At 43.2% G+C, this 144,179-nt stretch overlaps 2 protein-coding genes across 2 annotated transcripts in view; one reads left to right on the plus strand and one right to left on the minus strand.

Annotated features, from left to right (window-relative positions):
• The first annotated feature begins 38,783 nt into the window (after nt 1-38,783).
• LOC139345877 (xylosyltransferase 1-like) lies at nt 38,784-114,789 on the plus strand. Its single transcript, XM_070984750.1, has 11 exons — nt 38,784-39,131; nt 77,559-78,147; nt 82,976-83,148; nt 83,328-83,530; nt 88,659-88,739; nt 90,153-90,369; nt 90,758-90,934; nt 95,647-95,912; nt 100,909-101,107; nt 107,320-107,653; nt 111,511-114,789. Exons 1-11 carry the CDS (start codon nt 38,853-38,855, stop codon nt 111,831-111,833), a joined length of 2,841 nt encoding a protein of 946 aa, XP_070840851.1. The 5' UTR covers nt 38,784-38,852; the 3' UTR covers nt 111,834-114,789.
• Nucleotides 114,790-141,147: 26,358 nt separating this feature from the next.
• Nucleotides 141,148-144,179, minus strand: part of rps15a (ribosomal protein S15a) — a 4,036-nt gene continuing 1,004 nt past the window's right edge. The window contains exons 2-5 of the mRNA XM_070983060.1: nt 144,101-144,179; nt 143,685-143,764; nt 143,198-143,283; nt 141,148-141,280 (exon numbers count right to left, since the gene is read on the minus strand). The exon at nt 144,101-144,179 is cut by the window's right edge and continues 59 nt beyond it. Of these exons, the coding sequence (XP_070839161.1) occupies nt 141,187-141,280; nt 143,198-143,283; nt 143,685-143,764; nt 144,101-144,179 (339 nt within the window). The 3' untranslated portion in view covers nt 141,148-141,186. The remainder of the gene's footprint in view (nt 141,281-143,197; nt 143,284-143,684; nt 143,765-144,100) is intronic.

Raw genomic sequence — 144,179 nt, forward strand, 5'->3', positions numbered from 1 at the left:
GAACTGTGCTGCTTTCACTGGCCGTGTGTGTCTGTGTGTGCACGCGTGAGAGAGAGAGTTAATGGTCTCTGTGTATTTCCACATATGTACTATATGTGCTCAGACACTGATGTGCATTAGTGGCCAAGCAATAGGGATCCAAACTGCTTTTGCAGAGGTGAGAGTATTGAAAGTTGGGTTACCACAGCAACCCTGATGGCAACTATAAATCACATTAATGGTGCCTCTCATTGTGCTTCCATCTTGATCAAATTCAGGTGCTGAAAAAATGACAGAGCCCTGCCCAGAGTGCAGCCTAAGCTGTCAGGAAAAAAAGGAATAATGGCAGCATGTCGCAGTGACAAGTTGGTAGTTCCATGTGGTTTTCTGTCAATACTGTAATATCTCTGTGTTTAGATGCTCCCCATCACAGCATATGTGGTAAGAGATGAACCGTAAATTCACTGCTCTCATTGTTGCTGCTAACTGCTCAATGTTAAGGCTGAGGGGGAGATCTGCGTAAAAACACAGAGCCGAATGAAATCAAACTTAATTTAAAATAGTATTAATGTTTTTTACCTTAAAAATAAAAATTAAGACACTCTTCGGATAAATATAAAATGTCCTGTGAAAATGTACAAATGGATCTCTTGCTCTTATATTAGCATTAATGTTAAACAAACCAGAAATACGAAAATATGTAAAGGTTAAGCCCACATTAATTGATGATTTTTGGCCAGATGAGGTCATTGTCCTCTTGCAGGATCATAGCTCCGCCCAGCGTCATGCGAGTCGTTAGGGTCACATGAGTCATGGTGTTGATGGCTCAATAGGTGTTGATGGGTGAGAATGGGTGGTTCATTGACCCACCTGCGCATCATGTGACTCAATAGGGTCACGTGAGTCCTGGTGTGACTGGCTGTTAAGCCGTCTGGGGAGAGATCTCAGGACTGCATTGTAAGTGGTATCACCTCCTCTGTTCAATTCAGTTTCACTCCTCTTTCAAACTGTTGGTGCTCCCTGGCCAAAATATGTACATTATGGTCCTCAAATGAATGTCCTTTGTCTGTGAGATGTAGGTGGACTGCTGAGTCTTGACCTGAGGTGTTGGCTCTTCTGTGTTGTGCCATGTACATGTGAAGCGGTTGCTTTGTTTCCCCAATGTACAAGCCTGTGCATTCCTCGCTGCATCGCTCTGCCTGTGTCTGGGTGTTTTGTCTTTCTGCCTCACAGTGTTTCTGGGCTTGAAGTGAACAGGGATGCTGTGTTTCTTGAAAATCCTCCTGAGTTTTTCAGATACTCTTGCAATGTGAGGGATGACAATGTTGTTCTGTTTATGGTCCTTTCCTTCTCTTTCTGTTCTGTGTCTTCTTGTAGTTTTGATGAATTCTCAGTTTGGGTATCCACACACTCTGAATGCCTCCCTGATGTTTCTGCTCCTTATCGGTGCCTTCAGTCCTTGTGGTCACATTCTGAGCTCGATGTTGAAGGGTTCTGATTACCCCTGCCTTGCGCTCCACAGGGTGGTGAGAATCAAAGAGCAAATATTGATCTGTGTGCGTGGGTTTTCTGTACACTTCAATGTCGAGGCTCCTGGCATCTTTGATGTGCACTGCGCAATCCAAAAAGGCCAGGCTGTCTCCTTTGACATCCTCCTGAGTGAACTTGATGCTGTTGTCCACTGCATTGATTGGCGTGAAAGCTTCCACTTCCTGTGTTCAAATTTTGACCCAGGTGTCATCCACATACTCAAACCATTGGCTGGGAGGATTCTTCTGAAGGAGATCAGGGCTCTGCTCTCTGCTTCTTTCATATAAAGATTGACCACTCTAGGAGAAAGTGGTGACCCCATGCCATAGCCATGCCTCTGTCTGTAGAAACCCTGGTTGTACTAGAAATAGGTGGTTGTCAGGCAGAGGTCTGGCAGGGCACATATGTTATCTGGGATGAGTTTGGTTCTGTTGGAGGGAGCACTGTCTTGTAGCAGTCATTTCCTTACAGTCTTCACTGCTTCCAGCGGTATGCATGTGAAGAGTGAGGTGACTCACAAGATACCATACTTTCATTCGAGTCTAGTTTTAATTTTGCCACCTTGTTGGCAAAATCCTTGGAAATGTGTGTATATCCCCTGAATGGTGAGTCTCCTTTTAGCTTTGTTTTGGTCTCCACCAAGTTCCTTAGGGAAATATCTGGATTTAGCTCCCAAATGCTCCACAATGTTCACCAGCTAGTTGCAAACTTCACCTATCTGCTGTTTGGGGCACGGCAGGTAGCATACTGTGGGCATAAGATAGCTCTCTGAAGGCAGCTGCCTGTTGTGGCTGGAAAGAAGGTTGATGAGAGCAGTGAGGTCTGCACTGCAAGTTACTCTGAAGCAAAATGAGCTGGAAGATGCTAAAACATTGTGTAGAGCTGAGGGGAACTACAGAACTGTGTAATATGTTTCTGAAGACTATGGGCAAAACCTTTCACATTACACACAGTCATTTCTGTAATTTTCAATCTAAAAATAAATATTGATTAGTGTAGATTTAAAAAAATAGAATTAAACATATAAAATGTGCATCTATTGTGCCTACACTTATTTTACTATGTAATGAAATAAGTCTAAGCACAAATGCATACCCCACACTGTCATTTGCTTAGTGCTCTGCTCCCTGTACAGGCTCATGGCAGGGACCATGGCCTTTGAGTTTAGAGGGACTGAGCGAAAATGAAATTGTCAATTTGAAATCAGACAAAAAGCCCAAGAAGCATTGTTCACCTTCACCTCATCCCTCACAACCCCGCACGGCTGTCTTCACAGCAGCAAAGCTTCTAAGACACACATCTGCCCACTGCTGCAGTTCACTGTAAAATATCAGCTGCTGAATCTGTAAATTGTTATTTTAGCTGGAAATCCTTTAAAGGCGGCATATCGTTAATCTTTAATATGATCAGTAAATATGGTGTATATACTGTATTTTATCTATATCATATTCTTGCTGCAGTAATAACTAAATTCGCCCTCAGGGATCAATGGGGTTCATTTCAGTCTTCTTCTTTTCTTCCTTTAATAACAAGGGAGCAGTAAAAATGTCTTCTGCAACCAATGATGCAGGCCCAACATCTGAGTCAATCAGCGACAAATACAGAACCTTATGTCCTGATGTTATGGTGTAATTTCAGTCAAACTGTAAGATGCATCATGTTCAAAGTACTCCAGCTGATCAAAATTGAATCTGCTGTGTCTGAAACTCTTTGCATTATTTTGAAAACATCAAAATGCAGTCATGAGTGACAATATTTTTCAGAAAAATCTCATCAGCTTTGTCTGATAAGCAGACAGCAAATAGAAGGGAACTCACAGCCGTCTCCTACTGTACAGGTGCAGCACACATTTTTATATGTTTGTAGTATGCTGAGTATTAATCCTTGTCTAACAGGTCAGTGATGCTGCTTGTGTGTCTGTCTCTCTTCTTATTTCCTATTTTATCTTTGAAAATCTTTTCCCTGTGATTCTTTTTTTTTTTTTTTTTTGTGAAGAACTGCCACTTTGCAGATGACTCTGTTTGAGTAAACACAGTTAAGAGAGAAAAAGCCTCTACAAATAATCTCCCAGATTGGGATAAGGATCAGTAACTGTAAAATGTCCTTGACGTGATGCAATCTCCCTGCTGAATGCTCACATTCGTGCATGCACGCAGTCATGTACCTGACCTCCCTCTGACATGAAGGAGGCAGCAGCACTGAGGCGTGGCCGGGGTTAAAGGGCATGAATCAAGATCACCATAAACAGAATTAAAAAGAATAAATACTTAGCTATCATAGAGGCCAAGTGATTTATTCCACACATTCACAGCGCTGGCTGAACAGCGGGCCCAGAGAAATCAATATGTAATTATAGACATCCTACCCTGGACCGTTCCTCTTCCAGCATCCACCTCCCCACACCACCACGCTCAAAACAAATGTCAGAACAGCACCGGGCCCAGAACAAGAAGAACAAGTAATAAAAGACTTCTCCCTGGTGAGTACAGCCTTGTGTTTTTGTGTGTTTACTGTCTGTACATGCACAGTTTTGTGTGTCGGAGCAATTTTGCATTTGCATTTCTTTTGGGTTTGATTAAACTGAGATAAAGCATGAAATAAAAACTCGTAGTGGGCCTACGTTATGAGATACGGCATAAAAATCTAGAATTTTTGATGTGCCAAGTCAAAATTTAAAGGAATGGTTTGACAGAAAGGCTGGAAATGGGGAAACAGCTAGCCTGGCCCTGTCCAAAGGCAAAAAAAACACCATATCCACCTGTGTTTTGTACCGTTACGTCATTTATTGTTGGCTCAATAATACAGCCAACAATAAATGTCATAATACATAAGTTAATCGTAATGCATAAGTTAATATTATGCATCATGATAGCTGGTGATCGGCAAGCTGGCTACCATTTTGCTCACAATAACATTAGCAAGCAAGAAAACTGAGTTTAGCTAGTTAGCTGTAACTTAGCTACGCTAAGAATGCATCATTAGTGGCTTCATAACATTAGCTGATCAAGCAGGGAAGCTAACTGTAATGTCTGCTAGACATTTAATACTGCTCTGAAAACGTTGTTAATACACAAGGAACACACACAGTTCTTACTGTTTTCTCGCATCACGTACCTTAAAGTCTCGAAGTCCCTCTTGAGGAGTGAAACTGGCACTTTGGCCAATAAGCTTTGTTGTCTATTGTTTCTCATGGTCCGATTTAACGAGAACACTTTTTCTTGGCTTTAGTACAAGTAGTTGTTTCACCCGGTTGCTGTGGTTGTAATGGCATGTTTGTCTCTCTAAGGTCTTAGACAGGGAGGGTAAAGCTGTCCAAATTTTCTGACCTATAATAATACGCAGTGGTCAAATTATGTGAATGCAAAGAGACATGTATTCAATCAGTGCTATCAAACTAATATTTAAAAAAAATATTTGATACTCTAATTACAAAAAAGAAGAAGAACATAGTAATTTGCAGTAAGCATTAGCATTGCGTATTTCTGACTCATTGTTGAATGATGTGTGTCATAAGCACCTAATCCAGAAAACCGATGCTTGAAGGGGTCTTGGGATGACAGATTCCATTTCTCATGTGCATCCCCACGTAAAAACATTTACATCATGCTCCATGTTTCGGTCTATGGTGTCCCCCCAGTGGCTAATGTGGTCATAGGGATGGCCCTGTAGGCCCTGACACATTGATGAACAGCTGTACATGTCTGAACTGTGGTGATTGCTCTGTGCTCACTTCCAGCTAAATCAATGAAGTAACCAGTCCGCGCTTGCCCACGCTCAAGCTACTGCCAAGCCCTTATCTGGCCCCGGCAGTTTAACACTGACCCCCACACAGGTAGCAGGAGACAGAATAATCCATCTCTCCTAGCCCAGACAGACTCATCTCATCTTATCCCAGCTATCTCCCCCCCTCTATCTCTCCCAGCCTCACCCATTCAGTTACTCAAACACATTTTCTTTTTTTCTTCTTCAGTTTTTCCATTCATATCTTGCATAGTTTCATTTTCTCTATATCTATGTACTCATCCGTTTCCCTGCCACTGCTTTTCTCTCTGTATCCTGATTCATCGCTAAACCCCCCTCCCATCTTCCACTCCTCATCCAAAGCTCTCTTTCCATTCTAGCTTCTCTCACCATGGGTGCCTCCTGGTCTGGCCATGGGAGATGGAGCTCTGGTCAAATTGACACACACATCATTGCATGTCAATATCTGCTCTCAATGAGGGCTGAAATGATTGGGAACTGGAGCTGTTTTGATTCGCCTCCCCCTCCTTCCGCCTCAGGCTCCAGCATTTGATTACAAAGAGCTTCTGTCGAGCCACACAAGAATGTCTGAAAATATCTCGGTATCCATAATAGCCATATGGAAGTGAAGTCATTTGATGCAACACACCTCTCAGGATTATTACAGAGGGACAAGTGTTCGTATCAGATTGAGACTGCAGCATAGCAGCAGACAGTGAATGTTGAAAACAGCTATTGCTCATGACGTTATGGCGACAATTAGCTGATGCTGAATGAAAAAGACAACAACAAGATCTTAACTAAACTTGAATCTGTGAGAAGAAACTGGATGCCTTCTGCATCCAGTTTGAGATTAACCTTTACAACAAAGCTCTCTGAGATACTGTGCGGAAATGACTGGGGTGGGAAGGGGTGCTGAATCTCCTAATTTTCTGGTAGTTTCCCTTTGACTTTAAAAAACATGCAATCCCCCCTCCCACACCCTGAGATTTCAAAACATTGTATTCTTGGCCAACATAACAGATGGAATACAGCCAATCTCTAATTCTGAATCTCTAATTACATCCACAGAATTGCTGTGGATGTCCATGAACAATGAACCTTTTTGCCACATAAGTGAAAGAGCAATTTACTCAAAGATGCTGCAATTTTTGTTGGCCTTCTCCAGATTCCAAATTATACAAATTAATATGAATTACATCATATTGTGTTGTTGTTTGAATGAGACCAGAGTTCTGAATATGATAAACCAATCAAATGATGCCTGAATTGCAGGGACTCGGGAGCAAAATTTCATAAAATAACACTAATGCTATTTTGATGGCCGCCAGGACTCCAACATATCTGAGTACAGCAGGAGTCCTGTTAATCAGTAAAGTATCTCCCAAACCACTGTGTGAGCAGGATCAGCACCTTGGACAGTGTTCATGGAGCATGTTAGATAGGGCCAACCTGTAAAGCAGAAGGCTGCTTGGCTAAACTGTAAGCTGGACCACTGAAAGTCTTCAACCTTATCACATCACAGCTTTATCTGACATCAGTGAACTTTTCATGTCACTGTAGTTTTGCGATCCAGAAGCCTGCGGGTAGATAGACAGATTGCAGATAGGGGGACTTGTTGCATTTTTAAAAATCTATGTGAAATCATCTCTTTGAAGTCTGTTCAACACATTTTATTTCCCTGTGCATTTGAAACAGTAGAAATTCTAGACTTATATTGATGTCACAGTGTGAAATTGACAGGTGTGTGATGTGTGCAGGTCAGAAAAGGCCAGACGCTCTCATTTCTTGAATAATGACACTTATAGTCTGGTCTGCTTTCTGTGAGTGCCGCTGATCAAGGAGAAGGTGCTTGAAGAAGCAGACACATTATTTCTTGAATGCAAAATTTAGAAAAAATAGATTTCAAATGGATTTGCATTGCAGCACTTACAGTGATTCATGTCAATGAAACTCTTGCATTTTGGAACGAGTGTACAAGCTAGTAAAAAAGACGTGCTCTTTACAGGAGACATTCAGTCTGTAGTAAGATTAAACATACACATAAGTAAGAAATACACATTTATTGTAGTAATCAGGGTTAAGGGTAATGCTAAAAAAAAACAATATTTTATAGATATGTTACTCTCACATAGAAGTACAGTTACATAACAATTTGATAATACAAGTTTGGCAATGGTAACCTGTTAAATCCAACAACTACAGCTACAGCTTTTAGTAATGCCAGTCTGTTCTGCTGGAGTCGAGAAGCATAACAGCCACCTCACTAATGGATGGATGATAAAAAGTGAAGGGATTCAAAAGTTATTACCACTGTACCACAAATGTGAACCACATGATGGAACTAGAGCAACAAACAGGGCATCACCAAAGTCATTGGGCATCTTCCTCTGGGGGCCATGAACAACTGTACTAAATTTCATGGCAAGCTATTCAATAGTTCACCATCATAAACACATGCCAAAAAAACAGCGTCAGGGATAGAAATATTATAATAAAAATATTACATTTTTGACTGATGATCAGTTAACCAGACCACATGTAGAAAATGAATTCTTTGGTCATCAACAAGTCAAGAAAATATAATTTGGCATTGTTGGAACTAGCGTTGGGGGAAACATACTAACTAAGCTGGTGAGTGTTTTGGCAACAAAATTCTCGCCTGACTTAGACTCAGAGACAAAGGCTAATTACCTGAAAGACAAGTTCTGCCCTGATGTATCTTGTCAAAGATGTTCAAAGGCGGTTTAGTTCCTTCAAAAGGACCCCAGAGCGTAATGCAGTGAGATGTATGAACCACTGTTTGGGCCAGGAGAGACTTTAGTCAAGCATTTCTATGACGGTGGATGGAAAAACATCTGTTGCTGCAGGGAATGTGTGTGTGTCTGACGCTGGAGCATCTGCTGCAATGTAAATCTGATCATGATTCTTGACTGTTAGAGTCTTGCCATAACTTGAATGATTATGCACATAGGACAGAGCACTGGGGACAAAAGCACACATGATATCTTGTATATACAAGAGTCCTTATCAGTTAAACAAGACTTAGATAAACTTCATTCTTTTAACAGTGATGTCCATGGGGTAGGGGAGTCCACCACAGATTTAAGGATGGGAATCGTGTGTGGCAGAGGACCTGGAGGGGGGCTATTCTTTGGCAAAGAAATATGATCCACTAATCTGTGTAATTAGGCTAGATGTGGACTGGTTTATAGCAATTAAAGTTCTATATTACAAAGTTAAATAGATATATTTCCTAGTACGGCAGCTTTATAGGTTCTTTTATTAGAGAATGTTATACATGTGTATTTGTTGTGAGTGATATAAACACTGATATTTCAGATAATAACTCCCTAGTCGGTCAAGATAATGAGCTGGTCCTTCCCAGTGAAGTGTTGTTGTTGGCAGAGAGCCACAAATATACCAGTGAATCATGGCATACCACATGTTGGCTGGGTCACCGTATACATACAGCCGATGCTCATGATTTTACTGTGAAAGCTGAACTCTTGTTTGATTTGGCCACAACACATCACATACAAAAGATGACTTTTGATATTAGAATTCAGATTTATTAGAGCCAAAGTAATATTTATATTATATATGATAGATGTTATTCTGTGGCAACATTAGCTGGAAGAACCAAAACACAGTAGTGATCTATGTGAAATGTGTAATAAAATTATGAATTGTATAAAAATGACAGTAAATCATGCTGCCAAGTAAGGATTAAACAACAAAACTTCAGGCCTGGATGGAACTGCACTCCATTTAGAGGCCAAAGAAGCTTGTAAGAACTGGGTTTTATCAGGAAACGCAAGGCATGGCCCAGAGTGCGGACATAAGAACGCTAGATTTAAATATGCTGTCTGCTTTATTAAAAGAAATGAGCAGGCCATGAGGGCAAACTCCATGGTCAAAACACTTCAGCAGAATCATGTTTATGAATTTGGGAAATAAATTAAGATGAGCGATAACAGCAAGATGCCTTTGCCATCCAGTACTGATGGGGTTTCTGGGTCAGAAAATATTGCTGAACTGTGGAGAAAACATTATAAGGATATTTGTAACTGTGTTAAGAGTGACGAATTTCATGTTAGTGATGTTCCTCATAATGATGCTGTTAGTTATTATGGTTATGATGAAGCGCTATGCCACTGAGAAACTGGCAGTGAACAAAGCATGTGGCCCTGACCAAATAATAGTCGAACAGCTGAAGTATGCTAGCACACAGGATCTCAGTACGACTTGCTATGAGTGTCTCTGGATTATTAATGCATGGCATACTACCTTACTCTATGTTATCTGCCTTGCTAGTGCCAGTAGTGAAATACAAAGCTGGTAAAATATCCAGCATAGAAAATAAGAGACCAAATGCCCTGGCTAGCATCCTTTCCAAGGTATTAGAACATTATCTTGGATAGGCTTCAAGAACACATAATAACCACTGATAATTGCTTTTAAAAATAAACACAGCACAGATTTATGTATATGCACTGAAGGAAATTGTTAGAAAGTATAGACGACATAACACTACAGTGTTTATGTGTTACCTGGATGTGTCCAAAGATTTTGACTGAATTATTCATGGTAAATTGTTTGCTAACCTACAAGAGCGAGGAGTCGCCCCATACTTGATAAGGATTTAGCATTTTTGGTATTTACATCAAACCATGCAAACCAGGTGGGGTAAGAGCATAACTGCCCCATTCCTGTGGACCAGTGGGGTCAGACAAGGCAGAATACTGCCACCTGCTCTCTGCGGTCTGTATATGGATGATCCTACTAAAAAGTTAAAGGAATGTGTATGTATGTGGATGTGTGGAGGGGGACAGCTTTATTAACCACCTGACATGCTGATAACTTAGTCATCCTGTCTCCTTATAGCGCTGGCTTACAGCTACCGCTCAGAGTCTGTTATGGTGTGCAGTACGGCATCATATTTAACTCAAATTTAAAAGTGCTGCCATGAATGCTAAAATCAAAGAGGATCAGAGGCTAAATTTTCCTTCATTCTTAATGGCTGACCAAGCACTGAATGTGGTGAACAAAGTAAAATATTTGGGTCACATCATCAGCAATGATCTATGTGATGATGATGATGATGATGATGATGATGATGATGATGATGATGATGATGATGATGATGATGATGTGCAGTGCCAGTGCTGCAAAATGTATGCACAAGCAAATCTGCTAGCACGCCAATTTCATTTGTGCACAGATGACGTTAAAGCAGCTCTTTTTAGAGCCTGCTGTGTTCCACCCTATGCAGCCCACCTGTGGTGCAGAAAAGGCTTCAGGTCGCATTTAATGATGCATTCAGAGTTTTGCTCAAGCTCCCAAGATGGACAAGTGCAAGTAATGTGTTTGTGACCAGTGATGTTTCCACCTTTCATGCCGTGCTGGGTAATTTCATGTGTAAATTTATATGTCAATTAACTGATTAAAAAAATATGTAACTGTAATGGCCTTAACTGAGCCTACACATAGTAACACAAGGTCCTCTTGTTGAAACACTGGAACAGATGCCTGTATGTGCTTTAATCACTGTGGACAGCAATAATTCTATCGCTGTGTTGTATTTATTATCATTTTTTATACTGGTCTGGACCTGTGAGTCTGAAATAAAGATTAAATTGCAATTTCAAACAAAAAGCAGCAATGCTTCACCTCCACACACCAGCTCACTAACATGTTGCGGTTGAAACTAGTGTTTTATTCAATGAGATTTCATTATACTCTATGAAAATGAGTGTAAAACATGATATGCATAAAAATAATATGAAAGGAGTAAATATTTGTGTAAAACACATTATTCATGCTTCGCTGAGTATTGCATGTGGAATTTGGATTTGCACTGGTACTCTCATCCATCTCCCTCTGTCTCAACCCCTTAACTCTTTATTGAGGAATCCAAAACACACATCTATTACTGAAGTGTGGATGGAAGCAAAGATTTGCCAAAGATCTGAAAAATGCAGAGAAAAGCAATTTGATAGCTATTTCACATATCACATATGGGGCCAGAGAAAAAATGTTTAACTGAAACTAACAACAAGTAAGGTGACAGAGACGGTGTGAAAAGAGAGCTGGGGAGAGAAAAAAGAGTGAGATAAAGGCGTATCCAGAGTTCTTCAGCTCGCTGTCATACAGGATGTCTGACGATAGGGCTATGATACGCTGAATTGAACAAGAATTAAAGGGAGAGAGAAGTGGGACATTGATGTGAACGAGAGCGAACAAAGACACGGAGAGGCTGGGAGGAAGGGTGAAGGCACGGGCTTACTTGGGGGAAATTGCCCCCACCTCCTAGTGCCCCCATGATTGAAAAACCACCACAAAGGTGCCCTCTTGGATGCCCCTATGGTAGATAAAACATGATAAAACGCTCTCAAGGGTGCCCTTTGAGTGGAGAAAATGTGACAAAGTGCCCTCTATTGCACCTTTCCAGTGGATAAATGTGGTGTAGTGCACTAAAGGGTTCCCTTAAAATGGGGAAAACGCTATGCAGTGCCAAATTGGTGTCATATATATCTATATATCTATATCTACATATCTATATATATGTAGATAGATAGAGAGAGAGAGAGAGAGAGAGAGAGAGAGAGAGAGAGAGAGAGAGAGAGAGAGAGAGAGAGAGATGTAGAAGTTATACTTTACATCTTAACATCTCTTACCCAATAAAACAATTTTCATCTTAACCAGGGTTTGGAACGGTTTCACCATGCGCTGGTGCTCCACTGCATGCAGCTGGTGTCCTTTTTATGCTTTATTTTTGCTTCAACCCCTCAGACAGCCTGAGTCCACCATTGAGCTAAAGAGTGAAGGCTGTACCGCCAGTAGGCATTGGCATTTAAGATTCATTATGGGCAACCGCGCCTGCTTCAACAGGGAGAAACTCAGCTGTCACCCTGATATATGATAGCAGTGTTTCCACCTAAATTCTGACGGCCCACGGTAATTTGGTATTTAGTAAGTGATGTTTATCTGCCCTCCATCTCCTTCTCCCTCCCACTCCTTGTAATAGCTGCACATTGACATTCTGTTGGCTTTAAGGGGCTACTGTAAATAAGCAAGATAAAGTCTCTGTGGATGTATTTGTATTTGAGTGAGACATCTTACTATAGCCTCTCCGTTACTGGACGTGAAGTAACATCAGATCCGACCAGCAGCTCTGTGAGGCGCTGGCTTCCAGGGATTCAAGAGAATATCTACAACAGTCTGGACAATATTTCACTGATCTCCATGTTTGTTCAGACAGGTGGCGTGATTTGAACAACCTATGAAGCAGGAGATACTCCAGTGAGTCAGTGAATGTCTCACAGAGAGTATTAAGTGTTTATTTCAGATATCTGTGAGCTTTGAGGCTGAAGTCAGGTTAAGGCAGTTAAACCAACTAACTTTTTCTACAAGCCTCCCTTTGGACTGGAGAAGGATTCATGTCCACCTCACCCTGATGTAAACCAGTTTAATGTTAGCACTGCCAGCAGCATGGCTCTAAGGGCTCAACAACTATTTGATGGATTTCCATATAAGTTTGTAAACATTCATGCTGCTCAGAGGACGAGTCCTACTGACTTCAATGATTTCCTGGAACTTCATTTAGCGTCACCAGCACGTTGATATTTTTGTTTTAAGTAAGCAAAAGTCATAACATTTCCATCATTATCATCATGAGCTCTGTGGTAATTACACTGAACATTATGCTCAACATTAACATGTTAGCATTGTCATTGTGAATGTGTTAGCATCCCGACATTGCATTAACAGTATTGGTTAAAACAGTAAGAAACAAGCCAACCTTCATTTTATCTTACTGAAATCACTCATGGTCATGATCTGCATGTTTCCTCTCACCTTTACATTTGTTACTTATTTAGAAACAAACAATGCAAGCTAAATTTTATTTAGCAAGTTTTTAGACAGAAGGCGCCGCTACTATTACAACCTAAGAGTGATATGCTTGGACTTGTTTGCTTTTCTGTTTGATGAGAGTCACCTATTTCTATTCTATTACCTATTTCTACATAAAAAATGTCATTCTTACACTTAACATGTTTTGTAGTGTGAATAAGTGCTTGACAGTTTACATCTCCCAGGGTGAAAGCAGTCTGGCAACCACTGGGTTAAAGACATACTGCAGTGACATCAACACTGGATTAATGCTATGGAGGAAATGCTCTTTAGTATGCAGGACTGAAAAGAAATGTGGAGCATTTATGATAATACAGAGAATAAAGATTTCACTGAGTACATGTTTTTCTGTCAGACTTCCTGACAATCATGCATCCTGAGTTATTTACTTTTGTAACCTTTTCTCATAATGTGAATGCCTGCCATGCTCGCAGGGGCCTTTTTATAGCTTAGCTGGCACCACAACCTCAGCCTGTACTTGACATGCCAGTATTTGCTTTGTGATAATGTGAGCCTGAATAAATGTTACAGTTGCACACATGTGCATATGTGGTTGAATGTGCTGCTGAGTTTTAAACACATACCGCACATTCACTTGGCAAGCATGGGCAGAACACAGATAGTCTCTGTTTGTGTCTGCAAAGTCATATCAGCTATTTCAGCCTTGTCTCCTGAGCATACATCAGATTCATCCGGTGATGTCCACTTGAGGCTTTTTCCCAAAAGATCTTTGTACCAGTGAAGCAAAAAGGCCTCAAATCAGACCAGCTGCATCCTTTGCTTTGGGCTATGTGGCACAGATATGAAGGCAGTTCCAGTCTTCCTCCGTGCAGTCTGTTTTCATTCACCCCCAAGCAGAGCCGCGTACAGCCCAGCATGGCAAATCTCTGCTGGTTGCCTCGCATTTTCTCATCATCATTCCTCACCTGGGGAGCTGGATTCAGCCGTGGATGCATATGTGACAGGAGGCTAGGAGAGAGAGAGGATAAGAGAGAAAGAGAGAAGGGGGGAGAGAGAGATGAAACTTTCATGAGGCACAGGGTTGGTGTGGGCAACCACAATGAAAATGCAAAGATTGAACTTTTCTCCAAGACTGAGGGTGGGGTGATGAGAGTAAAGACAGCCAGGAGGCACGTGAGTGAGGGGGGAGGAGAGGCAGGTGAGGAGCTGGGGGAGTCAGAAAGTGAAGATAGCCGCTGGATGTGAGGAAGGAGGAAAAAGAATAGGTTTATAGCTGGAATTCTAATCCCACTGTTCCTCTTCCATTCCCACCCTCTTGTATTGTTTACCCCCTTTAATCTCTTCCTGTCTTTATTCCCTGTTGGCTTCATTTTTTTCATTTATTTCATCCTCTATCTCATTTGAACCTCCTACTCTATTATTTTCCATCTCGCCAAAGCTGCATCATCCTCCCGGATGTGGTGGGCGCAGGAACGAGAACTCTGACCACAGGCTGGAGGAAGCGTCAGGAGACCAGTGCTGGGAGGTGGCAGATGTCTGGGTGGTACCTCAGAGGATGTCTAAGTCCCCAGAATGTCTTCCAGTTCTCTATTGTGTCTGTACACACACACACACACACACACACACACACACACACACACACACAAGTGTACCGGCTCCACTGTTCTTCTCCGTATCATCTTGTCTCCCTCTTCCAGGAAATGTGCGGTGCTGCGTTATGATCGATGGGTTGCGTTCAGAGACGGAGCAGCCCCCACTGTTTGTTTGTCTCTGTTACGCATGACTGCAGAATGACAGCTGGGACCAGTGCACGGCTGAGAGTCTGTCTGGCATGAAAAGTTGAGCTCCTTTGGTTTAACTCATCCACAGAAGGAAAGAGCGGAGAGTCACACATGCTCTGATATGAATGCCCTTTGGTAAACCACATTCACACTGGGCACTTGAGGGATTTTGAATATTACATGCTGATGCTCGAATTTATGTCATCCAAGCTCGATAATGCAGCAAAAGAAATCAGAGCGATGTTAGCTTTGCAAGTGTGCGTGTATCTGGGATGTTTGCCATCAGACGGAGTCTGTTTGAGGAAGGAATAGAAAGGGGGGGCAGGAGATGTGTGTTTAGCGTGTGTAAGGATATGAACGCTTTAAATTATTGCTCATCTCATCTCCTGTGTATACACACAGTACATAATAAGCCATGCTATGTGTGTGTACAGGTGCTGCGAAGTCAGCAAAACATAAGGGGATGCGTTTTCGATCTGGAAGTCTAACTCAGGAAATAAAGGGGATCTGGTCTGATTTCATGTGGTAATAACATCCTCTTTTACAGCCCCCAAATGAAAGCATTTCCTGAGCCTGACTGATGAGGCTTCGGTGATTCACTAATTTCCATTATCTTGGCATGGCGCATTGGTAATTAACAAAAACTACACTGATAAAACTCCACACTGCAAACACCATGCTACAACGAATCTAACGTTGCCTGTGTAATCCAGTTCCAGAGGCAGTTTTGTCTGTCCAATTTGTGAGGCAGAATGATCAAAAAAGACTTTTTAATACCTGCCTCACTGGTGACAAAAGTTTACTTCGGTAGTAATCAGCATTTTGTTGTCAAAGCTGACAAACAAGAGGAGAGCAGCGAAGGATGATAAGCTCTAGATTTTTAAGTTGGTATTTGAGGAGGTGTTCAGCATGAAGCACACATTTTTATGCCTGTGTGTGTGTGTGTGTGTGTGTGTGTGTGTGTGTGTGTGTGTGTGTGTGTGTGTGTGTGTGTGTGTGTGTGTGTGTGTGTGTGTCAAAACATTGCAAGATGCTCCTTTGCAAATTATGACACCAATTAAACCAATTCTATCACAGGTTTTGTTTTACTTGTTTATTTTTATTCCCAGTTCTCCAAACTAAAATTCAGTGGGAAAAATCTCATAATCGAACAAAATAAAGGGACCCACTGCAATCCAGTTTAAAGTTACGTCATCTGATTGTGACCACCAGGGGGCAGAAGAACTTCAAAACAAACCTGACATATATTTCCTCTCTAAGGTTGTAATGTTATTAGCAATTTTGAACTGATTTTTAAAAAAACACTGAGGCCTGATTTTACCTGAATTTTAGCCCCTTGCACAAAATTTTATGCGTTTCCTGCTCACCGTATGTTTCAATAAAAGAGATCCTTTCACAGCAACGACAACTTAAGTTGCTGCCGGGGACTGAAATTGAAGAGAAGACTGTGGACCAATTCAAATGTGCTGCCAATTATTCACAAGAGACCCAATCCTATTTTCTTATTGATTTTGTTTTATCAAATTAAACCTTTTCTCATCACATTCACTGCCCTGTTTGTTTTGGCAGAGCAGACATGGATTCACACAATTTTTCATTATTCTTTATCTCTTTTGGCATCATGGTTGTACACACTGCATCTGCATGCAGCATTTTGTTATTCCTCTCAGCTGAAGCAGTGCTGTTTGTGTAAAAAAAAAAACTGAAGCTGAAATCAATTTTTCAGGCTTTCCATGTTGGACATTTGGCAGGAAAACTACTTGAGTGTTCCCTGATCTGTGCTAACTCCTCTTGGGACTGCTGCTTTGATGGTATATTGACAGTTGTCCCATTCAAAGCTCATGTTGTCTTAGCTAGCATTGTCAGCTCCTCATTGTCACTTGCCTCGGGTACGTCCTCATTTTCAGAGTTACCGTCATCATAATGCTCTAATAGCAAAGGAAATGCTGCTGTGCACTACACCTGTTACCCAGGTGCTGACCATTATTTTGAAATTGCAATAGTCTGAAAATTGTCCAGTGTCCCTCTGATTGCTTTTGTTCATTGCTTGGTTTGGGGTAGATGGTTGGTTAGATGTTTACAGTTAGAAAACAAATCAGAAAATAAGTCAGAGTCAATCAGAGTAGGGGCGGGTCCTCGTGGAAAACAGGTGGGAAAAAAATAACACAGGAAATCAAAATAATGGACTGTCAAAACGATGGCATGGCACTGCTGCACCTTCATGATACTGTGACAGAAAGCAAACATCCAGCAGCAGCTATAGCTGAAAAATAAAGTGAGTTTTAACTTTTTTGAATTTGCTGCTCATCAGCTGTTTGTTTGTTTGAGTGTTATCTGCTCGTTACCAAAATTGTCATCATTACAGAAAACAACAACAGCAATCTCTGAGCTAGCAATCTACACGCTGAAAATGGCAAGTTAGCTCTCGTGGTCGCTAACAGTACAAATGTAAATACGCTTGCAGCTGATATGTTTTCATTGGCAGGGCTGGTCTCCCCACATGCAAAATGTTCCACCAAAACAAGTTTCCCCCTGCACCACTGCACTATGCACTACTTCAGTCAGCTGCATTATTTGCAGGATTTGGGCTGAAGAAAAGGATTTTGCATAGAGACTTTTGCACCTGGAAATTATTTAAAAAATGCCAGTTAGAAAAGACAATGAAAAATGCATCAGGCCAACACAGAACAACTGAACATACAGCTGCCTCGTGTTGTCTCACAACCATCCGCACCCGTGGAGACATCAAAGGATTTCTCATCACAGTGAGGAAAGTTTTGAAGCTGGTTAAAATTATACAGCTGAACACAGTTGTATCATCATATCATCATCCTCATGAAACATAGACGGAGGAATGCTGGCTGGGAAGCAGGCCTCACACTGCTTTCGTAGAAAGATGTATGAATGGTTCAGCACTCCAGCTCAACGGCCTGTAAATATTCTCATAATGGAGGATTGAGATGTATACTTGCTGTACATCTGCATGACAGATATTATTGGTCTTTATTGTATTTACATATTTACCTTTCTAGATATGTACATGCACACTGATATACTGTAGCTTATACTTCTATATGGAACACATATTTAATGCATTTGTGTAAGCATGTGTGAATGTATACATTATGTTTACTATTACATGAGCACAGATAGACACCTCTACACAAACAATATGCTGTATAAATGGAACTATAAAGATGTACACTGATGGTCATTGTCACTGTGCCACCTGGTACTCAAGCCTGATGATAAAACACATTCAAAATACCAGCACATTAATATGAACACAAACATACAGCAAAATTACACCCACCGAACAGACATGCATGAGCCCCATGCACACATATGAACATACAGAACGCACTCATGCAAAAACAGAAACACACACACACACACACACACACACACACACACACACACACACACACACACACACACACACACACACACAGTGTAAATAGAAATACCTGCCTTTTTATCTGACACACATACCTGTATATGCAAATAAATCTGTCCTCCCTTGAGACTCTCAGACATAAATACTTACACAGGTAGCGGAGTTGCCTGGGGTTTTCTCTGCACCTTTTGTCTTAACCTTGATGTTCTCTCCAATTCCCACACATCTGCTTAACACATGTAGCCCTGAGCGTTCACTTCCGCCTGACAAGAGAAAAAGGAGAGATGAGAGGAGAGGGAGAGAAGGATTGGGGGGGATCAGGTGTCTCCAGAGACTGTGATTGGCATTCAGAAGCACAGCTTCCAGTCCTCGTGCCCTGCATCCCTTAGAGGTCCACCAGGCCTTCACAGGGCGTTGAAACATGGACGTCAATGATCCTCACAGATAACCTTGGTTTCTCTAAGACATGCATTGAGTGGTTATCAGTGAGTAGAATTATGAATTCTACTGACTCTTTGGTTTATTGACGATTGGCTTTGTGATCGGTTTTGTTTTGCATCAAGTTCACTTGAGTCAAATTCAGTTTTGGGTACAGATAAGGTTTAGTTAGTGTTCGTTTGTGTAGCTTTTAACCCATGCAGTTAGTCATGCTTCAACCAGCTTATGATCCTCAGTGCATGTAAGGTCTTCTTTGTTTATTTTATGTATTGTTCTGGTGTAAACACTCACTCACTTTTTCAACTTTCCTTGCAGAGTCCCCCTGATGCGTAGCTTCTCTCTGCTGCAGAAAGCCAGCTGACATGTCTGGAAGAAGAAATCCACAAAAATGCAGAATGTGGATGGATTTCATTGTGGTCAGCTGCTGGTGAGGAAATGTGTTGCTGATTGCTGCTGTACTTTATGCCCTGGATGATGTTTGGAAATGAATGGGTAACATTTTGCCACAAACTACAAAGTAAATGGCATGTTTGTTTGTTGTACTGAAAAGTTAGTTTTTTTAATTTTTACACCACAAATGATTAGATCCAGTCTGTGTAATCATGACATTTGAGTCAAAAAATGAATATCTAGTGATCATTAAAAAGACTCATAAGCATATTGTGTCTGTCTGTTTCGGCTGTTTCCCAAGTTGTGGCTGTATTTCCTGCTCAATCTCTCCCAACGTCAAATTTGCATTCAGGTGATACTCCAGTCCTTATCATTAACTTCTGTGGAGAGCAGATGCATCCAAATACCATGCAAAATGTCAGTATATGTACTATAAAGAGTGAGAAAGCACAGACATGGTGGTGGACGGAGGTTGGGGTTGATGGATGGTTAAATAAAACAGGACTTTCAACCAGGTGGCTGGTGTTCATGTCCCATGTCAAACCAAAAGTCAGTGTGGACTTGGTTTAACATATTATGTCAGAAAGTTAACAGACTTGAATGTAAATCATCTTGTTTGAACCCAAACTATGATCATTTCCTGAGTCTCACAAAGTAGTTTTGTTGCCTAAACCTAATCGAACTGCAGCCATTTCACAGCATTAACCATGTGTTTATTTGTATTAAAAATCAGTACATATCAATAAAACTGATAGCAAAATCTCTCAGTTTGGTTTACATTATACAAATTGAGCAAGGAGATATGCTTCTGGCCACCATCTTTGTTTGGGTGAGGGAAAAGTAACTGAATATTTCTTTATCCAGAAGGTCAGAGGAGTCTTCGAGATTCCTGAAATACCTCCAGAACAACGCTGAGTGTTGTTGAACCTTCAACCTTCCAAAACATGATGCCTTTAATTTCTGGCAAATCGTATGCTTTGCTCTGTGGTGGATGATAAGCTTTGACTTCAGTGTCCGTGTCACAAACTCAAACCTTAGTGTCTTCAATACGATCTGCTAAATGGTGCTTGGAGAGATATTCATTTCATCCCTGGAAGACATCACAGACCTTAAGAAGCAAACAAGAAGGGCAAATATTTCTTTCATTTCTGTCCACAGACAGAGAGAAGAATCACAAGGAAATATCTTTGGTTACAGGAAGAACAAGCCCTGAGTGTTTCTGCCACTGTAGATGTGTATGTGTGCTTGTATGTGTGTGTATGGAGGAGGTGTTATTGCCAAGGGCAGAAAATCAAAGGGAAGAGAAAACAATACAGGCTATTCTCTCCATTGTCTCCCTTGGTGGTTCTCTGGCTCCTCTGCAGAGATGCGCCTCCTTCTCTTAATATTTCCTTCCTCATTCGGTTCGTTTTTTTTTTTTTTTTTCCCCTTTTTGGTCCATTTTTCCTCTGTGTTGTACGCACCATGTTTCCACACTTTTCTCCTGTGTCACTGTCTCTGTATCCCTCTTTCTCTCGCGCTCAGTCCCTCTGGAGAAGCCGACTGAAGCTGTCTCCACTTTCTCAGGGCTTTGCAGCACGTAAGAGAAGGCTGCTCGTGCCTGTAACATAAAACGGTGCCTAAAGTGAAAGAAATTAATAGTGACATGCCCCCGACGCACACACAGACTTGTAAACACACACACACACACGTCTTCTACAAGTCATTTTAGAGCATGCACATTCGAGTCATGCCCCCCTTGTAACAACACACCCTGGGATAGATGTTCTCAAACCACTCCACCTCAACTCCCAGCTCAGATAAACAGTGCTTGTCATGTTGTTAAATATCCTCTATTCCTCTCTGTTTCCCGTCTGACTTTGACTGAGTCCTCACTCCATCATTCTCCCACTCCACCAGCGTGATGTGACTTTTAACAGAAGAAGGGGAGGTGGAGGGCAGGGGAGTGGAAGGGGCCCCTCATGGACAGACTGCTTCCTGTCCAACCATTTGTGGCTTCCATTAGCCCGGCCCATGCAGCCTCACTGGTTTCACACTACATTTCCCTTCATTCACTTTAACACTCCATTGAGTCTCAAAAGAAAGGGGTGGGGTGTAATTGCATTTTGAGTGATGTTTGTGTCATTACCTTGCTTCAAAGTCAGCAACAACAACAACAATTTAGCAACGCACGCTCAGCCTGATTTAAAAGTCGCAGCTGGCAATTCGGAGCAGAGACGGTCTCGACTGAAAAAAAAAGACTGTGGGTGACAGGAGTCACTTTCAGCAGCATTAACACTCATCCCACATCCGCTCCACTAATTCAAATTAAATCGAAAATTGAATTCTCACTTTTTGTGCAAAGAAATAGAAAATATAATGATATTAAGCAGGTGTTTCCGTTTTTCATGAGACTGTAAAACCAATATTTATTGAAACAGCATCTAAGATTCAAACCCATTGGTGGGTGTTTCCCATAGCAGTGGTTGAGATCCAGCCTGCTGTTAACCTCTATAGTACGCTGATGACTGGAGCACTTCTGAGGCCTGCATAGCCTACATCATCAATAGAAATGTTTTTTTCCCCTTATTCAACAATCACACATAGCTTTGATTATGTAGGCTATTTGTAGTAGCAGCAATTGCACAAAACTGTAATTCCAGCTTGACTTTAAAGTGCTGACTGAAGTTTAAATGACAATGTCATAGTGGGTGTTTCACAGCATATGAGAAAAGATGAACTAATATCTAACTCAGGGCTTAATCGCACAAAACCCACAGACGTTTCACTGTTTGAAGATGGCATGTCAGTTGCCCAGTCAGCAACATTTTGAATTCATGTTTCTCAATTTCTGATCTTCAGATTAGTCGCCAGTGTTGTGCACTGTTGTTAAGTGCATCGAGACTCTTCTGAAGCCGCGAGAAGTTTTTCTCAGTTGTTTCTTTCGCTCCTTTATAGACGACATGATAAGTTGGTCACACTTAAATATTGCATGTGACAGCACAATGCTTTTAATCTGTACCACTTGAATGCTACTTGAATGCCGTGATTGCTATCATTTGGCTGGTTGTTGCAATGGTGATCTGAGCTTATTCCACTGCTGCTCCCATTCCTGATGCCTCAGATGTTACGATGTGATTTCCCTTTTGCATGATGTGATGCACAACATTTTAATGGCTGTGTCGAAGCTAGACTTCATTTATAAGCCAAGCAGAACAGTTGCATAAACACAGCTGTTGTTTGTTTATGTTGACAAAGGGTTGCGAGTGCAATTTGTTCCTCAGTTGCAGATTCAAAAGATAATAAAATGATGCGCTCGATTTCGACTCCAAAAAGCTGCGGAGCGCTGACCAGAAATAGACTGCTGTCTGTCAGATTAATGAGGGAGTCATTTGCCAAGGCGAGAGATGCTCAGCTGGACTGACTCATCAGATAACCATGTTCCAACCCAAAACAGAGCTTTGGTTCAACCTGTCAAAAAGTCAAGATTCATCTTATGCCTTTTGTGTATTCTGTTGCCAAGTTCCAGGGACTGGCCTCCTGCAGCGACATGGCGACCTGCCTCTCATTAGAGTCTGTGTGCACGTACCGCATTGGCGTGTATGCACTTCAGTGTGCAACATGCATACGTGAGCACATGTGTGTATGCTTTCACTGTTTGAGCATGGTTTTGCTGTGCTGTGCTATGCTAATCTGCTCAGACAACAGGACCAGCCGTGTCCAGAGGCTATGGGCTAAGGACAGAAGGACCTTGACAGCACTGAATCTGTGAGAGTGTAAGGATGCCTCCACCCGCACTGACTGGTCGGCCTCTCTCACTGCGTGACTGTCAAGACAATTATGATTGCGCCTGTAGCATAGCAGCGTCGAATTAGACTTTTTTTTTTTTAAAGGCAACTACCTGAAATGCAGACAAACATCTAATGTGCAAATTTCAGAAAGGCATTGGGTATTTTAACATCGACAGGAGGTGAGTCAAATTTCTACACTGAAATAAAGAGACAGATAAATGAAAGACAGGCAAGCTCGATTGAGTGACAGGACAGAGAATAAGATAGCAGCATGACAGTAGTACAGACAGAGTGGAGGGGGAGATAAAAGGAAGAGAGAGAGAGAGAGAGAGAGAGAGAGAGAGAGAGAGAGAGAGAGAGAGAGAGAGAGAGAGAGAGAGAGAAATGGGCAGGCAGCCAGTGGTGGCTCTGGAAGGAAGCTGGGATTGCTGGCGGTTGAACAGCACGTCAAGCAGCTGGTCAGTCCGCGCCATTTGCTATATTGGCCTTAAAGCAAAGCTGAGATGAAAGCCTCCCACAACCCTAACCCTTACACACACACACACACACACACACACACACACGCACACACACACACACACACACACACACTTCCATATGCCGTCCTCTGAGCACATGCACCTGCACTCCTGTGGCTAAAAGGCAACTACAATTATCGCATAATAGATCCCATTGCTGGAGCCAAGCCACCTGGATATCAGATGAAGTGAACATCTTCTTCTCCAGGTATATGTAACCTGGAGACGGAAAAGAGGGAGAGAGGGAGATAAGGCCGGGGAAAAAACACACATACATTTGTGGGGTCAGTCCAATATTAGTAGTCCACATGGAGCAGAAATCACATGCATCAGTATAATAGCTCCCATTCATCACAGTGCTCACTGAGGAAGACCAAGCTTATGCATACAGCGGTTCCTGCCAAAGACGTATTGCCTGTTGTCAGAGTGAGGGGCACTTCATAGATTAGATTCATCACTGACCTCATCAAGTGCACAAAGAAAACAAATTGGCTGAAAATGTACAATGTTTGTCATTAGATGACATGGCCTATTTTCCACCCCCTCTTGTCACTCCCTAATTTGAAGCATTGACATTGCGGGCCGCCACGCAGCGAGAAGGAATAACAGCACTGCTCCACTGAGAACGCGTGCTGACTTGTATCTAGACAAACAAATCGATGAGTGGTCCACTCTGTTCCATTATCGGGCGGAAAAGTTAACCACCAGCACCAACAGCAGGGGCATAATAGCAGCAGAGGGGCATCGAGTGGAGGAGGAGGAGGACCAAAACAATATGAATTCCAAATTCATTTGAGAGCAAACACTTACACTGGCATCTTATTGATTGAGGACAGGTTGAGTGGAAACTGTTAGTATTTTAATGCTGAATTCAGCAGGCCTTTCTCTGCAGTGCCACTGCCGCGTCTGCCAAAAATATCAGGTACAGCATTAAAACTCGACCTTAGTTCCATCTGAAGTTTGCACCAAACTTCAGCTGTAACTTTTAAAATTGATGTGGTATTTCTCTGTTGTGCTCAAAAGCATCGCCTCCAAGGTTGCACTTACTGTAAATATCAAGAGGTAAGATTTGTCTTTCAGGCCATCTGCTGTATATTTTATTTTTCGCATCTGATTTCATATAATCACCCGTGAATGCAACATTCATCCTGGAACGATTCCATAACAACAGATTTTGATGCACCATTTCACGACAAGAAAGGTACAAGAAGTGCTTACTGTTGCATAAAGGAAAAACCTGTCTCCAATATTCAAATTAGAAAACTTCACAATTTGAATAAAGAAGTGTGCTATGATCTAAGTGTGGTAATTTGTGATGTCGCTGCCTCTGTAGCAGAGGTCATTGCTAATCAGCTAAAGCAGCAGGGGCATATAATCTCTCTCACCTACGCAGCTGAAAATTGGGCCGCTCTGAGGGCTTCTGTAGCTGGCACATATATTTCCCAGGCTCTCTCTCCCTCATTACCTGTCTCCTTTCCCTCTCTCTCTCTTTGCCTTTTTTTCTAAACAGTCTCTTGCTTCTCTCAAATCATTGCTGGTGTTACTATTTTTACCAATCTAACAAGGTTGCTTGGTCACAGAGGGCTGCAGGGAGCGGCAAAGGAAAGAAATGTTCACTGAGATCGAAGATGCAGACACGCTACTTCTGTTACGCTTGCCCTCAGAGTAAAGGGCCCTGGGGCTGAAAGTGGAGCCCCCCGAGATGGAGAGAGATAGGAGGAAAAGAAGACAGAGCGGGTGCAAGAGCTGCTGCTGCTGCAGTCCAGACGATGGTTAGACAAACTCTTAACCTTGAAGACAGATGAAAAGAATCAGCCTGCAGCTGAGTGAATATGAAGAAAATCAGGGCTTAAATCAGGGTTGTGCGGTGTCATTTGGGGAAGAAAAGTTGAACCTTTGAAAAGTCAAAAAGGAAGAAAGACTTTGATGTGCTGAATAACTGGAACTACTGAGTAACCATTTGAACTGTCTACCTTCTCACCGTGTTAACTTTAACTGGAGGCATGAATTGAACTAATGATTGTCTTGGATTTGTGTCATTCTTCTATGAATTTGTATCATCTTTTACCTTCAAATAGAGCCAGGCCAGCAGTTTCCCCATTTCCAGTCTTTATGCTAAGCTCTAGCTTCATGATGTATTGATCATCTTATCTCACTCTATGAGAAAATGGTAATATAAAAAAGGGGGTTAGCAGGTAATTTGCTTTGGGGATTCACATCTGAAATTCATGTATGGGTGCACTTGCCTCCAAATTCCCATTCAGTCCTGTTCAACCTTTACTCCTACGCTGGGATAATACTTAATTTACATTAGATGTGGTTATATGATTAAAAACAACTCTATGTAGGAATATGCATGATGTGAAAACATTACATATATAAACTGAAACAACAAAGCTGTTTGATTAGATTTGGGCCCTGGAAGATTTGACCAAAAAAAGAGTTAATAATGCAGGAGATTAATAGTATGAGAGTAGTATGAGAGATGGTACTGTAGTGGTGTGAATTTGCAAGTTGGCTGTTTAAGCAAAATCAATTGACATACAGTGAACTTGTGGCCTTAGGGGACCCATGGCAATTGGTCATCCAGCCTGTCAGCAAAGTTTAAATTCAGCTCTGAGGCAATTTTTGAGGTCATAGTTTATGTTTTTGTTGTACTAAATTATTTTCACTGTATCATACAGCTACTATTTGACCAACTGAGAAAAAGCACATATTCACTTGCCTACTAATTGAACAATAAATAAATGATAAATACAAGGCTACCGCCAGCAGAATGTAGCTGAGCATAAAGGTAGCTGTTCAAAGGCTACAAAATCCACCAACCAGCACCTCTAACACTCAATAATAAACAGATTAGAACTTGTGGTGCAGTGTTAAAATGAAACTGTGGTTTTGTGGAGGATTATGTGGGGGACTATTTCTTGGCTGAGCGCAGTGACTTCCTGTCGTCTCCACTGGTTGCCTTTCTGCATCAAATCAAAAACAGATTTTCCAAAATGTCAAACTACACCTTTAATAAATAAAGTATGTACATGAAACGTTGATGCACTGGCAATGTACTATATGTTTATTGCCTCTTTAGTGATATACTGTCTATGTACAAGATAACTTTCACAGGCAGGAGACTGTGATATAAATGTGATTTATGATGATTTCCTTTTCAATAGAAATGCCGTGTGGAGCTGAAGGCGCCAGGTCGTGTGAAATACAATATCTTCCTATTTACACAGAGGTCACACACAGTCCATTTCATATAATCCACTGGATTCCATGTCATATGAATAACTCATGCTCAGAGGATCAGACGTCAATGCACAAGAAGTCATTTTCTGTCTGTCAGACACGGAGATCCATTCAAACCCATTTAACTGGGCTTTACATGATATCCAGTCAGCAAAAAAAAAAAAAAAAAAAAACACAGGAGGGGCTGGATCTGGGAAGGATAAATTATTCAGTGCTTTAATGAAGGTGCACAGGGGTAAATTTGGTCTGTAAAACGGTGCGTCCCCTGGAGAGGAAATTCACCAAGTGACTCGGGACAAACAGAGTAGCTGTAAGGTCACAGAATATCAATATTAATAGATGTAAAGCTACAGAGAGCTGCACTATTCCCCAAAGGTTAATGCTACTGACAGGTTACATGACACGACATCCATACAGTCTGGCTTGCAGAGGGGAAGGTTGGATTTAGAGGTGCCCTCTTCCTGTGCTGTTATTCAATCATTGAGACAACCAGGGACCACGGCCAATTACATCCCAAATAGACAATATGAGTGCTGAGAGACAAAAGCCGCTAGATGTTCAAATGCAATTTAGATCATACACTGTATATCCAGGATTTCCTCAGGCTTTCTGAAACATTTGCATGCAAAATGTTCATACGCTGCAGCCATGTCAGTCCACCACTTCGGTCCAGGGTGAAATATCTCTATGGCTATTGAAGGGATCGCTGCGAAATGCTAATTTGCTAATTTATTTGTCCAATACTTTGTGTTATGACCAAAAAACTAAAAACAAATGACATTGACTTCAGCTTCAGCTTCAGCCTACTAATCAGTATCAATAAGCAAAGGTGAGCGTGCTTACATGCTGAACTAAGCTGGTGAACGTGATGGACGTTATACTAGCATTTAGCCCAAAGTACCATTGTGCCTTAGTAGCATGCAGCCTCACAGAGCAGCTAGTGTGACCGTAAACTCATAACACGACTCTTACTGTGACCCTCAGTGACACTCAGTTTCCTCCTCACCTCTCTCAAACAGACCAGGATGACAGCGGCATAACAGGAAACTCCATGTGATGCTGTCTCGTCCAAGTTGCTGCTGTCATCACTAAAAAACACAATGAGCAGCTTTGTTATGTACTTGCTGTTTCACAAAGGAAAGAAAAAAGTATTTTTTGACTTATTATTCATCCATCCATTGTCTATACCCGACTATCCCTTTCAGGGTTGCGGCGGGGCTGGAGCCTATCCCAGCTGTCACTGGACGAAAGGCGGGGTACACCCTGAACCAGTCGCCAGTCGATCGCAGGGCAACATATACACAGACAACCATTCACACTCACACTCACACCTAAGGACAATTTAGAGTCACCAATTAACCTAATGCGCATGTTTTTGGTCTGTGGGAGGAAGCCGGAGTGCCCGGAGAGAACCCACACATGCTCGGGAAGAACATGCAAACTTCACACAGAAAGGCCCGACCCGGGAATCAAACCACCAACCTTCTTGCTGTGAGGCACGCACACTACCTGCTGTGCACCGTGCCGCCTTTTTTCACTTATTATACTAGACAGAGATTGTTCATAGCATGGAGAAAGAACAAATCAATTACCAGAAAAAAAGATAAGTGCTGATTGCTTCAGTCACAATCACAGTCATAATTATCACAGTCGATAATCCAGGTGTGTTCATATCCATACGTTTGTTCCACATTTGAACATAAAATATTGAAAAAATGACTCACTCTCTGACTATTAAGGACAAACCCTAGCTTTGATTTCACCAGCATTTTTTACTAAACCCATCTATACCATATAATGGGAAAAGATCTATTGTTTATAATGAAACTGTTCATTTCCCATCCAGTGAGCACATCCAAAGCATATTACCAGTGTAATTTTACTTGCTTCCTGTCCCCCATAACACCCGACAAGACTAAACCCACTGATGTATTTGCAGTCGAGCCTCATTAATTTTTTTTAAATGAGCACAGATTACATATGATTATGTTCCTCCACCAGAAATTAAATTATGTGAATAGGACACGTACAAGAGACGCCCTTTTCTGTTGAAGGCCATGGTGCTAATTCTTTCTTATTTCCTTTCTCAGACGCTGCTACGGTTTGTTCCACACTCGAACATCACAGGCAGGATGCCGCCTTGATTAATCTGTCATCTTAAATAACACATGCAGTTCTTTACTGTCTAATACATTATTTTTTTCTATTATAAGAATTTCAGAGGATGTCATTTCAAGCAGGTTTTCTTCCTGATTTGGTCACATTTTTGGTGACATATTTGTGTTCTCACTCTCATGATTTTGCCTCTTCACTGCTACTGGAAGCACTTAAACTGTGGAAAAAGCGGAAAGGTAAAAAAGTAATGAAATATGAATAAGGTGAACATTTCCTGCATACTCCAAGGTGGACAAAAATATAAACAAATGAAATAGAAATCAAGTCTGTCAGCTGCTTACACTGCTCCCACTGTGTATTTTTTCTTAGGTGATACTGATAACATGCAGCCTGTAAGTCCCTCTGATGCACATCTTCACTATACATTGTCTGAGGGAACTATAGCATTAGGTCAATGGATGCAGCCATCACTAATGCTAATGCAGCTCCTCATGGACTGAGGTCGTTATTTCTCTAATTGTCAATACATTAGTTAAGGTGTATGTATGGCTGTTGGTGGTTGCCAAACTGTATGTTTATGGGTTATGGTTGTTCGGACGATTAAGTTAATCTATGTGCGAATGCCAGTTGTCACTTGTTGCCGTAGCAACAGTAACTATTTGTGTGTTCTGCAGCCTGATGGAGAGCAGTCAGACACTGGTGTCAGTGAGGCCAGGGATGGCAGAGGCAGGAGGGGAACCAGCACCAGAGGAAGGAAGGGAGGAAGACGCACACACTCACACAGTCATGTGGAGTGATGAATCCTGCAGCACGTAGCTACACGTTAGCTATAGATTTAGGTTACTTTGTGTGTTTTTGTTTCAAGACTCATGTAGCTTTAGTTATGGTTGTCCTGGGATAGAGACAGAGCAGACAGAGGAAGAGGAGAGAGAGGCAGGGTACACAGAACCAGGAGAGGAGGAAGAAGAAGTGGAGGAGCCAGACGCAGACAGAGAGGTGGAGAGGAGGGGAGAATGGTGGTTCTGTGCTAAGGAATACAGTCATATCAGCACACTATGCAAAAAAAATGCAAAACATTTTATTTGTATCTGTCAGTTCTGTTTGTGCCTTGAAAGCAGTGTAATTATTTGTACTGAAAGACTTGTTTCATGTGCCATCTGCTTTCTCGGGAGCTTCTTCAATCACTGACCCTTGAGGAATACAGGGAGGATGGAAGAGAGCTTTATTCCAGGGATCCAGGGCTACTGTTTGATGCCCTGATGATGCACCAACACCAGAATGGTGCCCCACCTGCTGGGCTGCCTGGGGTACCATGGTACCACATACAGGTGATACTCAATTAAGGATGTGCATGCTTTAAAATCACCCATATGTTCAGAAATACAACAGCCCTGAGAGGTGTACGAGCCCTCGAAATAAAAGTACAGAACTGATTTATTATCTTTGGTGGCAGATTTTCTTTAATACAGGAATCTGTGAGGAGGTAAGATGTGTATAGAAAATAGACCGGCAGATTGATAGCAACAACAGGAAAATACTCAAATTACGCTGAGCTGTTATCCAACTATGAACAGCATGCCAATTATAAATCTTGTTATCCAAGTAAGTCAACAAGAAATGTCATGCTTCTTTAAAACGAAAAAATGTCTCAATGACACACGATATCTGCTGCTTTTGTTGCTTAGCAACAAAAACATGTTATGGATCAGTAACACTGATGTGGTGACCTGCTAACTTGACAGCGGTCTTTGAAGGAGACACTGGGATCCAGACTGATTGCTGTGGTATTATAAAGGCGCATAAAACCCCTTAATACTGCAAATATGGAAATCAGCCCTATTCCAAAGAACACATCAAATCGCCACTCTGATGTGCAAATGTCTTTCTACAGCTTTTAATGGTCTTCCACTTTCAAAACAAAGGCGTAAATGCACTGTCTTGTCGAAATTTTCTCTGAGCTGATTTTCCCTTTGCCCTTTAGAAGCTGGGGCTTCGCATTGCATTGGATGGTCTGTTTTCCCTGGTGGTGTTTTCAGCTTTGTACCTGATAAGAGGTGCTGTGTTCCTCCAGGATAAGCTGTCTGATGTGAGAAAAGCTTAGTATCCTGGAATACATCCAATTCCTCAGGAAACACACTCACATTCATGCACATGTGCACACGTGCCAGCACAAACTGACATAGCTTCTCACCATGTGAGATAAGGTGACTGACTTCACATCACCGGGCTCCGCGACCATATGAGCCAATCACAAAAGCAAGCTGTCACCACTGTGCTAATGGCAGTGTCACATCAAGGATGTGTCACATGGGGGGATATTTTGATTCAACACCCCGACCTTTTAATAGCTTTGCAGTGACCTTTGTGACCCCTGACTACAGGTGCCCAGGGCCACAGAACAATGATACATGCTAAGCTTAGTTTCACTTGGCGTCTGAAAGTCCACTCAATGACAGTTGGCTATCTTTCCAGCTTTTGACAGCTTCCTCAGTGTGGCACACATGAAGTTTATACTGATGACAATCACCACAGGTTTACCAACAAAATTCATTGTAATTTTTAGAAAAATCGGGTCTTTGATTTCACGTAGAAGTAAATGTAGTAAAGAAGGCGACAACCATATTTGTCACCTGAAATGATTGTAGCCAGCAGGCCTTACCAGCTGTAGCTTGTGTGCTAATGCTAAGGCTAAAAAGCAACTCAGTGACTGTCTCCTGCTGACTTTTTAAGATTACCAAGTAATTCGATGCAGGTAAAAAGTCAGTATTTTCGCCCACAGCGCTGCATTCAGCATTGTTCCTGTGTGGCAGGGTTTAAAAACATCACTGGACAAACGACAAGAGGTTAGAATCGTGCCTTAATGTTTGCATTTCCAGACATTATGCTTCACTTTTGCAAGAGAGGAGGGTTTGTCGATGAAACATCGGTAACTAATGAGTGTAGGAAACATAACATTATCTGAGTATGTGTAAACTTCCAAAAACTAAACACAGAGCAGGACAGAGCCACTAATGTTACTTGACTCTGATATAGAGGCATATTGGTTTCTGATGGTGGATGTTTCAGACCTGAACAGGTATTTTATCTGGTAACCCAAATAAAATTATGGTGTTAGCTTGAACATAACGGTTTGAGCAGATCAACTACATTAGTTTAATGCATGATTACACTTTTGAGGTTGTGGTTTTCGTTTAGAAAGGATAAAGAAACGGACACCGCCCTCCAAACTTATTGGTACTCTTGCACACAGAAATCCAAAGCTTGACGACATCCTGCTTGCTGTGCCGATAGCTACGGTGGCTAAACCATAATTGGCCAGCTGTTGTCCAGGGCAGGTGTTTTCCTGAACAATCAATTAAATCAACTTTAAAGCAGAACCACAGGTCCTCCACTCTTCAGGACTGGACATGTTCAGTCTTTGACACAGGCAGAACAGATCAGCTGTCCCCTCTTATGTTGCATTGAACTTTCTAGCAGCTCTTTGCACTTAGTATAAAAAAGTCAACCGATCTGTCTCCCTTCCTGTGCGTACAGTGGCATCAGCTGTGTACGAATCACGGCTGCTGCTTTAGTGTCTTGTCGTATCACAGTGGGAGAAAAAAGGCTCCCTCTGGTCCCCCGGGGACATCGCTGTCAAGGACACCTGTCTGCTGCTGTGTTTCGCTGTGTTCTAGTGCACTCCAGTCAGCACGCTGCCTGATTACATAAAACACTGAATGCATGAGAGTGTCCTACAGCGGGACGCCTAAGGCTTCAGCAGTCATGTTGTGCAGCGCCTACCCGAGTTCTTCTCCCTCCTGCCCCAGACTCACTCCACCAGCTGGCTGATCATCTGTCTCTCGCTCTACCTTGGTGTCTCTCTCTTTTTTGTACCTCTGACGACTCGGGCAGGGTGTTTGTGAGGACGGCTTTGCATGCTGGCTTGAATCTCCCACCAAATGAGTTCTGGTCAGTCTATGTGTGTGTGTCTGTATCTCTGAGTGACAAAGAGGTCGGCTCTAATTAAAATCAGCATTTGTTGCTGCAGGGAATGGTAACCATTGTTGTGGCGACAGTCAGCCCACCCGGTCCCCCAAGCAACAGAGCTACAGCTAATGAGAGGGGAAGACATGGCTTTGACACGGCTCCTTTTCTTCGTCTTTAATCATCTTTACATAGAGCTCCTAAATGGTTTTGTTTTTCTGCTCTTTGTCTTCCTCTGACTCTGCCCTCATCTATCTCTTCGGCTCTTTGCTAATTTAGTAGACCTATAGGCGTACTCGCCGTGCTTTGATTATGTTTTCTCTTCTCTCTCTCGTTTTCTGACTTCACCCCTACTTTCTAATTACATCTAGTTTTGTCTTTTAACCTGTCTTCATCTCGCTCCGCTTTCATTTTGCTCTCATTAATGGCAGCACATGCATCTCTCGTTCCTGTCTCCTCATTCCGTAATAAAAAACTTTACATTTTCCTTCCATTGCAGGCTGTCTCTCCATCCTCCTGTCCCTCACTCTCTTTGATGAAGTGAGAATTCACATTTATAAGATGCTAAAATAGCTTTGGAGTGTCTGTGAGCATATAAAGACATTCATCTGTCTGTAGTCTGCAGGCTTATCTCTGTAGGGATGGCTCTGTTTGCCTGCAGAAATACCACAAGTTAATAATTTGTGCTCCAATTCAAATACTTTGTGAAAGTTGAATGATGATGACAGATGAAATCAACATGTGCTCATCCCTAAAGAACAGAATAGGTCATCTGCCAGTGACTAAAAAAATGACGCATTTGACTGTCAGAGAGTAGCAGCGACAGGCGCATGTCTAGAACTGGGGTTACATCCATAAGACGACCTATACAGCTGTTTTTGGGGAGGACGGTTTGGATTAAGCACTTGAACGTGGATGACAGAATACTTACTGTAAGCAACTCTTCTTTCTTTGTGTCTGCTTACTTAGCTGTATGATTTCCTGCAAAATGGGCGACATGAACAAATTGCTCCCTCTCGTTTTGCTGAAGTTTGGATAGACGTGCTTGATCGCTTCTTGTTCCAACTCTTTGATAAGGGAGAAGTGAACAGGGATAAGCTCAACAAACAGTTAAGCTGAAAATGAATAGCTATTGTAAAAACCCAGATGTAATTCTGAAAATGGCAGGAATGTCTAATTGCCATGTCGACTGGAGAACCACAAGGTCAGCGGCTCACACTCTGAAATATCTGCCTTTGTCTCCTACAGAGCTGTTGTTTTGGGCTTTGCATTATATGCTTTGTCTTCGTGTCAGTCCAGGCATTCCTGAAGATGAAAACCACAATGTGGTGCTCAAAATGATAACTCCTTTTCTGTGTTTCAGCAACCACCACAGCATATAATTCACTTCCCAATTCAAGGCTTGATATATGCAAAACTTTGTCTGGTGTCAAAATTCACATCCAGCAATTTTCTTTTCTTTTCTGCCCCCAGTTATCTTATTCTGCCCGCCATATGTGCTGTGTGCCAGAGAGCTATATCCACTGTCTGTGTCAGGCCTGCAATCTTATTTATTTACCTCAATGGCTTGTTGCCCAGAAACAAAGAAAAAAAGAGACCAAAATGCCTTTGACCATGAATAACTTTCATGAGAGTGTCAGTGTGCTTCTTCGGCATTATTAAATCAAGTGTTGAGTGTATTCACTTTCTTTGGTGTTAAATAATATTGTACCCTGTGTCCCAAAGCTTCCTGAGCCTTGGTTTGCAATTAGCAGTTTGCCAAGGCCTACCTTGAAACATACAACGGAGAAACAAACAGAGAACATACACGTTCAAAGTTTTTCTGCTGCAGTCCTGTTAAACCACTTTAAATTTGGCTTTTTTGTTGGCTAATAATCATTTATCCCATCTGCAGACTTTAGTGGCCTAAAGCTCAACTGCTTACTCAACACCACAGAGTAAACACGATAAGTGGTTGGAGTAGGCAGTCTCTTCTTCATTTACCAATAGTCTGATGTAACTGTCCCCTGTGTGTCAGATCTTAGTAAATGAAAAACACTCCCATCACAGTACAGCAGCTTTCATTAAAAGCGTCTGTTCTTTTTTGAATATGAAGCCAATGAAATGCTAACCTTGACGTCAGACAGGTGTCTGTTTGAGTGATTAGGTGAATCAGTCTTACAGTTGCTTTAACATTAGGAGCTCGACGGGTCTTGTTTATCACAGTGTCACAGCTGCCACTCAGGGCTTCCTCGTGGGGTGATTCTGGGGTGTTTCTGAGTGCCTTTTTCTGGCAGCTTTAAAGCTGCACTAATATTCTTATGTAAACAATGGATCAAATGACTGCATGCAATGCGAAAGGTGGCACTCTTATTGACAAGCCAACAGAGAGTCATCCCTGACAGTTCCCCTCTGATGTGCGGAGCATTTTTCAGCTTCTTGGTTTTGTTTTTTGACCCACTGTGCACTCTGCTCAGCACCAAGAGGCAGACATAGTTAGGGACCAGCAGGTGAACATAGTGGAGCATTTAGCAGCTAAGGAAATTTTCAAATTAATGCTGATGTTGCTCTGTATCTGCTAGTGTAAGCCACAACAATGCAGCCGAGAGACAGAACAACGCCTTTGGAGACATACAACAGGTAATTACATACTGTAGTGTAGTAACTGACAAATACAGCCTGTTCCAACTAGTTAGTGGTGGGAGTATATTACATAGTTTTCATCATCATTAGTAAATGTTGGAATTAACTTAAAGCCCCTGAAAGCTTGGTTTCAAGTATTTCTCTGGAACCTTAAACAGTCATGATGAAGCAAGCAACAATTTGGAAAAGTTTGAGGGAAGAAAAAAATCATTCATTATTATGTCAAAAACTGATGAAACTCGTCTGCTTCATCAGCTTTCTCTTCTTCTCTTTTATTTCCAGGGCCTGTGTGCACACAGTCAGAGTCAGCCAAAGTCAAATTATGACATCATTTTAATCTCATTGAAATTAAGAATAAATGCCATGGCTAAATGTGTCTAAGTGCAAAGACTTCCTCTCAGCATATCAATAATTTAAAAGAGCACTGAAAGTATCACACCCCCTGTTAGGAGTCACCCGCAGACTTTCTGATGTCAGAAAGATGTTTTGGAAATGTTTGATGACATGTAGCTGATAAAAGCTAGATGTTCTGTCCCACACACACCTACACTTGTGGTCTTGAGCTCTTAAGTGCGTCTTTATGCACCACCATGTAAGTTGGCGAGCCAAGTACACTTGGCAGCTGATATAGTCAGAGCTGAGTGTATCCCACAATTCATCATGCTCTTCTGTGCCACATCTGTCCAGTTGTTGGTGCTTAAGTTGCATGAATAGTAGCTAATTTGCCATCTGGCAGTATTCAACGAACGTAAAGAAAATCATTGAGTTCATGGCAGGGTGAATTGTGTGAATATAATCAGATACTCTCATGTTAATGTAATTCTCAGTTTACAGCTTGACCACATAGAAATGTATGAATTAAAAAAAAAATCACATTGGCAGGAGTATGAAAAACAAGACTTTTGGTGATCTCATAAAGTAAGAGTGACAAAAAGGAGAAAAAAGATATATGACAGTGGATACAGTGAGTGACTGGTGTGCACTAAACCATGAATGGTGTGATGCAGCCCTGACACTTGACCTTTGGAGGCCTGCGATCAGCCGGTTCAGTGCTTGAGGGAGAGCATGTTTTGGTCGGCATCACTCTGGTCCTTATTTTACAACACTCAGGACTCATCGCCGTCAGTACTTGAGTCACAGATTTAGATTTAGCTGTAAGTTTATTTTAGCACTTTATGCAGAGTGCCTAAGCCCTACTTTTGCAATAAATTTCTTGACTCACAAGTCAAAGTGGAAGATTATTCTTATGAGTATTTCTTATTCATTTTCGAACCGGCTGAGGTCTTAAGCTTGGCAGCGTCCACGTCATCCTGCTACTGTACAACCCAAGAAGCAAAACCGAACTGACCTTCTTGGTGTAGGTGAAACACTGTGCTGCGCATCTGCTGGAAAAGCTTTCCACCTCTGTTCCTACTGCCGTTTGCATGTCAGTCGAGCTCAGGAATCGTTTTTTAACAAGCATCTCTGAATCGCTCTTTAGAATTGAGCTGAAAGTTTGATTGGACTAAAAATATTCCCACCTCAGAGCAGGACTTGAGAGCTATTTATGAAGCTTCCTACACAAACTCTCAACAAGTACTAGACAGTCTCCCGTGTGAATGAAAGCATCACTTTAAGATGTCTTGCAGTTTTTCTTAGTAATTACCATGTGCAGTCAAGACGAACAGACTGATCTACACGCACGGAGAATTTGCAGCAGGAATGTTAAGTATCAAATGTGAACGTGCTCGGGCTTCTCTCGTGGATTCATTTACAAGGTGTCCTCCTCTCTGCTCCAGAAATGATTCCACGTGAGCTGTTCAGTGACACATCCAGGGAGAGCACCGGTTTGAGGAGCATCTTTTTAATCACGTTAAGTGGCAGAGAAATGATTGAACACACGGTCCGTTTGGAGCACTGAGGTGCAACAAACCCAATCAGATTTGTGGAGGAACCAGATGATCACTTCTGTAGAGGTGTTTTCTTCTTGCTAGTTAAATTGCAAGATTTCTGCAGGCCATTACAGTATCAGGAAAAGAAATGAAGATCTTAAATCTTTGAAGAAGCTTATTTTAAATCAAAAGTTCTACATTATGTTTTTCAGCTACCTAGACTCTCTGATCATATCAGCCCACAGGTATATCAGCTTAGGCTCAACCACGTTCAAACTCAACTTGAAAAAATGGATTTAAATCTCTCATTCCTTTTGGAGATTTCAAACATCATTCTCATAACTATTTTCTTTAATATGTAACTAAAGGCAACTGTTTATTTGAACTGCCTGTGAATTTGATTTTGTCTATTCTTTTGTCCTGTTTGTGTATTTCTCTCTCTCTTGAGTCATGTGAGGATTAAAATGCTGTGGATTCACAATCAAATACCTCCATTAAATTTGGGTTTAACTACATTGAACTGGCTTCAGGAACTGAAGTGTCATCTTATATGAAGAAGAAGAACATACTTTTTATTATCACAGCATTACATATGCACCACACACATTACATGCACATGCTATGCTTTTTTGTGAAATTAATTCTCTGCGTTCGACCCATCCTCGGTCTGTCGATCCTCCGCGGCAGACCAGGGGCGGTGGGCTGCCAGTTGCCTGCCGACAGCGGCGCCCAGGGACCCATCCTTTCTCTTGTCACCATTGGTCTGGTGGTGATCTTCCTGCATGTTTTTAATGGGGGTTATTTAAGGGGGAACACGGGGAGAACATGCAAACTCCACACAGAAAGGCCCCTTTTTTCCTCGAGCAGCAGGCACCGAAGGCATGGTGGAGGATACGCCACCAGTGCCCACAGCGGGGACCTTCTAGCTGTGAGGCGACGTGTTACCACTTGTTCCACCGTGCTACCCAAATATGGCAGCTCAGAGTATTGGATACCAGCCCTTTCAATCAGTTACCCGCATGATTCCAGCTGGGGGAGAGAGAGAGAGAGAGAGAGAGAGAGAGAGAGAGAGAGAGAGAGAGAGAGAGCGCGTTACAGATGCCCTACAAGTGTTTCATTGGGAGGCTTGAATTAGTTCAAAGGTGCCCAAGGAAGCATTATATGGGGTGTAGGAATTCCTGGCTACGCCCCTGTTGGTGATAGCGTCTGTCAAGAATCCCTGCAGGCCCAGTCATACTGCTGTCCTCTGCCTTAGCATAATCTATGGAAGATTGGAAATTTCAGCATTTGCAGGTTTCTGATTATAACATAATCACCTCTTGCAAAGATGAAAATTTAGGCTTAGTCTAGAGAAGAGGCAGTGGGTCTTGCAGTAGCCTGGAGCACCGTGTCTGTCGCTGAACAGCCTCTCGCCGAGTTTCACCACACGGTGGCCCTGTGCCTCTCCGCCTCGCCTCCGCCACCGTAAAGCTCAACCTCCCTCCGTCCCTCCTCCCCGACCACCACCACCACCTCCTCCTCCTCCTCGTCCTCCCTCTACTTCCATTCCTTCCTCCCGTCGCGCTGCGCAGAGCCACAGACGGTCCTCCAGCTCCGTGCAGCCCGCTGCGAAGATGGTCGGCGGCTTGTGTGCTCGCAGGTTGGCCCGCCGGTCGCGGTCCGCCCTGATCGCAGCCCTCACGGTGCTGCTGGTGCAGACGCTGATTGTGTGGAACTTCAGCAGCCTCGACTCCGGCGAAGACAGGGAAAACGGAGGCTCCAACGTGCGGGGGAAGAGGGACCAGGTCGCAGGCAACAAAGCCGCTGGCAGCGACTATTTCCAGCACGGGGTCGGGCAGCAGCAGCATCTTCCTCCGCCGGGGAAGGGGACGTCTCGCCTCATACAGCAGCCGGTAAGACAGAGGCGTTGCACATGTATTCATATCATACCCGCTAAAAAGAGAGACTGTCTCGCCGGGGATGAAGCCCGGAGGGGTTGGCAGACAGGTCAAAACATTTCCAGTGTGCGCTCTTTTACGTGAGACAAGCACACGGCCTGTCCTCAAAATGAATGAATGTTTGATTGTTGTCACTCGAGCAGAGGCTGCCTCGTAGGGAAATGATGGGATGTCTGAAGCAAGACAGATGTAAAGCGAGCTCTCGTGTTTTAAACGAGACGAGCATCCTCAGCTGAGCACGGGCTGAGGACACATTGCGCCGTTTGAATGAACGCACTCCAGCCTCCGCTTTAAAATGCCAAAGCTGAGGGGGACATCTGAACTCAGGATGGTGTGGTTCTCCAGGGCGGACCGATGGCCATGGCAGGGCGAATCCTTTCATAAGATAATAGCTGAGGAGGTGTCCGAATAGCAGAGCCACTGGCTGGGGTTGTAGCCTCGAACTGTCACGGTCTGTTTGGCATTTGAAGTCAAACACAGGAGCTGCATGGCTCAGCAGCACTGTCTGAGCAAGGCCAAATTGAAACATAACCCAATTTGCAGAGTTGTTTTTGATGAGTGTACAAAGATTAGAGTCATCTGCTGTTTGTGAAAACACAAAGAGTTTTATTGGTAGTGGCAACATGAGAGGCAAAGGTTGAAGATAGATGTGATTGTGGAGCAGATCAAATGAACATGTTGCACAGCAAAGGAGGAAATGAAGTTAAAGATAGTCTGTGGAAGCGTGGCCATGCAGAAACAGAGGAGCTGATGCCCCGCTCTGCTCCTCGAAAATATAAGAATCAGCTCCCCCAAAAATCCAAATGTTTACTCGCAGACTCCACTGACTGCTCCCTGTGCCCTGCAGGCTGCACACTGAGCAGGTTTTGTATTGGTACAGAGCTTTTTCCTGTGCAGCATGTGATTAATTTTCACAACCTGATGTCTGGAATTAAATTCTCGAAAATTGGGCTTCTTGCTCGCATGGTCTCTCAAGCAGTTAGGCTGCCCTGAAGAAATTGGACACGGTTGTTCGTGGCAAGCGCGCAGCCTTTTCCCCTTCACAAAGCTGCCAGCCATTCAAGTGTAGCCTGCTCCTCAGCCACCATGCAACCAGGAGATAACCGGCTTTGATGTAGCTTGATACACTGTGGCCTCCGCGCTCAGCCAGTCACTCGGAGCCGTGCGCTGTATCATCTGTCTCCTCTGCAGATTTTACAGTGACTCACTCACTTCATCTGGTAGGACTGTTTGTCCCACCTGCCGGCATCTCCACAGCACAAAGTCATGCCGAGGATGGGTTATGTTTGAGTCTATTTTTGGACACTTGGAGAATCCTCTAACAAAGTGTGTCTGCGGTGCTCATTAGTGAGTTTACATTAGAGGCTGTTATTATTGTTTGCTGTATGGAATTACTGCAGCACCCCAATAAGGACCGTACAGAAATGAGTAATGCAATGACATAACAGGAACTGTGGCTCAGTTGTGTCAGAACCTATTCACACTGCGTCATCATCCGTTTGTCCAAATGTGTTTCACTATTAAAGCACACAGTGGATCTGCACCCGCGACCTTTTAAAGAAGGCCTTTCATCCCCATCGCCTCGAGGCACTTCACACAGCCTGTATGCCAGTCAGTCCACCAGCCAGTCAGCTCGCCTGCTGCCTGCCTGTCACATCGCCGACTCCCTCTCTGCAGTTCTGTGGCCCCCGGACTCTTAACATTCAACTGGTCACCCTCGGCCACATGCATTCCCTCAACTGGTTAATCACCGCCTTTTCATTCTTTCTCCCTTTGTGGGTGGTGTGTGTGTGTGTGTGTGCCCGTGTCATTGTGTGTGCGTGTGTGGCTTGGTGAGGCAGAGTTGTCCAGCCTAAGGGTGACGCATAAGTGCCAACTGATGCTATATGAAGCGCCACGCCTGAGAGACGGCAGAGCAGCATTTTGATCCAGAATAGAATGAGCCAGAAGCTACAGTATGACAAAAGCAGAATTTCTATGTGCTAACTTGTGCTGGATGAAACATCAGGCAGAGCTGTGTCATCCCAGCAGGCAGGAGCTGCAGTTGTAATTAGTGGTTGTCTCCTGTTGTGTCTCTTGAGGGAAATGCTGCTAGAGAGCATACATGTTTTGTTCTCTGGTTCGGTCAAATTCTGTCGCTCACGTCTCCACAACATATCTGGATGTATACTCGCACGAACGCTACAACATTAGCTGCGAGTGTTCTCACACAGACGGCAGCTACCTGTTGCAGATTCCTCATTATAAATTTCTACACTTATTAATTACTCTGTCTTGTTTTGCCTGACATTGGTTTATTATAGGAGATAGCATCATACAATTATTATTAATAGGTGCTTATTAAGGCGGTGCTGGTGATGGATGTGAAAAACTGTTAAAGTGCCAGAATTAAACCAGTCTACCTCCAGCAGGAGGCTGAATAAAGCTTTGAAAAGCGCCTGGCTCCAGCCTTCACATCTGGCCGTCAGCGCTTTCTTTCCGTCTGCCGCGGTAGCCATATACTGTCATGATCCTCATGTGCACAGCGGGTGTCCAGCTCACACATGTTGTGAAAAGTTTCCCTATTAGTCATGGTATTACACGTAACTGTACCCCTGATGTACACTCTTTCCATTGTCCATTGAGTTTTCCTATGGCTCCCTTTAGCAAAGATGGCATTACAAACCAACAGAAAATGCACATTTATTGCAGTTTTGTCGACACAGTTCCACTGCATGGTGGTAGTACATCTTAACCACAAAATTATTAGACATTATATTTTATGATAAAGATGCTCAAAACTCTTTTTTTTTCCACAGTGGCTCATTTGGCTTTAGTGCAGGCCTAATTTTCTACAAAGAAACGAGTGCCAGCAGATATGTTACTTGAGTATTTTGTGACTGACAGAAGATGTTGGACACTGTATTAGAAAAAGAGGAAGGAAGTCTGCAATTTCTGTCTCACCAGCTCTGTGGGGGTTCCCATATGTCAGTGTAAGAAGCCTGATATTAATGGTCTTATGTAACTTTAAATAACACTTCCTATTCTCTTATAGTGATGGCTACTTATGCTGCAATCCAAGTCTTTGAAGCTGTTTTTCAGGACTTAATGAGACTAAATGAGCTCTGCGCTGTTTGGTGAAGGCAGTCAGAGTTAACATGAAAGAGACTGAAAATGAAATAAGTGAGTGACCACTTCAGACATGTTGGGCCTATCGTTTAAATTATACTCATGTGCAGCACAAGTAACAATGTACTGTACATATGTTTTGCATCTAGGAGCTTTGCCGAAATCTGTTGTTGCTACCAGTCTGTTCTCCAACCACAACCACAATGTGATTCATCCCACTGTGTCCATGATCACAGTGCTGACTCACACACGCGCGCGCGCGCACACACATACACACACACACACACACACACACACACACAATTATGTACGTGTGCATGTAAAATGCAGGGAAGCAGCTCCACACAAACACACCCACATTCTCATGCATATTTATAGTAATGCACAAATTGAAGGAGTCACAAAGAGTCCTTTTATTCCAATTTGTGTTTTTGAATTGGCACACTGCGTGATGACATACATTATGATGAGGGGGTATACAGTCATAGCTCTAATGCTGATTTCAAAAAGTTGGGACAGTGGTTTTACAAAGAGTCCCTGGGCCCATGTATTAATATCCTTAACCCAATCATGTGTTCACAAAGTGGTGAAACTCGCTCCATCCTCGCTTGTGAATGGCTGAGTCTTTCCAGGATGCCCCTTTCATACCCAATCATGATACTGTCACCTGTTACCAATGAACCTGTTTACCTGTGGAATGTTCCAAACAGGTGTGTTTGGAACATTCCACAGGTAAACAGAACAACAAACTTCCCCAGTCTTTAGTTTCTCCTGTCCCAACTTGTTTGGATCAAACATTAGATCAAACATTCAACATATTGCCGTTGTGCTGTTTTCAGTTGAGTATATGTGAAAAAGGATTAGCAAGTTGTCCCATTCTGTTTTATCTATGTTTTGCACAGTGTCCCAACTTTTTTGCAGTCAGGCCTGTAATGACTGCACCAACGTCATAGCTTTGAGTTGAAATTCAAACTACAGTAAGAACATGGCAACAAATCAAGTGTTTGGTTTTTAATGATCTGGTTGAATTCTACATTTACAGTAAGTGTGAGAAAACGCTTAAACTTTGCAGTTTATAAGCACAACAGGCTGTGGCCAAGCTGAACTTTTGACAGCGACAGCTCTAACATATACTGTGTATTACAGAGTAATTCAGAAGTGCACTATTGTGTGCCAGCCTTCTCATTTTTCCTTCCCTGAACATCTTTTCATTCACTTTGTAACAAAACTGCCTTTCTCACCTTTCCCTTGTGTTTCAGAGTCAGTTCTTTCTCACATTGCGTTCCTGGCAGCGTAGCTTGTTCCAGTGCCATTTCATGTGCCAGTCACTGTCAGCACTGGGTTTTGTATCATAGCAAACCACTTTAGCAGTTGTAATTGGCAGTTAAATTGGCACTCCCCAAAAGTAAATCGTCTTGAAGCGTGAGCTATTCTGCTTTAAACAGACCTTTGAACATACATAATTACAGTCCAGAGACACCCAGAAGATGCACTGTGTGATTTAAAATTTCAACCGTCCCAATCATTACACCAATAAAGTGTTACTCTGTAAAACCTGTAATGAGGGAAAAGTAAAGCACTGCCTGCCCATCAGTCCATCCATCTGTCGTCACAGAGAGCTTCTTTTTCAAGTGCCGTTAGTCTCAGAGAGAGGTGGGAACATGTTGAGATCTGAGGGAAGAAGTACGCACCTCAGACTTAAAAGAGAGACACTGAATACCCAAGACACTTTGAAGTCGATGTGTAATTTGTATACATGACACCATCCCTCAAAACCTGCCATGGGAAAACATTTTATGATTCTCATAATGCAGAGTACCGTTAAAACCCTCCCCTGTCATTTCCCTGAGCTGATCCTGCTCGTATGTTAACTGTCAACGTCAGTATGGAATCCCAACACTTCAGGCTATGTATGCTTTGTACACTGAAAGTTTGGGGTATCCATAGCAGCTCCAACATCACAGCAGACACTTGCCTGTGAAACACTCCTTCTAGCACAGGTGCTGAATGTACTGCGGGCCTCTTCAGAGTGGTATCCATGTAATCTGTTTACAGCAGAGGCAGCAGCCTCTCTCTCTGTACCCCTCTGTCCTCTTTGCTGACTCTGTGTAAACGAGGAATAGGCTTTTAACTATTCCACAAGTGTCAGGATGTTAGAAATACTAAGCGTACGCACGGGAGCAGAAAACACGCTCGCATGACTCACACAGTCCTGCCAATTATGTTGAGTCTTGCTTTGGAGATGAGAGTCGAGCAAGTTCCATAATCATGTTATATTTAATAAGGCAAATGGATTACTGCATCATCAAGTCAATAGCGAACAGTGTGTTGAGGGTTTAACATCTGCACCATGTGTGCACTAATTCTACTTTAAGATAGCTTGAAAGTAATGCAGTCATGAATTTTTCCCGTCTGATTAAAGAATAAGAAGAACTCTGACCAAGCAGTCAGTGTTAACTTCAACTTGCCACGGATGCAATTTAAGAAATGTATTGAGCTGCAATATACGGGGCTGCAATGAGATCGGAAACCATGCGCAAGTAAAATCTTTAAATTACATCGCAAAGTTACACACTACTGACATTATCCTGTACCACATTAAGAACAAGTAGCCATGTCCAAGGATGGCTCACAGCCAAAGATCACATCGCTGCCAGCCGGGTGGAGAAAATGTGTCCAGCGCCAGTCCGAGCCCACCACCCAGTTGGTGTGCTGAATGATTGAGACCTGCTGCCACTCAGTGAGGTAGAGGACGAGGGACTCAGAGAGCTGGTTCAACACCTCGAGCCTGAGTGCGTCATGCCATCGAGAGCTGCTGTGACTAAACGCATTGAAAAGCACTTTGAGAAGAAAGATGTGCTACAAGTCAAGCTAGCCGGGCCAGACAAGCTAGCTCTGAGCACCGACTGCTGGCCTGCTGTCATGAATGAAAGCTGCATCACAACTACCTGTCACTTCATCAGAGCCGTCTGGGAGGTGCAGTCCAGCGTGCTCCTCAGCTCAAAATGAACCAAAGCTGACGTCCCTATGGGGACACTTCTCTGTCTCAGTGTCACATTTTGCCAAATATTCTTTGGCTGCAGCTTGTCAAATCTGAGGATTCGCTGCTTTTCTCTGCTTGAAATAATTGTACATTGAATATTGTGGATTTTACGCCGTTGGTTGAACAAAACAAGCAATTCAAAGACATAATTTTGGGGTAGTCTGACAAGCATTTTACACTATTTTCTGACGTGTTATTGACTAAAAATGAATCAGTAATTGCACAAGCACTGTGTCGTCATTCGTGATGGTCCTGTCATGTTTGAGTCAGCGTGGAACTTTTCCGTAACAGAGACCTACAGATGGGTGACAGATGAAAAGAAGATTCAGCATTTGTAAAGGGAAGTGCTCTTTGTCATAGATTCTCCAAGCTTCTGGTACTCTATTGATTTTTAAGCATACTAAGTAGAAGACATTCCCTCATTTAACGTTTTGATGGTGGGGAGCGTCGTCTAACATCTGTTCAGTTAGGTTTAGATCTGGTGACGGTGAACCTGTCTGTATGTTTGCAAGCCCCAAACCAATTACTTTAACAGATATGTGAACATGGAAATGTCCCAGATGCCATGTCTGAATGGGGGCAAGTTGGTAGAGAAGGGTCTCTTTTGACAGCATGTTGACAGAGTAATGCACATGTCTTGAAGGGGCTTAAGAGACACCATTTACAGTCCTTTCTCCTCCGCTCGTCTGTGTGCATGCCTGCGTGTCTGTGTGTGCTCTGTGCTCAGCTTGATGCCTTTGTATGCCTCATCTGTAAAACTGCAAAATCAAAGATCGTAGCTACTGTTCATCTCTCTCCTGTCAAGTCTATTCAAACAAACCTCACCATTACCACCAATTAGAGTTGCATCACTCTGTCAACCCTCCCTGCATACACGCACACACAAACACAAACACACACACACACACACACAAACACCACAGCTCCAGCCCAGCCGTCTCTCCTGCCTCTGTAAGACAGCCTGCCTCTCTCCCCCCAATCTTCCCCTCATCCTCCCATCATCCTCAGCCGCCGTTACAGATGGTTTCATTCCCCAACACATTAATAACGCATCATCCAGATGAATGAAGCTATATAATACCTAGCGTTGCCAATAATCCCACAGGTAAGAGGCTTAGCAGACAGCCCTGAGAGAGAGACAGAGAAAGAGATAGGGAGACAAGACGTGGGGTGGGGGGGTATCTGAAGTCAGGTATCCATGTTGATATTTAGCGCACAGCTAAAAGGCTACATGTACACACACACACACACACACACACACACACACACACACACACACACACACACACACACACAATTTGGTCTAGACCATCACCATATGGAGGGGTTATTAGGCCAATCGTTCAGCTCCCTTGCTGTTTAGTGGTTGCAGGATTATCCACTTAAATAGATCTGCTGTATTTTATACAGATCAGTGCCAACTGCCGTAAGACACTTGAATAGAATCATTTTGAATTTATTGTCATCGCATTGAACTTAATAAATAAAAACAAACTTTTTTAAAATGAAATAAATGTACACACACTTAGCTGTTGTAAATTTGTTGCAGTGGTTTGAATCGTAATCACATTATTGTAGATTTAAACACTAGTCTGTCTCTTGTTCTCTTAGTGCTGATTCAAGGACTCGGCCTGAAGGTGGGAGAATATACTGGTTCTAGTTTTCATTAGATGCTGGGGCCAGTTTAAGATAAGATGTGATATTGATCCGTTAGGTACAATTTTCAGGATAAAAAAGCAGAAAGAAACAGCTTGTGAAAACTAAGGCTCAGAGTGCTGTATGACCATATTTTTATTTTTAGGCCCATGCACACAGCATGTGTCTCAGACCCTTATCAGAACTGAAAAAAACTAAGCAAACTAAATTTAAATTCCCCGTAAACTTGGCTGAGGCTTCAGATTTATAGCAGAAAGCCTGCGGTACTGACTGGAGGTGTGAAGGATTTTGAAAGACACGACTGCTCACCAACCAGGGAGGGTCTTCCCAAAGACCGTCTTGGCTTCTCTCGGGACTAAACACAGACTAGGACCAGGATATCTGTCCCTCAACTTTGTGGAACTGCAATACCAAAATGCTCAAGGATCAATTTAAAATTTGCTTTCAAGCCATCAGGTCTAATTTCTAAATAATTTCTAAATTAAATTTCTAAATTTCTAATTTCTAATTTCTAAATATGCCTGACAAACTCAGATTTGGCAGTACTGTATTCAACAAATACATTTTTTGAATTTACTGGCTCCTTGTGAGGATGAACGTGGAAATGACTTTAGCTCAAATACAGCATGTGCTAACACTAACCTTTACTTAGAGCCAGCGGAGGGACAGCCATTTGTAAAAAGCGTGGTGTTTTATTGATTGTGTTTCGATACACAAATTCTGGAGCGACTTCTATTTGAGGGAGGACTGTATGTCTTTTCTATAAGGGAACACAAGTGATTTTTCTCTTGATGGGGTATGCTGCCAAGCTGGGAGGTGCAACATGATGAGAAGCTGCACTAGCATGATCCCATCAGGTCAGATTGCGTCATATATCCTTTTTTGTTGCTGATTTTTCACCCCTTTCACATTGTGTACTGTGTCTATAACATCTGCAGTATATTGAAGCCCCTGCAACATTCACAATAAATGGACTTCTGTAGGCAGTCATTTTCCAGTAGGGAGTGTGTTTGTTTCAAAACCATAATGGTCACATCACACTGAAAAACACTTGACGCCCTCATTGTTGGGGAAGTATAGGGTAGATTGCCCACTTCTCTGAAAACTGCAGTGCCCTGAGACAGACGTGCAACATGCTGATCCACATGTGACACCGAAATGCACATGAACATGTAATCACACCCACGCAGGGTAATGACACTGAGCATGAGCCACTGCCTTGCTATCTCCTCCTCGACACACCATACACTAATCCCCATGAATTGTGTTATTCTAATAAGACGAGGGGGGTTGTGACAGAAAGAGAAAAGAGTACGTGGCAGTATGGTGAGGACACAGGGTGATGACATGTCGGCTGGGTAGAGATAGGGGCGATCCGGCCTGTCAGGCAGAGCCTTTGTCCTTCCAGTCCCTCAGAGCAAGAGGAGAGAAACTGACAGCGGCGCTTTTCTTCTCTTCTTCCTCTTCCTCCTCCTCCTCTTTTCTTTTCTCGCTAATGGAGCTGAATGCCAACAGTCCAGAAGACTTGTCTCTATCTGTGATTAGAGAGAAAGTGAGAGGAAAAAGAAGGAAGCAGAGATAGAGACAGGCAGAGATCGAGACAGGCAGAGATCGAGACAGGCAGATTCTATGCAATACAGTAGAAAGGTGTAGGAAGAAATGGGGGGGGGGGTCGGTGGAGAAAAGATAAACGTCTCATCCCTTCTACAAATCCGACGTCGACTCAAATCCCAGCGTAATCCTCAGGGGAACCCGGTTTGGTTTGAAGCCTTGCTAGTGTAGCTTGGGCCCGGCTGGCAAAGACTGCGTGGTTGGAGGCCATTTCTGGAAAGTAACCTGAGTCCAAATAGCCTCCATGCATGCAGGGGTCAGGTCTGTAATTTCCCCCTCTGTTGGTGAAGTTTAGGATTTAGAGTAAAACAGAGAAAGTTGATGCCAAGACACTGATCAAGCTGGTTTTATCAAGCATCTCTAAATAGGAGTTCTCATTTAGGGTTACACTGAATAGGATGTCTGAAGGAATCTTCCCAATAATCCCAGTTCTCCACTGCCACTTGAAACAGGTTGCGATTCCACTGGTTTAATCATCCACCTGGGTGGATACTTGCTTCTGACAGATATTTCTTTGTATTGTCCACACCTGGATGACATTTCAGAGTGGCCGACGGTTTTAGGTGAGGAGAGCTTCTGTTGTTTCAAAATGCTATTCAACAGACTGATGATATAATCATCATCATGACTGCAGAGAAATGCGTGTTAAATTATGCAAGAGGAATTTACAGTTTTCCATTTTCTGCAATGGTGCCACTGGGGCTGTGTATTGAACCTCTCTTTTTTAGCACCAACCGAAATGTGTCAGTAGCACAGCAACTGCTGTAACTTGGCATCAAGTGTCTGGTCAGTTTTTGAATCCTACTGACTTCTTATTTGATCTTCCTCTATGTTTACTTGTGTTTGCACATCATTTAACATTTAAGAACTTATTATTATTTTGTTATATGAAAAAAGAAAGAAAATCATATCAATATTTCTCCAATATTAAAAAAGCATTATTTATTGCACTAACGCTCAAACAGAAATTCCAAATAAAATGTTGCAGCCATTAAAAAAAAAAAAAAAATGCTGTTGATGCTGATTTAAATGTTTCACTCAATGTGGAGTAAGCAGATTAGGAATATGTATCATATCAAGAAACATTGGAAGGCTCACTGAAGACAGCCAGAACGTACCAGTCAAGATGCACACACCTGCAAAACATCCACACAAATGCATAGACGTGCATACACACACTCTTCAGTGTCCCCTCGGTGCTGAAGGCGCACACCTACAGAATGCATAAAATCATAGAATACTCTTCCCTGCATCACAAAAAACACTCACCCACACAATCTCCCTCTCACAAACACGTGCACAAACACACACACACACGTTTGCACATACACAATGGCCTCCATCTCCCTGCTCCTTCCACCTTGGCTCGTGCACAACACGCACACACTTTGAGAGTAAATAGAATTATAAAACACCCTGTGCACCACATGAATAGCTGCTCTTCAGTATTCATGTTAACCACCAGGACCAGCCGGAGAGCTCATGCTCATTACTGAACAGGTGTTTTCTCCATCAGCAGAGCATTTAGACCCAGTCTGTCCTTCCTGCCTGCCTCCACTCCGCCGAAGCGTGGAGCTCGTGAGGTCTGAACGCAGAAGCCGTCACGTTTGCATCCTTCTCCTTGACTACTTCCTCCCCCTCTTCATCCCCGCGTGCTCCCACCCCTCCTCTCCCCGGCCGTCCCCTCCTGCCTCCTCCACTTCTTCTCCCATCTTGAGTGGGGATGTCTTACTGCGCCACCGAGTCGCTTGCTGGTCCTCAAGACGCCGCAGGCCTCCCAAATCAGCTTCAATGAGGAGCCCTGCAGAGGCTGTCGCTGCCGGGGAGAAATTGCGCTGTAATTGAGCTGCTTGATAATAATACGTTCTTCTCTCTGATTTCCTACCAGCGGTGAATCATCAACACCATCATCATTGTGCCATCACATCAGCAACGCTCCGCAGACGCTTCCACGCCGCCGCCGCCGGAGTTGACCTGCTCTTTCACTTGATTCGCCGTCTCTCTCTCTCTCTCGTCAATTGCTCTCGTTCCACTTATTTTATTCCCATTTCCTCTCTGTTTCACTTTTCTCCTCGCTCCTCTCATCTCTCTCCAACCATCCTTCCCGTTTCTGTTCCATTTCATTGGGCGGCATGCCTCAAAGGTATATAGAAATTACAATGTACGGAAAAAAATGTGTGTGTGTGTGTGTGTGTGTGTGTGTAGGGGGAGGCGGGGGCAGAGGGAGAGGAGATAATTAGGATGGGTGATTGTGTGAGCACAATGTCAAATGCCTCTTTGCTACGTACTTACGGCATTCATGCTTCTGTGGCACAAGGCGGGGAAGCTTGATCGTTCTTGTGCAACAGTTTGAGCTTCCTCTTTTGGAAAATGATCTGAATTTCAAACACTTTGAACATTTCACCCATAAGTGCCGTCTTTTTCCAATTCTGTCCTTGCCGTTGCAAAATATTCCCCCGTTCATGCGTTCCCACATAAAACTTTCACAGGGCATAAAGCCCCCTGTGTCTCAAACCATGGCAGTTATAGGCGGTTTGTTAAAGGTGAGAGAATGTGTGTGTGTGTGTGTGTGTGTGTGTGCGTGTGTGTGTGTGTGTGTGTGTGTGTGTGTGTGTGTGTGTGCGTGTGCGTGTGCGTGTGCGTGTGCGTGTGCGTGTGCATGTGCGCGTCTGTCTGTCTGTCTGTCTGTCTGTCTGTCTGTCTGTGCATGTTCATGCTTAATGTGACAGAGGATGAGAAAGACTGAAATTGTAGCTGAGCAATATTGGAAAGTTGGTTAAATAATGAGGAAAGTAAATAAAAAAGACTTTGCGGCGTAAAGGGGAAAGAAACTGAGACAGAGGGTTAATCTGCTCCAAGACACACAGACTGAGATGTAAAGAGAAAAAGAGGTTAAAGGAAAGGGAGAGCTTGCCAAGACGGATTTTACACTCTGTGTGTGTGTGTGTGTGTGTGTGTGTGTGTGTGTGTGTGTGTGTGTGTGTGTGTGTGTGTGTGTGTGTGTGTGTGTGTGTGTGTGTGTGCCACTGGTATGAGGGGAGTTTACACATGGCTTTCAGTGCTTTAACCATCCTCATGAGAATTGCCTTTCCATAGAAGAGAACCATTAGGAAAATCATTGAGTGCTTATTGGTGTCAGCACTCTATTTGTGTTTGTGTGTGTTTCTCTGTGTGTATGTGTGTGTGAGCTCAAACAAAGAACAATGTTGCTCTTTTTTCTCGCTCTCTCTCTCTCTCCTCCGAATGGCCAGTCCAGCATTTTGACTTCTTTTTCTGTCCTCAAGTTTTCTCTTTAACTGCAGTGAGTGAAATCCGTTTTACTCCCGTAAATAGGCCTACAACAATCTTTTTATGTAACTCTCAGTTTATCCACAGCATAGATGAATACGTCTTTTCTTTCTTACGTGGAGGGCCAAGTAGGTCTCGCTGCACTCCTCCAGTAACTTTCATACATACTTCGTGGCTTTGTGAGGTTATCTGTGGACAAGGCTTGGCTGCTTCTACGGTGCTGAAATGTAAGCACACCCTGCCACCTCCCGTACCTGCACAAGCAAAATCATAGAAATTAGCTGGTGTACTGAACTGTATATATACTGTACACTGTATGCATGTGTGTGGCTGATTTAGTGTATTTATTATTAATAACCTCCTGCACATATCCATGTGTTCCACAGGCGTATAGAGTATGCAGATATAATTGTCTTGCTGAGAAAGAGATTTGGTCAAGGCAATTATAATTCAGCCAGGGCACATCTGCTTGCCTAGTACTCAGTCTATTTGCCTAAAAGACACAAATGACTGTAATTTAACAGCAATAGAGAAGGACTGTAATGAGTTGGTGACTATTTGCCTGATGTGAGCGTGTTGCTCTAAGGTGGGAAGAATAATCAAAGGAATGGGACTATATTTTCACTGGCATTATGTCTGGTGGCAGCAATGGAGATAAATGAGCGTGAGCTTTATTAGCTTCTCAATACTGTTCTGCTACCTTTTTTACAAAATTCTTATTTGTCTTTATTTGCTAATAGACTCAGAATATAGCTTACGCATTACTTCTGCTGAAATTATTCCATTTAATACTTGATAGGAACGCTGGTGGTTATAATGATGTCTGCTGTCTGGTAACAGTAGCAAGAAAATGTGAAGTTCCACATATAGATACAGGTGCACTTGGTATGTTCACATGCACACCAGTGTCCTGGTTGAAAGAATGCTTCAGTATTTGCAAACTACACGACAGATTATACTAACAGATATGCTCGTCATTGAGTTTAGGTGCTAGAAGGTGGATTTTGTTACCTTTGCACTGAGCCAAGCTAGCCATTTCCCCCTGTTTCCATTCTTTATGCTAAGCTAAGCTAACTGACTGCTGGCTCCAGCTGCATTGCATCCAGACATTTTTCACATTTCTTAAAATGTCAAACTATTTGTACAAAGCATTATCTTGGTTTTGATCCTTATTTACATTGAGCCTGATCATGCTATTCATGTCCTTGAATATATGGTTATGTCATCATCCGGGTGTGTGGTTGTCAGTGTACGAGCATCTTCCATTTAGACACCACATGATTTACCTGAGTTGTTGAGGACTCTGCAGCTTTTGCCACTCCACCAGATTTGGCCTCTCTATCTAATCACTTGCAATTTGAGACAAGTGATCAAATTTATCCTCTACATTACCGCTGTCAGACTTCCACTTCAGTGTTCATCATTATCACATGGTTTATTATCGTAGTTTATGTTGTTCTCACTAACTGCCATATGTTTTGAGTTGAGGACGCACCTGCACTCGAAACAGACGACCATCAGAAACCCGAGGAAGTCGATCCCATCCCTCAGTGTCTTTAGTAGCTTTCCAGGATCAAAAACTTTCTTTGCACTTTTCTCCTGTATAGTTTCTTCTTCTTCACCACGTGTGTTACTACACACCACTGACACCAAATTGCTTTACATTTATTTGACTTGAAAACACTGAGTGAGAGCATAAGCCCAGTGAGAACCACAGGACTGTATATGCTGAAGTATATGCTGAATTATAAATGCAGTGTGTGTGTTGAGTGTCAGAGAGATGCCTGAGATCAAAGTGTTTGTTTGCAGCAGGACTCATCCAACATGTGCACTGTATACTATATATATCATGTACAACAATCTGACATGACTTATGTTTAATGGATGAAAGATTGTGAGTTTATGATGGCCCGTGGCTGTACACACTCTTTATATTTGTGTGTGTGTATAGAGGTGGGATTGGGGCTGAGGAGATGTGTGTGCTCGCTGCATTGAACATCAAAGGTCAGGGAAGGTGATAGCTCTCTCTCGTTGTGTGCGTGTGTTTGTGTGCGTTGCGCGCCACATGGCGTCCCAGCCTGCAGCGGGGCCAATGATTCAGAGGACACACGCTGCATGGCGTGCACTGTCTTTGACCCTTCTCTACAGCAGCTGTTAATATAACGCTACAGCTGTGTATTTGTTTATGTTGTGCAGGGCTGATGGGGGGAGAAGGCTTTTGTAAATGGGACTAAATATGTGCGTTTGTCATCCACTTGTCACTATTAGTATGCATTCATTGTGAATGATATGTACATCCTTGCGTGTTTTTTTATATCAGTGTACAGCTGTGTGTATTTAGGGTCTGCTGGGTCACCCCAGGCCCTTTGTGCTCTTGCCAGCGCCCTGCTTAGGCTCCCAGGGGCCCCAGAGGATTTTTTGCTGGGATATGCTGACAAATTGATGCTGCCGGACTGGCTAACTGCTCCTTCTGTGGCTGGCATCGTCCGCAGTGCACTCTGAATACCAAGTGATGGCCGTGAGCGCTTTTCTCTCTTTGTTTCCCACCAGCACGCACACACAAACAATATGACATCATCGCGCAAAACCCAGAATTTCAAATGGGCCCAGCTTGAGGAAAAAGCCCCGAATCCAGCCTGAAATCTGGATCAAAAACCTAATCCTCAACTCTGGGGGATCCGATCTGAGTCACTGCGGGGCCTGGCTATTGGCCATCGCTCCATTCCTCATTGCCCTCCCTTTCTCCCCTTCTCTCCATGTCTCCCCTTTTCTCTCTTGCTCTCAAATTTTGGACAGCTGTTTCACACTGTGAAAAGGAGGGAAAGTAGCTTTAATTTTGCCAATCATGCCTCAGTCTGTGCATCTGCTATGTCGGAGTGATTAGCACAGCAGAAGCTGTCTTTACTATGGTGACAAGCCCATATGGTTTCCGTATGTACTAGTAAGCATTAGGCTTGATCTGTCACTTTGTATTAGAATTTGTTTTACATGGTAACATAACCATTAAATCTGAGCCACAAGGACAGCGCGTGCAGTCGATTGTTCTATGAAAAGACAACAGAAAATGTACAAGGTACAGAGTTAATCCAAATGGAGTGTGTGTGTGTGTGTGTGTGTGCGTGTGTGATAGATTTTTTTGCTATGTTGCAGTGCAACACTGTTAAGTCTAATGTCACACACTCCCCTGCACACGTACGCACACGTCCAAACACTCACTCACACACACACACACACACACACACACACACACACACACACACACACACACACACACAAAGCAGTCTTTACATTCACAGTGTGACCGAACCCAGTGAACCTCAGCTTTCCCTACACTCTTCAGTAAAGATACTCCTTCTCACTTCATCACACACACACACACACACACACACACACACACACACACACACACACACACACACACACGCACACAGACAGGGGGCTCTGTATGGCTCTTTAACGGTTTCCTCTCAGACAGAGGGAGTTTCGCTCCAGCCTGATTTCGGTTTGCCACACAGTGCACCACTGTAGCCGGCTAGCCGAGCCTTCAGCTTCCGGGCCTTTAGCTGTACCAATAATCAGCTAACCTCCAGCACTTGCCAAGGCTAACCACATAATTACTGCACTCATCTGGCCGAATCTCTTCTCAATGCAGAGCAGAAGCTTGATCCTGCAGTTGCAGAGAGCCGCTTTAGCCAAACCCTCGAGCACTCGAGACTACAAGGCTACAGCTCAACCCTCATAACCCACACTGCAGTGTGGTGAAGATACAGCCGACTTCCTCAGCTTATCTTTCTCAGAAGGTCATGGATTAGCAATCCTTGGGCCTTGTAGGTCTGACTCATTCTTATGGATCAGCATCGAGCTCAGTCAACAAACCGGTATCGCAGCTTGAACAGCTCGGAGTTGTGGTAGGAAAGTCTGATTGATGCTGGTCAGGCTGTGCTGGAACGGGATCTTACTGGCGTTCCTCTGGAGGACTGGAGAGTCGCTCTGCTACAACAGTGAAGAAGAGGGGTCCAGACAGACTGAGGAAGCAAATGAATGAGTTTCGGGGGGCTGCGTGGGAATGGCAGATAAGCCTTTTCCTGTGTTCCGGAGTGTGTGTGGCGCTTCATACCTAATCTTCATATAGAGTACGTACCATCCAGTGGACATGGATGAGTTGAATTTCCCCTTGCTACATCCTGTCCCCATAACAGGAAAAGAAGAAGTAGACAAAACTCAGCCAGGAAATACTTTAATTGAATGTCTGTCTGTGCAGTCATTCATGAAACGGGGGGACTTTCTCAGACATATGTTTTTTCCTGCAGTGCGTCAGAGAGTAACAGCAGAATTGTCAAGAATGTGAGATCTAAAAGAAAAAGATTCATTTGTCAACTGAATAAATCTTTTGGTATTTTCCTCTTATATCATCTCTATCCCTCTGCTTCATCTCAGCACCTCGCCATCAGTTTACTCCAGTAAGACAAACCCCAAACATCTCACATTGTTTAACAAACTTGTATTCGCCATCAGTCTGAAAGGGTCTGCATACAGTGTGCTGTCTCCCCACCTGTTAAAAGTAACCTGATAAAAGGTTTCTATATTAACTGTAGGATTAATATGATTAATTCATTTCAGTGATACTTTTCATTAAATTTCATTTTCACTGCTTCATTAACTTTTCATAGGTAGAGAAAGTTACACCACTAACTTTTATTTTCATTATTGATTAAAGAGTTCATTCATCATTTGGTTTATAAATTACTTGTCTAGCCAGCAGCCCAAAGATATTATATAAGATATTATCACATTTGTGATAGTAGAACCAGCAAATTATTGGCATTTCTTCTTGAAAAGTGACTTAAATGATTGATGGATTTTCACATTTTTGCAGATAAACTTTCTGTCCACCGATCAGCTGATGAATAGTTTGAGCTCTATGCTTCCCCTGACATTATTATCTTGAATGATTTGTGAGTCTGGTCTGGTGTAATTCTGTGATTGAGCAAAGCAAACTTACAGTATGTGAAAAACTGTGAAAGTGATGTCAGTGTGTATTGATAACACTCCTCCCGCCTTAAAGAACTGCCACATTCAACGTGATCTTTGAGTCTCTATCCTTCCGTCAGTCCTTCTGTTAAAGTTACACTTGGACTCACAACAAAGAAAACAACTGATAAATAAGCAACAGCAGGCTGTTACTCACAACCAGCTACAGTCAACATTCAACCACAACCCAGCGGCGCCCGACAGCCATCTTGGTGCGTCAGGGCTCAGACACCTACCGGCTGGTCGTAAAAGAGAATTGCATCCAGAGAGGTTTTACCTCAGTTGTGCGTTGGAGCCCCTCAGCAAAGTACTTAAGTCATAGTATATGTCTGCTGTGCCGATGGAAAACGTGTAAAAGATTTTGCCTTGTCAGACGCTTTGTAGAAAAGTAATTTCCTCTTGTTTCTGTTGAGGCTGGAGATAAGCCAGGGCTCCTGGTACACTGAGGAACAACTTACAGATTATACACACTTTCTGTTATAGTGGAGAACAAACACACACATACACAAGTGTGTATGCTATACAGGCTCAAGAATGCACAAAATATGAACTTACCGCCCGCATACTGTACACACTGACCTACATAAACCTACGTGTCCACATACAGACACTTTGTCTTCAGACACAGCATACACACACCGAACAGCTGATGACAGCAGCACTTCAGTTTTTACTATCACACCATGCCATTTTCTTCCACTGACACTGACAAGAGATTTCTCTATTAAAACTTGCACATTTATTTAATTCCACCATTCAATTATGTATTTACCTCTGCAGTATTTACTTTTGGCAAAAGCCGCCGAACATCATTAGCAAGATAACCCGCTGAGCAAAACTGACAAGTGCGAAAAAGAAAGGAAGCGAGAGAATGAGAGACGAAGGAGGCAAATGACAAACATGATGAAATAAAAAAGTTTTTTGGAATAACGCTGCGTGGGAGGAGATTTGGAGTGACCTAATTAAAATGTTGGAATCCTGAGAGGAATAAATTAAGAAAATGTCAGTTAGGCTGAGCCGGAGGAGGGGAGATTAAGAGGCGCAAGCTCCAATACTGTCTTATTTCTGCTCTTCTTCTCCTTTATCACTGCTGCATGGAACATTGGTCTTTCACAACAACATAGGGAGTTGGAGTTACCCTAGAATTTACCATTGGAGTACATGTAGAGTTCGCAGTGTCGTGTGAAAAGAAAAGGAATGGTGTTGCAAGTTGAGAAAGTTTTGAGCTGTAGGTGTCATGCAAAAAGAAAGTCCAGTGGGTGTGTAACTAGTCTGACACGGCTGAATTCCCGAGGAAACTTTGAAATGAAAATGGACATCTTAGAATAAAAAAGGAAGAGAGAGCAAGAGAGAGAGAGAGGAAGCCGCAGAGCTTCAACAGAATAGTCCCACCTTGCAGTTTAAGCTTCTTAAGGTTTCCACAGCAGTCCTGTGCAGTAGCACTATGAAAGCCACCGGTGTGTTAGCATAGTTTAGCTAGCATCCTCGCTGTCTTCCACCAGCCGTCCCACACACAATCCCCCCGTGGGGAAGCTCCATATGGGGCCAACATGTTTCTGCTGTGCTGGGCAGGACGGGACCATACGGGCGCTGTCGGACTGTGTGTCGCATGTATTAGAGCAGATGATGGCAATGGCAATGTTTCGATTGTCAGCACAGAGGAGGAGAGAGGTGGAATGAAGAATGGGGGGGGGGGGGGTGAGCAGGAGGAGGGAGGGAGGAGAGGGAAGAAAGGACAGCTGGTACCAAGATTGGTGTTAGTTAAGGATGACTAAGTGACATCTTGACAAGAGACAGATAAGAGGACTCCATGGAACAAAGATGAAAAAGGAAAGTACCAGTGAGCCTCTGATGCCAGCGTGCTTTAGTAAAGTACAAGATCTTTGATTCCACTTCCCTTTGAAGTGATCCATGGAAATAACACCATGTGGCATGCATGAATTTCAGCATTGGATGAAAAAAGACCCAGCCTGGTGCGGCATCCCTAATGCCGAGCCTTCGCTTTGGCTTGCACAGCCACAGAGCTTTTCCTCGTGCTTTGACAACATAACACCAGGATGCACCCCCACGCTGCAATAACCGCTCACCTTACTTTCAATTGCCGTCAATTCTGAAAGTTGGATTTCATCAAAGTTTTGATAATGAAAAACTTCTGCTCTGAAGAGCGTGTTATGTCTGATCTATTGGCCAATAATCGCTTGCAAATGAACAGCGGTTTCAGTTTACATTTTCAGGCGAGCTGAAATGAAAGCCAATTGCCTCCCTAACGCTTGCGTGCCACACTCTGGCACCCAGACCCACACCGTGTAATCCAGGCGTGGAGTGTTTGTTCAGAGGGCATCCACTTCAGAGCTGTACTCCACAACAACAGCAGGTCATTTGTTTCAATCGAACAAGAGACACTTGAAACATCTGTTTTTCTCTCAGTTCCTCCCAAAAAAGCTTGCATCGGCCTGGGGAGGCTTTCCATAATTTCTGTCATCGCTCCTTATCCCGACCTCCAATCTCCTGTGGACTCTCAGGTGTGTGCGCCCTGCTCTCCTGTGCAGCACTGTGCAGCAGTGGGTCTGTGTTGGTGGTTAGTAGTGCAACAATGGCTGTGGGGCCACACTCCACTTAAGCTGTCACGCCTGTAATGAACAGCAGATTTCAGTGTGAAGCAGCTCATCTGTCGGTGTGTGTGTGTGTTTCTGAAAGGGAGAAAGAGAGAGGGAAGTCTGGAGTTTAAGTGTAGTATAACATGGCAAACATTGTAGCTTGCAGGAGAGGGTCTGACTGACTGCTGAGGTTTCATTTGGTCTGTTGTTATTCGCTATTTAAACTTGCCCTTCTGATTTTTTAGCCATGGTAGCAGCATGCTGTAGGTGCTGTGACTCATCCACCTCTTATGTCTCAAAAACTATTGGATAGATTGCCACCAGATTTTGTGCACTCGAGGTTGCTAGATGATGAATCCTGATGACGATGATCCCCTGACATTTCCTCTAGCACCACCATAAGATTGACATTTGTGGTTTCAAGGGAAATATCTCTGTAACTATAGATGTATTGTCTGGAAATATTGTCAACATTTTGTTTAGCTCAGCACTTTGGTTTATGACCAAGGACATTCCCATGAGCCTCAGCTGACCGTTGCTTTAAGTGCTAATTAGCAAATGTTAGCACTCTAACAGAATAAACTAAAACGGTGAACGTGGTAAACATCATACCATCGTCATTGCGAGCAGATTAGCATGCTGATATAGCATTTGATGGAAAAGTTGACATATTGAAAAAGTGGGATGTGATAAAGGTAGACAGGAACAGATTTTGGGAATACATCTTGACGCTGCAGTGGCTGCTTCGGCGGCTGCTGAAGACAGAGCATTCATGTTGTGCTGCCACCTGGAAAAGCCAAAGAATAAAAAGTACAGTGTGTGGTGTTGATTCAAAAGAGCACGTACAGTAACTGCAACTTCCAGTCCAACTTCACCCCCCCGTCACATAGCAGCTGAGAAACCCATCAGATTCATAAGAAAAAACACAAACGCCCCTTAGATGTAAAGCAGTGATGACAACTTATGAGACTTTAATTATGCAATCTTGTGATGTCCTCGTGAATATACATTAAATTCAGCTGTAGCTGAAGGAAACGTGCTCACTCACACTTTGTTCTGCAGAAATGTCACTGTAATGAAAACGTAAGTAGTGAGGCTCAACAGGATGCTGTCGTCTGGCAGGGCTCAGAAAGCTTTTTTGTTTCTCTCTCCAGTTCCCCTTCCTTTTCTCACTGCTATTTTTTCAATTGCACAGTTCCCTCCATCTTTTTCTCTTCTGCTGTGTATCTCTGTCTCATTTGTCTGTTTTCCCTCTTTCTGTTTCCCTCTTCTTTTTCGCTTCCACTTGCATTCACGCAGTAGCTCTGTTGCCTCAGCACTTCTCCCACTGTGTGTGTCTTCTGTGCCCAGTGTGTGTGTGTGTGTGTGTGTGTGTGTGTGTGTGTGTGTGTGTGTGTGTGTGTGTGTGTGTGTGTGTGTGTGCGTGTGTGTGTTTCGTTTCCTTGTGACATTTCCGTGCCAGGTGTGACAAATGGCAGGCAGAGAGGAAACATTTATTCCCTGTGGTGAGCTTAATTAGCCTATCAGCTAAGCCTTGGCACCAGCTTGTTTTGAAAACCACACACACACACACACACACACACACACACACACACACACACACACACACACACACACACACTTGCATGCACACACATTCATCCACAAGTAAGAATGCACCAACAAGTGCACATTCAGGCATACACAAACACACACACACATCAGACAGACAGATCACTTCAGTACATGAACCGCATAGATAATTGGACGGTACAATTAAATGATGTCTAAATCACAGCTCCATTCCTTATTTTTCTTCTCTGGCTTCACATCCAGAGGGACTCAGCCGTAGCCAACCTCATCTTTTCTCTATTAAAAGGTTAAATCATTTACAAATTACAGCTCTCTTCCAGCAGTTAGCATATGGTGGGTGTGTAGAGGCCATACAAGGCCAGCAGGCAAGACTGGAGGAGAGACAGTGAAGACACTGCATGTGTGTCTCCTGTGATTTTGTGAATCGCATTCAGTGCACTTTTACATGACATATTCACGTGTGTGTGTGTGTGTGTGCCGAAACATCTGTCCACTTATGTGTTGGTCCATTGTTGTGCCAAACCCAACATCTGTGGGATGGAGGTTGGGGGGTGGTGAAGGAGTCCTGGGGTTCAGTAACCCTGCAGCCAAGCAAAGGAGCTGTAACACAGTGCTGCCAATTACACACACACACACACACACACACACACACACATGCAGACCGACACACACATGCATAAATGTGCTTTCAGCTGAATGAGTGGTGTCTGAGGGCCTTTCTTTGTCTCTTCTCTCCTCAATCTGTGGACAAATTACAGACATTATTGGCTGCAAAAGAGCCTCCCTGTCTACCTCAGTGTTTTTCTCTTTCACACTGAGCAGGGGCGCTGGCATGTCCCTGTGCACCCCCGCTGCGGAGAAGGAAATGAAAGCCAACAATGTTGCTGGTGTGTCTCTCTGCTAAGCACTGGGTTTCTGGGCTTTGATGCCAGCCAGGTGGTGGAGGGGATATTAAGGTGCCCTTTAAGGTAGAAAAGGGGGAGGTGAACATTGTAATTTGACCGGCTTGTGTTGCAACTTGTTTGGGTGTGGCCTGGTCCGCCAACCCTGCTGGCAACAAATGGCTTTTGATGTCGGGGTTAAAAGGTTTGGTGGGATTTAGGAGAGACTCCATGCTGTTCTGAGGTGGAATTAGCGTTGGAAAGTCAACAGTGAGAAGAGAGGCATGGTGCCTGTTGTTTTCGGGCACCTCAGCACTGCAGCTGATTAGCCATAATTGCTGGTGAATTGGATGCTATTTTTGCTTTTAAATGATTTTTTACAGGCAAATTAATGTGTTGTGTTCACAGTGTTAGGGTGACGTAGTGAAGGACTTGGAGTGAATATAACAGCAGATTGTTTTGGTGAAAATGCAGTCAGAAGGGGGAATATAAGCATTTGTTGTCCTGTGCTTCTCTATCGAGACAACAGCACATTTTCATTGTCAACGTTCTATCCAAATCATCTGCAAATAACTTGAGCCACGAAAGTCAATTTCACTAACCAAAGCGGTGTTGTCATAAAAATAAAGAAAAAAACAACTGTAGGTAGCTAGTGGCAAAATTAATACCAGGGTCAAGTAGGGAAAGCTGCGGCTGTCATTCCAAACAGGATTAGAATTAATCAATAGCTCCCTTGATAAACGCAGTTACTGCAGTTATTGCAATAGAGGGGCTCATTCTGTCAGAGAGAGAGAGACTGAAGACTTGTTTTGTTGCCAAAAGGACCATATAACATTTTCACCCTGTAAACGTTTCACTGGACTGTTGATTTTTCTTTGAATTTGAGGTTCTGTGAAAACAGCTTAAAGTCTGAATTCTCCTCTCTGCCTCAGGATCTGCTGTGCTGGACAGTGGGCCCTCAATCATTTAGATGTTTTAATGATCTGGGTGTCAGACCAAAAGATCGTATCAGCTGTCTCTCCACTCGTTATTGCTAGCTTATGTGCTTAACTCCTCACCTTCACTTTCTCCTCCTCCCCCTGTTTTCCTCTGATCTTTATCTCTCTGTCATTCCATCAGACAGATAGCTCTCTAGACTTTTGTGACTTTAGAAAGTTATCAACTACATTCCTCTGAAACCATACATTACTATAGGAGGTTATCTTTTTTTTTTAGTTTTGTGGCGGCCAATCGTATCTGGCAGCATATGTATAAGCATCGCAGCTGTTTGGAAAAAAAAGCCATTAGTTGCTCGCATTTGTTGTTTAAATGCAAATCTGACCACATGACGTGACTTTCAAATGAATTGATTATAATCATTTGGAAAATGATATTCAAGACAAACGTTTAACTGCTCAGCATGCAAAATGCATTAAGCAAATGTAAATGCAACAACTGGACCATTCACGCTGTTGAAAAAGTAATTTTTCGTGTATTTCTGCTTCAGTAAACATTTGTGCTGCGCCCTGACAGATTTTCACCCCCAATTCTCACGGCGGATATCCAACCAACTGTCTCCACAGGCTACTTCTGATTCCTGCAACTCAGCCTGAACCGTTTTTGTCTGACAGCCAAGAAGTGATTATAAAACTGTGACAAGATTCAAAATATCCCCTCTGGAAATAATTGGAGTCCTACAGGGGTCCTCAGTTACACAGTAACGCATCATGCATTTATGCATACATGACACCTCTGTGTGGGACTTGTCCTGGCCCTGGTGTCTGTATGACTCCTGGGTTAGCCTGAGAATGCTGCCACGGTGTCACCCTTATTCAAATGATGGCTACAACACTATATGTAACACTATACAGTCCCATTCAGCTGAGTGTCTGGTTTACTGAAATGTGGTAATTGCATTGCAGTTAACATTACTCCATCAAGACGGGAATCCTCGACCTGACCTCTTGGCTTTGGCACTTGGTCAGTTTGAACTCTCTCAAGCTCATTCTTCACTTGCGTTACTTTTGGTATGTTCGATGGTGTGCAACACCATGTAAACCTTGTGCGGCATCATCACCGTTTGTACGATTATCACGCCTCGCCTGTCTCTCTGACGGCAGGCATTTTCAGGGGCCGTTCGGACCCACGATAAATGCTTTTGCTTTTAGATGTAGACGGCTGACTTTTTGTACAAACTAGTTCATTTCAAGCAGTTTGAAGACCCACAAACTTTGTGGTGGCCTCCCATAGAAATGTACAAATTGGAGTTTAATTACTTGTGTCCTTAATAGTGTTTCCAGAAACTGGACACAAAATAGCCATGACTGACATCTGAAGCAAGCTAAATACATCCCTAAGCTTCCTCAGCACTGCGGCAATGGCCCATATGTATAGCGACTCACACTCGAACCCGTTCTACCCTGCAGCTGTCTGTGCAGTCGGACTCATTGGAGAAGCTTAAGTCTTCACACACATAAATCCTCGGGTGATTAGCATTGTGCCTCATCCCTGTCTTTTCATCTTGCTTAGCACCCCACAAGCAATCTATCAGTGCACAGAAATTAATTTCCCCTGCAGGTGTAAACAGAGCAGATCGTAAGGAGCGGATCGAGGGTCGTAACCTCGGTGCACGGTACATGTGCTCTTTGTATTGTTAGAGTGACACAGGCCACTGACAGTTTATGTCATTTGCAAAACTGTGTTCCCTGAAAAATGCCTCTCTGTTATTGTCTGGGCGTGATGCATTCAGGTGGACTTTTCCACAGCTGAATTCGTCTTGACGCTGCATACAGATGAGAGAGAGAGCTGATGTGTGACAGGGCACGAGCCTCATTGGAACCAGTGTTTAGATGTATGTTGCATCAGAGTAATCAGGCCTACCAGGACACCAGAACATCATTAATAACAGTAATTAACAGGTGCCTTGAATTCCCAAGGCAGCAGAGATGGAACAGGAAATACATCAAAACAAATGAAAGCAATGCCCTGGTCTGTTTTTACCTCAGAGAAGAAGAAGAAGAATTTTTTCCTCCTGTTTGTTTGTCATTAAGCAAAATATCTCAGAAACCTTGAGCTTGACAGTTCACGCTTGTTCCATTGAAACACAAGTTGACAAACCAATCAGAACTCAAGGTCCACTTACTTGCTTGTGCCCCTACCTGTGAACACATTTCTACTGATGCACAGTATATATCATCATACCGTTAATTCAGCTCGTTTAGGGCTTCTCATCTGTGTTGGCAGTCCTAATCAGCAGAACAAAAGACTGTATGTTTATCATTTAAAGCTCTGTAACAAGCCAGTAAATCAGCCATGTCCAAACTATTCCACAAAGGGCTGAGTGGCTGAAGGTTTTCTTTCCAACCAAGCAGCAGCACACCAGACTTGACTCATTTCATCAGCTGATCTCAGTCTTCAGACAGCTGATTGGTCAGACTGCATCCTCTTGATTGGTTGGAGGAAAAACCTGCAGCCACACGGCCCTTTGGAATAGTTTGGACATGCCTGCAGTAAATGGACCTCGAGTTAGGCACTACACAGATTTCACTGAAATTTGGTTGTGACTAGTTTTGGTACGGAGCTGTATCCAGGTGCTGATCCAGAAATTTCAAAAGGGATTCATTTTGCAATAAGTCATTTCTTTCAGCTAAACATTTAGCTAACATTGGCATGCCAACGTACTCGCAAAGACGATGCTAAAATACTGATATTAAGCAGGCATCATCTGCCTGCTAATTGGCATTTGAGTGCGAATTGGGTGTGTGTCTCTGCAACACACATTTATGGTTTGTTTTCTCTGGTAGCAGTCTGATGGTAAGCAAGTGTAAATTTCACCATGTTCCTCATATGCGTTTAGTGTGTTAGCATACTAATATTTGCTCATTAGCACTAAACACAAAGTTTGGCTGAGGCTGATGGGAATGGCTGAAAGGAATTAGTTTCACAGGTATTTTGACATGATGGTGGTGCTGGATGAAAAAGCCACAGGAATCGCCAATTATTTCTGAGGGGAACATCAGTGTCAGTACAAAATTTTATTGCAATCCACCAAATCATTGTCGAGACGCTTACTCAAAAATTTAAATGTCAAACTCATGGAGCGGCTAGACAGAAAGTCGGAGGATTACCAATTTCAGCAGGGTTCATCCCTCAAACAGTACATGAATGTATGTACAGGATTACTCAGCAACACATCCAAATGGCTGTTGAGATATTTGATTCTGGCGTGGAATCAACAAAAGCCTGAATTTGCCGCCCTTAAAGTAGGGCTACTGTCACACTGAAATTTGTTTAAATGCTGTCTATGGCGAAAGTGAACAACAAATGTAGAGCAGCGCGCGGCAGTGGCAGACATACTGTATTGACCCTCTATGAGTGCTCTCTTTGTGTAGTCATCTTTCACCTTAATAACAGATGAAAGTACTTAGACGTAGGAAAAAGAGTTATGTAAAATAGTTAGTGTTTTCAGTTGACTTGGTCATTGGGGAATAATTTCTGCACTTCTCCATATTATTTATGTTACACAATAATGTGCTTCAGGGGGCTTGTCCTGCCAGCAGAATTTGTGGTTGCATTGTGGAAGTGAAACCAAAGCTCTCACCACTGTGATATATTTGCACATCGTTAGCATGTTGTACTCAAACACCGGCAAATAAGTGAAACACGCACAACCACCTCTTTTCTCACTCTTCCCCATACGAGAATGTACAGCGAATGGATGGATCTTGTATAAATCCGGTGCCTGTCATTTTGTGCTCTGCTATGACATGAAGGAGCTGATGCACTCTGACCTCTACATGGGGGTCACAGTGGGGTCATGCTGTGTCACCGCTATGTCACACAGATGCCTGGAATCTCAGCTATGTTCCCTGACACACTCCCTACAGACCTGACATCATACGTTCACATGTCGTTCCCACCAGCCCGCTCATGCAGAAGAAAGAAAAGGGGTGGGGGGCCTTTCCCATCAGGGGTCTCATACCCCATCTCCCACTCTCTCTCTCTTGTTCTCCTCTGAACTACTTTTCTATTTTTTCTCCAAGGCTTTATCTCACTCTGTCCCCTCCACTTGTAATCTCTCATAGCCCCCTTTTTTCTCTGTTATTCTTAACCCCTGGTCTATTTAGAGCTCATGTTGCGGTTCATATGTGACGCATACACACACATGCCCATGTACACACACACACACACCTCCTTTGCGCCCCTATGGATCAGCTGTAGGATCCAACTATGCTGTCTGACCACGAGGCCTCAATGCACAGAAGGGACCCTCTGTTGTGGTGCTATTGAGTAGGGGCCCATGATGTCACAGGGAAATCACCTTCATCTCACACACACACTCACACACACACACACATTGCACAGTGCACACCCCCCCCCCTTGCTTTTCTTCTCATCGCCGTGGTGAATGGAATTGCATGGCTGTGCAGTTCAATCACTGTCAAGTGCAAAGAAAAGGGGTCTCTTGTGCAAAATTTCATGATTCACAATTGATTAAATAGGGGTGTCATTTCATGGCTGAACAGGGAGGTGTGTGGAGAGAAGCGGTGGGGGGGGGGGGGGGTAAGGCTTTTTCATGCCCTTGTGAGATATGGCTCAGAAATCGCCTGATGGGCTCCATTCAAAGCTGGAGATGTAAAGTTCTGGGGTTTATTCACAGAGGAAAAAAAGAGGCCGGTATAAGAGAGAGGAGGGGGGGTAAAGGGACACAGTAGGAGGGTTGCCAGTATCTTCTCATGGCTTGTTGAAGGGCTTTCATGCCCTTGAGAGATATAAGACCTAATATACTGTAAGTAAGCCATATGATTTAGATTCCTGTTGTCATGTGGAAACTCCCAGGGTTCACCCAGCAGGGAGGCAGGGGACAGGAAGTGGTTTTGAGAATAAAAGGGAAGAGAATGAAGGAGTGGGTGGGCATATATCATTTCACTACACTCTACGAAAGGACGTTGACTGCAGCAGTAATGAGGTTAGGGAGAAATATTTCAGTGTATTGTGGGAGCTGTATTGAGTTGCAAACCTCAGACTGTAACCAGTGAGGGTTGTTAATTGAAATGCTTTTATTCTATAGTCAGAACTTTGTCTGACCCCGGTCAGGGTTGCAGAAGATTCAGGTGACCTGCGTTCACCTGTTTAGACCACATCCTGGCACAAGATTAACCCACTTTATCCCACCACTGCTCTAATGTTCATAAAGGCAAGCTGATGCACAATTACATGTAGGAAACTTAAAACAGTCGCCAACTCACCTAAATCTATGCCAGTGGTTGTCATAGTGAGGGGCAGGCCACTGCAGGGGAAACATATGGAGTGAAAATAAGTTGATTGGATTGTTGTATGTAGGGAAAATAAAGTTTGCTGATGTTTTCGTGCTGAGCTGTATTTCACTGGAACTCGACTCCTGTTTTTTGATGCTTCCTGCATCATTTTTAATGATGTCTAAACATTTCAGGGTTGGGGGTGAACTTTTTCAGCTTCTGAACGGCAGCATGCCACAAAAAGTTTGCCACTAGGGCCAAAACTTGTGTTCTGTTGGTGCAGGTAAGGAAAGCTTGTTTTTCATTGGCTTAAAGCAAATTATTATAGACACACAGGTTTCCTCCATAGTGAGTTGTAGATTAAGAAAATCGTGATGATTTTGCATCATCGCTGAAGCTGTACAACAGTCACTTTTCCATCGATAATGTGTGACCATTGCCCTCGCCTTTATTGTCCATAACTAGCTACTCCAGGACAAAACACAACAATGCTCTGCTTTTTAAAACAAATAGACACATTTCTGTTGTTTCATGTCGTTTGTATGTTGCCTTGTCATGCAAACAGGTTATGATGTTGGAACAGAAATGAAAATTCTGGATGGAATTCATGTCACATATTGGTACATGATGGATTAGTGCGTAGCATTAGGATCCTTGTGAGTGAGCACTCTGTATTAGCATGTCAGACACATGTATTGAACAGAGGAAATCTTGGTGGGCATAGATGTGCAAAGTGCACCTTTAGAGCTGATTTTCACACTTCAGTCTCTACTGTACATAAACAGTGAGGCACACACAGATTCAATACCCTCCCTGGCTTCTTGCTTCTGCTGCCGCACAACAGAGTAATCATATATTACTCCACACACTCACACACACACACACACACACACACACACACACACACACACACACACACAGGCCCCAGGATAAATGGGACTTGCACTAAACCAGTCTCACAAGTGAATTGTGTGTGTGTGTGTGTGTGTGTGTGTGTGTGTGTGTGTGTGTGTGTGTGTGTGTGTGTGTGTGTGTGTGTGTGTGTATGCAGTATGGTGTGTCTATTAGAAACAGAGGAGCAAGTGAGTCTGGAGATGCAGGTGTGTGTGAGGGCGTGCGTGTGTGCGTGCGCTCAGTAATCCATCTATGTAAGCTGCTGGGATGCCGAGTAAAGATTTTTAAGGGGAGAAGGCGAACCAAACCTTGTGAGACTTAGGCAGCCTGGCTTCACTTTTGCCACATGCTTTGAGGATTTGAGCTCAAACATTGTTCCCAGTGTGAGTTTCCTTGTTGTTGGTTCACACTCAGAATGAAAATTTGAGGTTGTTTGAGGTCGCGTCTCAACTCAGTTTCTTCTTAATCCAATTATGGGGGAAAGTTCCAGAAGAGAAAAATTTTCATATCAACACATTTACGCTATTTTCTTAGTTTTGCACTGTAGCATTCACTTCAGTTCATTTCCACAACAGTGAGCAGATTCTAGATTAGATTATGCCCATTAAGTGACTCATTTACATTTCAATCATTTATCTGATGCTTTAATGACTTATCATAAGTGCAATGATGAATTTCTAGATTTCTGATACCCAAAACAGCTCTGGTCAAGAGTGTGAGTATAGCATACTAATGTGGGATCATGCGACATGAAGTATTAGTGGCCAGGAAGAACAAAAGATTTTTTGCAATGCAGAAGGAGGGTAATTAAACATAGTGGTTTTCGTGGCACTGAATCAACAGTGGAGGCCACAAACAGCTACAAACTGTTTCTCAAAGTGCCTGAGAGGAGAGGAATTTCCCATGAATCTCTTTTTATTATCCTGAACCAACCCTTTATTGCATTTATTGACACTTTTGCATCCCCAAGCAGTTGTTTCACATCATCGATGCCTTAGATTCTGGACTCCTCCCAGCAGGAAGCTATTTCTAGAGTACAGCCTCAGTGAACACCTTTAAAGGAACAGTTCGACAATTTGGCCAAGAGTTTGATGACAAGATCGATACCACTTTCATGTCTGTCCATTGAACATGAAGCTACAACCAGTTAGCTTAGCTTAGCATAAAGACTGGAAATGGGAAAACAGCTAGCCTGGCTCTGTTCAAAGGGTTCAAAATATAGCACCTCTAAAGTTCACTAAACAGCACATTGACACGTTATATCTCATTTGTGTAATCCATAATAAATTCAAAAAGTGAATTGTAAAAGCTACAGAGGTGCTGATAGGCTCTTTTGTTTACCTGTGTGCACAGCCAGGCTAGCTGCATCCAGTCTTTCTGCTAAGCTAAGCTAATCGCCTACCAGCTGTAGCTTCATATAGAGCATACATACATGAAAGTGAAAGCAATCATTTCACCTCACTTTCAGGAATAAAGTGAGTAATCATATTCCCCAAAATGTCAAATAATGCTTATAGCTCTTTACAACGTGCTGTGACGTGCTATCATCTTACTTTGAATGAAATACACATACATATAGCTCACAGGCTAGTGTTGCTAAAAGCACATTCAGACTTTGACTTCAATGAAATATGTTCAACCCCTACTCAACAAAATAGCAAAATGCAGTGGCAGCAATAAATGGCAAGCTTAATTTCATTAATTAACACAATTCACTGCTGCCCATGAGCTGCAATAGTTCTTTTCGACAGCAGGCATTTTGATCTGTCATAGCAGATGAAGCACAAGTGATACTAATAACACTAACAATAGCTCTGTGCTGTGCAAGTGTCCCAGTAAGTCATCACAATGTGACAGTGAGTCATCATGCACAATACCAGCACTCTGAAACTGAAGCATCTAAATGGGATTCAGCCATTGGTCATTTTATCATTTACACCAAAACAAGTGCAACAAAGCTAAAAGAAGAGTGAGGGAGGTGTCATTCAAGTACAGTCTGTGCATGCCCACACGGTTATGACAAGAGGCCTAATCAGCTAAAATCACTGAAATCACCTGTGTAGGTTTGCAGTGAGTGTGCAGGGCTTTAAATATTATATCTGTAGCATCCTAGGATGATTTGTACTGCGCAGATGTGGGTTGCACATATCAACAGGCCATCAGACAACATCAATGCTTTGAGTGGGCTGAGGATTATGCACACACAGGGGGAGCTCTGGGGAAAAAACGGCTGCAGGAAATCACAAAGGTATTGCCATGGCATGCAAACATATTGTGAGGGAAGCAGAAGTATTTTTGAATTCCACTGTGGCCTTGTGGGAACTCCTTGGAGATGCCCCTACAGTTAAGACATTTCTTCATATGGATGTTTGTGTGGAGCTTTTCTTGTGGAGCTTTGCTGCATTTAAGAAAAGTTCTTTTTTAAGGAAGAGGAAATCTCTCTTTCTGCTGTCTGTGGTTGTGGGTGCAGAGGTCTGGGCTTTTTGTGTCTTTGCCCAGCTGAAATCCATGCATGCAAATATAGTCCGTGAAGCCATATAATTGCAATGCGAGAATGTCCATCAGAAAGAAGTGGAAATTCAACAGCAGTTTGCGAATTCACCTCTGCCCTGTGGTCTTTATGAACACCCACGAGGATCATTGTCTCTGGAAGACTTTGATCTTTTTTCAGTACTTACAACAAGTAGCCGATTAGAATCATTTGTCTGTTTAAGCAGATTCCCAGAGGAGAGGCAGTTTTTAATATTTTTGCTTCCTTTTCAGATAATGCATCCTTTCTGCAAATTCCATTTGCCAAACCTAAAGCTGTTAAGTAGTTTTCAGAGGTTCTCACTGTCTCGCTCTCCTCTAGGTATTTGTAACACGTTTGCGCACACACACACACACACACACACACACACACACACACATACACAACCACACAAAGACACACTCCCTTTTCACCACGTTCGCTCCAGGGCTTGTTACAGGGCACACAACAAGAGGCTTCTGTGCATACCAAACCCAGACTGTTCATTCAGAGCCGCCGCTAATCGTGCATTTGCGCGCACACACACGTACACACTTACATTACATGTGACCAGCATTCCTCAAGTTTTAGCCGTCAGGGGAGAAGAGGATTGAAGGGATTGACAGAAGGGAGAAAGAGAAAGGTAGCAGCAACACAGGAAATATCCATAACTAGAAGGTAGAACACAATGAAAATACAGTCAACTCAAGCTCAGCATCTCTTATGAAAACCACGTGACTGAGGCATCAAAAAAGTCTCTCCATGACTCATCTTTTTATTTCTTTACCCTGTTTCAAACGTGATTGTTCTTACTGTGAGGTAACAGACACTTTAAACCTCTTTTCTGTAGGCTATTTGTTCCTGAACTGAATTTGAGGCTCAGTCTACTTTGCCTTACTTTGTAAGAGCATTTGATACCTCAACTGTGAATCTAAGAAAGAAGAAAGGAGCAGCTGCTCTTGCCCCCAAACTCTACAACTGATAAGCTATGATAAGCAAGACTTCTAAGAAGTCACTAAGCATTTAGGTCGTCCTACCCTGGCTCATTTCTCCTCGAGGTGTCCTGAGGTGCTGGAGCAGCTGTGAACTAAGTCTGTCAGTGTATCAGTCCTCCGTGTCATGCCAGACGCCACATCTTGCTCAGAGTATTACAGGGATTCAGTCCAGGTAATTAATCTGAGCTCGTTAGCCACATGGCAGGCAAGTCGTAGCAGAAGCTGGCCCACAGGTCGAGGTGACTCAGCACCCACCTACTCACACATAAGCAGCACTGCATTTCTTATTCAGCTTGGCTATATGTTTATGTTAGGTCAAGTCAAACTTATTTATAAAGCACATTTAAAAACAACTTATGTTGACCAAAGTGCTTCACAGACCCGAGCTGGGAGTTAAAGTACAAGAAACACTAACATAAACATCCATACGCACAACTGATAGGCACAAACACGCAGGCATAAAATGTACATGGTGCTTTGGTTGCCTGCATGGCTGTCCATATACCAGCTTGTGTTGACAGAGCACACACTGCTGGCACACGCACTAGCTTATCTCCGCTCAGGCCCATAGGAATGATGTCTTTTAAAGGAAGCGGGCTGGGAGGGTGGGGTGAAACTGATATGTGCGGCTACTTTGCGCTCCCTCACATCTACCATGGGACTGCAACAGTAAATGATGGCATTAGGGAGGAGGGGAGGGGGCGGAGCAGATGAACTGCTTTCCTTCCTAGAGCGTGGGATGAAACGTGGGCCAGGGGAGGAGGTGCAGGAGGAGAGTGGTGAAGCTGGACAGGTGCTGAGAGAGAGATATGTGCTTTTTTTCCCTCTGTACAGCACAGGAGAATGGCGGGGAGGGGGGTGGAGAGAAAGAGAGAGGAAGGACAGGTGAAATATTTCCCCCTGTGGCAGAGGAAATGGGGGAAAGTGGAAAGGGCCAGCTCTGTATTGAGAAATGGACTGAACCATTCCCGGAGGGGATGCTGAAACTCCCAGCCCTGCATGCCTCCCTCTAAATGTACCTACCAGTGATGGATGATATTAACGTTTACCCCCTCTGCTTTTTCCTCACTCCTCAGCAGAGCTCAGGGAGGGCTGTTTGTGTGTGTGTGTGTGTGTGTGTGTGTGTGTGTGTGTGTGTGTGTGTGTGTGTGTGTGTGTGTGTGTGTGTGTGTGTGTGTGTGTGTGTGTGTGTGTGTGTGTGTGTGTGTGTCTGTCAGTGTGCACAGCCAGCACACCGCATGCCAGGCAATCCTGGCTTGGCCTCCTCAACACTCCCAGGGAGTAGAAAACATATCCCCTGTAACAATCAATGGCGACCCCCAGCTCCCAGCCCCATCTGCAGCCCAGCGCTGCTCCTATCTCCAGTGGCCACCGCTATTAATTCTGTGCCCCACCGCTTCCTGCTTAGAGCCCGGTCCCTGAGATTAAAGAGCAACACAGCAACTGAAGTCCTTTGCTCACAGGAGGAGAGGGAGAGGGAGGTAGAAAGGAGCACAGTGTGAAGATTGTTTATCCAGAGGAATCTCCTCAGTACCAGCTTACAAATATTCCTCATTTCCACTTCAGGGCCACATGGGGCTAACTTCATCTGACTCTCATCCGTGTCAGTTAATTAGCAACAAATCAGCATCTTTGTGATGCTTTTTTTCAGCTGGAATGCGTTTAAAGAAGTAGTTTTAAATACAGCTATCTCATGCTGAAATTAAAAGTTGATGAGGCAGCCAGTTGATCTAAACGAATCTAGAACAATTTCAGTATATGAGCAATTGTTGATGAGTCATTTATCAATCAGAAATGGCAAATGTTTGCTGGTTCCAGCTTCTCCAATGTGAGGATTTTGTCTGTCTTACATGATTATGAATGAAATATCTTTGGGACTGGCTGCACAGCACCTGAGTGTGCCTGATGGGGCTTTTTTCCCCACATTGTTCTCACTAATTACTGCAAGCAAACATATGATGTGATCAATCAGTCAGTGTCACCTGCTGAGAAGAATACATGGCCTTTGGTGTGTTATGTAGCATCACTGTCTGCTTGTTTGCCCTGAAGCTTGCAGGAATAGCTTAACATTTTGGCAAATACACTTGTTTATTAATGTCTGTATGGTGAATAAACTTTAGAGCTGCTGCCAGAAGCTGGTTAGCTCGGCTTAGCATAGCTTGACTGGGAGCAGTAACTTATTGAAGTCCCTCAGCTGGTTACCATCCAAGAAGTTGTCTGGCACCAAACAGCTAATTGTCATTTTTATACTTTGTTTTTTGTAACGTTCAAACAAACAAGATATCGTGCATTAATTGGAAATTAAAAATTAAAGGTCCCGGAGCTCCAACTTTATTTTTACCGTACAGGCATGGCAGTTGTATTGATCCCATCTAACTCACATGAAAGTGGATAAGTGTATTGCCTATAATATGAACTATTCCTTTAATAAGCCCAAGACAATATTTATAAGAATGCTCTGCTTTCTACTGACTTAAGTGGAGATTGGCCTTGTTTCAGGAGAGGTGGGACACCTCCACTCTAAAATGCTGCAGGAATGCTGCTTTGTTAAATTGTATGGACGTTTTTGGATTTTTGGATCAAGAAATAGTCAACAGATTTGATAACAGATTTGTTGATAATGAAAATGATAATTAGTTGCAGTCTGGCATCAGTCCTTTCTTTGCTATAGCCTCTACAGTACAGTGAGGTAAACCTTATATTTGGCCTTGCTGTGAAATGAGGCTCTTTGTGTAAAGAGGCACTCACCATACTTTAGTTATGATTTTGTATATTTTGAATTCAGTGATAAGATAATGTGGAGGATGCTCCATCAGTGAAACCGATTTGTCCCATACAGATGGGTTGAGGGACATTCTGGCGATGTTGTTTTTAACGTTTGCTCACTTGGGACGTTTGGTTTTTTTTTTCAATTTAACTGTGTCCCTCATCTTCTCATGTCTCTCACAGTTGGACTCAAAGTAAGAGTATCCCTCCGGGGCAAACACATGCTGCCTCTGCTTCAGTTGCTCTCTCCGTCCTTTAAACACACACAAATGAACACTTGTGTGAATCCACCAGAAGCATGCACTGTACACACATAATTGTGAATGCACACAGACTCATCTTACCTCTGCAAACATCCAGTGACATGCACTGCATGGATTAGCTCCCTAAAGCATTCCCTTTGAAACTCGGCAAGTAGGGATTTCTTTTTAGGTGATCACTGGCCTAAGCAGCTGTTACATGCAGGATTAGCAGGTTCTGCCATTCAGACAACATGGTCTGTTTAAACTGGCAGGGTGAAGAAAGTAGAGAGAGACACGAAGGGGAGGGAAAGAGAGAGGTTATGACAGGAGCAGAGATGAAGCTGGGAATAAAGGGGAGGGAGGGGAGAGAGAAAAGGAGGTGCCAAAGACGCAAAATGGGTGAAACACATGACGAGAGAAGGGGAGTGAGATGCGGAGCAGATGAGAGGTGAAAGGAGCAGTGCAGATGGGTCGAATCGGGATGTGCGAAGAGAAGTGTGAAGGGAATGAAAAGGCAAAGAGTGGAGAGAAGTCAGAGAAGCGTGGAGAGAAATGAGTGTAGAGGAAGAGGAGAGGAAACAAGGAGAGGAGAGGCCGAAGCTTAAATGTATCCAGTGTTGTGAGAATTAGACCTCTGCCAAGGAAGCAGCTTAAAAGGAGCTGACAATGAGAATATTGTTCCTCCTCTGTTTTTCATCCAGTTTGTTGTTTCTTGTCTCGCTTCTATAGGATCAACACCCCCCCACCCCCACCCCCCCATCTCTCCGAGTGTGAATGTGTGTCATCCAGCCACCTTTGTAATTGTGCTGGTACAAGGTGTTTGCAGAGAGGGAAGGTTGATGGGCTGATAAGATGCCTGGCTTTAGGGGTGGAAAGGCATTTCCACGCTGAGTGGCTGCCTCACAATAACATCTCACTTGCCTCCCGTGTTTTTTTTGCCCCTCCTGCTTGCATTCTATTTTACATACCTCATACTGCACTTAGCCTTAGCCCCACCCCCATTATTGTAAATTGAGAAACACATCTGGGATCCCTGTTGTTATGAGCTCTGTCTTTCCTCTGCTGCTGTTTGTTGTTCCATCCCCTCTCACTTTTTACCCTCCGCCTCCTCTCTTGTGTGTCTAGCAAGGTGTGCAATAGTGGGGTGGCAGCCGGGCTGCTTTCTTAGTTTTCCGTTTGATGCATCGCGGCACATTTCACTGGAACAAGCCATCGCATCCTGGGAGCAGAACCCATGCCGTGTCAGAGCTCCTTCACCCTGCACTTCCCACTTTCACTCATTACCCTTTTCCCTCTTTCTTCTCTCCCCTGTGCCCCTCCTTCGCTTTCAGTCTATTCTGCTGGAAAGATAGAGAAATTGTACATTCAGACATTCACACACGCACTCACACACACACCAACACTATCTCACATATGCAGACACACTGCGCTGACAAATGCAGCCTTTCCAGTCACATGCCACACCACTACGATTTCTTCCATTCTCATGTGTGTTGACTGAATGAGGAATTGTACACATGCCTGCACACACACACACACACACACAAACACCCACACAATCTCACAGTCATATTCTGGCCCTTTATCCCTTCTTGGCAATCTGTTTATGGAGTGCTGGGTCCATTTGAAGGAGAATTTAATTGAAGCCGGGGCTAATCTGATGATGGCACGGAGCGGCAGAGTCTTCAGCCCTGCATCACCTCCAGTTAGGTTGCACCTTGTAGTCCTCACACTCAATACCTTGCTACTTCATTTCATGCCTCACGGTTCAATGCAGCGCTGCCCACTCATACATGCCACATTGATTGTTAATCCGACATTTGATATGCACCGTGCTCACTCAATTCTGATCTTGTTTTTCTTGTTTGTGTCCTCCCTCCTCCTCCTTGCTCCCCACCATTTACCCAACACTTCCCTTGTCTTTCTCCTCCTGTTCCCTCTCTCTTCATCCAGGATGGATATTACTCCCACCGGCCGAAGGAGAAAAGTCGAGTGGACAGCAACAACGAGAACTCTGTGCCCAGAGACTTTGAGAACATAGACAATAGTAACTTTGGCGCACGCTCACAGCCACACCGGCCGCCTGTAGGGGCCACTAGCAGCAAGCAGCAGCGTGAGCGTCTGCAGGAGAAAGCCCATGCCCAGCAGCAGGCCTGGCGGGACAACTCCCCAAGTTTGGGCCGCAGCTCAAACGAAGTGCTGCCTGTAGGCCACCAGTCGCTGGCGGTTGGCAATAATGCCTCCTACCCGGGTGGTCTGGGTGTCGCGGGAGCGTCTCGGCAACACTATCGTGCCTCACAGGGCCAGCAGGCCCAGTCGCAGCACAGACATCAGCATCCCCACAGGAGGCAGGCAACTGCAGCGCCGCTGGATGTGACCTACGACCAGCCACCCAAGTGCGAGATCAGTGGGAAGGAAGCCATTTCAGCTCTATCCAGAGCCAAGAGCAAGGAGTGCCGGCAACAGATCGCTGAGGTGTACTGCAGACACAAGGAAGGGCAGTTAATGCCCGAGAAGGTCACTCGCTACTGCCCCCTCGAGGGTGAGTAATAAGCCATTGTAATGAATGTGACAGATTGTTTGATTTTGGTAATGATGAAGTTCAGTCACTATACCTGTACCTGTCAATAGTCAATACCTGTCAAGCTTCCCAGCTTGAGGACATCTGATCTGACCTCTAAATGGTTGTGTTATGTGAAATGCCTAATAAGAGTATTTCTCTATGACTTTTCATTTTCATGACTAAATAAGCCACAATTGAAGTTACACTTGAGAAAAAAAAACATCTTGCAGTCAGTACACCATTGTATCCTGAGTTCCTATTTATTCAAAGTGTGACACTCATATTGCTATTTTCTATAGACTGATTCAGCTCAATTGGCAAAGAAGGACACTAACACTGGGTTAGAGTTGGTGTTCAGGAAGAAGACCTATGAGGAGAAATTAATCTTCCAAATGCAGCATTTATGTGAAAGCAGTTAAAATAGATGAGGCAAAGGAGCCACTCTGCAGAACTCCTTACTGCAGTGCTCTTTAAACAGTTGTTCATCTCAAATTGCTTCAAAAATAGATTAAAAATCAGGAGATCAATACACTAACAGAGATTTTTGCTGGAGTTGATTCTTCTAGCCATCTTAGTAAAGTACAAGACGCATCGAAAAACCAACTGGAAACAGTGTTGACAGGTTGTCAATGTCTTTCCTCATGTAATTTGACATTTAATTTTTTCATGTTATTTCCTCCTACTCTCTGCTGCACAAGCTTTTTTCATAGGAAAAAAAAAGAAAAATGATATCCACAAAGCTAAGTACAAAGAGTGCAGTCTGTCCAGTCAGGCTTTAGTACACGTAATTGCAATTCTCGTCAAAGGCAAAGAAGGCCTTTTCTTGCTGATGTGTAATTGGTGAAGTAAACTGTTGTAGAAAATCAGGATGCTGCTTGTACTTTCTCCAAATTGGTTTCCAATTTTCATTTGTTTTGTCAAGCTGGCCACAGAACACAGGTTCTCCTTTATTTTTCTCAAGCAGACGCTCACAAATGCACACAGGCTTTTTTTTTTTCAGGGAATTTATGGACATCTGCAGTCTGGTTGTGGCTTCTATAAACATAATCTGTTGTGGCTGCTGCCATCGGTGAGCAGCATGCATCGGCAACCATGTTTAAAGTGAACAGCACATACACACACGTGCATTTACACTCATGGGAGTGGACTAAATGCAGTGCGGACAGCAGGGGAGGAGGAGAAAGCAATTATGCATTCTGCCTGTTTCTAGTCAGATATCTTCCCGGCCCTCACTCGTGTTATTGGAAGTCGAGGAGGCACCGTGACTTAGAACTTTTGTGCGTTCCCCTTCCCAAGAGCAGGAGTATCGTTTGTCTGTGCCTAAGCTCCTGTCATCTCACACAGCAACTCACCAGCCCATTCACACTGACAGTGTGATCAAAGGAGACAAAGAAATTGAAAAGGGCTTTCCCCTGGTGGCTGGACTGGAACAACACGACAGCTAAATTAAATCACTTTTCTTTTTTACTCTCTGTCTGCCTGCTGCCTGCCAATGTGTGATTCTATACCCTCTCTTCTTCTCTGTCCCCATCTGCCCCCTGCCCCAATTCAAGTCCGACCTTGTTAGCGGAAAATTTGCCAGTTTTATCATTATTTTGTCCTTGAGGCCTTGGCTAGATTAGCAATTGTGTTAGCTGCAGTATTAGCATCAGTGAATACAGGAGGAATATGTTCAATCTCTTTGCCTGCCATATGCTTACTTGGCTAATAATGTGATGAGTGAGCTGTGCAGAGGTCCTAGCTGGCAGACAGTGACCTTTTATCCATGTAGCTTTAACCTGAAGGCCTTGTACTGGAAAGGATTCTGGCCCTCACCCTAGCTGCTTTGGTTCACTCTCACAGCTCTCATTGCATATTTTTCAGCCGTGGCAGGTCATTGTGTTCAGCAGCTCTGACACGCTACCTGCTTGGCAAACAGCAGAGTTAGCAACAGCATATAGCAGATAAAGAGTAAAGTAATTCCCTCGGTTGTTGTTGACTAGCATGTATTTAGCTGATGGTTATCTAATTAGCTAACATGCCAGTTTGGTCAGCATGCTGTTAGCTAGATGAACTCTAAACAAATGCTGTGTCTGCTGGATGTGTAAAGACCCTTTCAGACACAACGCAATTTGAGCTGCGCCCTCCACTGCCCTCAGCAGTTCGTCGTCTCTCCAAGCAGCATGCTGAGCTGCGTACGCCACATTACACGATGCAGCAAAAGGCGACGGAAATAATGGGTTTCAGCTAGAATGCGGTGACATTGTCACACTGTGGTTGAGCTGCCTTGAATGGGCTATTGTCTGCAAACAGGTTCACCACATCTGTGTAAGAGGTGATAATATTTAAGTGTTGTGATCAGTGTTGTGAGTGTTTACTCACAACAGTGGCAAAAAATCAGTTATTACAGGTGCAAAGAAAAGGAAATGAAATTTTTCACTGTATTCAAATAAATCAAACCCATGGATGTGATTTATATGTCTGCAAACTTGGCTTTGTGGATGGTTTCAAGGAACAGACAACATGGACACAGACACAACCTGAGACATTTTCAAATGCAATTTGAAACAAATCCTTTGGGGTATAGTTCACTTCTTGTTCTAACCTCTCATATGAGCAGTTAAGACGGAGGGTGGGTAAGAGCCTGAAGTTACACAAGATGATGAAGGAAGAGAGTGGAGTGATAGCAGATGAGGGAGAGGTAGTTTAAAAGATTGATAGCGACGGCAAGCACGATGAAGAGTGATGAGTTTAAGAGGAGGGCTTCTGTTTTTTTTCTGTCTTTTTCTTTTAGGAAGAGGCCTGTGGTCCTTTCAGTCAGAGCCTGTTCAAAAAATACTACACATGAAGTTCTTCTGCAGATGCAAAACACACATGCTCGACAAAACTGACAGTAAACTTTCGGTTCTCTCACACACACAGCAGTGCTCATTAGTTCAGCCAGCTAGCATAGCACACACTCTCAAAGTGCTTTGTGAAGCGACTGGCCAATTATCCGTGTGCAGAGCAAACCAGTGAACCTTCTTAGCTGGCCACCAATTACCGTTCAATCTGATACGGCCCACAGCATACCCCCCCCCCAGATGTCACATATGCACATACAGAGAGAGAGAGAGAAGTGAGAAATAAATATGACTGACTCACAGGCGCCACGGCTAGTTGGGACCAATTGGAGCCATGGGAGCATGTCATTAACCTCAACCTTGTGGTCAACTTTTAAACAAAGCCATGTTGGACACCTGCCCTTAAATCTGAATGAATGACAGTTGAACGGGAGGGAGCAAGCCTTCTTAGCCTGCCCCTGTCAGCTCATAAAGAGAAGACATGTCAGACACTTCCCCTAAAATTTTGAGTAATTATAGGACCTTAGTGCCAGCCAGGGACGGGAGCCGGGAGGGGCATTTTTCAGGAAATGTAGCCTCAGGGGAATAAACAGTCCCCTACCTCAGGATTCCCTCAGCTTCCTCCACTTGTTCGGCGCAACCAGGCTCTTGGGAACCAAAGTCCCAAATTATAGTCATTAATCTCCTTAAGGCATGTTCTGTGAACAAACATGTCTCATACGCTGCGTTTGCACATTTGCTGTAATAACTGAAGATTTAAAAACAAACAATGTCTGGGATAATGTTGGGGGACCTGATGATGCAGAACTGCTTCAAGCAAGGTTTTTTTTTTTTGGGTTTGAAGTGCAAGTGTCTGTTTTGGAGCGGTTAAGGGTGGTACAAACCACACAGTGGAGCTATGTGAGGTTACCAATGGCTCTCCAGAGATCTTTGGAATTGTTTAATTTGATAGTGGCTTGGCAGGCCGCGAACAGGGCAGTGTTTTCTCTGCATGCTTATTGTTGTTATTTGTGAAATCCAAGGCATCTTCTGGGAGTTTGCTGGAGAGGAATTATGGCACATTGTCAAACCGTGCTCCACCCTGAAAGCCCCAGAGGAATCGCTTATAGGATTCCTGTCTGAATTAAGATAGTAGTTACAGTGTGTGTGTACTGTCGGCTTGAAATTGTCATAGTTCCAATTCAATCACATTAGAAAATAGATGAGTGAGTCGTGGTTTTGGGGTTTTGTTTTGGGGTTTTTTTGTTTGTTTGTTTTCGCTGTATGACTCGATTGGTCTTATTTATTCATTTATGCATTAATGTCTCAGTTGTAGATAATAGATAGTTGTAGGTCTGTCCTCGTTCATAACACACAGAACATTTCTTTAAATGGCACAGTGGAGAGCAGAAGGATGTATGCAAAAGGATAGTAGTTCGACCCATGTTGAATAACTACCTCTGCATGTTACAGTTTTTCAAGGTTGTATTATAGTCTTACTGTATGTCTCCAAGAGAGCACCTGAGTGGCAGTTATAAACTAGAAGTAAACCTCAGTTCAGACTGTGTCAGACAATGGAAAATCCCCACTGAACATTCACGTTGACATTGCAGTTAATTATTATGGATATGCTAATCATACCACTCAAACTGCTGCTTAACATGTTGCCTAGCAACCTCATTGTTTAGCTATTTGTGTTCATTGTTTAATAAAAGAATAACATTTGATTATCATTAATAACTACATTCATTCTGCTTTGGCATTTGTTTTCTTGGTCCCTGGAGGATATTTATACATCCTCCTCATCATATAGCGGCTAATAGTGCCTTTTGTGCTGCATAACAGATTTGATTTGGTAATCAAACAAGCAAACGGCCCCTGATTATGTTACTGATGAAGAACCTGTGCAATGGTGTGTCAATTAAAAGGAGTTCATAAATGCAAGATTTGTATTTCCTGGTGTGATTTCATGAATACTGTATAGATGCTGTCTCTGTGCCTCACAGGTAAAGCTAATGTTAATATCCAGTGGGATGAGGACTCTGCTGAGAGCTTTCCATCAAAACCAGTAAGAATAGCATTTGTCCTGGTGGTCCATGGACGAGCCTCTCGCCAGTTTCAGCGCCTCTTCAAAGCCATCTACCACACCTCGCACTACTACTACATACACGTCGATCAGGTGAGCCACGGACAGCCTGTGAACATGATGCACCTTTAATGTGACGGCCAAACCTTTGTAAATCTGTTGCTTTTTTTTTTCCGATGGAAGCTTGATTTTCATTGCATTCATTTGTTAAATGTAATCTCTTGATATCAGGCATGATATTAATCAGTGTGTAATCATTTCCTTTATTCCAGCGCTCTAACTACCTGCACAGGCAGGTGCTCGCCTTGGCTACACATTATCCGAATGTGAGGGTGACACCGTGGCGCATGGCCACCATCTGGGGCGGTGCCAGTCTGCTGACCATGTATCTTCGCAGCATGGCTGACCTGCTGGCCATGAGGGACTGGAACTGGGATTTCTTCATCAACCTCAGTGCTGCTGACTACCCCATCAGGTAACAAAGATGGATCTAACAGCAAGGGAGGTTCAGTAAAGGATGGGGGGGGGGGGGGGGGGGGTCTGGTAATGAATTGTCCTTTAAGGAAATGAACTGAAGTGTACGGGCAAGCATCTGATATAGGTGACAAAGGCAGTCACCAGAGCACAAACAATAGTAGACAGCTTTCAGCCAATAAGGAAGAAATTCAATAGCCACTGGTCTGGGCTCCTGTGGTTAACTGTGAGCTTTAAATAAAGAGTCACTCCAAACCAAACAGATCAATGAAGTAGATCCTATGCTTTTCTCAAACACTATTTCTTAACACCTTCTCTTCCAAGTCCTTGCTTCCTTGCTTGCACTCCATTGAATGGGTTACATGGTGAACTGATTACAATTTAATTGCCCAGGGTCAATACCTATTGACTCTCCAGGCCTGTTGTGTACTCTACGGCCCGAAAGCCATCTCTCCACTTGAAACCATTGCTTTTAAAAAGCTGTAAAAGGTAATTAAACCCACAAAGTCTACGTGGACTGGACATGAAGTCATGGAAATAGCCTATTGGAGAAGAAATTTTGTGACTTGTGCTTTTTTTTTATGTGAGTTTATAGTCCTTGCGGGAGTTCAGGGTCTGCTGGGTTTTTGATGTGGCTCTGCAGCAGCCAATTAAAATCCTCCTATTAAGGAGAGAGTTATCTCTTCTGCGCAACCAGATGTCCACCCGTTGATTTTAGACAAGCTGTAATGACCACTGGCTAACAGGAAGCTGGATCTGGTGTCTCCACAGCTGGATCCAAGATGCAGGGACAAATGTGGATTTTGTTCATAGACAGATTCACTTGAGGTTTTTCACCAATCGATAAACGCTGCTGACAGGCAGTTTGTGCATGTGTGTCTGCACCGGTGTGTGCACGCCTGAGTTTATGTCATGCCGTCTGCATAGTTCAGTGTGTCTCAGTGTTCAGTGTGCACCTGTCTGCGTACATGTGTGCGTATTCATCCTGTCTGTACGCCTGTCTGTCTGTCTGTCAGCGCGTGATTAAAGGTATTTGCAAGTGCACACAACCAGACACTGTTTTCTTCCTGTCTTTTGCCTCCTCATTTGCATGAGGGTGATGTTGTTGAGAAAAGGGCTGACAGTGGAGGTTTTAAGCCCCATCTGTTGGGAAACGAAACGATTGATGGAGCGAAAGAGGGAGCTGAGAGGCAGAGATGACAGGGAGAGGCAAGAGAGGGAGAGTAAGCAGTTAGGTGTGGGAACAAGAGGGAACTACACGTTTTGGATCCATGCAATATGGAAATATGTAAATTGTGTCTTGTATCTTTGCTTCGCATGTGCATTTGTAACCACAGCTTGGATTTGACCAAGTCTTCGCACTGCATATTTACTGAGGTGAGCTTGCAAATATTGTCCTTTAAGTGACAGGCCTGGGTTCAAGCTTCTGTCAGAGGGAGCAACTCAAGTGTCCTCAAGCAAGAAACTGAAACCCATTCAGCTGTTTTGTTGCTGACGATCCTCTCTGATTTCTTTGGGGACTGGATCAGGCGGACAGAGACATTCTCGCTCAGATATAAACACCTCAGCATTACATTATCATTATGGACTTACTGTAACACACTGCAGCGCAGACAAACATGTTGGAATAAACAGATGCCTCACTTTTGCCAGACTGCAAATACAACCCTGTGTTAAGCTGCCAGTCTGCTTCATCAGAACTGCTTGTTAGATGTTAAGTTGAAAAGCTTCGGACACCCCCTGCCCCCCACACCTTTCCATTTCTGTTATTTTCTAAAATCGACAATCCGACATTCATGACCACTTCATGCCGTGACCGGCCAGCAGTGCGCGAGGCGACAAAGGAGCCACGCTTTGAACTTCCTCACCTCTCTTTTAGTCAAGAGTGGCCGTTTGGAACAACGGTATTTTGAAGTATACCCCGGCCCTTATTCTGCCACCTCCTTTGTCAGTTAACCCATTATTATTCTGATCCCTCTACACTTATTCCACTCAAAATATGTGAGCTTGTACCAGTCTTGTCTTAATGTAGTTTCAGTATTTCAGGGCACAGATTTTCAAAATGGCACTCGTTTTTCCGTTGTGACCACACTGTGCAGATGCAGGCAGGAAGGGCTGGGGGCTGCCCTGCCCGCACTGCCCTGACTACTGCTGTTGTTATCGGTGGGACTGGAGACAAGCATTATTTCCCCTCTAATTCCCTGATAATGTCTGTCCTGCCGCATGGATGGCTCTCAAAGGCAAATCCAGAGCCCCTCACACCAGCAGAGGGGCTTCGTGTCCAGGGGGAGATATGCTATGTGTGTGTGTGTGTGTGTGTGTGTGTGTGTGTGTGTGTGTGTGTGTGCGTGTGCGTGCGTGCGTGCGTGCGTGCGTGCGTGTGTATGTGCGTGCGTGTGTCCAGAGAGGCCAGAGGATGAGTTACACGCTTGCTTTGTCAGAGTACAACCCTCTTTCCCAGCTTTTATCTACACAGCCTCCTTGCTCTTACCTCTTTTTTTCCCTTTAAAGCTCCTTTCATGGACTTTACAGCAGCTTTTAAGAAGTCTGAGCTTTGTGAGACAACGACTGGCTGCAGGCGTCATATCTTCTAATCTCTTTCACTTTGTCATCTCTGTCAGAGAAGTGCTGTTTCTCATATCCTAGCTTTACTCACAAGTGATAGGTGTCATTTCCTCTTGTGGAAAAAAAACAAACTTTGTCACCCATTAGTCAACTCATTTGAAAATGTAATTGTAAAAAACCTTGTTGAAAAACTTGCAGGATTTTTTAAATGAAGTTACAGAACTTTTTGCACTGTAGGTTCTTCCAGGACAAAGATGATGAATTTATGATCCATCTCTCATCTGCTTGAGTGTTGCTAGAGTGTGGGTTCATAACCTGTCAGCCACTGGAATTCAACTGTTCCCCTCAGGAATGGTATATTTAAAGTCCTTGTTATAAAAAGGCTCATTATTAATTTAACAGCAAGGCCATGGGAGTGAAACAGTGGCATAATGATGAAGTTTAATTGGCTATGATATTGAAAAGGTGCTCATTTTTAGCCATCAGGTGGGGTTGAAACTCACAGCAGTGTGTGTGTGTGTGTGTGTGTGTGTGTGTGTGTGTGTGTGTGTGTGTGTGTGTGTGTGTGTGTGTGTGTGTGTGTGTGTGTGTGTGTTACTGTAATGTGTGCGTGTGAATACCACTGTGAGACAGAGCAGCCACAGGGCTGACAGTAAGCAAACTAGACCCAGTGGACGGGGTGACCACTCAGGTGGCAAATCTGGAGCTTGACATGAATTCCCCTCGCTCTGTGTGTGTGCGTTTGCATGCCTACAAGCATTTGTGTGTCTCTGTGCATGTATATTGTATTGTCAGTGTGCATACTAGCAGATACACAGCGTGTGTGTGGGAAGTAGAGACAGAGAAGAGCACATGTGTCTGCACAGCACATCATCAGTTAGGCTTTATGGCTCAGGACCTCCTAAGATAAGCCCCCCAGGCTGTGAAATTGCTCCTTCAAGAGAAAATGACATTAATATGCACTTGTCCCTCCCCCCACTGATCCTTGAGCTTTTTACCAGGGCCTCGCTGCTCTTTTAGAAAGGCAAGCCAAGCCATCATGAAAGGCTCCACCACAGATGAAATGTTAGAGCCATTGACTGGGGCATAGCCTGCAGAGCAAAGCTTTTAGCCTGTCTGGCCTGTATATGAGGAAGTCGACTGCTCTACAATGTAAGAGCAGCATGAAGTCATTCATCAAAATCATGGATAGCAGAATCTTTTGTATAACCCTAAATAGTTTTAAGGGCTTGAAGAAACTGAGGGACTGACACCGAGTTCAGCCGAGGTCTTTAATTGATCACTACGTGACTTAAAGCTGCTGAAAACTTGGCTTTAGTGTTTCTCCACAGCATTGAACTCCCCCTCCACTCAAAGACACGTTTTGCTTTCTGTTCTTTGATGTTGAACCTGCACTGTGCAGAGTTTGTTTTCACACTCACACACTAGCATGATGTGTGACATCGCAATAAGTTTGGAGCCAATCCCGAGCCAGTTTGTAGCTTACACATGAGTGATGTGGAAGTTCACACACACTGAGGATGCGTCATCTTGTGTCTGGTAGTTCACTTTTGAAACAATAAACATTTGCATATTCATAGATTTGGGATTTTTCAATGAGAGAGATGGCATCGATGTTCTTTGAAGAGATTTTTAACTAGTTCATTGGACTGTGGAAAAACCATATCAGACACAGATTCTTATTTCAAGCAGAGTATTTTATGTGTCTGGAGATGATGTTTAAATATTCATGACTGAATATGCAACATTCACAATTTAAGTTTGGAACAATAAACCTCAGCTATTCTTTTTTAAGAGTTTAACACTCAAGAACAGTTTAAAAAAAACAATTAATAATAATCAGTTTGATCAGGTTTGATCCCATTTGACTGACAGCTGTCACATCAAATTCTGATTCATGCACGGAAGGACGTAACATTAACTCTTTCCATCTGAGCTCAGCCCACTTCAAACCAGCGAGAAAAGCAAAGATACTGTAAAAGCACAAATAAAGAAATCACTTTTGTCAAATAACCAAAACTGTTGGATTATCTGTTCATGTCAGGTCTATCATCCATAGGAAGCTAACTGAGACAGCAGATTTTCAGGGCCTTTAAAGTTCGAGTGCCACTGTGATATGACGTATTTCCAAAGGAAACTGAATATACGGGCAAAGTTTAGTTTACAAGGGGAACTTACAGCAAATCACTGATCAGATGGCTTTTGTTCAAGCAGGAGAAGGAGAACAATCAAGAAACTGATAAATTAGACAGATCCAGCTGAGATCCGAGCACACACCTCTGACCCATGATCTTGCTGTACTAGTGACGGTCAGGTGTGGGTTCACAAGATGGGAAAGATTATTTCTATATTACATATATATTTAGCTTGTAAGAGGAGATAACTGAACAGTCAGGGACACAGGGTTAGAACTTCAACCGTCTTTGAGGACCTTTTTTATAGCTACAACAGCTTAGTTTTTCTCATTTCATTTTACCTATAGCATGTGCAGTGACTGGTCCACCTCCTGCTAGGTCTCACCATATGTTTCCCAGTCAAAAGTAAGTCATTTTCTTCCATTTCAGGACCAATAACCAGCTGGTGGCCTTCCTGTCCAAATACAGAGACATGAACTTCATCAAGTCCCACGGCAGGGACAACGCCAGGTGAGATGCAAATTGTTCAAACTCCATTTTAATCACTCCGCAGCACTCCATCCTCTCTCCCTCTCACTCTCTGGCTAGCTCTCTGTGTTTGTCTCTCTTACTCACTCAGCAGCACCTATGTGCACACACAGCGCCCTCCTGCCAGCACGGCGTGGTCACTGAATCATAATACAATTAGCTCCCATCTGTGGCTTCATTAATTAACCTTCTTGGTGGGGTGAGCTAGCGAGGTCGCTGCCAGAGCAGCCCTCTCTGCCGCCGCCACCCTGCCGCCCTCTACTTTCTGCCTCATCACACCCTGGTGACAAACTAGTCATCACCCGACACTGTGGGCAAAAATACCCCCAAAACGCAGGAAAAAAAACAGCCAGCAAGGATGTATGAGTCAGCGTGACTCAGCGGTACCTTTTCATATTTGCAGTCCGAGAATTTTATTCAGTGCTGTTTGACAAGAGCGAAGCTGTTTTGTTGCCGATTAAATCCAAATTAAAAACAACAAATATCTCAGTAATCCACCACTACAGCATATGCACACGTGTGGATGGATTGAAACAAACAAATGCTTGAAAAATATATGCGTGTATTTCTAAAATGTCCCCTGCGTATGTACGTGCATGTGCGCCTATGAGCCACAGGGTCAGTACCTCAACAGTCGGTGTGAAGAGAACAGAGACGATCTGAGCCAGTTGACCTGAATTTGACTCCTTCCATCTGACACCCGATACGTTCACAGGAGTAATGCCATCCATTATGTATGCAGGGTGTCACTCTTGTTGTTGCTGATAAAAGTGTGTAGTGACAAGTGCGAATAACACGTTTGTCGAGTCATTTAAGGCCGAGCACAGGAGACAAATTCTGCAATTATGCAGAAGAAAGTAATGTTTGGATATGCAAGTATTTTGATTAACTAACTAATAACAATTACTGTGAAAAATGATTCATCTGTCTTTAATCAGTTGTTGCAGCAGGTGCTTTGTGAGCATATTTTCCCATTTTTAGCTCATCTCTTTTTGCTTTTTTACCAATTTTCAGCCCGGATTCCTTTTAGGAGGATCCAGATTTTCACACAAAGAACTCAAAAGTTGTGTTTCTTCCTGAATGAGGACAATGTTCAGTGGCGGTTACAGTCAGCAAGGGCGTCTTATGAAAAGCACGGCTCAAGAATCCTCTGTTTATAGAAAGTAATGAGAAAAATATAAAGGAGCTGCTGTTTATGCACAAGTGTCCCTCTAAATATAAAACAACCACAGAGTGCATGTTTTTATGTAAATGCTAATTTTAAAGTCTGATTTTTACCTGGATTTAGTTTTTTTTTTCCTGCTGTATAAATTCACAAAAATAATTGGCCTGTTTTGTATATTTAAATATATTCAGCAGCAGTGGTATAACCATATCTTTGTGTGTGTTCGCCAGGTTCATTCGTAAGCAGGGTCTGGATCGCCTGTTTTACGAGTGCGACACCCACATGTGGAGGCTGGGCGACCGTAAAATCCCAGAGGGCATCTCGGTGGACGGCGGGTCCGACTGGTTCCTTCTCAACCGCATGTTCGTGGAATATGTCATCAACTCTAAGGACGACTTGGTCACCAACATGAAGCGCTTCTACGCCTACACCCTGCTGCCTGCAGAGGTAACGCACATTCATACTCACACGTTCAAGTGCTTCTTAACCTTTGACTGACAGGTAAGCACTGCTTTGTACTTACACTGCATCACTTATAGAGACAGTATACACTCCTCTCTTTTCACGGCTGTGAAGGCGAGATGTAAAGGCTGACTTTCCATCCGTATACAAGAATTGGATGAGAACTGAATGATCTCTGTGGGGAAATTGGATTTTTATCATGAGCTGCTGTGAATTTCCATTCTCTGCTGCTGCTCTATTTGCTCTCCATGAATTGAATGGTGTAAAAAATAAAAGGTATACAATTTTCTAATTTTGTCTCCCTGTCTCTGCCCTCCACCCGCCACCTCTCCGTCTCCCTATCACATTTCTGTCTCTGTTTCTCAACACGCAGTCATTCTTCCACACAGTGCTGGAGAACAGCGCCCACTGTGAGAGCATGGTGGATAACAACCTGCGCATCACCAACTGGAACCGTAAACTGGGCTGTAAGTGCCAGTACAAGCACATCGTCGATTGGTGCGGATGCTCCCCTAATGACTTCAAGCCTGCAGACTTCCACCGCTTCCAGGTAGTAATTAAATGCAACACTAATGTGGAGAAACTCAATCAATGGGCAGAAGCAGAGCTAGCTGCAGCAGAAGGTCAGGGCCCGTGTTTATCAGTCGTCAAAGAATCACACTAAGGGATTCTCTAAAGAGCTTGAAATTAAAATGTACAGTATTACAAAGGGCTTCTCTGAGACAATGCTGAAGGTGGTCTGGTAAAAAAAAAAAAAAAAAAGATTTTTTTGTCCTTGTCCTGTAATTATTTATGTTGTTCCTAGACACAATTAAGAAAAATAAGCCTGTTTTGATTCCCCAGTAGGGAAATTCAGGCACACATAAAAAAATAAGCACAGAATAATAGAGAAGAGTCGAATATTCATTATTACATGTACGTAAAATTGAACTTTAAATTAAAATAGAAACTATACAAAAGCAATTAAACTCAAACTTGCGAAGCAAGCAGCACACATGCAGCACTCGCAGTACTAGTAGTGCAATACTGTCTCAAGTGAAGTGACATGCGTGGTGGTGGGATTAGTAAGTATAAAGTTATAGTACATATGAGAGTAATATGATACATCTACTATAACAGCGCACACCAGAAAAATATACAATATAAGTTAGCAGTGATATTTGGTGTTTGTCTGTATTAATACAGAAAAGTGATATAATACATAATGTACATATTAACATTTCCTGGCGTAATATAATCACATACAGAATGGGATCAAATCTAATAAAAGATGAAATGTGGTATTTTGTATAACAAAATATATAATATAACAATATAGCACAGACTTTAAATTAGGATACAAGTACTGTATATTGTGAGGATTGTATGAGTATAGTATTGTATAATATACAACAAAAATTCAAAAAGCTCCTTCATTCCAGCAGCTGTTTAACTCCAGTGTCATCTAATGTAGCACTGTGTTGATGCTCATCAACATCACACACCAACTGTTTGCACTGCTGCATGATTTATGTTTAACATTTTGCTAATATCCACTACATCCTTGCAAATCACAAAAAAATCATATTTTTTACATATGCTGCCGTCTGTAGCATCTTAATTTCCCTGGCATGGCACAAAACCATGGCAAGTCCCTGATAAAGTTACAGTACCAGTTGAATGCCTCTTTAAAATCCTTTTGCCTGCAAGCAAGAAAGCCATGACAAAGAAATAGCTGCAGGCAAACCCTCCACCCAAGGACGGCTGGACCGCAATTTCCAGAGATGCTGGAGAAATCGGCCTTCATCTCAAAACTACAACGTGAACATTATGTAAAATGCTGCAACACTTTACTATATACAGTATATGTGGCTGTAAGATGTAATCCATTACACATGTCACTGTTCCTGTCCAAGCATCGTGTTGCCCATGTCGACCCACTCTTCAAGCATTCACATATCAATAGTTGCAAAAGTAGGATCCTCCAAAGGGTCAGTTTAGGAGTAAATGTTGCTTTGCTAAAAATGAAGAATAAGACAGATGCACTGATGAGTGACTTACTCCTACTGACAGTGAAATGTAGGAGGAACCTGTAAGAGCAGAGGTTCACATGATTAATCAAATTATTATTCAGAGCAGGAATCAGATGTATTTACCCTACATCTGCTATATTCATTCTCTTGTCTTCAGCAGCTATTAACACATGATGTTAACAACAAGTAGCCTACAATTGTGGTACAAAAGTGGTGCACAGAAGGAGACCGCAACCAAAATCAGTATCTGCTTTAGTCATGTCATTTGCACCCTTTAGGGATGCAAAGGGTTACATACACAAGTCTCCAAAGTCTCAAAGGATATGTGTCAGAAACAATACATACGCAGTAGGTTTTATTCTTATCTCTGTGAGTAGGAGTAAAAGTGAAGGATTTTTACTTTTATCTTTCATTTAAGTCAAAAATTTCCCTTTCAGCAGTTTGATATGTTCAAACTGCGCCACGCTGCAGATAAAGTGCTTTATCTTCCATCAGATGTCCATCAGAGACATCAGACAAACCTCCAAACATACAGAAATTAGTATGAAATCTGACACTCTGAGCGGACCTTTGCGGCGCACACATCTCGCTATGTCGTGGGAAATCAGCAGCAGCCAATCTCTAAATTCTCTGCCCTCAAGGTCTGTCCTCTCAGCCTCTGCATCCAGCCTGTTCCCACAGCTTTCACAATCAATACGTGCAAAATTATGTCTTGATTAGTATGACCCTGAAAGGGAAAAAAATTAATAGTAATTAGATCCTCTTTGCCTTGAGTATGAGGAAGAGAAGTGGGTTAGTTAGCTTTTCAAAATGAAAGTGAATGAGCGGCATTGACTCCAGGACCCCAGAGAAAGCCGCTATCGCAGTTTGACTTTTAATGCGCTCCTAAAAAGTAAAAGCTGCGGTACAAAGTGAAAACGTTCTGCCACAGTTAAATATCTCTTGAAGTCATGCCATTTAAGCGGCGCAACGCCCTCCGCCTCTCTTGTCCTTCACATACCAGTCAAAGCCGTCGCGCTGACCTCACTTCTCCCTTCGCCAGACCCGTCTGCCGTCTGTCTCGCCTCAGCCTCCGGCAGCTCAGCGCCAACACATTACCACAGGCCCTTGGCACCACCGCGGGGTCTGTTTGGCACCCTGGTATCACTTAAGTCCAACCATGGGAACAAAGCAGCCTTTCCAAAAGCAGTGCAGGCCCCGGTATTAATAGGACTTAAAGAACCATAGCGTTGGGGAAGATACTGACAGGTAAAGCAGTTTGATTGCAGAAGAGACCAATAAATCAAGGTATAACTGTGGAGTATCCCGCAGAGGGATTTTGATGTGCACTCACCAGGGGAGGGGGCTGTTCTGGAGAGTGGTGATGTGCCTTTTTGTTTTAGTGCATCATTGTTTAGTAATGTGTTTCAGAATGAGGTGCATTTGGGAAGTCTGCCGGAAAGATGGGCTGTGACAGGCTGGCACTGAGGGCACGTCAGACAGTGGCCGATCAGCGATGGTTAATGCCTCATCTGGTGCCACGTTTTCTTGGAGCAGCATGAGAGAGAGCTGAAGCGCACCGCAGCTTGTTTAGGTCTCTGTTCTTCTTCCCCAGGTAGCACCGAGGTGTTCGGGGCTGGGTAACTATCAGTAAATAGTTTTGTGTCTGGGACTGAAAAGACGTCTTTGTGTGTAGGCCAAGCTGTGGAGGCGACAGATTTCATGATGCACCATCAACCACACAAGCAAGAGACAGAGAGGGTGAGAAAGACGTGGTTGGAGTGGAGGAGGCCAGACAGAGCGACAAATACAAAGCGGTGTTGAGAAAAGACATGATGAATGGATGCATAAATACAGAGGAGGCAACAGGACGGTGCCTTATGATGGAGACTTGTGAGCTGTCTTAGTCGAGCACCTTTGGGCACGAGCATTGACTGTAATTCCTGTAATGAAGCTGTCTGACACAGATGCCCTGAGTGACTTGCAGCCTTTCATCAATAGTTTCTTTGTGATGTGATTAACTTTTTTAAGACCTCTCTCAATGGGTAATTTATCTTCTCCTCAATTTCTCCTTAACCTTTGACATCCCTCCCTGCGTCTGAGATAGCACTCACAGCCTTTCTAAGTCAATGGATGTTTCAAATAATCAGCTCAGAAAATGTATACTGTCGTACAGCATGTTGTTTCTCATCTTGTCTGTAGGGCTAACAGCGTATTTCAGATGTGGAGTTCCTTAATTCAAATATTAAAGTGGGTGCATTGTTTTGACAAGCTGGATAAGGGGAAATTGAGTCATGGGAGCCACAACAAGCAGTGGTTCCCAATCTTTTTGGCTTGTGACCCTTTAAAACAAAGTCATGTTTACTTTCATCACCATTTGGACTGATGCTGTTTTTTCCTTGTTTTATTCAGTCTCGAAGAGGCACATTTATCCAGTACTTTCCTCGAAGATTTCTCCTTTCTTAAAGAGGAACTGTGCCAATTTTGCACATCAAGGTCTGTTTACGGGACTTGGAGGGTACTAACTTACTTATTATGTGAAAAAAGCTTTTTGTGGCTCCAGACGAAGCTGCATGAAATCTGATAAACTGCCTCAAGTGATGTCACAGTGAAGAAAGAAGCGAGCTTACCAGACCTCTGTAGCACTCTGCTCCTCTCTGCTTAGCATAGCACAACAGAACCCCTGAATCAGAATCAGGTTTTGATGAGGAGGAAGAACCTTTGGAATAAAAAGGACAATGTCCCTGGTTCTGCTGCATCAGTCTTTTAATCTCCTCACAACCCCCTTGCAACTCCTTGTGGTGGGCTGGATCCCCAGGGTGGAGGTGACCGACATGGAGGACACAAGATCTAATACATATAGACCATTCCTCCTGCAAATGAATGAAAGAGAGAGACTAGGAGACAATGATAATGTATGTATCTATCTATGTATATGCATAGATATACTCTGTGTGTGTGTGTGTGTGTGTGTGTGTGTGTGTGTGTGTGTGTGTGTGTGTGTGTGTGTGTATAATGTGTATAATAATTAATTTACATACTGTAAGTAGACAGAACAGATTTGCTTCCTTTCATCTGCTACCACCTATATTCCTTCTCTCTTCTCCCAGCCCACACGTCACTTCAACACACATCTAACACATCACATTTGTTCCCCTGCCATCCTCTCACACCACCGTTTCCTAATCTTCTTTTTCTCTTCTCTTTATCTCTTCCCTCCCTGCTTTGCTGCTACGTTCCCCTCCCTCCCCGCTCCCCTCTCCCTCTGCAGCAAACGGTGCGGCCCACCTTCTTCGCCAGGAAGTTTGAAGCCAGTGTGAACCAGGAGATAGTGAACCAGCTGGATGGCTACCTGTTTGGACCGTTTCCCCATGGAACGCCAGGCCTGAACTCGTACTGGGAGAATGTGTACGACGAGCCAGATGGCGTGGCCAGTCTGTCGGACACGCAGCTCACATACTACCACTCCTTCTCACGGCTGGGCCTGGCCAGAGCTGCAGCCTCGCTGCAGGGAAACCCGAAGGATCACAGCTGCAGGTTAGTTTTCTGAATGCCTTCGCCTATGCAAATCCTTTTTTGTTCTGCTCTCCGTGTACACGCACCGTCATCATCACCACAGCATCGTGGCACGCCTGCAGGTGCACTTCAGTTTGTGTTTACTTTGAAAGGCCAGCCACACCCATACGAGCATGAGAAACCACAACATATATAAAAACCTTTTGTATGACCACTCTGTCCGGCATCGCATATCATGGAAATAAGACAGCAATGAATAGCTCTAGTCAGCAGCTGGGAACACTGGGTAATGCTGTTCATTCTGTAACATGATATGACAATTCATCCCACAGATAATGAGGCTATATGGTTCATAGCATCAAAAGCTGTCCCCTCAGGCCAGTGTATTATTAGTGGAAATGTATGAATTCCAGTGCTGTTAACATACTGTATGTGGTTAGAATGAAGGGGGAGAATCATATGATGGGTTCATATTTAATGGCCAAACGGAACGTTTCAGCTTCACGTACTTCAGTAAGGGTTTTCAGCAGCATATGTTTTCAGTAGCATCTGGCATAGGAGCATTTAAGATGAGCTTTCCGTTAGTTTATTTGCACAGCGATAAAACCCAGACACAAAGCAATTAAAAAGCAGTGACAAATTAAATATGCTGATTCAAAACAGAAAGGAGAGGTGTAAATTGCTCATTTGTGCATGTGTGACAGAAAGCCCCATGCAGCTCATAAAAAGCATCTCACCTCGAAATAAAAGACAAAGCAAGATGGCATCTTTATGTTCATCTTAATGACATCGAGAAACATTAGGAGGAATTCTCCCCACACGAGACAGGATAACAGAAAACAAATGGAGCACAACGTGATGGAAAGCAGTTGTTTTAGCAATATATGGAAGCACGCTGATTTTCCTTGTAGTCATCCAGGCTGCCAAATCGTATTGTCCTACTCAGGAAAGTTTCAAAAATCGTCAGGTAAGCTGACTGATAGCATCTCCGAGTGCAGCGTCACTTGCTGTTGTAGAGGAAACGTAGGAGGCAGCACAAACCCTTGTGTCAGCTGTGATGTTTTGCTCCTCGTAAGCAGGTCTCCAGTACATCAAGGCGTCCCATGCCAGCGCCCACCCCCCACCCCGCTGCATTGTGGGTGTTCTATAGTCCTGCGGGTAAAGCCGAGCGGAGAAAGGAAGCATGTTTCCTTCTGTCAAACCTCAAAACCATCTATTGGCTACAGCTGTTTCTACTCGTAGGCTGCATCTGTTAGCAGCGAGAGCAGGAGCAGAGCAAGGAAAAGGTGGTTATGTACATGCATGCGTGCATGCGCGTGTGTGTCTGTCACGTGTAAGAGAGAGGGTGGTCACGTCTCCAGGAAATGAGCCTGTAAGAAAAAGTATTTCAGTCACACAAGCAAACCTCAGCCTTTAACATTTACACGTAAAAGCAAATTAGCATAGCTGAGAGGCCAAAGGTCAAAAAGCAGGAAATGCAGAGAACTACTGTAAATGTCTGCGTGTGTGTGTGTATGTAGGGGAAGTTTTGAGTGTGTGTGTGTCTATGCAAACAACCGCAGAGTGGTCCTGTTGATGTGTCTGTCTATATGTGTGTGTATTGCTTCCTATTAACACACACACAAGTTCAAATGTCACCTTATGTGCGTGTGTTTTGTTGTGTATTTGTAGGTGTTTATGGGTTTCTCTGTGTCCACCCAGCAGTGATCCAGTGAGTGTCTCCAATGCATATTCAGCAAATGCACGCTGACTGAAGTGTCACCTTGTGCGTGAGCTGTGTTAAGCCTTTTAGGGCAAGTCTCAAGTCCTCATACGGTATGCAAACTGTAAGTCAGGGCGAAGTCTGCGAGGTGCCCGAGTGCTTGCAAAGCTGTTTTAATGGTGTTTTTACATCGCTGAGTCCAGATTCTTTCATCGCATTTTATTTGGGATGGAGCTAATTGAACACAGATGAGAAGGCAGGTTCATAATGAGAAGAATGATTTGGTGGTATGTGCCCACCTTTCTGAAATGAGCAGGATGTGTGAAAAGCAGATATTGCTTACTGGTACACAGTGCCAGGAATATACTGTATAAATGCTTTTTATGTCCACAGTGAATGACAGAATTAGGGAGAAATAAACCCATGAACTCACCCAACATTAGCCCCAGTTTGTGCCTCTCGTGTGTTAACATTACTTTGGAGTTGCACAGCCAAGCGCCTGATTTTCTACAAAATAACAAATGATTCCCCAGTGATCTTTGAAGGAGCCAGTAGGATGTTTGAGATCACTTTCCATTGTCCTCAAAATATTTACAGAATCCTCAGACTCTTTTAACCATTTAAAACATTGTGCAGTCTCCTGCACAATTACAAAGATTTCAAGCCGTTCCTGAGTCGGGCCCCTTTTTGCTGTTCGTACAATGTACTAACTAAAATTGAAATTTTTATCATTTCAGCTCTATTAAATATTAATATTTTCCTCCTATATTTAATTCAAAGCACTGCATTCATAATTTGATTGTGTTTTACATAAACAGCAAAGACATCATCTCCAGCTATCTGAAATAGGACATAAACTTTGGGAAACAGGTTTTTTGTCTTCAAATGGGCAGAATGTTTTGTTTGTTTTTGTTTTTTATTCAGTTGGTTCGAAGAAGCTTTTACAGCAGAGCAGCAGTAAATGTGGGTTTTTCAAACATCTCCAACATGTGTTAAGCTCTGTGGATTGAATGTAATGCTAATAAGTGAGAGGCACCCAACATGTCCATGTTATATTGTGTTACAGATGCTGTCGTGTAATACCGTACTCTACATTTTCCAAGGCTTAACATGGTGTCATAATTTAACACACCGTCTCTGAAAGCCGCAGCAGTCCTGTCTGGTCCATCATGTGTTCTCTCATAAATTCATCACTGCAGCATCGCAAGGTGGAAGCCATAAATAACGCACTGTTTCTCAAAATCCCCTGTGTAATAAACAGGCAAAAAGGCCTCACCGACAGTGTTTAGTGTGTTGCAAGATAAGTATATGATACTAGTTTATCAAGTGTACGAGCAAAAATCAGGACCTCGTACATAAATAATGAGCTACAGTGAGTCACAGCTGCACTGAGGCATTGTTTAGATCAGGCTGAACAAAATGAGCCTTGTGATTTTATATTTGAATTTATAGGTCTTATATTAAGCACACACACACAGTGTGTGTGTGTGTGTGTGTGTGTGTGTGTGTGTGTGTGTGTGTGTGTGTGTGTGTGTGTGTGTGGCAGGCATGACCGCACTAGGCCTGCCTGGTGTGGCCTGTTTTATTTCTTTTTTATTGACCTAGAATTTTACTGAACAAGCGAGGTAATTGAAACCGATCAAGGTTTTGCTTTGAAGTCTACATCTTATCCGTGTCCTAGTCTGAAGTCTCAAGTACGGCCACATATGGCGTGTGTGTGTGTGTGTGTGCGTAGCCGCATATTTTGCACGCATGTAGAATTCAGATGTGTTAACAGCAGATGGATGGGTCAGCCTCAGTGTGAGACTGAGAGGAAAAGGCAACAGGGAGGGATTTGGCTCTTTTAGCAGCCCACTGTGACTCGATTGGAGAGACTGGAGTAAAAGCCTGAATGGAGCTTCTGTGCAGGCTACGCCCCGACCCCTTCTCACTGCCTCTCACACTGGCAGCCACGTCTCTTTTGGGAAAGACAGGGGCAGGCGGGGGGCGGATGAGGGACGAGGACAGAAAGCAGGATAAAAGACGGAGAAGAGGGGAGAAGAGCAAAGAGGAAGAGGCAGATGGGAGAGTAGAGGAGAAAGGGAGAAAGGCACAGTTAGAGCGAGCAGGAGAGGAGGGAGTGTGCACTGCTATCCTTGTGGGTGTAAATATTTGCTGTTCTGCTTGTCAGGGTAGCATTTACCGGGACGGGTTGACTCCTGGTCCTTTAGTGGAATACTGATGAGGCCATGGGCACTGGGGAGCAGGGAGGGACTGTGTGTGTGTGTGTGTGTGTGTGTGTGTGTGTGTGTGTGTGTGTGTGTGTGTGTGTGTGTGTGTGTGTGTGTGTGTGTGAAAAGAGAAGGAAATAAAGAAGAATTAAAGGAAGCAGAAGGATGAGAAATCTGGGCAAGACGGAGTCAGGACGTGTGCAGAGAGCAGCTGTGGAGTGTTCCCCAGCAGTGCCCACCCTGGCCCCTTTTCTGTTTTTCCAGAAGTCACTCGGGCTGGCTGCCCCGAGGGCCGGCCCTCTGCCACGTATGAAGCGACATGCAAACAAACAACAGACTAATCAGAGGGGCAAGACCTTCATTCGGCTTCGGCTGACTGGATGACCCAGTTCAACTTTGTTCGCAGACTTGTAATGTGTTCACTTGGATTTGTCTGTGTGTGTTCAGGACTCTGACTAATCTGAATCTGCTGCCAATAGAGCCCATGACTCTTCTGTAATTTTCTGGAGGCAGCAGAACGCTGCGGTCTGCACTGTCACATGTCTTCTTTAAGCATCCTCTCCACTTCAGAACCAGGGCACATGCTGAAGCAACCAGCACATTGTAGAGCAATAATTAGCAGAGGAGAAGGTTTTCATTTACTTACTTAGAAGTTCTCAGTGGTACTTTGATGAACTGTTCACTAATCCATTACTTATCTTTGATATATTACTGTAATAATCATGTACAAGCATGAAAATAGATGAAAACCCCTGTTATGCAAGCATGGGCGTCACAGTCAACAAGCAATACTTAATGCGAGTTATCAGCATGGTGGACACATGTCTTTGACCAATTGGTTTTCTGTTAAAGGTCATTGAATTAATGTCCACCACGTCACACCATCACAGAGCACATTGACTCCCCGCTAATCTTCACTGAGAGCTTACATTAGCATGCAGCCACATTAGCATGTCCAAGGCTGGTCCCTCGCAGACATTATCCAGATGAATCTAGATAGTCTCCTTCTCTTACACTGTTGGCCCTGAAAAGCGGCTCAGCAGGTAGGTCAGCGGGTATCGAGTTTGCTAATGGATTCTCTTTCTCGCTCTCGATGCTCTGCCAGGTACTTCCCCATGGGCCACCCGGTGTCAGTGCATCTCTACTTCCAGTCGGACCAGTTCCAGGGCTACCTGGTCAAGCACCACGCCACCAATCTGGCAACTAGCAAGCTGGAGACCATGGAGACCTGGGTGGCACCCAAGAAGAACTTCAAGCTAACGACCCCTCCCAGCAGCACGTTCAGCAGGTTGCAGTTCGCAGAGGTGAGTCAGCAGATTGACTCGCGTTCGGATTTAATTTTCATTTAAGTCACTTGTTTGGCATGAGCCACAAAACAATCAGTCAGCCATTGCCCGTGTCAGGAAATGAGTTCCATTAAAACCCTAAGCACCTCATAGTTTGTCCTATGTGGTGCATATAATTAGAGATGAGATATACAGCTCATTGCCATGGTGACCTTATATTCACTGTTATGGCGACCTTGCCAAGACTCATAGCAGCACATCTCCACACAATTAAACTTGTGCCTGTAATGGCCTTGTAAAATGTAAATTGATTGAATTCATCCAAGTTTATAGGGATGAGCGCTTCATGTGCTGCTTATTTGTTGTTTCCTAATAGAACGTCTTCTCACCTTCACACTGGAATGCCTCCCTTGATTGTCTTGTTATGTTAATCTGTGTTTCTGTTTACCACAACACACAGCTCGGCTTTGATGTGACAGCCGCGCAGCGTCATTTTAAAAAGGACAAAATTAACTGAGTGAATATAAATTGACCTTTTTCTCTGGTTAATCCTGCACACCTTTTGTGGGAGGCACAAATGTCGACAGACCTTTGAAGGAATGTGCTTTGTTTGTGCCTGTGGACCACACTCTTACACCTGAACACACCTTGACCCTGTGTGACCTCTTCCAGCCGTCACAGAGCGAACTCAAAGGGATCCAGACTTCCAATGGTCCCTTTTTCTAAGCCTGTTTGTGTGTCTGGCCTATGAAACCGTGAGTGACAGGGAAGTGATGTGAGCTGTGGCTTTTATCTGGATGCTCAGCCAGAGAAAGCATTCACTGTCTGGCAGTGTGCAGCGGCTGACAGTCAGTCAGTTTGTCCATCTGTCATTCAAAACGAGAGCAGAAAGAGCTTAAATAAGACTTTTTGTCAGCTTAGCAGATATGACCCATTATACTAAAGCTATACGCTGGAGTTTGCTAGATAAACCATATGGTTGGCTTAACAATGTGTTCCCTGTCCTCCTTTAGCTATAAAGGAAGACAGATATGTCTTTCTTTTCACTCCTCTACTGCCGCCTCCCAGCTGCCTTTATAGGCCTTTTTACTGCATGATTTAGTGTAAGGCCACTTACAGCCCGCACTGTTAAAATTAGTATTTCACCTCAACTCAGACTTGACATTGAGAGGTGTATTATCCTTAGTTGGACAAATCTTTTACAGTAGAATGAATGACTTTGACTGATGGTTTATTCCTCGTTCTACCAAAATGTTTATACATACAGTATATAGAGAGGAATTTGTTATAAGTATAATAAGAATTTGTCTTGACAGTTCAAAAAAATTAACATGATGGACCTCCATTATGAGTTACAGCACTTTCAGATTGGATACTGCGAGGTGTTTCTTTAATTTTGTCCACTCTTTGTATTTATAGATAAAAATATACACAAAAAGTAATGAACTGTGTATCATCCCAGGGGCCAGATCCAGTCCCTGAGACGACCTCATAAGGCCCCCACGTGTCATATTTATTGCCTCCGCCAAGGAGGTTATATGTTCAGTCAGGTTTGTTTGTTTGTTGGTTGGTTTGTCTGGTTCTCAGCTATTGACCCGATTTTCATGAAACTTGATAGAAAGGTGTAACATGGGCCAAGGAAGAACCTGCTGTGGATGTGAATCACAGGGAGGATTTTTCACTTTAGTTATCCCTCCGTGAGGGGGCATTTCTGCAATAAAGGCCATACAGATTAAAATCCAGTATGTGTTCAACAGTGGCAAAATAAAGCCAGTTGTAGAAATGATGATGACTCCATATCACAGTCCACATTCATGGGTAGCAGTAATCCTCTGGGGAAGCCCTCCTATGGAGCACTCGGGGACAGTGGTTTGATGGGAGAACTGGTACAACTGTGACATCACCACACTTTTTCACCACCATATCACCACAAGGCTTTTTTCTCAAACTACGGCATAGCTATGAAAAAGTCATTTCTGCTTCCCACAAATGTTGAAGTGTGCGAAATATTTCCAATTTTTATTTTGACATAATTTGCACAGTTTTGTAAATACATCCAAATACATTCAGTGTAGTGGTTGTGCTTGCAGATTTGCATGTCATCAAAGTGTGGACTGTGGGCCTTGGCAGTAGTCTGTCCTCTCCTTTCTACTTGCTATTGTTTTCTACCCAGTTTTTAATTCCCCCAGCCTTTTATTTCGGCATTATCAAACCTGGAAAAATCTGAGCCTATAATTTGGGTTTTTACTGTAACATATATCAAGCTGACCCTCCCCCCTACTGTAAACATGATGCATCTGACACCTAAATGTCTTCATCTACATCTAAAGACAGATTCAGGAGAGGTGCGGTTGTACATAGCAGACCACAGACAAACATGCTAGTTATCTAGCATAACTATAACTAGTTATCAAATAATATCAAATTTCAACCACTGAAACAAATAAACATTTTGGGAAATAAACTTATTTGCTTTCTTGCCTGCAATTAGATGTAAAGACAAAACCACTTCCAAGTCTCTACTGTAAATATGAAGCTGCTGCCAGCAGCGTGTAGCTTGGCATAGGAGACAGGAGGAAACTAGCTAACTTGGATCTATCTGAAGAAGCAGTATGCAACCTCCCTTAAAACAACGTGTTGTCTTCCTTTTCCTGTTTATCACTGGCTAAACAAACAAGATGTAATGTGTTAATTTGTGTGTTATTAGGTCGATGTTCTCCTTTAACTCATTTAGGTCCATTTTGATGCATCACATCACACTCAGCCTGCATCTTTACAACAGAAACTGTCCTGTTCTCTGTCTCGCACACTCTGTTCTCCACCCTTCCATCCTCATACGTCACTCCAGAGTGTATCTTTATCAGCAAGCAGCCAGCCATCTTGCTCATAGTCCCTCAGTAGCGTAAACAGTGTCTCAGGGGAGTCCTCTGGTACTGCTGGTGAGCACCTGTGTTTGATTACCCCCACAAAGAGTGCCACTAATAAGCCTCTGAATGGAGCCTCGAGGGACATCCATGCCCTATGGTTTTAAGCAGGGCCAGATGCAGACTGGGACTGTCCATGCTGCTTCCTGATCAAATTGTCTGTCTTTTTAATAGACGTGTTAGAGTGTGGGCGCCAGCAAGATAGAGACGGGGAGAAAAGGTCTGCAGGGTTGCCAGGTCAGAAGGAAGAAAAGGAATAGAGGTGATTTATGAGATGGGAGCATTTTATATGATGGGATTGAGCAGAGGGTCAAACATGTAATGCGGGTAATCGACATGATGAGGCATGTGTGGAGAAAAGTATAACGTACGATATTGTATAATGTACGTCATCAGGTGTGAGTCTCTCCTGTTTGTTGTTAGCGACGATTGTTGGTAATTGCTGGTTATGAATGGAAAGTCTGAATAATTGGTTCGAGTGGAAATTGTGAGTAAACAGGCCAGTAGACAGACTGGAGTGCATGAAAAAAGGCGACTAGAGGTCATGGTGAGGTTGCCAGATCATCATTAATTCCAAAAAGGCGTGTTCCTCTAAGTATGGCTATAAGTGAAAGAAGGTCATAAGCCTGCGACTTGGTGAGGGGTCATAAGGCTTGATTGGCTATTGGTCTTAAGCTAAAGCTTATTGGGTAGAAGCAGCAAGGGGCAGGTTGAGTGTGGAGGTCAGCGTAAGCTATAGGCTGAGGCTGAAATGGGCCAGAAGTTAATCCCTGTTTGACCCAGTTTCACACTGGAGGAAAGAATTTCTTGCTGCTGGTGGCTTCGTCTGTTACCTGCAGATACACTGTACCTTGAGCTGAATCACTGAGAGAGTGACGTTACAGGGAAAAGTAATTGCAACATTTCAATTGCTCAACTTTGTGAATTAAGTTTTAATGTTTCAGCAAACTTATAGCTGATGTGGAAACAACAACATGTACAGTATTTGCGTGGGCATAAGGACTTCCAGCTGTCTGCAGGAAAATGCAATAGGTCAATATATGGTGCTGTGTCTCACTTTTTTTTAGGACAAACTGCCTTCTTCTGCGCACGATTTCAGTGGTAACCAGGGTAGGCATTGAGCTTTGGTCACAAGGCATAGAGTCAGTCAACAAGTAGTGCATGTGCACTTTATTAATCTGTGTGTACAGGGTGTGTGTTGGTACTGAGAGTAAAAAGCCTGTGGAGTAAAGCTGCCCACTCATCTGGCCTCACATGGCTCAAAAACATGCAACTTGGACTGTTGTGCGTAATTTATATCGCGCTATGGCCAAGAACCAGAAGCAAGTTCCGGGTGGGGGGAGGAGGCGGGGGTCCCCTCCTACCCAACGTGAACATTGTCAGAAACTCTCTCTCACAGCTCTAACTTTAGTCGGCCTCCTGCATGCGCTCTCCCACTGGATTACAGTGAGATTCCTTTGTCAATACTCCTTTCATTTCTCTCTGCGGCAGAGAGCGAGCGTGCTGCCAATCAATCGGGGATGCAGCGTGTGCCAGAGAGTCAGCCTTGAATAAAGTAATGAGCTACAGAGGTGCCAGACAAGAGAGTTGATTAGTAATTTAAAGAGAAAAGAAGCGAGGTCCAAGGTGCAGAAATGGCAGAGGTCAGTCCAATAATGGAGATGAAAGTGAGGTGTCTTTCATGGATGGCCAAGACACACACGCACACACACACTGTCTCATTTGTGCAGGGAATGTCTATTTATACTGTATATGGCAATCGCAGTTCTCAAAGGATGTAAGACAGAGTCAGTTCCAGTCAGCCATTGATCGTTCAGCAGGGTGAGGCTGTGTTAATCAGCTACCATTGTGAGGATGAGCGCTTCCTAAAGCCACCATGCTTCTCATATTTCTGCTAACACCCCATACATATTTCACTGTGTGTGTGTGTGTGTGTGTGTGTGTGTGTGTGTGTGTGTGTGTGTGTGTGTGTGTGTGTGTGTGTGTGTGTGTGTGTGCACGCGCATGTGTTTCCTCTTTCTGTCATCCCATCTCCCCCATCAATCTCCATCGCTCTCTCTCATTTTGCATACCGCACACTTTTGCAATCTCTGCGATCCTGCACAGATCACACCTCTTCAGTTACAGCCTTGACCGCCATGAAGACATTAAAGGCAATTAGCTGCACTTCTGTAGTCTTCCTGTTCGTGTAATTTGTTCTTTCTAATCTTTTTTGGCTCGATTTCATTGCATTTGAGTGACAGAATCCGTCTTCGAATTTAACCCATAAATCTCAGTTTAATCAAACAAACAAACCTGCAAACATATGTATTCGAACTGTTAATTATGTAAGCTTACAGGACGTAATAATCTTAAATTGGCTCATTGTTCTGCTGGCAGTCCTCCAGTGTGCAGCAGGCTGGCAGCTACTCCTGTGTTCTGCAGCCAGAGGCACTGTATGTCTCATAACTCACCAAAGATATATTTGACTTCGGTATTATCTGTTACATTTTTACATTCAGTTTCTCAAAACTGCTGCAGAGAATGCAGCCTTCTCAGCCTTTGTTGAAGCACTAAAACCTTATTTTTATGGAGGTTTGCTCCTTTTTTTCCCATCAAAAGACCGGTCGCTGTGTCTGCACCTAGTGTCAGTATGTATAGTGTCTTCCTGTGTTTGGATTTTTCCCATTTGTGTCAGTTTGTAACCCCCCCCGCCCCCCTGCAGTTTCAGGTTAAGTTAAACACTGCTCACGCTGGATACTGCTGTTCATTGCCTTCCCTTTCTATCTGTCTGAAATGTGCAAACAGGGATGCATTTGATCCTCACCCCAAGGGGATATGGTCGAGGTCTAGTCGTGCGCCTTCCTCAGCCTGTCTCTCATATTCCTTGGCAAAGACATGCTCAGGCATACAGTAGCAGCAACTGCGTACAAATGGACTCAAAACGCAGGGCGAAACAATCAGGCTTGTCAGCTTCTGCATATTGTAGCGTTATATAATGGCTGTGTGGAGGGCTGTGCTGGAGTGTGGTGCTGTTTGATGAAAAATGCATGCTGAAGATTATTTCCCACGATAATTCACTGCAGATATTGGTTATCTTCATAGCATGGTCATGGTCAAATAGTGATGCATGCACACAGTATGTTGCTTATTTATAATCTCTGTACTTTACATGCAGTTGCAGGAGTGAATTTCTATACCCTCGTGTTTTGTGCTTTTGGCTGTTGCGTCTCTCCTTGTCTTTCTTCTTACCCCATTCTGTCACTCAATCTTGTTTCCCTGTTTCCACTCCCTTTCATTCCCTTATCCTCCCTCTTCCGCTGTCAGATTGGCACAGAGTGGGATGCCAAAGAGCGTATGTTCCGAAACTTCGGCGGCCTGATGGGCCCCATGGACGAGACGGTGGGCATGCAGAAGTGGAGTAAGGGTCCTAACGTCACCGTCACAGTCGTGTGGATCGACCCCACCAACGTCATCGCCGCCACCTATGACATTCTGATCGACGCCAGCGCCGAGTTCACCCACTACCGCCCGCCGCTCAACCAGCCTCTGCGGCCTGGCGTGTGGAGCGTTCGCATCCTGCACCACTGGAGCCCCGTGGCTGAGATGCGCTTCCTTATCGCCCCGCTGGCCTACAACAAGCACCAGCCCATACGACAAGGTGAGAGAGATCCCTCTGTGATGGTCATGAGGCTTATTTATAACTAGCACTTGTTTCCACTTCATCATAACACAAAATGACTATTGATTGTGCTATTTGTACAAATGGCCTATCGAGACATATTGCACCGATGTGCTGTTCTCCAACAAGATAATCATTCATCAAAAAAGTACTTAAGGTGTTACTCCTAATGCCAAACTTCTCACTACGTGTCTCGATGTGGTGGAAGTCCCACACTGCTCGGGTAAAATAAGAGCTACACTGTGCAATCAAATACAGCAGCCCGGCAATAAATCCTGTGTTTGTGAAGTTTATAGCACCACCACACTTTGTTGTGGTGTTCACAGAGGAGTTGGTTGGTAATTTCTGAGGTTTTATTTTGTAATTTTTGTATCATTATACTGTCAAGTGTAACCAGTGGTGGAAAATAACTACATGCATTTACTCCAGTGTTGTACATAAGTCAGTTTTTGTGCCACTTGTGGTTTGTTGAGCATTTCCACTACTGCTTTTGTTGAAAATAGCTTCTAAAACATGATTGAGATGAAACAACACTGTCAGGAAATATAGAATTAGTTCCATCTCAACCAGCTACACTAACAAAAGCTGCTACACATTAATGCATGCAACCGTCCAGTAACATAATATATACAACAGTGTTACTTGAATATTTCCATTTGATGCTACATATTACTTCTGCTCCTGTGCATGTGCAGTGGTAATACTGCACTATATTTATCTGATCATTAGGCCATGGCGATGAATCCACACGCTGCAAACGTCTGCATCGTTTTTGTCATTTTTGACTGATTGAAAACTAAAAGTTCTATTTTCTTAAAATCTGAATCTAAAGTGGAAAAAAAACAATTACAGCAGTGTAATAATTTCATAGTAATAACAATATTTGTACAGTGTAATATTGTTACTTATTGCAGTTATTATTGAGTATTGTGACTTATTGTTCTTCCACCACCATGTATCAAATATTTTTCACACACAATTTGTAATCGTTCAGTCCACGACAGTCTGACACAGTCTGGGCACAAATACAGCATTAGAAGCCTCACAAAGGAAATATTTATTGTACGTTATTGTAGATTGGAAGGCTCTACATGGTTACTTGTACATAATAAATCCACGATGGACAGCTCGAATACACAATATATTTTAAGTAGTTTCTTTTCAGTTGACATCACCCTAGTCACAGAGTAACATTGCATTCACTGTGAATTAACAATTGCGAGTTTAGTTGCTCTAAAATGTCTGCATTCACACACACACACACACACACACACACACACACACAGAGGGAGCGTTGTATTTGCAGTGGTGCCCTTTCTAATCAAGCCTGTGGGGCTCTGCAGACCCTTGTTGTTTGTCACCAAGTCACCCTTAATAACCCAGTGAGCTGCTCATACACACTCAACAGAGTGTTAAACAACAGCACACTTAGCCCTCGAAAAACAATGACACAATTAAATCAATCAGCCAGCCTGGGTAAGGGGCAGGACTGCATTGTTCTAAATCTTAAGCAGCCACATTGCTTTGAAAGTCACCTGAGAGTTGAGACGCTAGCTTTGGCATAATCGCGTCTTTCTCCATTTAATAATCTCATTGAGCCGCCTTAATGACGAAGAGAAACAACAAATAAAGTTACAGCTTTTGTCTTTGACCCGAGTCTCAGCGGGGCTGTGGGGGCGTCTGTTGTGCGACAGCCTGAGTTAAATATTCATCTCTGATTTACGGCTGTTCAGGATCATATTACACAATCATGTCCTGGCTTCTCTGGAGAAATTTTCCTGGCACTAATTTAACTGTATGTCGCCACAAGACATTTCTTTCTCGGCTCGTCGTCCCCACAGTGCTGTAGCACAGTTATCCAGGAAGATTAGGAATGTCAGATAGAGTCAACTGCTAGTTTGTGAGGTACCGGCGCTGATTCATTGATGATTTGTTGGTGATTCATTGATACAAATGGGATGAACAAAAATAAATGAGAAAATTCCTCTTAAGTCACTCAGCCTCCAACTCAGAATGACCATGAAGTTAAATCAACAAATCTCTAAAATAATTTCGCTGCCAGATGCCACTAAATCCTACATTCTGGACCTAAGTATCAAAAATAACAGGACTCACTATGCAGAATGCCTCAACATTCATATTAATTTATCATACTGTGTATGATTATTGATGCATTAATGTGTGGCAGCATTTTACTGTTGTAACTGGTAGAGCTGACTTTAACTGCTTTTTAGATGTTTTGTTAGTAAAACCTTTAAAAAAAAAAGCACAATTTCTCCACTAGATAATACAGTGGAGTTGGAGTATAAAACAGAAATCCTTTGGTAAAGTACAGCTACAGTGCTGTAACTGTAACTCAAAATTGTACTAGTGCATGTCTCGTACAGTTAATGTATTCAGTTATTTTCCACCTCTGGCTGTTGTATTAGACCACATTAGGTTTAGCAAGGTGTACCTAATAAACTGGAAACAGTGTACTTTGCATTTGTAAGCCATTTCTGTGTATTCATCGTAGAGGTCTAACCTTTTTTGTGTGTGTGTTTTGTTTTTTTTAACTGATCATAGTTGAAAATCTAGGCCTGTGTTTCTTCTGTAATTGCATATTTAAAGCAAGACTGGAACTTTTTCATTTAGAAATAACACAATCTTCCTCTCACTAATGAGGAAGATTGTGTACAGTTGGATTCAAATAAGCAATTTGATGCACCCTTATTCAGTTCAGTGCGTTCAGGTACAGCCTGTGTGGTCTGGTATGACCAATAGATTATAGTGGCTAATGTTAGCAAACTACATAGATATTACTGAAGAACTGACATTATCCAGTCAGTTCACTGTCTTTAGGACTCCTCTAACCCACTGTTAGACCCCAATTTAGCATTTAACAGATAAACATCTCAATCATTTCATCACAGCAGTAAAACATGCCAAGTTTAGTGCTCGGACGTACTGTAATTGTCACTTGTGGCCACAGTGGCCACGGTAATAATCATGCGTATGCTTGGCTTACCCTGCGTGTGTGTGCATGTGCTTTGGCCTTAGCTGTTCCATCCACACATCTTTAATTTACTGCCATGCCTGGCACCAGGTTTCCCTTCTACATGCAGTGCCAGTAAAACTTTATGGCGTGGCCTTCCACCCACTCTGGCAGCAGCAGACGCGTGCATGCACACACACATGCACACACTACACATTTTTACACACAAACACAAAACTTTACGCAGATACACGACTTCATAACACACTCTGGTACTGCAGAGCTAGCTGGCACAGGACGAACATCTCCTTGCCTGGTGGAGGACCTCATGTCTGACTGCATCTTTCTGTCACCAGTGCATGAAAAGCGCCGATGTCTGCTCAGCCATGCTTACAAAGGATGGCTCGCGCCCCAGTTAGAGGGCCAGTGAGGAATTTACAGCTTCAGTGGTGATCAGGGTGGGGAAAGTGTTTAAAGTTGTGTCTACGATTTCTGTCCTCCTGCCGAGCTTGACCGTCATGGGAAGAAAGAATGAGGGCGCGTCTGTGTATTTGTGACCGTTTCCGAACAGTCAGCACTGCAGTGGTTTGACAGACCACATCAAGGAATGAGATTCACAGAGACCGGTGGTAAAAATCAATCCAAGCAAATCAGCAACCTTAAGCTGTTCAGATACTAATAAAACAAATCACGTTCTCTGCTTTGATATTTTAACATTCATGTCTCCCTTTTCCCTTTCCCTTCAACTCTCTTCCACTCCTACAATCCTCCCCTCTCTCTGTCTGACCACTGATTACCAACTCTTCACACATCATCTATTCCCCTCTCCGTTCTCTCTATCTTCCTTCCCACGTCTCTCCAGAGGATACTCTGAAGCTCCACAACGGGCCAGCGAAGAACAGCTACATGGAGCAGAGTTTCCATGGCCTCAACCCAGTGCTCAACATCCCTGTCAGCCTGGGCTACGTGGAGCAGGCCAAGAGGAACGCGGCCCTGACCGGCCCGGAGCTGGAGCGCTGGGTAGACAGCCTGGTGGGCGACTTGTGGGAGGCAGCTGACATCTGCGCTGTCGGCCCGACCGCCTGCCCCGTCATGCAGGCCTGCCCCAAGAACCGTTGGAGCTCCCTTTGCCCAGACCCCAAATCCCAAATGGGAGCACCGCGCGCCGACGGGCGCATCAGGTAGCAGCGAGGCCTCCAGCTGGACAGGAGGCCACGGCACAGGAGATTCACTGTTTTTTTTATTTATTTAAGGGGTTTGTTGCAGGTGCAGGAAGGAACAACGTCCTTCCTCTCTCTCTGTAAAAGAAAGAAACAAAAGAAAGCGTGGATTTTTTGGGGGGAGGTCGGTGAGGGTGTGTGGACAGAAAGCGAGGAGAATGATTCTCAGATCCTCCCACGGGGTTCCTCCTTTTAGGGGATTATGCTGGCTTTGCTATTTCAGTTTCTCAGTGTATTTATTTTTTCTTCTCATGGCTGAGTTTTACTGTGATCAAACGTTGCAGTTTTCGAGCATTTATTTTGCTGCTGAATGAATTATGAAGTCGGCTTTTAAAGCCCTGCGCGGGGCACAGCGGTCATGCGAGCGTGGATTGTCGACACTGGTAGCAGACGAAGCTCTGCTGCAAAAAGGCCTTAGCTGGAAGACACGTATCCGAGGAGGTAGCCTGGTACTGAATTAAACGTGCCTCCTTAAGTGTGTGTCACCATCAACACAATAAGATATCTGAATGTTCAGATACGCCCAAACAGTTATTTTGATACGACTCGAGTGCAGCACTATTAAAAGCAAATTTCCCCAAACTTTGAACAACAAATATTTTAGCATTATTAAAGCCAATTACTTCAAAACTCTCGAGTCTCTGATAGTTCAGTGACTCCGTTTGTAAATCAGTGGAATAAATCAGCAACAGCAGCACAACTTCTCTCAGTTCAGTGCCTGATCAGGATGTGGAACTGTTGTGGCCGGGCGAAACATCTGCTGCAGTCACATTTGGTAAATACGGAAAAAGAGAAATGCAAATCCAGAGGCCTTCTCAGAATAATGAAACCTATTTGGATTATAATAGAAACTTAATGTAGACGTTTTAGTGTTCTAAATTCATGAATGCTTCATTTGTGGTTGTTGTACGATAGTATTTTAAAACTTAACATTCACCTAGTGTAGCTTTTGCTTTTGTTTTTTGAATCAAACCCAGATGTTGTGACAGGCAGAGGACAAAGAGAGAATTGTTTTGTCCGTCTCGGTTTTCTTATCAACCTGCCTCAAACTTGAAACGATCTCAACCTGACCTTAAAAATTCTCCTCCTTGTTTTCAGTGCTGTCTTTTTTTTTTTCTTTCACTTCTTCCAGTCATTTCAGTAACAGTGTTGTACATGATTATACATGAAGTCTGAAAAAGTGTGTGAATGGGGGGAGGGGGGGTGAGTCCATGAGTCGCTATTTATTTCTAAGTTTATATTAATACTGATATTTTTAGTCAGTGACTAAATAACTGCGACGCTGCCTTGGCAGCATGATAAATATTTTTTTGTAAAGAAAGCCGCCTTTATTTACAAAGGCCAACACCCCAAACCTATACTGTACCTTTTTATGGCCCGCACCTGTGTGTTAGTCCATGTTGTCCTGTCTGAATAGATCTTCTTGTCTCGGTTTCTTACATGGCCGTGTGCCAACTGCATTGCGAGAAAGCCACCCTGGCCTGTGAGGTCAGAGGTCAGCTACCAAACAACCTCACCAAACAGAGAAGGTGAACAAGGACACTCTTCACAACCAAACACATTGGACGACATCTGGACATCGAAGGAGAAACTGTGCTTTTTGGTGTTTCATGGTTCCTGTCAGTTTCAGAATGATAGTGAGTGGTAGTGATCTTCATGCTGTGACAATAATGTAAAATTTCAACTGAATATTATCTTGTTTCTTGATTGCAAAATGCGTCATGTATTAGATCGGGTCTATGGCACCTTTTCAAATCTATCTACATTTGAAGTCCCTTTTCTGCCATCAAGACAATCTCTGTACAAGCTGATTGCGCGGAGGGTAGCACTGTACCACAACACATCCTGAACAAGAGGTACGGGCGCACATTTGTTTTACTTTGAAATAAGTTTCATTTGAAGCCAATTAGGAGTTCAGTCTGCGATTGTCAACATTGTTTAGCCACCACACGAGCTAAGTGAGTGTTTTTGCACAGGCTAATTAAGAGACATTACTGCTCATTAATGTCAAGTTCACCTTGCCTCTCAGTCAGATGTGTCGATTGTAATTGCTATCACTCCTTCCCTCTCAAATCCACACTGTTGCTGGGGATGGGTTGTAAAGGACTTTTTCTGTTCCCCACTGGCCGGCTTCTGCTGCCACCTTTTCACTCACAGTGCCACCGTGCTCAGAACAGTTACTTTACACAATACATATTATGTACGCTCAATGAGAGTTTTGGAAAAAGGTGAATTAAATAAATGTAAACTCATTGTGGAAGTCCTATTTTGTAACAAAATGATTAACAAATGAAGAAGATGTACATAGGTGTTTTGTATTGAACTATTGTTGAAAAGGTATTGTACATGTAAATACAGATGTGGTAAAATGACATTGAATTATTAAGAGTTTTTGAAGTGTCAGTAACTGGGCACAAAAAGTGAATTGATGGTGTTTATTGATCAAAATACATAACCTGTTTCAGTGTTTATGGACAGCTGTGACAGCAACCTTGTCCTCTTTGCCTCTCAGAGAAAATCACATGCCAGATTGTTGTTGTTCTCGCTGGAATGTATTGTTGAGCAACCGTTGCACAAATTTCTCTGAACTGACGTTTCCCCCGTTACTTTTTTCCGGGGAGGCTCTGTGTGCCTTAGCTGACTTTTAGAACCTTCTCTGTCCATTAAAAGAAAAACACCTTATTTTGTTATTTGTTCGGATCTTACGTGAAGAATACCATGAGTTTGTCGAGTGATTCACTGGTACCGCAACACCAAAAAAGATGTCTGCTGTTGTATATATCATCAGGCCTTCTGTCTTTATCAGCTTTTATTTTTTTTTTTTTATTTCTTTCTCTGTTTTGTTGTACTTGACTGGCTTGTTTTACTTTTCTCTGACTGCTTTTTGGAAATAAAATTCTATGGAAAAACAGCTCATGTTGTAATATAGTCTTGCGTGTGTGGTGCTTGATAACAAAGCATTAAGCCTGCTGAAGCATCTTTCCACCATTACTCTGGTGCTGCTTATTAAATGCACGTTGCTTTGCAAATATAGCCGCAGTCCATTTAACTGGGTAATATAATACCTTTAATACGGTATATTTTTATTCACTCACAGGCATCATTAAACTTTAATTTTATTTTTATCATTTTAATGTCAGGGATATTCATATAAAGCGTTAGTGGAGGGACATTAAGTTTGTTTCAGCTCCTTACGTGTCTCAAAATACCAGACAGGCTTAGCAAAACGACTGGAAGGATGTATTCTATTCAAGCTTCACAAAGGATCAAATAACTAATAACTGTGACAGCGGATGCTCATAGTTTCAAACCCACAGAGATTTATCACCTGACTCTGCAGTTTCCCTCAACTTTAAAGAGCATTTTACTATCTTCCAGCTCATTGCTTTGGTTTTACAGCCTGCAACTTCACCGTATTGGTTCAGTCTCACCGCTCTCATCAGCGTTGTTTCCAGCTGTCGCATGCAGCTGTGTTCAGCAAAAACACTCTAATAAACTTACAGTATCTGTTCAGGAGCAAACAGCAGACAGACAGAGTTAGCCACTAGCTGGCCAACACAGTGGAGCATTTAACAGCTGAAGGGCCAGATGTTTACCTCTGGAGGTGGTGGAGAACAAACGAGAGCTCAAAAGGAAAAGGAATATTGGACTTAGATTTGCCAGGTGTCAGAGGCGTGACTCTGAATTAATGCTAATGCCTGCTGGATTTGTAAGTAAGAAACAGTTTGCTTACACATTAGCATAACAACTTTACAAACTAATACAGAGTATCCATGTTTTCAGCTTTACAGTAATGATACTACATGCACAATAAATGTGATGTCAGTCATAAAAAATCTTTTTGAGAAAGATGTTCCAATCTCTCAACACCTCACAGTTGGAAATAATTGCAGCCTTTAACCATCACTTCATGGCTTAAGTATTTTCCTCAGTCAAACTGAGGTAGTTGAACTGTTAACTGTGGGTACAGCTAGTTGTTCCCATATGTTTTCCACCAAATTAGCTTCAACAGTTGTTCTCTCACAGAGATTCTCGCCCCAAAAACACAGCTCGTAACCATGCAGCTACAGAGAGAGTTTCAGCTTTTCAAATGCGTGATGACTTCCTATAAATGAGACGAGAGATACAGCTATGACGTGCAGATACACTTGTTCTGCTTATGGCGTCTGAGATCAAAAGCACAGTCCTGTCAATAGGTAGACAAACAAACCCTAATTCTTAGTTCACTCTTTATCTGCGTGTGTGTGTGTGTGTGTGTGTGTGTGTGTGTGTGTGTGTGTGTGTGTGTGTGTGTGTGTGTGTGTGTGTGTGTGTGTGTGTGTGTGTGTGTGTGTTCCCCAGAGGGCATCTACCACAACACAGCACTGTTGAGTGTTTGACAGGCCTAGATCAAAGGAACACCACAGTGCCAACAGATCCCATTTACTGTCCCATAAGACATGGGACAGGCAGCCTAATTAGTCCTCACTTACTCTGCTGTATGCTTACGCGTGTGCAAGCGTGTGTGTGTGCGTTTCCTGAGTAAGCAAGTAAGTGAGGAAGCAAAAAACATTGCGTGCAAGTTCACATGCCTGTGTGGGTGTGTCATTTAAGGCGGATGTGAAGAGAAATGTGCATCCTCGTGCTGCTGGCTTCTCCCACAGCAGGATGAGCGGTGTTCATTTGTTTGACTGCGATGCGAAACACCAAAAACTACCCTGCTGATGTTGGGAGGAAATGACTCGGATTAATGGTGGATAAACACTCTGATGATCACTTTCAGCTTTTAACCCTAGCTCACTGACACACATGCTGTTTGATTAATTAGGACCCCTGAAACGGAGAGAGCTTGTAATAACAGTGATAGTAGGCATCTCTGTCACTACCGTAACATGGCCATGTGCACACGGAGAGCAGAGGAAGGCATGTTTATGAGTCACAGTGAAAGGGAAAAAATGACTTTCTGATAAATAACATCCGGTGCACTCATGTTAAACACTAATACAGATAATGTGTAAAATGTAGTTTTGACAATTTTTATCCTTAAAGATTTCAGTGTTCAAATTATATTTCTGGTGAACATAAAAACATAAATTCATTTGAGAAAGAAAAAATATGCCTCCATTAATGAAACACATCAGTGATCTGCACCATTGCGCTGGCTGACATGTCCCCTTATTACGCTGAACTTATGCACGGTAGTTTATTTTTAGTGCTACGGCCACAACATCCTGCTGCCGTAAACACTCATTAGCTCTTTTTCAGCCTTTTTTTCTAAATGAAAGTATGCTGTATGTTTGTGAGCTGTTTTTAAAGATTTATGTCTTTCAGTCAGCACCAATGGGTTTTTGGCTTACATCAGACAGACATGCATTGAATACCAAAAAAGCATTGAGACAGGGAATAACACACTGTTGTTTTCCATCTTTTCATGGAATTTGTCGACAATAACAAAAATACAGCGTGTGGCCAGTCTAATGCTGGTGACTCGTGAGTGGCACTGAGTGTTTTCTTTGGTGTAACTGTCAGTGTGGTTCACTGTCACAGGAGGTTTGGGTTTGAACAAAAAAGCCCTAATGTATCATACTGACAGGGCAGCAGATCTTATCTTTTTATCAGCTGATTCATTAAAAATGAGAAATCCTCAATTGAACATGACAATACTGTTATGTAGACCAAAATTAAACAGCTTGGAAGCCAGTGTACACTGCAGTCTGCACACAGTGATAAACTCTGGTGCTCTGTCTTTATTAAGCAGCTAGTCCTCAACATTAAACGGCTAAATGTGCTTCATCCACGCCTGCTGAAGCAATGTGGTTTGGGTTGAAAGGACTACTTGATTGACTACTGGATGCCAACAACACATCTGGTATTTCTTGGTTTTATGTTGTAAAGCTATATAAATGCAGTTATTAGTATTATTATTACTTCATTAAAGTTAGGGGACCGTTGGCGTCATGGTTACAATGACTGTCGGTTGGAAACAGGAAACAAGCAGCGGTCTGTCGAGTTAAAATCCAATGTTTTGCTGATCCATCTGTTCATCCGCCCTGATCTCATTCTTACTGGGACTTTGACGCTTGCAGTACCATCAGCTCACCTCCTGCTTTGCTCCCATCATACTGATTGTGGAAGCTCGAGGGCTTTGTCACTTGAACATAAACACATGTCGTTTTGGGGCTCTGGACACTCGTCTTGAGAGGAGAGCCTCATCTTACGTGTCCTCTTTCTGACAAATTATTCTGTTGCCTCTGATTTTCTCTCCTGTCCTCATCTTTCTGCTGTCCGGCTGGAATTATATAAATGTCAAACACACACATGGTGTGGCACATCACTCCTCTCCTATAACATTTACTTAAATCCAGTGTGATAGGCAATAGGCCATATTTAAAGTCACAAAGTCGGCATCTAATAGTGAGATACTTGATGATTGATTTCACTTCTCATCCCTCACCTTGGATGTAGCCTGCAGTTCTGAGATACTGAGCATCAAGATTTTCTCATCCTAGATGGCAAAAATGTTCTGCAGTTAAACTTATCTTTAAACCAAGCGAGCATCCTCACGGTACACTGACTGTAAAATATCAAAAAAAAACGATGACAATTACAAAGAAGACTATGTTTATTGTAAAATATATCGCAAGGTCCTGTAAAGGAGTCGACTACTAGTGCCACTACCAATGGAAAACTAGATGAATGTTATTCAAAAGAGATTCCAAATGATTGCATTTAAGGTGGAGCGGGTTAAATACTGTTCAGCACATCAACAAAAAAAGAAAAGACAAATCGTGCTGAGTGTTTCAATAAAACTTTCTAAGCGTTTCCTCCAGAAAACAGCGTAACAGTATTATTTTAACTCCAGCACAGACAGTGTGCTCTGCTTGATGCCCAAACTTCGATAAGCCACTTTGCGTTTGGAAACAATGAAGACTTTATCAGCAAAGCTCACGGCCATCTAACCATGGAGCTCACAGCCAAGTCAAGTGTCAATCCAATAAAGCATCAAGTGTCCATCTGGCCACCAGTGCCAGTCGGCCTGCCAACACACAGATGGACGATTTTTGATGCTTGTCCATGTTTGAATAGTCAATCAACTGATAATCCAAACCTGGCGCATACATATCCCACATTTATTTGAAAAGCATTTTAGCGCTCTACGAATATTAAAACTTGTCTTTTGCTGATGCAATGTTTTGTTTCCCAAATCTTCGAGGTGACTTCATAAAACTGCACATTATGTCTGCCTGAACTTTCTGCCTTAACTGGCTCAGCCTCCTTACTAAGTACACACACACACACATGCATACTAATCACAGACTGAGCTCGGGTTGTGTCCTGCTTTGTACCTCAGTTCACCCGAAAGCCGCATATTAATGCCGTGTCCTAATAAGCAGCCCATTCTCAGAACTAAATGAAACTTGCTGAACAGTCACCCGCAGTGCGAAGGGCACATTTCCAGAGAGTGGAGGTGAAAAACATACTATTTCCCAAATGTGAAAATAACTTATGGTGACAAGAAGTTTCGATTTCAAGATTAAAATTCAAAAAAAAGTAAAGAGGACGGCACAGTGGCGCAGCAGGTATTGCGCATGCCTCACAGCAAGAAGGTCGGGGCCTTTCTGTGTGAAGTTTGCATGTTCTTCCTGTGCAGGCGTGGGCACTCCGGCTTCCTCCCGCAGACCAAAAACATGCTCATTAGGTTAATTGGTGAGCATGAATGGTTGTTTGTCTTGTGTGTTGCCCTGCAATCGACTGGCGACCGGTTCAGGGTGTACCCCGCCTCTCGCCCGTTGACAGCTGGGATAGGCTCCAGCCCCCCCGCAACCCCAAAAGGGATAGGCAGCATAGAAAATGGACGGATGGATAAAAGTAAAGATTTTAAATTTCTTACATTTGATACATTGCAATTTAAAAAATGGCGTTCACGTCTAAAAACATCTTCTATTATTTAAAGGACAAGTGTGGCTATATTTGATCTTTTTTGTGTGTTTAATAAAGCCCATAAAAAGAATAAAACCAAATGAGTTCATCCTCCTAACAAGCATTGTCTGCGTAACTTTATTTCATTTTAAATGTTCATTGTGTGTTAATTTACAGCTAAAAATTGTTCTCAAGAAATCCACTTTTTAGTCCTGTTTGTGTAAAGAAAAAAAAACTCTCTCAGGAAGAGATTTATCCATTTTTAGGAATGAAACTTTATGTTTGTGTTGTGTTTTAAAGATTTAGTTGGAACAAATAGGCTTGAGGGCTCAGTGCCACAGACAGGCGAGTCAGAAAGTAGGGAGAGACAGATGATGAAGAGCATGGTTGGTTTGGGCTTCTCATGGTATTTGTCTTATTTATCTTATCGCCTTATTCTCCAACTTCCACTAATCGGAATAAACAAAACATACAGAAGATGCAGTTACAAGAAGCTCTATTACTGTGTAAGATTAGCCAACCACAAAAGTATTTAACAATGAAAAAATCATGTATAATGTGTTTATCTTATTGTATTTGAATATCAAAATGTCATTATGTTTGCTTCTTGGAAATGTTTACAGTCATCATTTCCATGATTACAGTCTGGAACAATCACACACACCCTAAAGTGCATTTTTCACTGAACGAGCCTTTTCCTTGGACACTATTGATGCATCAGAGAGGATGAAATTTATTCAGTTAGAGGAATTTGTGACAGCTCAAGGGTACGCATGTGTTCTTTCATCAGCTACACTGAATATGCGATGAGCTTCACTGACTTTCTCCTTGTGTGTCTTTTTTTATGGTCCAACCCCACCGTTCTGCCTTTTTGAACAATTCCTCCCTGCGACATTTGAGCAGCACCACTGAAAATGTTGTTCTCTGTGGCCAGTGAAACACTCAAGCTGAGATGAGAATCGATCTGAAACCGTGGATTGGGGGAAACTACCATTTGAAGGCGCTATCACCAGCCACTAAGAGATTTAAACGAAATGGAAATGGTTAGACTTTGAACACCAGCTGGCTGGTAATGACACTTATCTCTGCTATCTTCCTTCCAGTGGACAGAATAATGACATCATCTTTCAGGCAAGCATGCTCCTGCTGCTCCACGGAGAGCGGCAGGCTTCAGCTGCACATCCGCCAAACACCAGAAAAAGATCCTTAACAGTCAAATCCGATTTGAGGCGGCTCCACACTGCACAGCTCCAACTTATACTGCCAAGCCAATATATTTCCAGCCAGGCAGAAGAAAGGCAGTACATGCTTGTGAGCTTTAGTGGGTGCTAAATATTTCAATAACAGCTCACTGACAGTGAGAAAGAGAGTGAGAGAGCAGGAGGTGCAGGAGGTGCAGCAGGGCTTGGTGCGAGACACCGCGGGAGCAGCAGTGAAAGGTGACAGGTCGTGCCGGTGTTACACGAGGGAGTGTCTGAAAACATCAGGAATCGGACGAATAACAACACCAGGAATGTTGAGAGCGAGATGCGGCCCAAGGCCACACGGCATGTTGATCCAAAAGGCTGGGGGAAGGCATCCGTCGAGGCTCCACTCATACACCTGTGTGGTACAAGGTGTGTGAGCGGTCAGGAGGCAGGAAGAGTTGAGCTTCTACTCTCACCGACAACATGACCACAGGTGAGGAGGCCGTGCTGAGAAAGCTGTGGGTTCAGACACGGTTTTTATAAATTTATGTATGGAGAAGAAGAATGGAAAGTGACTCCAGAGCTGCGCTGTACATCAAGAAGACATGAAAAAACAACAAAAAACAGTGAGGATGGATTATGGATGTTGGACAAAGATCCCATTTTCTTTGAGGAAATAAAAGAAACTGTCGTTTATTATCACGCTGCCTGCTTCACTGCTATCCATACATTTCAAAGTCTGGATCCAAATCATGAAAACCAGCATAGAAATACAGGCCTGGCAGTTTTATTCCCCCTGCCTACCCATCCTTCACCTGCAGTCCCGGCCCTGAGTGTCCCAGAAAGTTCAACTGAGCAGGAAATTTGACTCGCACACACACTTGTACAGCTCACACCTGGATTATCTTTAAAATAAATTAAAATTTCAAGTGAAAAAGGAACAGTAACTTTCTTTCACATCGATCATTTATCTTATGTTCATGCTTTCCAACCCAGAGGTCGCTACCTAGAATGAAATGTCTCAAAATAACTACTTCATACACACGTTATGGCAAGCTTTAGCATGATGAACAGATTGTGCATGTCATATTCCTGTAATACGTCTGTCACTGGACAGTGGCTGACAGATGTGTAGTGTGGGACATTATGTAATACTATGCTGCGCTACCCTTTAATTAACTGTTATATTTAAGTTATTTCCAGGCTGGGATAAATGACATCACACTTGGATGGATGGATGGATGGATGGATGGATGGATGGATGGATGGATGGATGGATGGATGGATGGATGGATGGATGGATGGATGGATGGATGGATGGATGGATGGTGAGATTTCCATATAAAACTGACACTCCATTTACAGGTATGTTATAGCTAGCTTGCTGCATAAAGAAGTAAGAACTGGTTACTGGTTTTGTGCCACAGGAACAATCCATGAAGCAAGTAGTCTGTATCAGGCAAGTAATTATTAGACATTTCACTGTACTCACTGGAAAACACCACAGCATTCATTCAGTCAGTGATCTTCTTTTCAACGGGGAGAAATTTTAAAGGGGCTTTGCTGCTACATGTGGTCTGGTATGACCAGTAGCTGTTGCTAGCCAATGTCAGCTAATGCTAGCAAACTTTAGATAAATACTGCTGTTGAACTGACATTATTGAGTCGGTTTGCTGACTTAATGACTGTTCTGTAATTGTGCAACTGTTTCAAAATATTTCAGTATTTCTGTGCTGACCACATCTGCCCTGTGCCCAATTTGATATTAGCCATATGTTCAAAATGGAAAAGGAAGATAACACCAAACAGTACAATAATAAACAATAAAAAAAATACACACACCTGTCAGATACACTGCAGGTCACTAAACTGGAACACCTCTAAAGAAGAAAGACCGGAGAGTGTTGTTGTTTCACAGATTTTATCCTAAAACGAAGCAGACGTTTCCTCCAAGCCCACACTGTTGAATTAACATATTAGGATTATTCAGTCCCGGTCTAACTCAGCTATTGATTCACTGAGAGCGAAGAGCCTGCGGTCGATTTTAAAATGCTGATCAGCTGTGTGTTCGAGTTAAGATGTACAGTTGAAATAAGTCAGGAGAGACTGAGAGCAAAGTATAGAGACAGAGGAAGACGGGGTGTGTGTGTGTGTGTGTGTGTGTGTGTGTGTGTGTGTGTGTGTGTGTGTGTGTGTGTGTGTGTGTGTGTGTGTGTGAGGAGAGTGAAGCAACAGAGAAAGAGACAGAGACAAGGAGACAGCTCCCAGCAGAACTCTAAAACAACAGCGTGTCTTGCTGACGGATGATACGCTGAGGCCGGCTGGCCAGCCATGCGAGCAGCCCATTCCCTCCTGAACAACCCGTCACAGAATAGGATCCACATCAGCAGTGCACGAGAGGAGAGGAGAGGAGAGGAGAGGAGAGGAGAGGAGAGGAGAGGAGAGGAGAGGAGAGGAGAGGAGAGAGAGATGAGGAGGAAGGGAGAAGGAGGGGAGGGGGAGGTCAGAGGAGGAGAGAAAAGAGTGAGAGGAATAGGTGAGAAGGGGGGAGATGGAACGATAAGGGAAAGACGTAGATCAGGGGGGAAGAAAGATGGGAGGGAGGCAGGCAAAGTGAATTAGAGAGGAGGCCAGGGAGGACTGAAAAGGGCAGTTAAGCCAACTTTCTCAATTATTCATTTAGGAATCAATACGACCCCCATGCAGCAGCGAGGGAGGTTAAAGAAAGAACGTCAGGAGAGGAGAAGGTGGATTAATTTCACGTGATTTTGGTTTTAATTTGTGATCATTATTTAGCTGTGGGTGCTCGTGATGTCTGGACGGCCTTACCGTGCTTGTGAGAATGGAGAATGGGAAAGGATGTGGGTGCTGTGGCCTGAGAGGTCAGACTGTCCTCAGCGCTGTTTTATGGCTGCGTTCGACTTAGGCTGACAATTGAAAGACAAAAGCGCACAAGCACCGCGTGAGGAATGTGTTCTTAAATGACCTGCCTGGATACGAGAGAGGGTTGTAAAACTAACAATAAGAACACGTCATGGATTTACCTTCCAGGGTGCACTCCTCCCCTCATTTTTAATGTGTAGCTGTTAAGCTGTACGGCTAGGAAAGCTGCTGACTGGTATAACAAGAAAAATTACACATTAAGTGAGGGCGATAGCCTTTTGTTTGTGATCAGATCAAGCCATTAAACCCCTGACTCATCAGGCCCTTGCAGCTTCCTCTCCAAACTTTTCCTCTGTGTTGTGGCCAGAGGGACCGAGGGATAGATCTCTTAAATGTCATGAAGACTGATGGTGGGTGCGTTAAAGTGTGGTGACATTACTGCCTCTACTCTCCCTCTTCCTAAGTCAGGCTTGTCTGCCTTCCGCACTGACATTTCGCCAGCCGTGTTTACGCGGCACTCGCCAGCCAAAATGCCACTCCAAGATTTATAGCTGTGAACACTGGCTGGTGGAGCAGAGAGAAGGTGTGTGCAACCAGGTAGAGAGAGGCAGAGAACAAATGAATTTGAGCATTCATTGGGTCTCCATCTCCTCGCTTTCCTTTTTTAACTTTCACCACCTCCTCTTTCCCTTGATATCCGCTGTCATCTCCTCTGTACTGTGAAATTCTCCTCCCTTCCCTTCCAGCTTTTATTTTCTGTCCAAAACAACAGATTGCAGCTCTTCTCTTGTGTGCATGTTTTTAGATTTTCTCTTATGTTTTTTCTTTTCTCTCTACTATTGTTTAAAGGATAAGGCTGGTGATGTTACCGTCAACAAATGCCATAAACAGGCCGAAAACAGCTATGCGCCAGTCTGTCTTCCAGTGCTCTCCGACTCTTCTACCCTGACTGACTGTGACACTGTGACATGCCCATTGGTTCCTGCTGAAGATGTAAATCTTTAAAAACAGGTCACAAACTCAAAGTACTTTCAGGGCTGGATAAAAACCACATTTGGTTCTCTGGTGAGTATTTCTGACAACAGTGTGGCGTGTGTTGGATTTACTCAAAATAAACTGCAGTGGACCTGACGACAACAGTCAACCAGTGCTGCAGTGAGGTTTATTAATGTGTATTTGTATTCAAACAATGGAGCTGTATGGCACGCATGGGATGAAATACATCACGCTTTGGTTCCACAGACGGCACGCGTTAGTAAGATGAATCTATTGTTGGTTTCGGTTGTTTCATGTAATTTGTGTACAATAAAGAATACAAACCAAAATATCAGCAGACTCAAGGCCTGGTCACACCAGGGCACATGTGGCACATCACACTTCATATGTATGTCTTTGTGAATATGTTGTTCTTGCATCACTTAGTGTCCACTTGCAGGGCTAGTTGGTAAACTACTGTCGCTGATAGCAAGCTACTGTACTTCAGCCTGCAGGGCGTCACAAAAGGTTACCAAGCTTGCATGTATTTTCTCTGTGCTGGGCTGTTTACTCCCACATGGCATTTTGTGCTCAGGATTGTGGATCATGTCATTCAAGAATGAGTTACTGAACCGGGGGTAAAGCTGTAGCTACCTGTCCATTAGCATGACATGAGCTTTGTCGATCATGGGAATTGCACTTGAAGTTCACAGTTTATTCAATAGAAATGGACAGATTTAAGAACAAAATGTCTCTGACCAGTGGCGGCTGGTGAAGAATACTCTAGGTGGGGCTGTGCCATATCGAGTCAGTTTCAGTAACCATCCTGATACAACTGAACAGAAACGGCAGGATATCCGTGCTCTGTGCAATTATTTAATGCCAATATTAATAACTTGAGGCATTTTTGCACAAAACATAAACAACATATTGCACAACCACAATTTTGGCAATAAATTACTTTACTTACAACACATTTTTACCTTTTTTATATTCAGCTGAGCACATGAAACATTGCATTAGTGGTAAATTGACGACGCAAGTATTATGTTTTAAGTATATTAAGAAATTAATACTGGAATATAAAAATACTGTACAGTAATTTATGATGAAGCTAAATGTTACTAATATAATGAGAACTGCAACAATTAACTGACTTTTGAATTAGCAGATCAAGAAAAATACAATCTGCAACAGTTTTGATCATTTCAACATTGAGTGAACAATCCAGAAAATGATGAGCAGATTACACATATACTAATGTAAGCAAACACACACTAGACAAATAATCAGAAATTACATAATTTCTCGTGTTTATCTTCTCAGATAAATGTTTCATATCCCTTACTCCTGTAACAGTCCATGCCGCATCTGTCCCAGCTGTTTTGAAGAGCAAACACGGGAAGCAATATAAGGCATTTACATGACTGCATCCAGCTAGCCAATCCTCCCTGCTGTACCAATTACGAGAGAAGCCTCTTGTGTAAACTTTACCTTTCTCGCTGGCTTGTTGGCTTATTTTGATGTTAGGCTGATCTAGACCTCGCTGTTTTACTTTGAGTTTTTCCACCAATGTAATTAATTAAATGGATTTTGGAGAAGAGACCGTATTTTTATATTTTCACTGTCCGCATCGTCCATCATTGTCATGGTGATCACAGATATCCAACGTACTTCCACAGGCACGCTTGGCTTGGGGCGATATATTTTTCGCCCTTTGGGCATCAGATTCGACGACGCTGATTGGATAAATTCCTGTTGCTATGTCGAATCTCTTGTCAGTAATTGGCTGCTCTGCCACATTGGCAGGGCGATTTTTCTATGGCCCCAGCAACTCAGCAGAGATGAGCAGGAAACTATTTTCCCCGAAAATTATAATTTATATTTTGTACATGTCATTGCGAATGGTGCTCAAAATAAATGATTATTGTTTATTTTAAAAATATTTATTTTAAAAATGAAAAATCAACAACACCGGGGTGCGGCGCCCAAGCGCCCTCTATTGGCCAGCCGCCACTGCAAATGACCAAAATTTTCCCTGCCATTATTTAAGATAATGTAGACTATAAGCGATGAAAGTGAAGCTGTGCTGGCTCTGTTTCATTCCCCGGGGACAACTCAAACCATATGACAGGAAAATCTAAAGCTTAAACTTGCAGCCTAACTCCACTTCTGCTTTACACACCATTTTCCTTCTCGTTAAAACACTCTTGTAACATTCCTGCTTAGCAAAATGAGATTCAATGAAAAGAGAGTCGTCAGAGAGGAAAATGTTGCAGAATGCAGGGTAGAGAAGAAAGAGCACGTAAGAACGCAACGTTTTTCACGGTTCAATGTCACGGACGTGTGCCACATAACTCTGCATGGTGATTTCCTGCGAGACAAGAAGTCACATCTCAAGGGCATTGTTTTTCCTTCCTTTATGGGTTGCATGAAAAACGTCCTTCCCCCCCGCTGCGCCCCAGTACACCGTGTGTGACCCACATAAAACAGTCAAAAGGAACATCGGCCCCAGCCTATGTGCTTACTGTTTGTACACACATCATATGTCACACCACACTGAGTGTCATCATCGCACAGTGGGGACATCAACTTCCTCTGAGGGAGCAGCTCTGCTGTTATAATGTGTGGGACGCATCATTCCTCAGCCACTGCACCAACCTCCAACCACCACAATCTCTCAGTGTGAAGAAGTGATCTGTCACGCTGGCAAGGTGGCACACTGAGTCCCTCTAAAAGATGCGCTGTTGATTGTTTCTTTATGTAATGAACGACAACTCACTGACACCATGCGTGACCGTTTGCTCTGAATTTATTCATCATGTATGAGAACATGTAGCATCAGCGCTTCTGCACGTCCAAGATCCGCATTTAAGATCCTCATAATCAGCCTTGATGTTACTTGGACGAAACTGCATTTTTGAGAGCTTTTATGAGCGAGGTGGGCCACATAAACTTCTTACACGTGCTCCTATAATATCTGAGATACTAAAAACAATTACAGCAGACTGGAAACACAAGGTTTTCAGCAGACGGCGACATCATTGTCGTATACTGTGAACAGATAGACACCTATTATCCTTTCCCACAGCTGCAGCCATACTGTGCACTACTCCACCTGAATGCACACACTAATGACATACTAAATGAGAGTAATGAGCATTGGCTGCAATTGATTCCATATATATGCATGTTGGAAAATATTATTTTCATCTTCTATCTTCATCTCTGTGTGTTGCGATAGCATGCTGTCGATACACCACGGACTTGGCTGGTAAAATTATTTGGATTTTGAGCCACAGAAGTGTGCTCTGTTGCACCTATAACCACACCCCACAGTGATATCACAATGCACTGACCCCACCCAGGAGTGCCCTTTCACTGATCAAACACAGTGCATTATTAAATTATTATTCCTACCTAAATGTATGTAAAGTGGTTCATACTGGCTACACCTCGACCAGCTACAACAGAAAAGTATTAGCAATCTTTTAATGTAATGTTTGATAAAATAATAATACATTTACCATTTTTCTGCAGAATTAGTACTTTTATTTTTGCTACTTCGTGTGGGTTTGCTGATAATGCTTCTGTAAGGTTATATGTTTTTAATCGAGACCTTTTTCAAGACTCATAATTTAGCACTTTTATTTAAGTGAAGGATGTGATTCTACCTCCAACTCTGCCACATTCAGTGTGTGGTGAAGAACTGCAATATGTTTTCTGTTTCCAAGCGTTCTGGTACTGTGTTTGATTACTCATTCATTGCTGGTAAATCTAAACGATCCACTCCACAGATATTATCATTTCTTCCTCTCTATTTTTTCATACTCTCCACCACCAGGTCATCTCTTGTCCTTGCTCCAACACAGTCCAGCCCACTGCAAGCGCCTCGTGAGTAAGACAGATCAACATCATATCCTCTTCCATCCCTGACAGGTTCCTTCTCCCTCTTGTCTTCCCTCCCTGCCTGCCAGGCTGTACCAGTCTCTCTGTCCTGCCTTCTCTCCAGGCTCCCAGGCCCAGCCAGTCATGATGAATGTGGAACAGGGCCCAGCCCAGGCTCCTGCCATTGCCCTGTGACAATTTATTACCCTTTATCTGTAGGCACAATTAACCCAGGCCCAGGAAATAGGGACTTATCAGTCCTTCATTACCAGGACCTGCCCATGTCCCCATCCCTCCCTGTCACCTGATGCACACACACACACACACACACACACACACACACACACACACACACACACACACACACACACACACTCTGTGTGGACTTTCTTCCATTTCTCTTTTTGTATATGACTCGTTCTTTCTCTCACCATCTCCATTACATCCACAGACTGTCACACACTCTCTTAATGTCTATCCTTTTCACATGTCCTTTTGTTCTCTATCTCACACACACACACACACACACACACACACACACACACACACACACACACACACACACACACACACACACACGCTGACTTTCATAGAGAATGTATTTTTAAACTAAGATGACGAGCTCTCAGAGGACGTTTCAGTGCATGTGTTCTGATCTGTGTTTTATGATCCACTACATTAACGCACAATTGGCCTAAAATAGAAAAAAAAAAAAAAAAAAAGGCCTCAGTGTGGACAGTTTGCTTTGGAACTGCTTTTTACTGAAGACATAGTTCTGGTGAAATTTGTTGATAGTGTGTTCTGGGGATTATCCAGAGAAATGGAAACACTGTGTCTGAAAACAGATGTTGCTGTGGATCTTTTTTCAGTGCTGTGAGCATAGGAAACTAAATTCATCCCGGTTGTATTGGGTGTTGGAATGGAAGCAGAGATCTCAAAGCCTGGGCAAATTAAACCCGAGCTATTTGAATGGTTAGATAAAACGAGAGGTAAGTGGGGAAATGAATCTTTCTGTTATTGTAATTTGGATGATCTTACCTTTTTGATATAGATGGGCCAACAACACATCTTTTTCACAGCTGTGTTGATCTTTTTCACATCGACTGTTGTTTTTTGAGGAAATTTTGCAGATGATAAATCTTTGAGAAGCAAACATTACTAACGTGTATGTGCCGCAATTGTTGGTTTTACACAGCTACAACACTTTAATATGTGCTTTAAACCCCCTGGAAACTTGATTTCAAATTTTAAAATGCTGCTTTCAAAGTATCGTTTTCAGCTGCAGTATTCTGCTGTTATCACTGAAAAAGCAAAAAAAGCCGTACACTACCTGCTCAGCACCAAACAGCAGACAGACACCGTTAGCCTGAGCATTGTGGAGCATTTAGCAGCTAAAGACCCAGATATTTCCCTCAGGAGCTGGTAGAGGCCAAAACTAGAGCTAAAAGAGAGTGAAGATTGGACTTTCATCAAGGTGGACAAAAACAACTCCAAATGCATGACAAAGGTACTCTGTAATTGCCAGATGTGTAAAAACCTGTTGATAATTATGTCAAAATTGTCTTCACAATTTGTTTCCGCTACGCCAAAGAGGCCAAACAATATCAGTTATTGCAAGTTTCAATATTTCTCTTTGAAATTAAATATTCAGAACTAAATGGAATTAAAAAAAAACATTTCCTCATAACCCACCATTATAAAAGCAGCGCCTGTACAACAGCTGAACTTTCCCAGAGCCTAGACAAACAATTTTTAGTTTCATGGCATCATCCCATTGTAATGCCTGTAGACTGAGCAAGAACAAGCGGGCACAACAATAAGAACCACAAATACAGACATTTCTCAGATAAAATAATCAAAATGTTTCCCAGAAAATGTGCGTTTATGAAGTGCTTCATCGCTCATAGTAAGAAGCTGATAATAGGCGTGCAGGTCCTTTAAGATGAGGAAACATAGCATTTAAACTCTATCATGATGTTATCCAGAATCCCAGGTAGCCTCACACCACAGTATGGATGATATATTGGTATACTGTCCTTGGCTTTTCAGGTACATTGCAGTAACATAATCTGTAGGAGTCTCTTTGTGTGAATGAGAGGACTAATCTGTCCACATTATCCATGCATGTCAAGGGGATATCCTCCTAGTGTGCATCCAGACATCAGACAATAGCCTACTATGTACGCCACAGACCAGGTTGTCATTCAGGCTTATTCAAAGCTAATCAGTGCCAGCCTATGAGCGATTGCCATTGGCACCCACAACTGGCAACCGCTGACATTTTAGGCTTCGCTGCTCTACTGCAAAATGGAGGAATGGTATAAAAGCCACAGTCAATCAGGTCCGAGGTGAGCCAGCTCTCCTGCAGTCAGCGCCCCGACCAGGCCTCACTGGAAGCACCCTGTCTCTGCAGTCACATATACTGCTGCTTGTAAAATTATATAAGAGTATGAGGTTGACTAATGAATGCGGGCCCTGTCCAGTCTGCCAGGAGCAGGAGGATGATGACAGCTAGGCTTAACAATACGGACATTTAGGAGGGCTGTAGTTGTGTGTGTGGGTGTGAGTTTTGGAGGTGTTCTTCATTTGTAGCCTTACGGGCTTATAAAGCGAGCAAAACTAAATTCATGTGTTACGTAAACCAGATATAAGAGTTGATTTATACAATTCATCCGCCCTTTGCTCTCGGCCTCCTTCATTCTTTTGACCGCAGCAAAACATTTTCTCCTTATCCGTCTTGAAATTTCCAGCAGCTCTCCGTCCTACAGAGCCCATGATAGTGTGCGCCTGTATATGTCGACATACATCAGAGTCGCATACAGTATCTAAATCCGTTTTGACAATGATAACTTTGCCCGTCTAAGCTGGTGGGAAGCTGACTGAAAAGCCGGGGTCCACGTGGGAGCTGACTCCGGAGACGCAGAGTCGCTGGAAGCAAAGAGGAATCAGAAAAGCCAAGACTCCTGCTGCTAACTGATAACGACATAAACAAATAGTCCCAGTTATACATCCCTCGTGTGTTCCGCTCTGCATCGTATATTCAACTGTATGTGGTTAACAAAATGAACGAATTAGAAGACACGTATTTCAAACGCTGAGATGAATCTCTTCAATAAAAGTGGTATTACGGAGCTTGCCTCCTGCCCCTGTCATCACGTCTCTGCAGGCTGAAGACAGAGACAGACAAGGATCTAACACAGCAGGCACTCTGTCATTTTGGATAAAAGGATGAATTCAGCAAGGAGCACGTTCAACCCCAAAAAATCCCCAGCACATTATTCTAACAGAGATGTTTCCTCAAAGATGCACTTTTGTGAGATGTGCATTCAGCAAAACGCCTCACATTTCATAGTGAAACAAGAAGTATCAGCACATAAAACTCCTCTGTGACAGCAGCCTTCATAATAGAGCGCTATACCCATCGAGAGAGCTTTGAAAATCTGGTGTCTTGACAAACACAAAAAGAGGATCTTTAAGCTCATAACTCCTTCTCCCAGAGGCACGCCACTAAAACTGCAACAGCTTGTGTGTTACTTGGTTGTCTTGCCAGGAGAAGAGAAGGTAGCAGGCATCAAGGCGCGCTGGAGGCAGCGTGCCCAAACAAACGTCCACTGGCAGACGGCGCTTTCTTTGCAATTTACAAACTGCATCTTTAAGCAAAGATTAGCTCAAGGATTACAGGGCTGGATGCTTGGTCCTTGAGAGGGTTCGATCTCTTTCCTCAGAGGGCCATCCTCCCTCTCTTTTCACTCATCCTTCATACTCATTAAACAGAATGGAGATGTGTGATAGAGTAGAAAGGGAGAGGCAGAGGGAGAGGGTGAAAGAGAGAGAATTAGATTCTCTGACACCCCGCTAATTGAGCGATCTCCTTTGTGCCCGGCCCAGCCTGCCAAGTTTTAATTAGCAACTAATCAAATCAATATGGAGGCTGCCAAGCGAAGAGGAAGGCACCTAGATGGCGGGATGGCTGCCTGGATCACAGCCGCCTCTGACCTTTGCACCTGGAGGCAGTTTTTCAAGGCTGTAACTGATGAGGGCCAGTGCCACTGATGGCGGGGTGGATCTCTTTGTGTGAGAAGGATGGAGCCATTCTGAGGTAATGATATCTGGCATTACTCAGCTGCTTCAGCATGAAGTTAAATGAACAGGGGGACAGAACCTGGGACAGAACCTGGGAGCTGATGTTAAGAATGAAGTGTTGTCTTTAAAAATGGCCATTTGCATGAGAGGGGGAGTGATTCTCTGAAGGCAGAAAGGTCCACCTTGTAACTTTTTCCTGCATGCATGAGTACCAGAGGCTTTTTTAGATGAATGAGACATCAGTGGTGCAAGGGCGCAAACACTTTTTCCAATAACTTCAGCCGTTTTTTCATGAGTTGATGACACATGCCTACGCAAGCTCACACCTTCCAGGCCCCATCAGACACACCTACCCTTCAACAACCCTTGAAAAGTGTTAATTACAGCAAAACCTGATGTGATGTGTTGTGCCATCTTCCGAGACGTCCGCATAAGCTGGTGACAAGAAGCAGAGCCACTTCTGCTCTCTCATCTGCCTCAGGAAGCTGTCAGCTCACCCTGACCTCCCCTGGAGGCATCCAGCTGGGGCAGACGTCTTCTAAAGCCCGGGGGCCCCCGGCTCCTACAGCTGCTGCGTCTCTCTCTGTGTCAAAACACACACAAATAACATAAACAATCACATGCACTGCAAAAAAAAGGACAAACATTCACATGCGCCCCAGATCTCTGATATCCCTCCAGCTGTACGTGCACGCATCTTGTCACACGGGCCCTCGGTCCACTCGTGTTCTTTCATCAAACACAAAGTCAAAGTATTCAGCTTTACTGGCCCTCAACAGTTATGTGTTTCTTTTGCCCGCACAGACAGGATGATGTAATTGGGAGGTGAAGTCATTTCACAAAGTCTTTGGTGTTGAGAGGGCATTAACAGCAGTGCAGAGGCCAAATTACACAAGCTCCTAACTTCAGAAATCTGAAAAAGGATGAAGTGAAAAGACCACAAATACACTCGACAGCAGTGCTCTGCCTGGTGAAGTGGTCAGAGAAAGAGTCAGTTAACATAAGATGCAGTTCCTGTGTATCCATCAGCTACCAGGCTGTAGTCACAGTGTCCTTGAACGTGACACCACACTCGAGCTTACTGTGAGTTATCCTGAATAAAAGCATCAACAAATTCAATAAAAACTGCTACTGAATGCAACAAACGACAAAACAGCAACAAGTGTACCCGCAGCAGATTGCTCTAAAGCAAAGATAAGACAATACGGTGGTTTTCCTCTTATTGCCTTCTGAGATAAGATTGTGAGGATTTTATTCCGTAATGTCCCCGAATCCCCAGATTGCTTGGAGGGATGTTGAAACTATTAACATATTTAGTAAAAATCCTTGGCTTTCAGAAGGCTCTGTTTTATTTTCATAATCTTTGTAAATGAAATGCTTATGTTTGGGGGGCATAATAGGAAAAAGGTTTTATTTTTGACATACAGAGAATACAGAACCCTTAAAAAGGATGATTCACCACCTGCGAATAATAAACTGACTCGAATATTGGCAGATGGGAGCCCGAGGCGGCAACTGCACAGAAAATGTTCATCAAGTGTATGTTACAAATGGAGGCTGAGGACATGCAGGAGATGCGAAGGGACAGGGCAAAAACACACTCATTTTCCACTGTAGTTTAGTGAGGGTAGATTCTAATGTTGATGTTGTCATGAAATGCAGAAATGAGATGCAAAGATAAGATGAGTTTGACTTGATCGGTTCAGATAATCATGTTCCCCACAGTATGAATCGCACTGAACTGATGAACAGAGGGATGAAACCTTGGAAAGCTGTGCTCAGATTTTCAGTTTGAGATAAAGAATTGCCAGATATCACCGAAATCCCCACAGATACGCCAGGTCGTAACCTGAGGTCCTCTGATATGGCTCTACTGGTTGTGTCATAAAGTCTGGGTTGGTGACTAAGGGTGACCTGGTAGCCTTTGCAGATCAGAGACCAGTCACATGAGCCTCATTTGTAATGGCGGTTGTGGAAAGCGTTTCCAAACAATGTGCACGTGACAGGGCCGTCACATCAGAAAGTGATCGTGTGCGTCATTGTAGAAGCGAATGACATCCACTCTGTTCCGTTCAGTTTGTACTTGGGTCCAGTAAAGTGTGATGTAATGTGATATGATGAGTGTGCCTTCAGTAACATTGCATTACATAACATTACATACCCACTGATTAATTATGGAAGCCTAAAAAGTAATCAGCTCTCAGCTTGTGATTTACTGTGGGGTACACTGTACATCATCCACATACAGTAAGAGGGTAAGCTGCACCGTAACACTCAAGGTGATCTATAGCAGACAAATGAGAGGCCTAATTAATAACGGCAGTCTCTTGCTGGCACCTCTTTGCCTCCCTGTTATTATATGTACATTAGCAGCTTGCGTAGATTGCCTGTTAATTTACCGTTGCTTAACATGCCATGAGGGGAGCAGGAGGATGGCTGCTGCGTAGTTTACCTTGATGACCCGAGTGTGGTCTTTGCAGCAGCAGCAGCAGCAGTAGCGGTGGGATCCCCAATGAGCCACCACACCTAAGATAGGACCCGGAGGAGCTCGATGACCTTGAGGACAGCCAGGGACTGCAGGGCAGAATGGATGGCTGCATTCACAGCCATAAATTCACTGCTTCCTAACTATCTCATTCATCATATGCACACCAGACTCCTGTGCACACATGCACACTTCCCAGCCAGCAGTCCTCCCTCCCTGGTTCGTCCTAGTAAATAAGGCATACAGACAGAGATAGGGCAGAGAGTGAAAAACATGAGATAAGTGTATCAGTGAAATGACCATATGACAATGCACAGCCCTCTGTTTCACCTTGGAATGTGTGAACGCATTCATTCCTACAAAAGATAGATATTCATATCTTCTTCTCAGCTGGTCACCATTTATTCCAGAATTTCCTTGGGTCTCTGTAGATATAGCGACTATCGGAGCCGTGTTGGGTGGTGGAATAAATCACATGGCTGGAAGTGGAAGTGCAATGCAGAGTATGATCTCATGCAAAGTGAGGATGGTAACATAAAGATGTTTGCTTTGGTACAAGAAGCAGCCCCTGCCCGGGCCGGCGTCACCTTGTAAACTGAAATCACTTTTATGTTGATGTGTACACTGACACAAAGGGTTCTGTCTGCTTTCAATCCCCCTTTTCTTTCCCCATAAATGCAGACATACTGTGAGGGAAGATCAAAGTGAGGATAACTCATAGACTCTCGTCAAAAAGTTTGGAGAAAAAAACACCTGACTGAGCTGTTTTGTTTCCTGAAACAGCTCTTGTAAATATCAATCAAGGAGTCACATTTAATATCCTACAGGCTTTGTTTCCCACAGCGTGTTTGAATCTTGATATTAAAAGCATATTTAATATATACATTTAGAAGCCAAAAATTGCCTCGATTCACTTTTGCTCATCCACTTTTACTTTTCTAATCGTCTTTGGCTTTCTCCCTCATTTCACTGTGACCCGCTAAGTGGTTTACGGCGGCCAAAGACAATGTAGAGCTGAGTAGAAAGAAATGTCTCTCCTCTGAGTGATTCAACGTTTCATACTTTTTCTGCTATTCCAATATTAATTCTGTTATCTCTGAATCAATCATAATTAGTCTTGCTGCTTGCCGACCAGCCTGGCCTGAATGCAGTATGAGGACCAGGGCCTGGGGAGGAATACAGTGCATGAGACATGTTTCTACTGCCCTCAAGTGGTCAGTAGGGGAACTTCAATAAAAGTACAAATAGAGTTTCTTGCATTAGAGCTTACTGACAGCATCAATTACCTACAGCACAGCTGGACAAGGGAAATGAAAACTGATGCCATGATAGCAAACAGCTAATAAGTTTTCAGACTGCAGCGGTCAGTCTCTGGGTTTTCTGTGGTAATGGATGGGATGTTTGCACAAGGACCTCAGTGTCAACTGCAAAATGCTTTCTTCCTGCCAGGACTTTGCAGCGCTGAATTGCTTTGCTCAAGCTCCATCACCATCACACTGGGAAAGAACACCAAGAGACTAAATCATTTCACAGAGATCTCATTTTTCAGCCCAAGTCGCAAACAGAACTACTGGAGGCGATGGAGATTTCGTCTACAGGAATGACAGAGGTTTGCGAGCAGAGCAAAAATCAATGTGGATAGAGCGGAGCTATTTTGGCGCTGGAGAAGCACAGAACAAAATATGTCCCATTCACTTCACAATTTGGGAAAATGGAATGAGAGTGACAGCGACTTTTTGTTTTTCACCTCAATAATAACAAAAACACAAATTCAGTAGTTCACTCATTTTGCAGTGCAATTGCAGCATAACCACTGTTGGTGGACGACATCACAAAGAGCTCTGAGATAAAAGAAAATACCAAATAACAAAACTAAAGACTAAAAAAAGTCAATGCTGTAATGTAATGCAGAGTTTTCTGTTTTATTTGACCAGGTTTTGTTGTGTCCACCTTTTCATGGGGACTGTTTTCCACTGAAGAAATAGTCCCTCACTGCTGCAGGACACAAAGGAAGGAAGACATGCTGATATTTTTCAATGTTTTAGACTTTTCAATGTTTTGGGAAGCACAAACAGAAAGTCAGTCAGCACTGATCACATGTCAGGACAACCTGACACAAGACTGAAACGGAGCTAAATCTGGTTGGAAAGTTTTTCAATGTACTGGTTGCACTGAACAGTTGTTTCAACAGCCAGTAAACACATCATGTATTAAAACCTGCTTCACACTGGAAACGCACACATTCAAAAGTTCTTTCAGTGGTTTCTTTTGTCCTGCAAACGGCCGAATTTGATGATTTGCAGGTTACTGATTTGCCAAATCAGAGCTTACTGGGAATTTTGTTAACATCTATTTCATTTTGTTATTGGCATTGGTCGAAGTGACCTTTGAACCTCTTCTCCCAGCATTTTCTCTTCATTCCACCGGCAGCTGATTTAATTCAACCGTCTTAGATTCTGTGCTAAAGAAGATATCAAACTCACGCATGTGTCATCATGTGTCCACAAATACAGTGTTTTCAGTCTCACGTGAGCTCGCACAGACACGCTCCCTCGCTCCCTCTGCCTCTGGCTCTCTCTATCAAAGTGGGCCAAACAGCAGACTTTTTGTTTGCGTATTAATGTATTCTATTTGTTTCCAGAGCCGCACATCTCCTCTTCTCCTCCACAGCAGTGCCTTAAACCCTTCAGGGACGTCTCTGGGATCCAGCTGACATATGGTGAAGACTGGAGAAACATGTTGGAGGCTGCCAGGCTGTGAACTCCGATCCCCACGTGTACGGTGGCACATTGTCTTCAAACAGACTCTGTCACTGTGGCACAAACACTGAGAGCTTTGGAGGAATGAGGCTTCTTCCTAACTTCACTTTTTCCTCCTCAAACCGTTTTCAGTTTGAAAGGGCCTGTACTCGCAGCTACAGAGGTGCGCTCGGTGCTACTTACAGCTATGCTACTTATCTTGAGGAGCCAGAATGGATTTGAAGTGTGTTTATACTGTACCATCTACACCTGATGTAGGCTAATAAATAATAGAACAACATTCACTCAAAGCAGGTAAGGTTACATGAACGCTTCTTAGGTTCTCCCTAATCCACGATATCTACCAGCAATCTCTTCCAAAGTCGTGTTTACATGTTGCGTCATCCATGTTTTTTCTCATAATTTCTGTCTTAGCAACCCAGTAGACGTTACATTTTACAGTAAATAAGGCAACAAAACATTCTAATAATAAGACATGGTGGGTGTTTCATTGGTTGATTTTTGTATTTATTGACTCTATATTCAAATCGGACTAGTTTTTGGTCACTTGTTGGGTTTCGTGGACTCATGAGCTCAGTTTTTGAAGATCCTGGCCGAACTGTCCACTGACACTTCAAGCTCATTTTGGTCTCAGCTTTATTAGAAATGGTGTTCATTGAGGGAAATATTAAATGAGCAAAGATACTTTTTGGGTTTTATCTACCACCATACCATCTGGATATATGGAATGAAGCACATGAAATACAGATGAGTCGTATTATTTGGCACAGCTGGATTTGAAGTGTTATGAAATATGTCATTTTCATTGGGTTTTCTTACTTCTTACATAAAATCCTGTTTCATTTCAGCTATCTATTCATGCACTCAAGCTAACTCCTGGTTTAAAGTAGAATTTCAATCACTGCCGCAATTACTTTGGAGAAGCCAAGTAAAATAATGTAGAAATGCTGACCACTCTGACACGACCTGGTGTGAAATCATTTTAGATCCTTCTCGACTTCTTTGGTCATGACATGCAGTCCTATTTGACATTTCTTCAACTTCAATTTGTGGTATTTTATACCTGCTTTAAGATGAGATGTAACAAATCAAACTGTATTGCTTTTTATCCCTTTGAAATGGAATGTAAATGACTCTGTCCAAGGCTCAGCAGAAATTAGTTTTTAAAACCACATTTTCACAAATTCCTCCCCAGGGGAGCGTCTTCACCCTGCAGTCTGGCAGAAAGCGCTCGTTCAGAGACAGATTTTTTTCAGAGACAGTATTTCTGCTTTACCAGGAAGTTCAAAGTGTAGAAACAGACAGCAAAGATTGAAGAGAGGCGGTGTTTGAGACTTTTAAGCTTCCTGACAGATTTTGAACTCACTCAGAACCAGAGACCAAAGCAGGTAAGGTGCACCCTGGGAGAATTTGCCCTTGCACACTAAAATACTCTTTGATACTTCACAGCATCCTCCCACTTTAAGAAAAACTGCAAGTACTATCAAACTGTTTACAAGCTCAAGCTATTGGAACAATAGGTTTATTTTTCACTGCCAGGGCAGCTGACCCCAGACAGTTTTAAGTCAAAAGGCCTCACTGCTAACAGAGCGTGAAAGCCGTACTTCTGCAGCTCCTCTGAACTCACTGAGCTTGGTAACCTGGCTGGTATTCCCGATCTTTGAAACAGCAGCAGCGTACGAGTTTGTTTTTTCTTTTACAAGGCAGCGCTTAAGTGCTGTGAACCCACAAGGGAGACGAGGCAGTCTGTGTGCTCTTAACCCACAAGGAGCACTTGGACAGAGCTGTTGCATTAGCAGGCTGTTACCTCTCCTCTACAGTGTCTACAGCGAGGTCAGCAGCCAGACTCCAAAGAGGCTGGGGACGAGACAAAATACACATTGGACCCCAGAAAAGGTCACAGTGGTGAGAGGATTTGAGGGGCGGAAAGCCAGGGCTTTTTACAAGCTGGCAGCCTTGTAGCAATGATGTGGCAGCTCCTAATAGCTGCTGGGACCACAGCTACAACAAGGATGTGCCTATTAGAGCTTTGTCTGCAGTCAGAGCACAAGTTCTGTACACGGTCAGACAGACAGCATTTATGGATGCGGCCCGCTGAGGTGTGCCCCCTGGTCAGGTCCCAACATTCAAACACTTGAGTTTCTGTAATGGTTTTGCTGTCTCAACAGGCGTCCACGTGCTTCACGAATCTTTTTCCTCAACAGCTGCTGTCTGCGGGTTGACTGATCAATGGGTGATCATTTTTCCACTTCTACAGTCAGAGACTTGGCCAAGTCATAAAAGGCAGATACAAATGTGTTCTCCTTGAATCAGGTGGGGAGCGATGAGCACAGATGGGACTTCCTTCAACTCCCATGATCACCACATCACGATGACCCAAAGTTGATATGATGCTCACTAACAAACTTCCTTTGTAACCATGTTGACCAATTCGAGTCCAACAAATTCAATTATATCTTGCTGGCACAAAGTCTTTGGACTATTGTCTTGAGACCTGTTTCATCATCTTTAATAGCCAACATATAGCTGCAGTTAATGGCATTCAGTCTACTTCTTTTTCACTTAATAACTTTGTGATTTTTTCCCTCCAGTTCCTTCTCAGGTGCTGAACGCATCATTGTTGACACCTGTGATCAATGACCATTTCCTTCTTTTATGAACATTGAACTTGGCTTTCAGCCAGTGGCTTGTCAAGTTTGGTCCCCTTGTACATAGATGTATAGCGATTATATGTTTAAAATGCGTATATGTTACATTTAATAGCGCCTGAACATGTGATTGATCAAAATGTTGCACAGCAATAGTAAATTGAAGAAAACTGCAGGTTCTAGTTTTTACCATGTTCCTTCGTCAGCCTACACGTTCTGCCAGTCATAATTAAGTTACTTTTGTTTTCGATGACATGCAGCCATGTATTTCTGTGGCATGTTTTAAAGGACAGAATCGTGCTGTTGTGAGTTGTGTTCTTATCAGACAACCAAAAAATACCAGCACCCTGGTGACCTTGTCTTATCCCAAGGACTACTCTATTGAACCTCTGGCGAAAGCTGCCATCTTTTAAAAAGCAATCTCTCCACAGAGACCTCGTTCTATGAAATCAGTCACAGCAAGACTACCAGCTTTCCCCTGGTTGGTTTTTTATTTGCAGTTCTTTACATTTTAGAAAAAGAATCCAAGGATTTTGCCTCCTGTGTGTTTCCGTCTGGCCTCTTCGTGGTCCATGATGCCAGCTGAGGTGGTCAGCACAATGTATCTGTGGAAACAAAAGTCAGCATGTTACCATACATCACACACTGCAAGTACCAGAGATAAGAATAAAAAGCAGAACAGCAGCAGAAATACATTTAAAGACATTTCGGATTGTATGCTTTATGAAGTAACTGCTTAGAAAACCTAATCTGACCTCCATTTCACACTTAGTTTATACACTGTATGAAAACAACTTCAACTGTAGAGAAAAGACAGAAGTACGCTCTCCAAGTTTGATCGTGTTTAATGCAACTTAGACTGCAAGTACAACTGTCATATCCAGCTTGACGGATAAAGAACAGTGAAAACAAATCCAGGCAGGTTGAATAAATGTGTGCTCATCTGATGGAAAAGCTCTTTGAGCATGGTGGGACCAGACAACCAGACAAATCAAAAGCAATAAAACAAACTGGTGTGCGGCAAGATAGGCAGTATTCATCAAACCAGTCACCACACAATGACAAAGAACAGGCGACTGAGTGAATGAACAAATCTCCTGAGTTTGTCTGCTGAGACACAGGAGTTCAGCAACGCCACTTGACAGCGTGATTGTATGGAGGGTGAGATAATGGAATCTCCATTTTTCATGCATCCATGTTCAAAAGCCATGTCACCAGCGTACCCAATTACCAACGGCTACATCATAACCACAACAACCCATGCTGGTGATGTCTGGACTCACAAATCCAACTTGACAGCCTCCCAATAAACCGTGTGGACAGTATCTTAAATCTGCAGTCTGAACATTGCCTGACATGCCACTCCCTGTTGTCTGTTACATCCTCTGAGAAGCGCATGAGTCCACATCAATGTTAGTGAATAGGTACAAATAAGTCATATCAATCGCCCACCATCAGCATTCTATTCTGCTCATTCTTTGGACAAGTCCACAATTTATTAACAAACAATATCCAACCAATTTAGTGCGCCAGTTTGAATTTTAGTCTCTTTGCAATAAAGTGATGTTAGTAACGCATTAAAACCAGTCCTTCTCTCCACACCAATTCTACTCAGAACAACAGAGCTAGCTGCTAGCATACAAGGTTACAACAACTATGCACAGTCAATAATATGGCCATTCCCAATTCATACCTTCTTCCAGCCTCTTACTATCACCTACTGTCACTCAGCGACAACATCAGACAACCACTGATCAATGAATTAGCAACATCTTTGTTCCATGACACCATTAACCACTGTAGAAAAGAGTCCGATGCTTAAAGCACTTCAGTTTTGTTGCATCACAAGTTGTTTGAAATATACAGAATACTGGGATTCTGAATAGGGCTGTGTGAAATGAACAAAATATACTCCAATATAGGTACTTTCACATCATATAAGTATACATATCACATTATAGCACATTTTCTGTCCATTCAATGAATAAAGCTTATAGAAAATGACCACATGGAAAGGCAGATATGTTATCACATTTTACATTGTAGCCTCAAAGTCTCTCATAAAGGTTGTTGGTGATGTTTCAGCCTGTTGTGAAACAGTTTTCTAGTCCGTGTCAGACTTTTCTGACATACAGTGTGATCTGAGATAACAAAATAAATGATAGAGCAGAAGATGAAATGACAGACCATTTATAATTGTCCCATGACATATATGGTCATATCACACAGCCCTAATATTGAAAATGATCATTAACACCATCTTTGGATCGCTTCAGTTCTCTGAATGAACTTCATGATGGACAGGAGTCACAAAAGACAGGAGATTCTGTTGTCCAGTAATTAACTTTTTTTTTTTTTTTTAAACTGGAATAATCTGTTCAAGTCCCAGATATTTAAATTGCTCCAGTCATGTCTGATAAAAATAAATCCTGATAATACCTATGTCTTTGTTTTTAGAAGGAATAATCAAACTATTAACACTACACCACTATCACCCAAAAGTTGGCATATGTGATTCTCACCCAAACTGTCTTGAGGGCAGCAGGTTGTTCTGCCACTTCTCCAGGTCCTTGAGTTGGAGATCAAAACGTGGACTGATCACACCACACTGAAAGATAAAAAAAAATACCCACTGATTTTAACTCAGGGTTCACATATAAGGCAGCAAGCAGGAACAAAAGCTAAACATAAAGACAGACCATCTACATTAGATTTAGTATTCCCTTCAGCTCAGTTACAGGCTGTTGCAGAGCAATAACTTATGTAAAATATCATCAGACTGCCATGTGTCTACCCCATTCAACGATTTAAACTACCCCGTTTAATAAAAGCAGTTGCAATAATGTCTGGAGGCATTTGGACTTGAGGGAAAACTCAATTTGTGTCATTCATGTTCACCCGAATGTAAACAAAGCGAGCTCAAACATATAGTTAACATTTATCTGAAACTGCCTTGCAAGCAGTGGTATAGTGGTAACTGCAGAGCTTGCTCAACTACCAAGACATTACCTTGTTCAGCCTGCCTGTGAGATTGACGACAATTTTTCCTGCTCTGTGGTCATCAATGATCTCAAACTCACCAATGTAACCTGGGGGTACAAATGACAAAAAACATGTTAATTAAAAAATTTCAAACTATTAGTCTTTCAATCTGATGAACTTGGTGTTTCAGATTTGATCTGATTGAGACACCAACCTGAACAGCCATTACAAGAACAAAAATAACCTCTTCAGCTCGATGCTGACCACATTTCTACAAAGTACACTCTTTTGTCAATTTAATCTTCTTCCTTTGGCTCCAGACAGCACATATATGGTGGAGACCAAAGCACCACCACTAATGCAAGGCCAAATTAGCAGCATTATGTTTCATAATACAAGTACGCCACTCACTCAATAAAACAAGAGAACTGCGAGCCACTCACCGTGCTTCATCATGACGGTTAGGAAGCGCACAATAACCTTGGAGCAGGGCCTGATGAGGACCTGGCGTTTCCCACGCTT

Source organism: Chaetodon trifascialis, chromosome 2, assembly GCF_039877785.1.
Source record: "Chaetodon trifascialis isolate fChaTrf1 chromosome 2, fChaTrf1.hap1, whole genome shotgun sequence".
Classification (NCBI taxonomy): domain Eukaryota; kingdom Metazoa; phylum Chordata; class Actinopteri; order Chaetodontiformes; family Chaetodontidae; genus Chaetodon; species Chaetodon trifascialis.

Bases quoted from the DNA above. Each gene is read 5' to 3' on its own strand.
- LOC139345877 (XM_070984750.1), top strand. From the start codon at position 38,853: ATGGTCGGCGGCTTGTGTGCTCGCAGGTTGGCCCGCCGGTCGCGGTCC. The intron at 78,148-82,975 runs GTGAGTAATAAG...TGTGCCTCACAG, and splicing joins TCGCTACTGCCCCCTCGAGG to GTAAAGCTAATGTTAATATC. The intron at 83,149-83,327 runs GTGAGCCACGGA...CCTTTATTCCAG, and splicing joins ACTACATACACGTCGATCAG to CGCTCTAACTACCTGCACAG.